The sequence below is a fragment of the Artibeus jamaicensis genome, unplaced genomic scaffold, assembly GCF_021234435.1.
Source record: "Artibeus jamaicensis isolate MK-2021 breed Jamaican fruit bat unplaced genomic scaffold, CSHL_Jam_final contig_240, whole genome shotgun sequence".
NCBI classification, from domain to species: domain Eukaryota; kingdom Metazoa; phylum Chordata; class Mammalia; order Chiroptera; family Phyllostomidae; genus Artibeus; species Artibeus jamaicensis.
In genome coordinates, this window is record NW_026521506.1 from 19816602 (window position 1) to 19960780 (window position 144179).

At 38.7% G+C, this 144179-nt stretch overlaps 2 protein-coding genes and 1 pseudogene across 9 annotated transcripts in view; all 3 read right to left on the minus strand.

Annotated features, from left to right (window-relative positions):
- Positions 1 to 1448: 1448 nt before the first annotated feature.
- On the minus strand, positions 1449 to 85922 carry MCF2 (MCF.2 cell line derived transforming sequence). The gene is made up of 29 exons (XM_053662370.1): positions 85898 to 85922; positions 79202 to 79316; positions 77268 to 77358; positions 61585 to 61704; positions 60548 to 60664; positions 58756 to 58905; positions 54988 to 55121; positions 54561 to 54675; positions 53131 to 53250; positions 51280 to 51471; positions 49882 to 50073; positions 48540 to 48711; positions 43689 to 43726; positions 40969 to 41057; positions 39627 to 39693; positions 38828 to 38943; positions 38654 to 38723; positions 36740 to 36832; positions 34615 to 34707; positions 31473 to 31598; positions 30577 to 30798; positions 24700 to 24792; positions 15462 to 15540; positions 14850 to 14916; positions 12946 to 13053; positions 11067 to 11163; positions 8175 to 8287; positions 7178 to 7278; positions 1449 to 1489 (listed from the first exon to the last, which is right to left on the minus strand). The coding sequence occupies exons 1-29, from the start codon at positions 85920 to 85922 to the stop codon at positions 1449 to 1451; spliced, it is 3156 nt and encodes a 1051-aa protein (XP_053518345.1).
- On the minus strand, positions 78066 to 78663 carry LOC119045256 (60S ribosomal protein L12-like; annotated as a pseudogene).
- A 57491-nt stretch (positions 85923 to 143413) lies between the features above and the next one.
- Positions 143414 to 144179, minus strand: part of ATP11C (ATPase phospholipid transporting 11C) — a 197730-nt gene continuing 196964 nt past the window's right edge. For 5 of the 8 annotated variants that reach the window (XM_053662335.1, XM_053662338.1, XM_053662334.1 and 2 more), the window contains one exon: positions 143432 to 144179. This exon is cut by the window's right edge and continues 1821 nt beyond it. The gene's annotated coding sequence lies outside the window, so the exon portion shown is untranslated. The other 3 variants (XM_053662336.1, XM_053662333.1, XR_008391049.1) reach the window with 2 other exon arrangements.

The following is a 144179-nucleotide window of genomic DNA, read 5'->3' on the forward strand; positions in this document are numbered from 1 at the left end:
AGAATTCAGTATAGTCTTAAATGATTAAAAGCCCTAGTTTAATAGCAATAAATTAAAACATTTTGTGCAGAAGGGCATCATTATTGAAAAAATTTATCTCCTAATTCTGTCTTCTAACCACAGGATCAGCACACAAAAGAAATGAATTTTAATTTCATTTTGTTGTTATTTTTGCAGAAGCATTAAGTAAAATATCAAATATAAGGACATTTGTATGAGTGAGTCATAAATCAGTCATCATAAATTCCAGCAAGTGTACATGAGAAGACATAATTTCCAGGGATCTTTGAACAAAATACAACTGGTTTGTCATACAAATTGTTACATCAAATGATACCACTGGCATAAACTATCATCTTGATATGACTCACAAACCTATTTAAAAGATAAAATATTTATGTATTATATAGTTATTGAATTGTTTATTATAACACATTTCATCAAAAAAACATGCATGCAATATGCCAACTTGATAATAAAACGCATAATCCATGATTCAAAAGGCAGCAATTTCAGACCATTGTCTTCAGTGGACTTGATATAAACTACTCCAAGCATCAATTTAATATTGCATGCAACTGGCCCTGCACTTTAAAACAAGTCATCACACTGTTTACATACATAAAAGAAAGACACCTATACATGTATTATTTTAACAAAAAAAAAACTAGAAAGAAACACAACATAAGAAAACCTTTACTACAACAGATATTTTTCCAGAAAATTCAAAAGCAAGTAAAGACACTGGAAAGTAGAGCATTTTTACAGGAACACTTCTTGTGCATACATGAATATCTAACGTAAAGCTGTGATGAGTGTGTCTAAATTAAACTGCAATGCATAAAATGTAAACTTCAACACATCCTAACTACAGGACTTTTAGCTTTGGATCTTTTTAAAACTATAAGACAGCTCTGAAAGCCTTAAATACCAGCCAAAGTGCAAAAGAGGTCCTTCAGAACATTTCCCTTTGGTATGTTTTAGTCATATAGATAACAGAATTAAATAATAAACTATGACTTAACAAAGTAGTTTAAAATTTCTGATTCTCTCTCCTCTCTCTTTGGATTTTTGTTTTGTTCCTGAAGTTACCAACAAAATTACAGGTTAAGTCTTTTATCTATAAATGTTCAAACTAATTCCTCTCCAGTTTTTTAGATAGCATCTGAATGCATGCCATTAAAAAAAAAAAACCCTACTTGGAAACAAAGTAATACCGAATTTTCCACCTGCAGGAAATGAAAGGTGTAAAGATGCTCCTTGCAAAAATGAGACAAACTGTGAATGACGAAGTCCACCTCAGTCCTGAGGAGATTCTGTGAATGTCATGGGCAGCATAGAATCATCCTGACTTTTGTGCTGTTTACTGTAACACTTTTACAAAATATAATCTAGTTCACACCTCCAAAAAAATCTTAATTTTACAAGTCTATTCATTCTCCTTTAATTCAAGGGGAAGTTAGCTTCCTTGAGTTACTCAGAGCAGCATCTACAAAATAATGAAGAATGGTGTTAATATTCAAGTGACTTTTCAGGCCAAAAATGTTGTCTATGCTATAATTTCTAACACTGATAATAAAGTACAAGATGGAATCAGTTAATTTGGGGGGAAATGTGATTCATTACAACACATAGTTGGCTTAGAAAGTGTTCCAAATCTGGGCATCTTAGATTTTATCTTATTCTAATAGGCATAATTTTTTAATGTTGTAAAGTGCAATGTTTCTTTGTATATCTGTTTGATACTTTTCTTTCCTGGTTAGTGCTTTTCCTGTCCTGTATAAAAACGAAATTGTTATCGCAAAGGGTAGGGGCTCCTGCTTTCTTTCTGTTATGTAGTATTCCATTGTGTAAATGTACCAGTTTTTTGATCCACTCATTTACTGATGGGCACTTAGGTTGCTACCAGCACTTGGCTATTGTAAATTGTGCTGCTATGAACACAGGAGTGCATAGGTTCTTTTGGACTGGTATTTCAGGGTTCTTAGTGTATAATCCTAGCAGTGAAATTGCCGGGTCAAATGGCAATTACACTTTTAGTTTTTTTGAGGGAGGAGGAAGGGTGATAATGGTGGAAAGAAGGGCAAGGCACTAGACAAGGAACGTGTATGAAGGACCCATGCACATGGACAACAGGGTGGGAATTGACTGTGGGAGCAGATCATGGGCAAGGCAGGGGAGAGCAATGGGGGAAAATTGGGACAACTGTAATAGAAAGACAATAAAAAACATTCTTAACCACTTAGCCATGAATATATTGTTTTGTGTTTGCTTTCGATGAAGCAAAAAAAAAGTAAAAAAGACTGATGGATGTGGACAACAGTGTGGTGATTGAGGGGGATGGGGCGAGGTGGGAACATAAAGGATAAATGGTCATGGAAAAAATACAGTAAAAAAATAGTAATTGCTCCTTGGGGGGAAGGAATTTTATGATTCTAGCTTTTTATGTCTAGATCTATGATCCAATCCAAATTAATTTTTGTATATGGACTAGTGAGGTGGAAGGATGAAGATTCATTTTTCCCCCTTGTGAATATACAATTGCACCAACACCATTTTTAAATATCTTTTATTATGCTATTACAGTTGTCCCATTTCCTCCCTTCATCCCCCTCCACCATGAACACCCCCTCCCTCCCACATTCCCCCACTTTAGTTCATGTCCATGTGGCATACTTATAAGTTCTTTGGCTTCTACACTTCCCATACTATATTTGCCCTCCCCCCGTCTATTTTCTCCCTACCATCTATGCTACTTATTCTCTGTACCTTTTCCCCCTCTCTCCTCCTCCCACTCCCCTGTTGCTAACCCTCCATGTGATCTTCATTTTTATGGTTCCACTTCTCATCTAGCTGTCCATTTAGTTTGCTATTGTTTTAGGTGTGGTTGTTAGTAACTGTGAGTTTGCTGTCCTTCCACTGTTCATATTTTTTATCTTTTTTTCTTAGATAAGTCTTTTTAACATTTCATATAATAAGGGCTTGGTGATGATGAATTCCTTGAAGTTGATCTTATCTGAGAAGCACTTTATCTGCCCTTCCATTGTAAATGAAAGCTTTGCTGAAAAAAGCAATCTTGGTTGTAGGTCTTTGGATTTCATGACTTAGAATACTTCTTTCCAGCCCCTTCTTGCCTGTAAGGTCTCCTTTGAGAAATCAGCTGACAGTCTGATGGGAACTCCTTTATAGGTGACTGTCCCCTTATCTCTTGCTGCTTCTCGGATTCCCTCCTTCATTTTTATCTTGGTTAATGTAATTATAATGTGCGTTGGTGTGTTCCTCCTTGGGTCCAACTTCTTTGGGACTCTCTGAGCTTCCTGGACTTCCTGGAAGTCCATTTCCTTTGTCAGAATGGGGGAGTTCTTCTTCATTATTTGTTCAGATAACTTTTCTACTTGTTGCTCCTTCTCTTCTCCTTCTGGCACCCCTATAATTCAGATGTTGGAACATTTAAAGATGTTCTGGAGGTTCCTAAGCCTCCCATTTTTTTGAATTCTTGTTTCTTCATTCTGTTCTGGTTGAATGTTTCTTTCTTCCTTCTGGTCCACTCCACTGATTTCAGTCCCAGTTTCCTTCCCATCACTACTGGTTCCCTGTGCATTTTTCTTTATTTCACTTAGCATAGCCTTCATTTTTTCATTTAATTTAAGACCAAATTTAACCAATTCTGTGAGCATCCTGATAACCAGTGTTTTGAAGTGTGCATCTGATAGGTTGGCTACCTCTTGGTCGCTTAGTTGTATTTTTTCTGGAGTTTTGATATGTTCTTTTGTTTGGGCCATTTTTCTTTTGTCTTGACCACCTGTTAAGTAGTGAGGAGCAGAGCCTTAGGTGTTCACCAGGGCAGGGCAACCCAGTTGCTGAGTTGTGATGCTATATGTGGGGCAGTGATCAGAGAGGGAACAATGGTGCTTGTTCTGCTCTCTGCCAGATTTGTCACTTCCCCTGCTTCTCATAAGCAAATTGGGTCCTTCTGGTGCTGGTTCCCAGGTAGGTGGGCTTATGTACTTTCTAGGACCCTGTGGGTCTCTCCAACAAACTTTCCTCTGAAGCTGGAAGTTTCTCCCAGCACCTCAGTCCCCACAGGTATTTTCAATTGGTGTTTTGAGGCTATATTTCCCTGCTCTGGGACCCTGAGTTGCACAGTCTGTCTCCCCAGTTTTGCCTGGTTTATCTATGAGTGAATGTGGGACTGCCCACTGCCTTGCGCACCATGCCACACTCCACAATCCACCGCTGCGCTAGGTCTGCCAGCTGCCACCCTGCATGCCCGGGGTCACCAGCCGCAGCTTTGCTGCGAATCTTCTCCATCCCAGTTGCCCAACTCCGCCCCTCCTACCAGTCTGGATAAATGTGTATTCTTTAACTCCTTGGTTGTATGACTTCTATACAGTTCAATTTTCTATCGGTACTGGCTGTTGTTTTTAAATTGTTGTTGTCCTTCTTTTGGTTGTGCTAGGAGGCACAGTGTGTCTACCTATGCCTCCATCTTGGCCAGAAGTCCCACACCAGCACTATTTGATAAAACAACATTCCTTTCTCCATTCAGTTGACTTGGCACCTTGATTGAACATTAATTGGTTATGGGCATGTGGGTTTACTTCTGAGCTCTGTTTCTCTATACCACACTCTATTTATGGTAGCCTTATAGCAGTGGCGTCAAACTCATTTTCACCGGGGGCCACATCAGCCTCATGGTTGCCTTCCAAGGGCCGAATGTAGAGCTCCTTGGCCCTAGTTAAGGAGTAGTTACATTTATACAGTCCTAAAATTACATTTGACCATTTGAAGGCAACCATGAGGCTGATGTGGCCCCTGGTGAAAGTGAGTTTGACACCCCTGCCTTATAGGGTCTTGAAGTCAGGACATGTAAGTCTTTCAAACTTCTGAGATTCTGTTCCAGATTCTTTACCTTTCTGTATACATTTTAGAATAAAGTTGTCTTTACTTCCCCTCCCCAGCCCCCCCAATGAACCTGCTAAAATTTTGGTTGCATTAACTCTACAGGTCAATTTGGGGACAATAGACTTCTTAACAATGATGATATTTCCAATTCTTGAACATGATATATATTGCTCCCTTTCTTAGGTCATTTTAAATGTATCTCAGCAATGACTCATGCTTGTCAGTATAGAAGATTCAGACATTTATTGTTATATCTATTTCTATTTATTATATCTTTTATATTACCAGTGTAAATGGTGTTGTTTTATAAATTTCATTTTAAATTCTCTGTCACTAAAATATAGAATTACAACTTATTTTATATAATGACTTTGTATACTATGGCCTAATAAAATTCACTTATTACTTCTAGTACTATCTTTTTGTGTATAGATTCCTAATGGTTTTGTACATTGACATGATCTCCTGAGCACGACTATTGCATCTCCTTTTCTAATCTTTTTATCTCTTTATTTTGAGTTATGGCACTGGCTAGGATTTCCAGTAAAAATGTTGAATAGAAATGGTGAGAGTAAATATCCTTGCCTTGTTGCCAATCTTAGGGGAAAAGCTTTCAATAGTTCACCATTAGGTATAATGTTAGCTATAGCTTTTCATAATAGTACATTATCGGATTGAGGAAATTTCCTTTATAGTTTGGTGAGAGTTTTTATCATGAATGAGTAGAGTTTTGTCAAGTACTTTTTTGCATCTATTGAAATGATTACAAAAATTTCCCCTTAATTATGTTAATATGGGGAATTACACTGAATTTTAAGTGTGTAATACAAGTGTTTAAAGCTATCCATTCCCCATTCTATTTGGCTGCATCTGCAAATTTTGATATGTTGCATTTTTATCCAACTTGAAAAAAATTCTAATTTCTCTTGCGCTTTTTCTTCTTTGTCCCGCATATTGTTTAGATTCTTATCATTTAATATCCAAATGTTTATGGGTTATTGATTTATAATATAATACCTTTGAGATTTTATATGATTCCAATCTTCTGAAATTTATTGAGACTTACTTTATGACCTAGCATATGCTATATCTTGGTGAATGTTTTATGCATACTTAAAAGTAATGGTGTATTCTGCAGTTGTTGGGTTTTTAAATGAATGTTACTTAGTTCAGATTGTTGGTATATCAGATTCTTCTGATTATGTAAATAATTTCATAATTCAATAATTATGTAAATAATTCAACAATTAGTGCAGAAAACATTTGAGAAGTGACTCAGGTTCGGAGTACCCCAAAAAAACAACCAAACAAGTGACTCTATTTTTGGGGTTTCCATGCAATCCAATATTTACATTGAGCCCCTATCGTCCTTTGATTTTATTTTATGCCATTAAATGAAATTTGGAACCAAATAAGTTACTCCTGCTCTATTAGATTTATCTAAACACAATGTACCATTACCTCCAATTTAAATACAAGTCCAAATGAGAAATTCAAAGGAAATACATACATATAGAAATAATAGTCCTGTTCACAAACAAGTCTGGTTTCTCTTTTGTACTGCCTTTTCATATATAGCTCAATATCACTCAGGGAATAAATGTACAAAAATATGGGCCTGTGTGTAGGAATTTTATGTACGAAGGTTTGAATTAATAGAATGGAACACTAGGTTAGTTGTCAGTGTTGCATACTACCTTCACACATTAAATCTTGGGCACAGAAACAGAGAAGTATGTGTGTACAGGAGAAACCTACCATAAGAACATGTTTTATGCACTAAGTAAAAACACACTGGTAAAGCATTCTTGGGTAGTAAAGCTGGTACCTTAAAAGTATTTTATCAGTATTTAGTTCTGAGGGATCTCTTATAAGACACCACCTGATCACGGTTATCTTCCCTGCCAGATCAAGTCAAGGAACATGTATACAGGACCCAAGGACAAAGACAACAAGGGGGAAGACTGGATGTGGGAAGTGGGGGTGGTTGGGGCGGGGGAGAGTAATGGGAAGGAAATGGGGACAACTGTAATTATACAACAATAAAAATATAAAAATAAAAATAAAGACATCTTAGTATCTGAAACTCTTTCAAACCTATCAACCTTGTAGGGAAAAGTGTAATATGTTTATTAAATCCTAGCTAATGTAATATGCTTGCAGCTTTATTTCTAAGTGCAAAGAGGTTCTTACCCTATGCCATTTCACATCTGGTAAAGCTTTAAAACTTTTAGCCTTTAAACAAATAGTATACAGTCTGTTCATATTATACCTGTAACTCTGGCATTCCGAAACCTATAGTCACCGATTAAAATCTGCAAACTGTTCCCTGGAATCAGGCATTTTTTTCTTCTGTTTAGATTTTTCACCAACCTAAATAATAAATGAATTAGTAGCCAACAATGATGATATAAGCTAATAAAAAACAAAGACATTGCGTTGCATCTCAAATTTTCACAAAGCTATTGATTGCATGTATTCAAAGACACTTCTTAAGTCTTTTGAGTAACCTACAAAGGATTGAGGTTTCCAGCAAAAATGGTTATTATTTTAATAACACATCATTAATTTTCACCCTTGTGTGTATACTTTTTCATCTTTAGGGTCAGAGTACATGGTCAATATAGAATTTCAGTAAAGTTACTGACACAATGAAATAATAATTTCATATAAAATTTCCAAGATTTGTGGAAGCTTCATTTAGTCCTCTTCCAAACAATATTTCTTCCTGTTTTGTGTTCTCTAAAATTAAACAGTACATTTGGCAGAACCATCTTTGCAATTGGTGCTATAGGAAGTCATATGCATAAGAATAGGATAAGACCAAAAAAAGTCAGTTATTTGAGTTGATAAAGAGAAGTGTGACTATGTTGTAAAGGAGCAAGGCACGGTCCCTGGCACACAGTAGGCATTCATTAAAGATGTGATGATTTAATGAATGACATAAATTACCATGTGTAATGCAATCTGTAGCCATTACACAGCCAGATGTGTCAGCTGGAATGTTTAAGCCAAAGGCAAACCACAAAAGAGCATGCAGACTCACAGCATCTCATTCTTTCAAAGCATTTTTCACTCACCGAAGGTTAACATTCCTTTCAGTGAGCTATAAAGGCATGGCTGAAGCAATGAAAATGAAACACTGATAAGAAATGTGATATTTCTGCTTCTTGAGACTGTATAACAAAGATACAAGTAAAGCAGAATGTTTGATTAGATATCCATGTGCCTCAGGCGGAGGTCATCACAGGCATGGAGAACACACCTACCATTGACCCTCAACATCCTCATGGAGAAGCTGAATGACATCTCCATTTCTAATCAGGAGGTCTTCTGAGCCTCTATTCCTGCAATCTGCTAGGGCTTTATATTTGTCTGGAGGCTGTAAGGTTGTTTTGAAAAATTACATTATAAACTTGATTGCAAAACTACTTGCACAACTGCATGCTCTCTGACAAAAAATTCATGTGGTACTTCAATGGTAAATGTGGTAGCTGCAGCAGCTTTGCAGGAACAAACAAACATGAAGCAGTTTGTGATGGGAAAAAAAGCAGAACATGTGTTTATTTAACCTGAAGAGTTCACTTTAATTTGCAAAAGGAGAATTACACCATGAACTACACAGAAAATAACAGTTACACAGAACTAATTTAAGTTACATGAATCATAAGCATAACTCCAGAAAGAAAACAAAATAATTTTAAACACTATTAATTGTAATCTACTCTCATGAAGAATTTATCTTGGCACATACAAAATGCAATGGCTCTAAACAAACATTTACTAATGCCCCCAAAAGGATTTCTGGTCTTTATGTTGTTTGGCACAAGTAAAGAAAAATGGGCACAAAAGCTCTGGGTCCAACAAAAGCAGGTTAAATGTTGTACTTTACTTGGCCCTAACCTTTTGCAGCTAAAATTTTAACTTAATTCATTAATAAGCTAAAAAATACAGGGCACACCAATTGCATTTAGTTACAAAGTAGATGGAGAATAATAAATCTCATGTTCAAAAGTAGTTACAGATGTTTCCAGCACAATATCTAACACATTGAATAATTTCAAAAAGTAAAAGTACCATATTAAATTTTTTATGAAAAAGAGAAATAACTATGTGATGTCAATTCTTTACATATCCAAAAGGAATTAACCTAAAAACAATATCCATGTCACTTGCGCTGAATGTCTTTTGAGCAGTCCTTTTTATCAAATGGGCTGAGGAACAGGCAGGAAAGAGCTACTTGCCATTTAACATAGTAGCTTCATCATAATAACAGAGTCATCCTGGACAGCCTCTATGAGGTAAGCAGCCTATTATTTCTGACTTTTGATTTGATAAACCAAGGCTAAAAAAGCAGCTCATTGGAGCCCATTTTGCTTGGGGGGTGTCTTTCTTTTTTGTATGCATTTAATTGTGGGGTTTTTGTTTGCTTTTGGTATGTATTCCTTAGTAACACACCTTGGGGAACTATTAGAAGAATAAAAGAAAGCTAACAGGTGTTTCTACATTCCCATCCCCTATGATTAAAGCACTAATCAGTTTTGCATATGTGCTTTATTTTCTGACACCAGAGCTGGGCAAATGCTTACTGAAGATTTTGTCAGCTCTTGACAATCCCTTCACAGAGCACCTACAGCAAACATTTTAAACCCCAAATGCCTTCCCCTGATTTTTCACTCATATATGAACAACTACCATCCTCAGACACTATTAATTTTTAAAATAAAAGTTTTTTATTATTAGTCTAAACCAGTGGTTCTCAGTTTAGGAGGCAGAGCTTTGGAGGTTCCTGACACCCTTCCAAGGGTCTGCAAGGTCACACCTCTATGAAGACATTATTTGCTTTTTAACTCTTATCCTAAGTATACACTGGAGTTTTCTAGGGGCTACCTGATGTGTGACAGCACAGACTGAATGCAAAAGTGGGTTAAAGCAACTTGCAAAAATATTTGAAATACCACTCTTCTCACTAAAAGTTGTGTTTTGAAATATGTAAAATTTTAATTAAAATATTACTTATATGAACTATGATTTAGTAATATTTAAAGATAATGAATAAATAACTTTCTATTTACCAGTTTTAATTCTAATATGGTAAATATCAACAGATGGAAATAAGAGCTCTGTGGGATTCTCAATGAAGTTTAAGAATGTAAAGGGTTCCTGCATTAAAAAGTTTCAGTGCTGCTGGTCTAGACAATTAACACTGGACAAACCTCTTAGCAACACTGAGCCTCAGTTTCCTCCTCTGTGCATTAGAGGTAATAAAAACCTACTCTTCCTCTCAATTATTCTGTGAATATTAAACAGGAAAATTGTATTGTGAACTGTAAACTACCCTATAACTCTGTTTATGGTCATTGTATTATTAGTAGAAAGAAAACTCGGGTACTTTTTGAAAGAAACCATTCAGGTTGATGCTCTGCAGCTTTGTGGTTCTCCATGCCATTATTCTCTTACCCCGATATTAAAACTGCCAAATTGATGTTGGTACTCTGAAGGGCACCAAGGAGCAGTCCAGTACAATACACCATTCCCACTCTCCAAGCTGGTGACTTGAAAAAATTGAAGATATACCCTAAAAAGTCTAACTCCCCTCTAATAATCCAAGAGGATCCTCACAATATTGCAAACTACTTCTATAAAACACTTACTTTTACCCTAAAACAACCTCCTTTAGTTTTATGGGGTGATCCCTTGCTCTAATATGCTGAGATTTAGTATCATTAGTACATTTATTGATAGCCTATTAAACCCTGCTCCCAGATGTTATTAAAGAGTTTTTAATTTATAACATTTATTTGCTATATTTTCCAATCTGGAATCTTTAATACTTTAAAAATAAATTGACTTTCTATTGTTTTCTGACTTTGTCTCATGTGCCTCAACTGAAAACACAGTGGTACAGCTGAATTAAAAACAACACTAGTCAATGTATTGAGACTTGGAATGATTGACTATTCATCTCATCAGCTTCACTAGGAACTCCACATATAGCTCAAATAAGTTGAATGTTCATACCTGTTTCCAATCTTTGGCCATGCCATATACCTAATGACCTCAAGGACACCGACAAAAGACTGCCCCTATGTACTTCACCTATTTCATCAGTAAAATTGCCTCGAGTTCCCATTGATTTATTTTAATATGTCATTACTAACCATTAGGGGTCTTTCTTCTTCATTGTCAACATAGGAAGAGTAGAAATAGTCGTTTACCCATGTCTCAGGTCCTTCAGGGATTTCTGCAGTCCAAACAATAAGAAAAACATGGAAGGTGGCAGTTACTTAAGGATGCTGGTCCACCGCAAGAAGAGAAGTAAACGTATAGCAATAATCAAGGCTACAGTGATCCAAGAATAGCATCTCCCTATAACAGAACCTCCAATTAGACTGTAATGTTATAGAATTGCTGATATTTCAGAAAGGGCCTGGAATGTCATATACTTCTTTTATTTATTAGGATGGTTTCAAATTGGGGTTTGTGCAAGAGTTATTAAAAATAATAAGGTAAATAACATTCCAAAGAATAGTTACCCTTTCTTATAGGAAATAATCTCTTCCAATTTTTTGCATAGCATTTTATTGGCCTATTCAAATTGCACTTAGAACATTCTACTTATTAATATTATATTTGACTTGTCTTAACTCTCTCATTAGGCAGAGACCATGTGTTATACATTGCATATCACATAAGAACGCTGAATCTAACAGGTACTTCATTAATAAAATATTTTGAACTGATATGAATTAAGCAATCAATATAGGCAGAGAATTAATAGACTCTCAACTTGGTCACACTAAACACTAAACCATTCATGTAACCTTGGAACAGTTACATCAATTTTTTCTGACTTGGTTTCCACACCTATCAAATGATGGCACTGATACTAGTCTCCCTCCTGACTTCTCTGAGAACTGCAGCATAGATGACCTGACGGAAGTGACCTTTAAACTGACAACTGAAAGTTGAGTAATGTTATCATTATTCGGCTTTAAAGACCATCACATTTAAGTAGTGCATATCGCACACTCTGTTAGGCATTTCTCCAGGAAGTCTCTGCTGTTGATGCCAGAATGGTTTAGGTAACCCCACGTGACTGCCTAAGGCTTCTGCAGTATGTTGTACTTCTCTGTTAAAATAATCATCACATTTACTTTTCATTGCTTGTTGAGTTATCTATGTTCTTAGCTTCATGGGGATGGCAGCTGAGTGCCTCTCATTTTTTTAATCTTTATTTATTTATTTTTAGAGTAAGGGTTTGGGAGGGAGAAATAGAGGGAGAGAAACATTGATTGGTTGCCTCTCATATGTGTCCTGACCAGGGATTGAATGTGCAACCCAGGCATGTGCTCTGACTGGGAATCAAAGTGGTAACCTTTTTGCTTTGCAAGACAATGCACAACCAACTGAGCCACACCGGTCAGGGCCTGAGAGTATCTGTATACTCAGTTAATTACACTGTATGCCCAGGGTTTTGCACAATTCCTGAAATTCAGGCTGTGTTATATTTGTTGAGATAAACAATTCTTGAAACCAGTTTAAATGAAACAATTTGCATTAAAAACTATTCCAGCTGTAAATGACTTTTCTATTCATTAAACCTATGGTGAGTAAAGTGTGCATTCCTTTAAGCCAGTATGTGTTTTATTCATCCCTGTATCCTGTGTAGAAGGAGTTCCTAGACTTGAAAACACATCAAAACAACTGACATGAGATCTTATTAAATCACAGATGGCTGCATCTCACTCCCAGAGTTTCTGATTCAGAAGGTCTAGGAAAGAGCCAGAGAATTCACCGTCCTTACACATTCTCAGGTGATGCTGATGCTACTGGTGCAGGAACTGCACTAGGAGAACCACTGCTCTGCAGTGTCCACCAGCATCTTACACACACAAGACATGCAAGCCTTATAAAAATGGGCTAATTTTGTTTTATTTATATAAAGGTAATAGACAGGTAGATTTTCCAAATTAACAATGGAAGAAAAGAATTTGGACAGCTGTGAATCTGACCTTCAGACAACCATGACACATACCTGTATTGGCTTCTGCCTGAACTGCCGGGACTGCCTTACAGACCCCCACCACAGTGCTGGTGTGCTTTGGTTCAATTTCCTGGGGGCATATAAAAGCCCCCTGCTGACCTCTGAAATGGTAAATATGCAAAACTAAGTGAGCTTTGGTACAGTCCACAAGTAATAAGAAATTTAAAATGTTTTTTTTCCCTACTGATACCATGGGTCAACAACATACCCAAGAATCCATTCAAACAGAGCTAACTCCCTCTTACTGTGTAGTAATAGTTCATAACATAGGAAAGCTTAATTCCTAGGACCCAAGACAGCAGAGCCTCTCTTTAATATGCAAGGAAAAAATTACTCCCTCACAACCTAATGCGGGTATAAGTTTTAAAATTCCAACAGCATATTAAACTGTATATTTGAAATTTGCTAAGAGGTAGATCTTAATGTTCTCACCACACACACACACACACACACACACACACACACAGATAACTATATGAGGTGATGGGTGTGTTAATTACCTTAACTATGGTGAATATTTCACAATGTATATGTAGTTTAAGTCACCAAGTTATACTCTTTAAATATACACAATTTTAACTGACAACTACAGCTTAACAATGTTGGAAATATAGAAACAACAAAAAATCCCTGTTACTCCATGAAATGTTATCTTTAATTAATTAAATAATATATATGTAAATGATGATGAAACTTTAAACTGATTAATACTGTTGAGTTCTATCGGCTACTATGAAGTCAAATACTACATGAAATCTAAAGAGTTTACTTCTCTATGACAAATGATTGAGTATTGTGAAGACAAAGACTTCTTTTTTTTTAAATCATTTTTGTATTTAGTTTTAGAGAGGGGAAAAGAGAGAGAAAGAGAGAGGGAGAGAAACATTAATGTGTGGTTGCCTCTTGCACTCCTCCTATTGGGAACCTGGCCCGCAACCCAGGCATGTGGCCTGACTGGAAATTGAACTGGTGACCATTTGGTTTGCAAGCCAGTGCTCAATCCCCTGAGCCACACTAGCCAGGGCTGAAGATAAAGACTTCTAATGTGACTTTTAAATGGTTCTTCTAAAGCTCCAGATGAACCAACACACTTTTGCTCCTGATTTTAGCTACCTCTGAAAGATGATATGAAACAGAGACAAAAAGAGTATTTTCAGTAAGTCATTTAACGATCCCTCTATCAGACAGAGGACACATGCTAAATTTCTGTGCCAAAGCTCTGGAATCAGTGTGGTGAGTCTTTCTGCATGTCTGCAAATGTTCTATGGAAACTCTACCCTTTAGAATTCCTAGTGGCAGAATACAAGGACCACATCTCTACACCTGTGCTCATCAGTGCTATCATTTTGGACTGCTACCTTCCTCAAAGACTTTATGGTTGTGTCCAGGCAGAGTTCCCTCTGAGAATCAGTACCTCATCTCTAACTACATAGAAAGAGAGGCCAAGTTACCAGCATGTGGTCTCCATCAAAGGACCACAAAGCTGTGGGCCAGTAGAAGCTGCCAGTCCTTCACCACTCTTATAAAGGATAAGGAGATAGAAGGTGACCAAAAATATGGTGAAGAGAAATCCACTAATGCAGCCACTTTTTGGTAAGCCTTCACACAAGATCCACCCAACCCCTAATGTACTGAGAACAAAGCATCTGTAATTGTGTTTAGCCCAAACTATTGGATTATTGTTAACATCAAGGGGAACAACTGTATAACTATTAAGGAGTATCAGTTTCCAAGTATAAGGATAGAACTGAGAAAAGGATGTGTTTATGAAATTTGATAAATTATTACTAAAAGGGCAGGTAGTTTTTATCTGAGATGCTTTACTAATAGTGCTTCATGTTACACAGGGCAAACAGAAGCTTGAGGGAGTGGTGGTTCTTAAAGAATAATCACTTACTCATCATTCTGCTGAGAGGAGAGCTGGCCATCTTCAGGTAACTGATTGTACTGCTCTTGATGTTTAACTGTGGAATAAAAGGAAGTTTATATAAGCATCATTTATAAGCCACACTTCTTCCTTCCTTGAAGACCAATGACTTTCACATGTGCATGCACACCACCCATTCCCATAAGAGTTAACCTACACAGACTTGAAATAACCAGAGGGAAAGCCAGTCTGAATTTGGAATATAAAAAAGGACCAAATAATAGAATATTTCATTCAAGGAGTGCAACTGTATTACTGGAACCCCAGCCCAATATGATGAAGCACTGATAATATGTGAGGTCCTAAACAGTTGCCTCATGGGAAAGAGTCAGAATTGACACAGTCTTCTTGGTATATTATTTCATCACTGTTTCCCAAGCACTACAGTTCATTTTCTAGTGTAAAGTTCATTCTCCAAAATAGTTTACACAACCCCATGAGTCTTCATCTCCTACTAATTAGTTTAACAAACACTTTCACTGTAAATAGTATAAAATATATATCAACCCTCTTCCCTGTAATGAAATCTGAGTCAATGGACTATTACAGTACTGGTTCTGAAAAATGTATGCTTAAATATACCTGTCATAAGTTCTTGTTGCTTCAACAAAATACTTCTTATTTCTTTTAACCATATCATCTTCATATCTATGTTCGAAGCCTAAAGATTTTTAAAAGGGGGAAGAAGAAGACAAGTTTCCTTTAAAAAACCAATGTAATTTGGTGTATCAAACATAAACCTGAACCTAAATCCTGAACCAATATATTCAATTTCTAACATTTTGATTCTTTGGACTTCTAAGAAGCAAGTAAGTAACCATCAGATTAGATGAAATAATAGTCAAAACCATTTTGAGCCCTGGCCGGTGTGGCTCAGGGAATGAGTGATGGCCTGCAAACCAAAAGGTTGCTGGTTTAGTTCCAGATTGGAACATATGCCTGGGTTGTGGGCCAGGTCCTCAGTTAGGGGGTGAAGCAAAGGCAATTGATTGATGTATCTCTTGTACATTGTTTCTCTCCCTCTCTTTATTCCTCCCTTCCCCTCTTTCTAAAAGTAAATAAATATAATCTTTTTAAAAAACATTTTGAGGTTAAAAATGCAAGGGGGTTTCAAGATGGCGGTGGACTAGGACGGAGCAGATACCAGTTCCTAGTACAAAAGACACAGAAACCTATCCGATTGGAGGAGGTGAGGCCAGCAAGCCAGCAGTTGCCAAGCATATATGAAAATAAGAGACCAGAAACCTCATCGGTCAAGGAGGAACCAGACGGTAGGGAAACAGCAGCGGTACAGTAGTCTCTGGGACGGAGCAGGGAGAAACAGCCGGTGCAGGGTAGGGGAACCAGCGCCCAGTGGCGAGAGCCCAACGGCTCATGGGACAGCCTTCAGCGCCCAGACGGCTCCCTCCCTAGGATTTTTGGGCCGGGGACCTGCCAAGTGGCCCAACCAGAGGGGAGCAGAGGTGATTTCAGTCTGTGCATAGCTCGGAGGTCCAGCGCCTGGTGGGAACTGTGTCTGGGAGAGTGCCTAAAGGCGCCTGGGACAGCGTTCAGCGCCTGGACGGCTCCCTCCCTGGGATTTTTCTGCCGGGCAGGCCGAGTGGCCCAGGCAAAGAGGTGTGGAAGAAACTTCAGCCTGTGCGCAAGTTGGGGAACTAGTCGCTCCACACGCAGTGTGTCTGGGCAAATGCCTGAGGGCGCCTAGGCCAACATTCAGCGCCCAGAAAGCTCCCTCCCTAGGATTTTTGGGCCCGGACCCAGCCAAGAGACCCAACCAGAGGGGAGCAGAGGAGATTTCAGCCTGCACGCAGTTCTGGGTCCAGCGCCCGGCGTAATGCTGCTACATCCCTAGGGTTTTTTTTTTTGCCAGAGGTTGGCCAGGGGACCCAGACAAACACAGGAGCAGAAGGGATACACACCACGCAGCGTACCATGACGTGCACACAGAGTTTCTAGGTCGGCGCCCAGTCCTCAGATCGGCTCCCGGCTTCCAGTCTACCCCCCTCAGACTATCTGGAAGCCCCGGGCGCTGAGGGGTCCTGGGAAAAGAGCTGAGACCCTCAACCCCCTCCCTTTCTGGCCAAGCAAGGTGGGGGGCCAGGAGAGACTTGTTTGATAGAGTTTACAGAGAGGGTGCGGAGGACAAAGGGCCCCAACCAAGGACTCTGTGGTTGCCAGCCCAGGAGAACTCAGAGGTGCAGCCTGGGGCTCTGAATCCAGTAGACACGGCAGCCTTGTCTGCTTCACACCCAGCTTGGCAGCAAGCCCAGGATTGGGCAGAGGGTCTGGGGCTTCCCAACTGAACGGGGGCAGGCCTGTGCTCAATCCCGAGGGAATCAGGCAACTAGGCCGGTGCAGGTGCCTGCAAATACAGCAAACCAGACTATGGCAGTAACCCCTGGGAGGGGAGCGCCTGGAGAAAGTCCTAGTTCCCCACTGTAGGGAGCTGGGGGAGAGGCGCCAAGTGTCTGGATCCTGAGAGGGGCTGGCTGAAAAAATCACAACAATCTACCCTCAGCCAACTGCAACCAGAAAAACCAGTTCGGCTAGTTTGAAGCCAACAAGTGACATTTCCTTTTCTGAGGTTGTTTTTGAGAGATTATTTTTGTTTGTGCGTTTTTTGTTTTTTGTTTTTTTACTTTACTTTATTTTATTTTTATTCTTTCTTTTTTTTACCTTTCTTCCTTCTCCATTACTTTTCTTTATCTTTTTGCTTTTTTAAAGTAATCTGAGCCCTGGCTGGTGTAGCTCAGTGAATTGAGCATGGGCCTGCGAACCACACGATCACGGTTCGATTCCCAGTCAGGGCACATGCCTGGGTTGCAGGCCAGTTCCCAGCAGGGGATTCACAAGAGGCAACCATACATTGATATTTCTCTCCTTCTCTCCTTCCCTTCCCCTCTAAAGATAAATAAATAAAATATTTAAAAAAATAAAAATAAAATAAAAATAAAAAATAAAGTAATCTGTTATTTCTTTTCAACTTTATTACTATTTCATCTTTCCATACTTTTGTCCTCTGTTCCCGGATTTTCTGTTTTATTTCTTTTTCTTTTCTTTCTAAACTTATTGCTCTTTCTTCCATTCCCCTACCATTTTTCTTCTTTCTTCCTTTTATTTCTTTCCTTATCATTTCTTTCTTTTACCCACAAGAGTCACAATCAACTTGAAAATATGAAAAGACCAGAGCTGGACCCATAGAAGAGGCCTCCCAATAGTAGAGTCACAGAGACAAATTGCACATTGTTGTAGGAGAGAAGCCAAAACTTGCTGCATATTTGAGTAGGTGGAAGCAGAGAACAACAGGATAACCAAAAGAGGCTGCATCACTGAAATTCACAGGCATTCCACCACAAAAGTTCATACCATAAACCCAAGGTGTCAAAACAGATTAATCTAAGAAGCTGAGGCTAACAAGAAGAGTCTCACAAACAATGGGAAGACAAAGAAACAATCCCCAAATGAAAGGAAAGGAGGAATCCTCAGAAAGAATGTTAGATGAAGTAGAGGCAAGTCAACTATCAGATACTGAATTCAAAGCACTGGTTATCAGGAAGTTCATAGAGCTCACAATCAGCTACCAGAAACTACAGGGAAGCTACAATGATCTCACTGTGAACTATATCAACATGAAAAAGGAAATGGAAATTATTAGCAAGGGCCAAGAGGAAATGAAGAATACAATTTCTGAATTAAAAAACACAGTGGAAAGCATTAAAAATAGGGTGGATGAAACAGAAGATCGGATTAGTGAATTGGAGGACAAAGTAGAAAGCATCTCACAGAAAGAACAGGAAAGGGAAAAGAGGCTCAGAAAGAATGAAGAGAGATTAAGAGAAATGCAAGACAATATGAAACGTAATAATATCCGAATAATAGGAATACCAGAAGGAGAAGAGGAAGAACAAGGGATAGAAAACATATTTGAAAGAGTAATGAGAGAAAATTTCCCTAATTTGACAAAAGAAAAAGTCACACAAATCCAGGAATCACACAGAGTCCCATTCAAGAGGAACCCAAAGAGGCCCACTTCAAGACACATCATCATTAAAATGGCAAAATTCCAAGACAAAGAGAGAACCTTAAAGGCACCAAGGGAGAAAAAAGAAATAACATACAAGGGCGTCCCAATAAGGTTAGCCACTGACTTCTCAATGGAAACACTCCAAGCAAGAAGAGAATGGCAAGAAATATTCCAAGTAATGAGAACCAGAGGCCTACAACCAAGGCTACTTTACCCAGCAAGGCTCTCAATCAAGATAGAAGGCCAAATAAAGAGCTTCCAAGACAAAAGAAGTCTAAAAGAATTTGCTGCCACCAAGCCAGCTCTACAAGAAATACTAAAAGGTCTGCTTTAAGGAAAGGAAGGAAAAGAGACAGACAGAGAGAAACACAGGTACGAAAATGGCAATGAATAAGTACCTATCAATAATAACATTAAATGTAAATGGATTAAATGCTCCAATCAAAAGACACAGAATAGCGTCATGGATAAGAAAGTATGACCCACACATATGCTGCCTACAAGAGACCCACCTCAGGACAAAAGACCATCACAGACTAAAAGTGAAAGGCTGGAAACAAATTTTCCAAGCAAATGGACAAGAAAAAAAGCTGGGGTAGCAATTCTCATATCAGACAAAATAGACTTCAAAAAAAGAGCCATAAAGAGTGACCCAGAAGGTCACTTCATAATACTCAAGGGAAGAATCCACCAAGAAGACATTAACATCATAAATATATATGCACCCAACATAGGACCACCAAAATATATAAGGAAAATCTTAGAGGAATTCAAGAAAGATATAGACAGCAACACAATTATAGTGGGGGATTTTAACACCCCACTATCAAAAATGGACAGATCTTCCAAACAAAATATCAACACAGACATTGCGGCATTAAACAACACCCTTGATGAAATGGACCTAACTGATATATACAGAGCTCTTCACCCCAAAGAAGCTAAATATACAGTCTTTTCAAATGCACATGGAACATTCTCAAAGATAGACCACATGATAGGGCACAAAACAAGCCTCAACAAATTCAAGAATATTGAAATCATACCAAGCATTTTCTCTGACCATAAGGGACTGAAACTGGAAACCAACCCCAAAGGAAAAAACTCAAAACACCCAAAATCATGGAGACTGAACGGTATGCTATTAAACAATGAATGGGTCAAGAATGAAATTAGGGAAGAAATCAAAAAGTTTCTGGAAACAAATGAAAATGATCTCACAACAACCCAAAACTTATGGGATACAGCCAAGGCAGTCCTGAGAGGGATGTTTATGGCAATACAGGCCTACCTAAAGAAAACAGAAACATTTCAAACAAATGACCTTACTCTACGCCTGCAAGAACTTGAGGAACAACAACAAAAACAGCCCAAAGCAAGTAGAAGGAAGGAAATAACCAAGATCAGAGCAGAACTAAATGACATAGAGACTAAAAGTACAATTCTAAAGATCAGTGAATCCAGGATTTGGTTCTTTGAAAAAATAAACAAAATAGACAAGCCTTTAAGTAGGCTCATCAAGAAAAGAAGGGAACGGACACAAATAAACACAATCGGAAATGAAAGAGGAGAGATTACAACTGATACCACAGAAATAGAAAGGATTGTAAGAAATTACTATGAAGAACTGTATGCCAAGAAATTTGAGAACCTAGGGGAAATGGACACATTTCTAGAAAAATATAATCTCCCAAAACTCAATGAAAAAGAAGTAGAACACCTGAATAGACCAATAACAGCAAAAGAAATTGAAGCAGTAATCAAAAAACTCCCATCACACAAAAGCCCCAGACCAGATGGATTCACAGGAGAATTCTACAAAGCATTTAAGGAAGAGCTAACCCCCATTCTTCACAGACTATTCCAAAAAATCCAAAAGGATGGAAAACTCCCTAACTCCTTTTATGAAGCCAGCATCATCCTAATTCCAAAACCAGATAGAGATACAACAAAGAAAGAAAACTTCAGGCCAATATCGCTGATGAACATAGACGCTAAAATCCTCAACAAAATATTGGCAAATTGCATCCAACAATATATCCAAAAGATTATACACCATGACCAAGTGGGATTCATCTCAGGGATGCAAGGATGGTTCAACATTCGCAAAACAGTAAATGTAATTCATCACATAAACAAAAGCAAAGAAAAAAACCACATGATCATATCAATAGACGCAGAAAAAGCTTTCGATAAGGTACAACACCCATTTATGATAAAAACACTCAGCAAAATGGGAATAGAGGGAACATTCCTCAATATAATAAAGGCCATTTATGAGAGACCTACAGCCAATATCATACTCAATGGACAAAAACTAAAAGTTTTTCCACTAAGATCAGGAACAAGACAAGGATGTCCACTTTCACCACTTCTATTCAATATAGTATTAGAAGTTTTGGCCACAGCGATCAGGCAGGAAAAGGAAATAAAAGGCATCCAAATAGGAAAGGAGGAAACAAAACTGTCACTGTTTGCAGATGACATGATAGTGTACATGGAAAATCCTATAGACTCTACCCAAAAACTCCTCAAACTAATTGATGAATTTGGCAAAACAGCAGGATACAAAGTCAATATCCGGAAATCAAAGGCATTTTTGTATACAAACAATGAATCAGCAGAAGCAGAAATCAAGGAAAAAGTCCCATTCGATATAGCAAAAAGAAAAATAAAATATCTGGGAATAAACCTAACCAAAGAGGTAAAAGACCTGTATGCAGAAAACTACACAACACTGAAGAAAGAAATCAGGGAAGACACAAACAAATGGAAACATATACTGTGTTCATGGATTGGAAGAATTAACATCATCAAAATGTCCATACTACCCAAAGCAATATACAGATTCAATGCAATACCTATTAAAGTACCAATGGCATATTTCACAGACACAGAACAAACACTTCAAAAATTTATATGGAATCATAAACGAGCTCGAATAGCAGCTGCTCTTTTGAGAAAGAAGAACAAAGTAGGAGGGATCACAATACCTGATATCAAACTGTATTACAAAGCCACTGTAATCAAAACAGCCTGGTACTGGCATAAAAACAGGCACATAGACCAATGGAACAGAACAGAGAGCCCAGAAATCAACCCAACCCTCTACAGTCAATTAATATTTGACAAAGGGGGCAGTAACATAAAATGGAGTAAAGATAGCCTCTTCAGCAAATGGTGTTGGGAGAACTGGACAGCTACGTGCAAAAAAAATGAAACTTGAGCACCAACTTACACCATACACCAAAATAAATTCAAGGTGGATAAAAGACTCAAATATAAGCCGTGACACCATTAAAATCCTAGAGGAGAACATTGGCAAGAAAATCTCAGATATTCCACGCAGCAACATTTTTATGGATATGTCCCCTAGAGCAAGGAAGATAAAGGAAAGCATAAACAAATGGGATCTCATCAAAATAAAAAGCTTCTGCATGGCTAAAGAAAACAGTATTAAAATAAAAAGACAACCAACTGTATGGGAAACCACATTTGCCAATGATACCTCAGACAAAGGTTTAATCTCCAAAATATACAAAGAACTTACACAACTCCACTCTAGGAAGACACCAAACCTAATTAAAAAATGGGAAAAGGACTTGAACAGACACTTCTCTAAAGAGGACATACAGAATATACAGAGACACATAAAGAGATGCTCAATATCGTTAGCTATCAGAGAGATGCAAATTAAAACCACAATGAGATACCACTTTACACCAGTCAGGATGGCTATAATAGACAAAGCAACAAACAACAAATGTTGGAGAGGGTGTGGGGAAAAGGGGACCTTAGTTCACTGTTGGTGGGATTGCAGACTGGTACAACCATTATGGAAAACAGTATGGAATTTTCTCAGAAAAATAAAAATTGATCTGCCTTTTGACCCAGCAATTCCACTGCTAGGATTATACCCCAAGAATCCTAAAACACCAATTTCAAAGAACCTATGCACCACAATGTTCATAGCAGCACAATTTACAATAGCCAAGAGTTGGAAGCAACCTAGGTGCCCATCAGTAAATGAATGGATCAAAAAATTGTGGTACATATACACAATGGAATTCTATGCTGCAGAGAGAAAGAAGGAGCTACTACCTTTTACAACAACATGGATGGAACTGGAAAGCATTATGCTGAGTGAAATAGGCCAGGCATTGAAGGACAAATACCGTATGATCTCACCTTTGACAGGAAGCTAAAGAATAAAACAAACAAGCAAACAGAATAAAAACAAAGACACTGAAATAGAGAACAAGTGGGCAGAGACCAGAGGGGAGAGGGAAGGGAACTTAGGGGAAAAAGGGGGAGGGATTTTGAGGAACAAGTATGAAAGACACAGAGATGAGGACTGTGGGGGGGGATGGGAGGGAGGGGGGAGACTGGGCGGGGGGGGGTGGGGTGGGATGGGAGAAATAAATTTAAAAAATGTACTTGAAAAGTAACTAAATAAAATTTAATTTAAAAAAAACATTATGAAATTGCCCATAAATAATGACACTCACAGGAAATGTGAAATATAATCTCACTTACTTTTCTTTGTGCCACTGTTCTTTTAAAAATATAAGAGTTTTTTGCCCTGGCTGGTATGGCCCAGTTGATTGAGTACCAGCCTGTGAACCAAAGGGTCACCAGTTTGATTCCCAGTCAGGGCACATGCCTGGGTTGTGGGCCAGGTCCCCAGTAGGGGCAACCACACATGGATGATTTTCTCCCTCTCTTTCACCCTCTCTTCTCCTCTCTCTAGAAATAGATAAATAAAATCTTTGAAATAAAATATGATAAAAATATAAATGTTTTTACATTTAATTTCAGTAAAATAAAACAAGTTCTACTGTTTCTGAAAAGACAATCTATTGCAGAATAATCTCGATGGCAATAACATGCAAGCTTCCTTAAATAGCTTTCCATTACTTCTGAGATAAGTTTGTAAAAAGATAGCAGGACCCCTGGCCAGGTTGCTCAGAGCAACCAAAAGGTTGTAGGCTCGATTCCAGGTCAGGGCACATACCTAGGTTGCAGGTTCAATCCCTGGTTGCACCACAATCCCTGGTCCAGGCACATATGAGAGACAAGCAATCAATGTTTGTCTCTCACATTGATATCACATTGATACTTCTCTGTCTCTCTCTCTCTCCCTCTCATATCAATAAATGTATCCTTGGGTGAGGATTAAAAAAAGACAGCAGAAAGTCTTATATCTCAAACAAACCAAGAAAACATTTTATGGATTGTAATCACCTAGTACAGAATTGAAACCAAGAAAAAAACAACACTGGGCACTTTCAACAGACAACAGCACATACACCCATGATAAGTCCTGATACAAATATTGAAATGAAAACATACTTTTGCAATGTTCTCATTCCTCTCCCCTTCCCTCAAATAGGTTGGACCTTACAGCACATCTGGCCAGGGCTTTACCTACAGGCTTCAGAAACAATGATCAAGTCTGAATCATCACATTGCTGTGTTTTGTAATTGGGTGCTCTCCAAATGTCAAGCACAAGAAGAACTCAGAACTATTATCAATCTGTAACCATAGAAACTTGATGGGGACAGAGAAGCCCCTGCCAAATTTTTGGCTATCAGCTATAATCCACAAATCTCCTAGTAAGGTTGTGAAAACGTAAAGCCTTAGAAAGTACCATAGGCATATCTCAAGTTATAAAAGTCACTAAAAAAGTGTTCAACTACATCACAAAAAATAGTAATGAAACAATATTTAAGTGACCTACATGAGAGGAATGAGAAGTTTTGTAATATAACTAGAATAATTTTTAAATGACCAACCTGGACAATATAAATTTCTTCTTTCCCACCATACCAGATTTCAAACTTGCGGTTATCTCCTTTTACATGTTCAGTGATTCCAACTTCTTCCATCTATAAAACGTAGGTCAAAATTTTCATGAGCACTTTATTTTGAATATGAAATGATATTAAACCTACCCCCATCATATTCTAAATGAAACAGAATGCCTTACTTAGGAAAATATACATTTTATATTCAAAGAATATGAAATAATATTTTGATCACAGACATTAGTATTTAAATGTTTTCACTAAATTATGCACTTATAGTACAGATTACATGCTCCATTCCAGTGATGAAAACAAAGGTTATCAATGTGAATATCCAAGTAGTCCATCTAATATCAAATTATGTTATAAAGTAACTGTACACTCTGAAAACAAATTATGCATCAAACGTAGAAGAGTAATCAAACATCAGTGCAAAATGTCATCTAAAATTAAATAGTTCTTTTTAGTAATCATTTGCAAGATAAGTTAATGTTATAGATTATTACTTATCTGTAGAGAACCCCACAAGTTACAAAGATCTGATTTATATGGGGCAGGGGAAAATTAGCCAGGTACACAAGAAACCCCTCTATTTCCACCAATCTCTCAGCCTCTCTAGAAGACAAATAATCTGTCATGGGAGGATGTCTTCTTGTAGTCAGTGAAAGTTTTATACACAATATCCCTTCCTTACCACAGGTTTTCTTCTCCTCCTTATGATTGTGCAAAGCAGAACCTCTTCTGTTTTCATTCATTCTGTGCTGCTATAGCATGGTTAATTCCATTTTGAGCAATTTTACTCCATTTTACAACACACATTCTCCTTCAGTCCCCTTCTGCCTTCTCCTTTTTCATTCAATTCCTGCCTAATTATCTAAAGGAATATCTCACTCTCCATTCCATTTAGGAGCCCGGGAAATGGCCCAAATTAGGGCTGACAAGCATTAATAGTAGTGCTAGTAAGACCCTCATATCAAGGAAAAGAAAAGGGATGACTTAGAAATAAAATGGGACATATAAATGCAAGAGCCTGTCACATTCACCCTGAACATTGTCAGAAAATACTTTCAGAATGCCCCCAAACATCTTTCTATTACTATTCAACCACTCTAAGCTACTTTTGCTCAAACATCAGAATTTAAGATATATAACAATCTCATATTCAATACTATTTAAATTGACTTTGCCTCAATAGATGATTTTGTCTCAATAGCATAATAAGATAGAAAGCACAAGCGCTTCGGAGTCCAAGAGGCAACAGTTGGAATTGCATCTCTACCACTTACTAGCTATGTGTCTTGGTATAAGTTGCTTAACTTTTCTGAACTTCAGTTTCCTCAATTATAAAATGGGAAGAAAACCCATTTTCACAGAGATGATATACAATTAAATAACAGGCATTAAATGCTTAGGTCATATACTTTGCTTTTTAAAGCATTAGTTTGCTTTCTCAACTTTCCCTTATTTGAATTGCAATAGTTTTTGTTACTTTTCATTGCACATATCTAGTACATCATTATATATTAAATGAACTTTTTCCGGTTGGCAGATCCCAGGCGTGGGGTGGCAACGGACAGACCAAGTGATCGTACAAAGCAACTGGCTGACCGCAGTCACGCATTCACACATAGATAAACCAGGAAAAGGAACAAGCAGTGAGACAGACAGTGCAACCCAGGGCCCCAGCAATGGGAATCAAATCCTAAAAGCACCTATTGGAGAAACTTTCAGGGGTTGAGGTGCCGGGAGAGGCTCCCAACCTCATGGGAGAATTCGTTGGAGAGACCTACAGGGTCCTAGAATGTACACAAGCCCACAAACCCGGGAACCAGCATCAGAAGGGTCCAATTTGCTTGTGGGAAGTGGCAGAGGGGACCAAAATCCTAGAGAGAGGAGAACAAATGCCATTGCTCCCTCTCTGACCCTGCCCCCACATACAGCATCACGACCCAGCAACTTGGGCTGCCCTGGCCTGGTGAACACCTACCTAAGGCTCCGCCCCACATACGAAACAGGTGTGACCAGACCAAAGCACTATGGTTCAAGCAGAAGAACAGCTTAAAGTCCCAGAGCCAATACTTCTAAGCAACCAAGAGATAGCCAACCTATCAGATGTGCAGTTCAAAACACTGGTAATCAGGATGCTCACAAACTTGGTTGAATTTGGTTGCAAATTAGATGAAAAAATGAAGGCTACATTGAAGCAAAATGCACAGGGAAATGAAGCAAAATGCACAGGGAACCAATAGTGATGGAAACAAAATTGGGATTAAAATCAATTGAGTACACCAGGAGGAAGAAAGAAATAACCAAACAGAAAAGAATGAAGAAACAACAATTCAAAAAAATGAGGAGAGGCTTAGGAACCTCCAGGACATTTTTAAATGTTCCAATATCCAAATTACAGGGGTACCAGAAGGGGAAGAGGAAGAGCAACAAGTGGAAAACTTATTTGAACAAATAATGAAGGAGAACTTCCCCAATCTGGCAAAGGCAATAGACTTCCAGGAAGTCGGGGAAGCTCAGAGAGTCCCAAAGAATGTGGACCCAAGGAGGAACACACCAAGGCACATCATAATTACATTAACCAAGATTAAAATGAAGGAGAGAATTCTAGAAGCAGCAAGAGATAAGGGGACAGTTATCTACAAAAGAGTTCCCATCAGACTGTCAGCTGATTTCTCAAAGGAGACCTTATAGGCAAGAAGGGGATGGAAAGAAGTATTCCAAGTCATGAAATCCAAAGACCTACATCCAAGATTGCTCTATCCAGCAAAGCTTTCATTTACAATGGAAGGGCAGATAAAGTGTTTCTCAGATAAGGTCAAGTTCAAGGAGTTCATCCTCACCAAGGCCTTATGATATGAAATGTTAAAGGGACTTATCTAAGAAAAAGAAGATAAAAAATATGAACAGTGAAAGGACAGTAAACTCAGTTACTAACAACCACACCTAAAACAATAGCAAACTAAGAGGACAGCTAGATCAGAAGTGGAGCCACAGAAATGGAGATCACATGGAGGGTTAGCAACAGGGGAGTGGGAGGGGTAGAGAGGGGGAAAAGGTACAGAGAGTAGGTAGCATGGATGGTAGGTAGAAAATAGACAGGGGAGGGCAAGAATAGTATGGGAAATGTGGAAGCCAAAGAACTTATAAGTATGACACATGGACATGAACTAAAGGGGGGGGGGGGAATGTGGGTGGGAGAGGGTATGCAGGGTGGAGGGGAATGAAGGGAGGGAATAGGACAACTGTAATGGCATAATCAACAAAATATATTTAAAAAATTAATAAAATAAATGAACTTTTTCAGGTCACCCTGGAAAAATATCCATTATATTTAGCATACAATATTGCTCTCAGTTCCAAACAATTCACTTACAAATAATCCACTGGTATACAATCCATTTGTAATTTGTAGATTGTATATATTTTCTCAAATATCAAAATATATAGGCTTTTTTGAAAGGTTTCTATTCATTAAATGTTCACTGTATCATGAACATTTACTCAGTTGCGAACCAATAGGCAGAATTAATGGTCTAACTATATGTATACAGTTATATATAATATACTATAACAATAAAGAACATATAATAAAATTAGGCTGATTCTATAGTTATACCCTGTGGTCTCTGCCTTATCCTTCATATTTTCATTGATGATTCCTGATAGCTATGAGTATGTTTTACTATAAAGCATTTTTATGTCACCATGTCAAGTGTTCAGGGCCCCAACTCTTAACTGAATTGTCCAAGATTAGGAAAGTTTGAAGATGTCAACTACCTTGTTAAATGTCACCCAGTGGGTGAAGAACTCTGGGGTTATAACCAGTAACTACCAATATGTCCCCCCTTTTTTACTGAATTTATTGTGGTGACATTGGCTCACAAAACTGTGCAGTTTCAAGTGTATAACTCAACAAGCATCATCTGCACACAGCATCGTGTGTCCATTGCCCAAGGCAAAATAATGTTCTATCCCCACTTATCTCCCAAAATAACTACCAATCTTAAGACTTTTATCTATGTCTCTGGGATAGAGTTTAGTTATTTTGGGGGGTAGTGTTAGGAAATTGATCTTGAATCACATTAACAAAAAATGTAGCTAGTCTTAGCCCTGGTCATTGTGACTTAGTTGGAGCATCATCCCATACACCAAAAGGATACAGGTTCAATTCGGGGTTGGGACACATAGCTAGGTTGTGGGTTTAATCCCCAGTCAGGGCACATAAGGGAGGCAATTGATCAATGTTTCTTTCTCACACTGATGTTTCTCTTTCTCTCTCTCAAATCAATAAACATATCCTAGGGTGAGGATTTAAAAAAATGTAGCTAGCCTTAAGTGCTATGAAGCATTAGAAGCAGTATACTAGCTATAAAGCAATAACATGGTTGTACCTCAAAAACAGTTTTTGAGATCAAAATAAAGGAACTGAGAATTATAACAGGATACAATTAATATATATTAAAACTACATGTACACAGAACATTAGTATAAATGTATCAAGAACACACAAAGTGAATGATATACATCAAATAAATTACAATGGTTGCTACGAGGGTAGAGTGGAGGTAAGTGTGAAGAATGGGCATTAAAAAAGAATGAAGGAAGGAATGAAAAAATGAATGAACAAGAACAGGCTTCCTGGTATGGTGTGGTGATTAAAGGCTTAGACGGTGGAACCATCTGCCTGGGTCTAAAGCTGCACTGCACCACTTACTAGCTATGTGGAGCAAACCATAGAAATGAAGATCACATGGAGGGTTAGCAACAGGGGAGTGGGAGAAGAAGGGGGGAGAAGGTACAGAAAATTAGCATAGACAGTAGGTAGAAAATAGATAGGGGGAGGGCAAGAATAGTATGGGAAATATAGAAGCTAAAGAATTTGAGACACGTGGTCATAAACTAAAGGGGGGGAATGGTGGAGGAGGGACTCTGCAGGGTGGAGGGGAATGAAGGGGTGGAATAGAACAACTGTAATGGCATAATCAATAAAATATTTTTTTTTAAAAAAAGCAGAGGACAAAACAGGTGTGAATAGGATTCAGCTGTAGGCGGGTTTGAACACCCAGGAAAGGAGATGCCAGGGAATGGAAGAAGGATACAAAAAGAAAGGTGGGGATTTGCTAAGCACATATTCATTTCTAAATTATACTGAGGAAAAGGAAGAAACTGTTTCCTCCTAGTCTCTTCTGTTATAAAAGCTCCCTGCTACTAAGACCAGGAACTCCAGCCAGTACCAGTGGTAAGAGTGTTCATGCAGAAGCCAAGTGACTTCTCATTATTTCAAACTATGCTCTCTGCAGGGCACTAGGGAGCCCACTTGGAGACTGCCAAGGGTTGGAGTAAGAGAGGAAAGGATGGAGGTAAAGCTCTGCTCTCCCTCACTCATTTCAGGCAGAGAAGTTCTGCTTTACCTGACTTCTATATAGGATTTCTACTTAAAATTTCATTGGTGGGAGAAATAGGGGAAGAGGGAGGGGTTAAAGGGGAAAAACCTTTCAGTTATAAAATAAAGAAGTCTTGGGCATGTAATGTACAGAATGGTGACTATAGTTAATAATACTATAGTGCATATTTGAAAGTTACTAACAGAGTAGATCTTAAAATTTCTCATCACAAGAAAAACATTTAACTATGTGGGGTATTGGATGTTAACTGGGCTTATTGTGATCATTTCACAATACATAGAAATATCAAACCATTGTTGTACATGTGAAACTAATGAAATGTCATATGTAAATTACACCTCAAAGGTATGTACCATGAAAATATAAAACCCACCTATTTGAACTGAAAAAGTACACAAACTTAAAAATATATGTGAAAGAATATTATGTTATACAATTCAAATTGTCTTACTTTTAAGGAGTGCTTAAAACTGTATGATGGGTATCTAAGGGAACCTTCTCCACTTTCAACACGCCTTTTACAAAAAACAATGGCTTTTTCATACAAGAAAAGGTGCCGCTGCATTGGTTTGAATCTAGCAAAATCCTTCATTTTTGTAGCGCCTTTTTTGTGTCCAATCCAAACACTGAATGCACCCTGTATTATCATCTTTCCCAGATCATTTAAGTTTCCCTAGAATGGAAAATCAAAACATTAGCACAAAGCAGAGCTACATTCAGATTTCTGACATCAACACTATAGTGTTTAGCTTGAACTACTAAAACCCTGAAGCATAACTGATAAGCTTTTAAAATTTCATCATAAATTTTTATATTAAAACATGCTATGTATCAAATAGTTACAAAATCACTATGGAGTGAAACATCTGAAAAGCTTCCTTTTCCCTGCCTTCATATCTCCATGTGGAGGTAGTTGAGACAGGGTAATTCTTTCCAACTCTTTTCTTGATCCTGATTGATGATGGCATCAACTAGTCCAAATTTTCTCAATGGGTGGTTGTAACTCTAAGTATTTGATCTTTTTCTTCCATATCTATCCTGGACTAGGTCAAGGAGCAATTCTGGGGCAATATGTCTGCTTAGAAGACCCAAATTTTCCTTCAAGCAAGATAATTCAAAGTCTGGACTTAGAGGTAGACTACTGGGAACAAGAGGGATGTCAGAAATCCATTTGGCTAGTGATCTGAAGACAATTCTCCACTCACCACTATTACTAATAATGCTGACATTTGGGTCTACCTCCATTTGTCTGCCTCCTCTTATTTCTCAATGGGTTCCATGAGAGGAGGAAAGTGATATGAACATGCTTACCCCTTAAAATTATGATAACCATTGAAGTCTACTTACAATATAGCCATTTATTGCAATCTGATGCATAGAGTCATTAACTGACTTCAGTAAATCCAGCATCGTGTCAAGTGCCTCCTTTAATTGTTCATATCCTTCACAGTCTTTGCTATATTTTAATAATTCCTGTAATTAGAAGTCAAGAATTAAACTTAATAGTAGGCAGACATTAATAGCTGAAGAAAGCGAAGAAAATTTTGGCTAATATGCTTTCAAGGAGGAATTCCAAGTAATGTCACTTTTTTAAAAAAAATATTTATTGATTATGTTATTACAGTTGTCCTACTTTCCCCTCTTCACTCCTCTCCACCCTGCACACCCTCTCCCACCCACATTCCCCCCCTTTAGTTCATGTCCATGTGTCATACTTATAAGTTCTTTGGCTTCCACATTTCCCATACTATTCTTGCCCTCCCCTGTCTATTTTCTATCTACCATCCATGCTACTTACTCTCTGTACCTTTTCCCTCTCTCTACCCCTCCCGCTCCCCTGTTGCTAACCCTCCATGTGATCTCCATTTCTGTGGCTCCACTCCTGATCTAGCTGTCCTCTTAGTTTGCTTTTGTTTTAGGTGTGGTTGTTAATAACTGTGACTTCACTGTCCTTTCACTGTTCATATTTTTTATCTTCTTTTTCTTAGATAAGTCCCTTTAACATTTCATATCATAAGGCCTTGGTGAGGATGAACTCCTTGAACTTGACCTTATCTGAGAAACACTTTATCTGCCCTTCCGTTCTAAATGAAAGCTTTGCTGGATAGAGGTCTTTGGATGTAGGATGTAATCTTGGATGTAAGTCTTTGGATTTCATGACTTGGAATACTTCTTTCCAGGCCCTTCTTGCCTGTAAGGTCTCCTCTGAGAAATCAGCTGACAGTCTGATGGGAACTCTTTTGTAGATAACTATCTCCTTATCTCTTGCTGCTTCTAGAATTCTCTCCTTCATTTTAATCTTGGTTAATGTAATTATGATGTGCCTTGGTGTGTTCTTCCTCAGGTCCACCTTCTTAGGGACTTTCTGAGCTTCCTGGATTTCCTGGAAGTCTATTTCCTTTGCCAGATTGGGGAAGTTCTCCTATCTTATTTGTTCAAATAAGTTTTCCACTTGTTGCTCTTCCTATTCCCCTTCTGGTACCCCTATAATTTGGATGTTGGAATGTTTAAAGATGCCCCGGAGGTTCCTAAGCCTCTCCTCATTTTTTTTGAATTCTTGTTTCTTCATTCTTTTCTGATTGGATGTTTCTTTCTTCCTTCTGGTCCACTCCATTGATTTGAGTCCCAGTTTTCTTTCCATCACTATTGGATCCCTGTGTATTTTCCTTCACTTCACTTAGTGTAGCCTTCATTTTCTCATCTAATTTGTGACCAAATTCAACCAGTTCTTTGAGCCTCCTGATTATCAGGGTTTTGAACTGTGCATCTAATAGGTTGGCTATCTCTTCATTGCTTAGTTGTATTTTTTTTCTGGAGCTTTGATCTGTTCTTTCATTTGGGCCTTTTTTTTTTGACTTGATGTGCCTGTTATGTAGTGAGGGGTGGAGCCTTAAGTATTCCCCTGGGCAGGGCAACCCAGTTGCTGGGTTGTGATGCTATACGTGGGGCAGGAATCTGAGAGGGAATAATGGCGCTAGCTCCACTCTCTGCCAGATTTTAGTCACTTCCTCCACTACCCACAAGCAAATTGGGCCCTTCTGGTGCTGATTCCTGTGTGGGTGGATTTTTGTATGTTCTAGGACCCTGTGGGTCTCTCCAACAAACTCTCCTGTGAGGCTGGGAGTTTCTCCCACTGCTGCCTCAACCCCCACAGGTGTTTTCAATGGGGATTTTAAGGCTTTATTTCCCTGCACCGGGACCCTGGGTTTCGGTCTGTCTGGCTCCCCAAATTCACCTGGTTTATGTGCATGCAAATGTGGGACTGCCTTGGTCTGCCAGCCGCCTTGCACACTACACCCCTCCACAATCCACTCCCTCACTGGGTCCACCTGCTGTCCCAATTTGCCTCAAGCCCTCTCCATCCAGGTGCCCAACTCCTCCGCTCCTACCAATCTGGATAAATGTGTCTACTTGCACTCCTTCGTTGTTGGACTTCCATACAGTTCGATTTTCTGTCAGTACTGGTTGTTATTTTGTCTCTAAGTTTTTGTTGTCCTTATTTTGGTTATGCAAGGAGGCACAGTGTGTCTGCCTGTGCCTCCATCTTGGCCTGAACTCCTAATGTCACTTTTTGAGTAGTTTCTTTTAAATGTTATTTGTCACATTAATACTATATTTAATAACAATATCCAATTGGAGAAGACATGGAATACTGAGTAAACACTGCGAAGCAAAGCACATTCAATGCTTTTGCAGCTAAAGAACAAAACTGTTATGATATACTAAAGATTAGTTTTTAAAGAAACTGTAGGCCCTGGCTGGCGTAGCTCAGTGGATTGAGCGCGGGCCTGCGAACCAGAGTATCGCGGTTCGATTCCCAGTGAGGGCACATGCCTGGGTTGCAGGCCAGTTCCCGGCAAGGGACGCATGAGAGGCAACCACACATTGATATTTCTCTCCCACTCTTTCTCCTTCCCTTCCCCTCTCTCGACAAATAAATAAAGAAAATATTTTTAAAAAAAGAGATTTAAAGCAACTGTACATTTTTTGGTCCTCTAGATACAGCAATTTATTTACTTTAGTATGCATATACAATAGAACATTGTGAAAATACATTTTAAACCAAGCTCTGCTGCATTCATAATTAACACAACTTTTCACATTACACAAGGGATGTACCATCTTCACTTTCCATTGAGAAGACCCATATAAAATGTAGTTGCAAAACTCTAAGAAGTATTTGCTTAGTTCTTCTTAACAACAATAAAAGTTCTGCAGCAAATGTTATACATATGCCATTGTAACTTTAATGGACAGTTAAATAGCTAGAAGGATGCCTGATATTCTCAGCTTTACAGCTATGCCTCCAGTATTTGCATAGTCAGTGAATCAAGGGCCATACTGCATTGATCCTGCCACTAAATCTAACCATCATAGTCATTGACTCTACCTACTTTTAGTGCTTCCTAGTCAGCTACTTTCTTTTTAATGACTTTGGCACATCTGACCCAAAGAAGTAAATAAAGAAGCAAATATTTAATGTACTTACTTTCAACAGTAACTGATATTTAGTGAGTCGTTGCACTGGTTTGAGTAAATAGGAGTCTAGACCAAGTCTGTGTTTTAATTTTCTTTGGCATTCCTGTCATTAAAATATAATTACCAATCAATTTAAATTAAGACATATACCTGTGAAAATGCCAAGTGATTAGACCCAATGAATACTGATTTCTTTTTTTAAATTAATTTGCTTATTTATTTTAGACAGAGGGGAAGAGAGGGAGAAAGAGGGAGAGAAACATCAATGTGTGGTTGCCTCTCATGCTCCCCCTACTGGGGACCTGACTTGGCCAGCAACCCAGGCATGTGCCCTGACTAGGAATTGAACTGGCAACCATTCGGTTCCCAGGCTGGTGCTCAATCCACTGAGCCACACTAGCCAGGGCACATACTGATTTCTTAACTCACAAGGCAAATTTACCAGAAAATTGCTGTTACATATGGTATGGTCATTAGAGCCAGAAAATTCTCAAATTCCAAAGACTAAGTTTTACATATAAATTCACATTGATGTAGAATGTTTAAAAAGTAAGAAAACAGTGAGTGACCATAGATGAACATTACTAAAAAGTTCTTCAATATATCCAAGAAGATTAACAAAAGGCTCAGCTCCATAGGCCAAGGCCCAGTAAAGAAGTAGGTTTTACTGAATATAAATCAGACTGGGCATGAGAAAAGTTTTTTTTAATATCATAAGAAAAATACAGTCCTCATCAACTGGTGCTGTATTTCATTTAATTACTGTCTCACTGCCACTACAAATATAAGGGTCATGACTTTGGGTCCTGGGAGCACTGTAGGGTCCATAGGAAGGACAAGATGGGGGCTGGATAGGATGAAGAAGTGCAGAACAGAAAAGGAGTGGGAGAGGTTACACCTATGTAAGATCCAGGCCCCCTTCTGCATATGGATAAAATCCAATAAATAATCTAACTTAAACAGTCATCAACTGACAGACATGGTAGATAGACACATGCATTGAGCTCTCCTCTCTCATGAAACCCAACTACAATGATGGGAAAGTTATTTTTACAAGGCAAAATCCAAGTTACAAAGATGGGAGAGGAAAAAGCATTGACAAAATGTTGAAACTGAAAACCAAACTGACAAGTGTTAAACTGAGCATATAGGAGAAAGTGAACCTGAAGTTGACAGAGGGGAAAGGCATAGAGCAATTCAATTTATGTCATAGAACACTTTTCCCACATCCAACATGAATTACAGACACCAAGTACCTCTGAAAGTGGGAGGTGAGAAATAGTGTTTGAAAAAAGATGGTTGTTGAAAATCTGCTTAAGAAGTAATTAAACACACCCTGACTGGCATGGCTTAGTTGGTTGAGCATCATCCTGAAAAGCTAAAGGTCTCCAGTTTGATTCTGGTAAGGGCACAGGACTGGGTTGTAGACTAGGTCCCTGGTAGGAGTGTGCAGAAGAGGCAACTGATCACAATTTCTTTCACACATTGATGTTTCTCCCCCTCTTCTTCTCCCTTCCTTCCCCTCTATCTCAAAAAATAAATAAATAAACTATTTATATAACTCTTCTACTGGGAAAGTTTGAGGTAGAATTAAGGATAAGTACCTAAAAGATTGAGTAAAAAATACAACTGTAAGAAAAACAAAAGGAAAAGAAAATCACCATCTTATGGCACATAATTCATTTAATCATATAAATCACAGGGTCTTACTAATTTAACATTGTATACTATCTTAAGCAAAATTACGATATAACTATACTAAGCGATTTGGAGGGAAGAAGTATGTTTATGAGCGTGGCGGCGGAGGGAGCAACTCTTCATAATTCTTGGTGGAAAGTAGCGATATAAGCATTTAGCTACCAAAAGAAGTAACTAAAAGAGCTGAAAGCAGTTGCTTCTGGGGACCAGCATAAATGTGGTCATGTGCATGTGTGTTTGGGGGAGGGTAAAATTGTTCTTTAATCAATGTATGCATATGTTGAAAATCTATATATGCACATTGATAATCAACATATGTATATATTGATTAGAGTACTTAAAGTACTTGACCTTAAAGTAGAAACTAAATTTATAAACAGAAAATATCCCAATATCTTCCAGAAAGAGTATATCCAAAACCAGAAAAATTACTATACCTGGAAAAAGGCACATTCTGAATACTTCTTCCACACTGCCTCTGATCTGGGCTTATTCTGACAATACATTTCATACAACTGAAAATTAGCTTTCTGTAATAAAAGTGAATTCAAACATATTACCAGTGTGTGACCATGTACTTTTCTTATCAAGAAAGGCTGAGTGAAAGTGAGTGTGGCTAAGCATTATAGGGAATGTGGCCTAAAGAGCTGCCACATCAGCAGCAGGTCAGGAACAGCATGCCTATCAGACCAGGTAGATGGACACATAATTCTCCCAGTAATTTCATAGCTTCCACTTACCAAGTTTGAGAGTTAGAGTAAGAAAAGCCTTCTCTGAATATATTATAAAAGCAGACCCATATTTTCACAACCATGAGCTAATAGGATACCAAAAAATACTATCCTTGTATGCTGTTAGTCGCCTGATTCCCTTGTAAGTGAACTTGTAGCTAACTTTCAAGGTCCTTGGTTTATTGTTAGGAAATCATCATTGTACCATAACCCATTATGGTACAATGGGTTGTGTCTATGGTACAAAGACATCTGCCCATGCTATTCTCTCTCCCTGGAATCATCTTTATTTGACCCTTTTCTAATGGGCTGACTCCTACTAACTCTTTAACATTCATCTCATAAGTCATCTCTTCTATAAAGCCATAATTTATACCTTTGGTCTACATAAGATGCACCTCTTCTTGGCCCCTATATGTCCCTTTGTATATCTCTAACATAGTACAACTCACACTGTATACAATGGACTCCCTGTTTTTCTCCATGAATATTCTTGGGCTTGGTAACCACATAGCCTAGCACAGTTCTTGGTGCATAGCAGTTCTACTAGATGGCTGTTGAATAAATGAACATAACAAAAGGCATGAATTAAACTAATACTGGTTGCCAAGAACTCTGCTAACTTTATAAGAGATACAAAGATATAAAGGATTTGGACCCTGCCTCAAAGAGTTTTCCATGAAGTTGAAGTTTGAATATATGTAAAGATGCATAGTAAATGTAAAATCCCCGATAAGTAGCACAGCCATTAAGTCCTACAGGAGCCCACAGGAAAGAGAGACTGACTGCTGTTGCTGAGTGAAGAATCTGGACATAGTTTAAATATGTTTAAAATTAGGGTATGTTGAGAAAGGTAACAACACAAATTTCTTTCTTAATCTTAATGTTTTGTCAGTCCATAAATACTTTCTAAAAAATCTATTAGGAAGCTTTCAATAATCACTCTTTCCAACTGACCTTCAAATTAAGACAGAACTGTTATTTCAGGAACAGGAGGAACTAGATAAGCAGAGAACATTCTGACAGAAAACTCTAGTGGAGGAGAGTATGATTACAAAACTTGAGAACTCATCTGTATTAAGTACACTCTTGAAACATGGAGAAATGAGCCTCCCTGACTGATCTCATAGAATAAAAAGAACAGCTCTCTGTTTATGCAAACTTCCTGTGATAGATGCCTTGGGTCTGAATGCCAGATTACATTTGATTCTACTAAGACTTCGCACGTATTATAGGGAAACACCAAGGCATCTCTTAGGCTAAAAATTAACCAAGCCAAGAATGTTTGTGCTAAGATAATTCCAACTCTCACATCTTCATAGCGAGGATGGTCGCTTAAACTCCTGGGATCACTCAGGGGTCAGTGGTCACAAGCTGAGCCATTGAAGCATTTGCTAGCACAGAACACAATGGCCATTTGCATGCTCTTGCTATCCCCATTGCATCGGTTTCTGTAACAAAACCTAGTTTAGCATTAAATACTTGCTGGAGTGGTGTCTCCTCTAAAAACATAAAGACATAAAAAACAATACCTACCTTATCTCTAAATCTGTTCTTATAAAATGAGCTGCTATTTTGGTGGTCCATATTTATATATTTTTAAATAATAATTGAACTAACCCTTTCCAGGAAACAAAGTCCCACTCTTTCTGGAGCATCAACGCAATTTTCCAGACTGCTCATGAAAAGGCTATGAAAATTTCAGAGAAAAAAAAGAATATATTTTTATGTGAAATAATTGGTCAATTGCCCTTTAAATAATACCATGAAAAATTCAATTCAGCAATTACATACGTGTTATGGAATTCATATATTTCTGCCATATTTCCAAAGAGAACATCCTTTTTATTTCTCAGGAGAGGTGGCATAAGATCGAACATCTCTGGATTGTCCATCTCCGCTCTATAGCCCTACCCAAAATAAATACATTCATTCACTTAAAAATATTCACATCAACAGTTGATTGGGCCACCAAAGGTGTAAGCACAGCAAAATGCATAGGGGATTAGTGTGTGAAACTGTAATTTTAACAGTCAAGTCTTCTAGTTCTCAAATTTATCCATTATCATTACTATTTTTTTAAGTAGGACTAGGAAGTGAAGGTTTTCCACTCAATGGGTAGATCAAAGTGACTGCTCTTTGGCCTTCAGGGTAGTTTTATATAGTAGGAAACAAAACAGAAGGAAGTATGAAAAATTACATTACAGATCATCAATAAGTGTTTAGGTTTTTTCAGACTAAATTCATACTATGACATTTGTATGAAATGAATGTTTTTCTGCCATTTTTGGTTCTTTACATCACAATCTCTAAATAACACAATGGGAATAGTTAGAGCAACCTGCTGTATCCCTAAAAGAACAGCTTTTTTCTTCTGTAATAAATTTTGAATCCACAATTCTCACTCCTGAGGGGGAACCTGAATATGTACATCTCACAAATATGCAGCCTCAGACCATAACAGAAATATCCAGTGCTGCCTTGGGACCATCAAGGAAGGACAGAAGAAAAAGAAGACTGCCCTAAGCACTTCCTAATGGATGATGCAGGGAGCATTTAGGAAAAGATGGGAAAAATGCAATGAGTCCCTTACCAACAAAACAGTAAACAGCTCACAAACATACACCTTCTCAGTCTGTATCAGCTCATTCAGGACATGGCTAAAATGAAAAGACCATATTTATCCATTATTTTTATCACTTTAGAATTGTATTACAATGTTTCAGTCATTATCACTATAAATTGTCTAATGTAAAAACTGTCTATTCACAGGAACTGCCAACGGTTTTAGTTTTATTATCAAAATATAAAATTAGTTCTATGGTTCCTAGAATAAGTACCAATCCCAAGATAAGATTCTAAAATATATTTAAAAGAAATGGGAGCAGGGCTCAGAAGTTATTTTTAAATGAAAAGAAAAACATTATTTCTAACTAAGCTTAAGAATCTAACACCTCACAATGTCCACTACTAAAAATCTGGGACATGTTGTTTTGGGGGGGGGCAGCACAGTTTCTGAGCTATAGTTCCCTCTCTAACTCCCTCACCCACAAAAAGAAATACTAGCATTTTAGAAATAATTTTTCCCTTTTCTCAGTAATGTTCTGAAATTTTCTAAGACATTAAATGGATTTATTATAGTGGTTTTTCCAAGTATAAATCATACTTAAGTTTCTGTAGTAATTTTGTTACTGTATCTTTAAAATAAATTTTCTTTCCAATGTCATTTCTAATTGACATCATATTTAAAATTTATTTCCTCATCCCCAATATAAGTAACTCTCTTAATTTAACTTCTATCTTTGGCTTCTTTTTTTTTTAAGTTTTTTACCCTTTAAGCATTAACATTTAACAATCATATACACACACATAGGGTGGCACAAACATGGGCTTACAGTAGTGTATATGTGAAACACAGTTTCTCCCTGTATTATTATTTATTAATTGCATTATTTTCTATACAAACAACTGTACACCTACATTTTCCCTACCTTATATATATCCACATATACCTTGCCCTAAAATACTGGCTACTTATAACTATATAAAATTTAAAAAGTAGATATACTTATGTGTGGAATATTAACAAAATACTGTAAGAGTAAATAAAACAATGATTATTAATATCTATAAAATAACATTGTACATATACATAATCCTTTGTAGCTTTTGGAACACTGTCCCATTTACTCTGACCTCTTTTACATAAAAGGAGATTAAGATTCTGAAAAGCTCTAATTTTCAAGTCACATAAACTGAGCATTGGTTGGCCAGGCCCAAATCCAAGACTTATATCTTGTCTAGTGCTCTTTTCATCGCACCCTGCATAACCCACACTGCGAAATCAAAATCCCAAGCATGTTCGCCTTGAGCACTGAATTGGTGACTCCTACTGGTAGATCGTATGTGAATGTCTGTTAGTAAATAAAAGATACTTCTTTAAAATATCCAAGCTGCTGTTACTGTCCAAACTGGAGGATGGAGCAGAACTTGTCTTCTGCAGACAGTCATGCACCACTTCAATCTGAAATGACAAAAATAACTGAAATTAGCATCTAAGCAGGTATAGTTTCTTCTTCCAGGAAATCAAGTTCAAATTAATTTTTCTCTGTTGTTGTAGATAAGTTGAAAAATGGGGTTATTATTCTTTCAGACATAATATGCACTAGTAAAAAATGATTTGAGCTGCCTAAGAGAACAGATTTAACATCCTAATTAGAATTTATTTTATACATTAAGTAATGTTTCATTTATTTGGCACTTTGGGGGAAAAAAGCTCAATTCACAAAAAGCTGATTGTGCAAATAACGGAAGTTTATTCACTGAAGAACCAAAATGGCCTTTTAACCTTAATGATTTTTTATGGAAACCTTTCTAAACAATATTACATAAGTCCTTGAATTATTTAACCAAGGATACAGAATACCATGGCCCCCTTTCCCACTGACTCAGTGATATCAGTCATGAACATGAGCCCTGCCTGGTATAGCTCAGTGGATTGAGTGCCAGCCTGTGAACCAAAGGGTCATGTGTTCGATTCCCAGTCATGGCACATGGCTGGGTTGCAGGCCAGGTCCCCAGTAGAGGGCATGCAAGAGGCAATCACACATTGATGTTTCTTTCTCCTTCCCTTCTCCTCTCTCTAAAAATAAATTAAATCTTTTAAAAAATCATGAACATGAATGACATGATAAAATTTAATGACAGACTCCAGGGCTAGTAACATATGAAGAAGTGTCTGTTTCTTGAAATGGCTATAACCTGTTCATTTGTCCCTGTTCTCTGCCACATGTCAGTTTTTGCCACAGGTGACCTCCTTGATCCTCAACTGCTACCTTATGTGCAAACTCTACAGGACTTGGTCTGCCTTACTGAGTCAACTACATGAAATTTATCACAAAATGAGTTTATTTGCTCTTCAGAAACATGTGAAATATTCCAGGGATCCTATTTTCATTGGACAGCTGAGATGTGCAAAAAAGGCTAACCTCTGAGTAAATGTGGCATTACTTTGTAACAACTAGAACCCAACATGAAGTATGGAATCTATCAGCTACAAAGCATTTCCATGGAATATGACCTACTGATTACAGATGCAGGTGGAAAGGGACAAACATTTCTTGACTACTTTATATACAATATATTGTTCAGGCACAGTCCTAGGTCCTTAACACACATCATTATACCAAATCTTAACAGCAATTTAGCAAGCTATGGCACACTCATCCTGATTTACAGGTAGATAAACTGAGGCTCAGAGAGGTTTAGCAACAGGGCCAATGTTGCATACCTAGTAAGTGATGAAACAGAGTCAATCCTATGGTCTGCCACCCATGTCATGCTCCCTCTTTAAGAATGTGCTTCAATTTATGTCTGCTCAATATACCAACTGTTATCATTTTAATACCGTAATTAAGACTGAAAATACTTCATACTCCACTTATCAGATAGGTATACATCATTTACTTCTAAATGGTTTCTGAAACACAAGTTTTGAGAGTTCTGAAACATTAATTTATTCTTTTAAATACATAAAGATTGTGCAAATTGACTTGAATTGGAATAATGTGTTCATTTGGAACAAGGCTCACCAGCTATAAATCTCACTGAGAAACTGTATACAGCCGCAGCCTATTTTTTTTCTGGGAGATATGCAAATGAATAAATACATAGAGCTGAATGTTATGGTAATTGTGAGTTAAAACTAGCACTGAAAGACATGTAAGACTAGCACCGAAAGACATGGAATTTGGCACTCAGCCTGCTTCCTTATTGAGACCAGAACCTGTGGCTATACAACATGATTACCAGGCGTGGTATGTCAGTACAGGCCATTCACTAGCTTGCTAATAACTGTATAGAACCCTGAGAACACTCCCATGTGTACCATATGCCACACATTATTCAAAGTACTTCATAAGTGTTAGACTGTTTTATTGTTACACTAATTCCATGATGAGGGCACTCTATTATTATCCCCATTTTGTAGAAAAGGAAACTGAGTTCCAGAGAATTTACCCAAGGTTATACAGACAGGCAGTGATGGAGCTGGGATTAAAAACCAGGCAGATTAGCTCTACAATCTGTATCACTATGACAAACTGCCTCCTGGAGACATATTCTTGTCCTTATTTATCATCAATAATACACAAAGAAAATGTAGGGTATTGCAGTTATGATGAGGCTACTCTCTGTAGATACCAGAATATCATGGGTAACTGAGAGGGAACTGTATATTTATTGAGAAAAGCAAAAATGCCTTTTTTGAGCCCAAAATATGATCCATTAAAACTCACCATTTGTCCATGCTTTGCAGGACTAGAATTAATTAGGAAAGAAATTCCCTTTTATAAAAATGTGCAACACTTATCTGTGTTTATTGAGGTGAGGTGGAGGGAAAAGATGCTGGAACTTACATGAGATATTCTACAGAAATTATTCTGAACTTGACCCGAGACTTGACAATCTGCTCATACATCTGGGGATATGCCAGGACTGCAATTAGACACAATGCAGTAGCAGTATTTTCTTTTAGATGACATAGGCTTTCAAATGCACAATACTGGTTGATTAAATTAAAATATGGTTTAATTTCCCATACCAATTCTGCAACCACAGCAATAAAGCCAACTTTGAATTAATTAATGGTATTTACTTTTAAGTTCCTCTGACTTTGTTTCCAAATCTTCTTCCCTGGGAAAGAAATATAAAAGAATAATTTCAGATCAGAATGAAAATCAACACTTTTAATAAAAATACATGAATGTTTATTAAATAGAGAGATCATAATATTACAATGTCTTTATATTATTAGTATTTTTAGATCACATTATGCAAAACATTTGAAGGTTTAAACTTAAGTATATGATCTCAACTTCTCATTGAGTATGATTTTGTCATGTATTAACTCTCAGCAAACATTTGCTTGATCTCCAAGCAAGCATGAAGTAAGGTGTTATTACTCATAATTTATTTGCATATTTAGTGCTCATTTTGACACATAAGCAATATTTAATTATATTGTATATATTTTCTTTTCCTCCTTCGCAGGACCCATTACAAGGTACATTGCAAGGAAAAGGCTATGCTTTGGTTCTCTAAATTGTATACTTCACTTTCATTTATTTTAAATATATTTTATATATAATTTTATATATAAATTATGTGTTTATCATAATGTATAAATATTAATTAGACTTACTGGAACTTATAATATAAAATCAATTTCTTGGTAAGTAGCGATGCCCACCACTTTAAAGACACCTGATACAGAGATCTGAACTGATTTGCTGGGTCAAAAAAGAGTTTTGGAAAAAAGTCTAAATTTAACTAATAATTATAGCATTTATTTGGCACTTACAACATGCTGGCACTCTTCTAAGCACTGCACATGCATTTTCTTTTTTAATCCTCAAATTACCCCAAGAGATAAATACTACTTCTATCCCCATTTTAAAGATAAACAAGGAAGGTTAATATCTTGTCCCAAAAGCAGACATGGTATTCAAATTCAAACCATGTACTGTCAGAATCCCTGTTTCTAACCACTACATAAAACAATATTTGTGAAGCATGTTAAAATGCTAAAACAAAACAAAACTAAAACAACTTCATCAACATTCCAAGCTTTAATCTTTCTGTTTTTGCTGCTTAATCTTTTCTTTTTTCTTTCTGTTTAATCTTTCTCTTCTGTTTAAAAAGGGTGAGCCTCTATATTGTTAAGCGAGGAGTCCAGATGTTCCTACAAAGACCAGGGCATGGTCCACTCAAAGACTAGGTCGTTTAAGCTCCTAATTCTCAGGGCTGCTGAAAAGGCTGCCACCCACACAGGCTACGTGGATCTCTCCTCTGCATGGAAGAAACATCGTTTTTGTCTTTTCCTCCTCAGCAGGAGCCATTGCAAGGCACACTCAGGGAATGGCTCTGTTGTTATGTTCTCTAAATTTTATACTTCACTTTCATTGATTTAAAATATATTTTATATATAAAATTTATGTGTATATAATCATATAAATATAGACTTACTGGTAATTATCATATAAAATCAATTTCTCAATAAACACTGATGTCCACCACTTAAAAGACACCTGATATACATATCTGAACTGATTTACAAAGGTAACTTAGGGAGCTCTGCTAATTAGCTGTGCTAATACTTAATTATTGGCAAGTGCATTAAGAAATGAGAAAGGAATATTTACAATTATGACAAATGCAAGTTTTTCTGAGAAGCAAGATAGATTAATTCATTCTTTTAACAATGAAAATATGTATATAAAATTATTGAGTGCTTATACTATGTGCTGAGCTCCATGTTTGGTGCTACGAATACAAACATGAATTGTACATAGCTCCTGTCCTTACAGAGATTAGTCTATCAAGAGAAACACAAAACAGGAAATAACACTAAAGCTGAGGAGAAATGAAGGGGGACTTGTTATCACATAGCTTGTACATCTAACTGAACTGGGTGCAGAGGAGGAGAGGCAGGAAGGAAAGGCTTATCTAAAGGAGCTAGCAAAGGGGAAAGGGAAAAGGACAGGAACAGTGTTCCTGAGAGAGAACAGTATATGTGAAGTGCAAAGGCAACTAAGGGCATTTGAGAAGGGAAAATGGGAAGACAGGGAAACTGCTGCAGCTGTCCAGGCAATAGGTGATATTAGGTTGGATTAGGTAAGTGGCAGTGAGAAATAGCACTAAGAATGGAAAGAAGTGGACTTTGTTAGGCTGATTTACAGATGGGGCATGAATGACAAGGGGGAGGCAAGGGCCTGGGAATCATGGTTCTAGTCACTGAGATGAGAAACACAGGAAGAACAGAAGGATTGCAGGAGAGAAGTGATCAGTCTGTGGTATGGTGAGTCTGAGTTGTCTACAGGAAGTTTGAGGAGACAAATTGTAAATGCAGGTTTGATGATTAGGAGAAAGACTGAGACTACGGTTATAGATTAATAGCTCAAACCACATTTTACCCCTCATGGATGATGTTCTTCCCTAACTTTCCTTTGTATTAAATGTTAATTCAACAAATATTTATTATATCCTGCTAGGTACAAACAGGCACTATGCTAGGTACAGGATTCTATTTGATGCCAATTAATAAAAACTAAAAAAGAATAAGAACAGTTTGACTTATTTTATGAAACATCAACACTTATGTTTTGATTTGAACGAAACTTCTATATCTGGTTCAGTAATTAAAACTCTTGGAGAATTATTTGGAACTGACTATTAACTCCCATTATATAACTCACAGAGCAATTAGGTAAAATGAATGGTGTTTGTAGCATAAGTAATACTTTGATTTAATTTGTAAACCTGTAAACCACGATGGGCAATGAATAAAATCCTTTATCTAACCATGTTATTTATTCAGTAAGCTGCCTTCTTCCTTATAAATACATTACACAGTCTGAAACTACACCAAATCTAACCTACTCCCAACAAATACTTTTGCTGTGGATGACACAAGAGTCTATGAAATGAAAGAAAGTTTGATGTCTTTTAACATTGCCAACTGTTTTTCTTATTTTCTGTTTATGAGTGGTCATTCGATGAAAGAGCCTAATCTACTTTTTCTATAATCATTTTCCAGGACTAAGTTTCATACAGAGAGAATAATCGGTGGTTATTATGAAAAAGAAAAAAGTTAATTGTAGGCAAAATGCAAGAATGAATGCTGCTGGGTTTAGATGCCAAACTGGTTTTTCATGTACACAAACTCAGAAAAACGTACTGATGAAAAGTAATAAAGATGGGCTCCTTTTGGAGAAAAAGGTTACATGCTTGAAAGAAAGAGCATTTAACTCCCACTGCAGAAAGAAAAGTGTAGCACCATTATATAAGAATATCAGAAAGAAAAAATGAAACAACACAAAATAGAATGCACTTTTGGTGATTAAGACGGGGAGTGGAATTTGAACAGTCTTTTCAGAACCCTGTTCCTCAATCCAAGGTGTACCACTGCTGGACCCCTTTCAAGGAGCTGCGCATTTAGAGGACTATAAAGCAAAAAACCTTAGTCAGGATAGTCCAGTTTATTGAGTACTCCGTATATTCTACAATTTCTTTCACAAGAACCCTTTGAAATCAGTAGGTGTTAATGTTCTCATTTTAACAGACGAACCTGAGGCTAAAAGATGTTACATGAACTGCCAAGGTCACATGACCAGTAAATGAAGGCAGAAGTCTGAGATCTTAGGAATATCAACCTGTTCTATTTTTATTCTCATAGTTATTGGTTTTTAGTGCCTTATTGTTTTTTTTTGTTCTTTTTACTTTTTTCACGTATCATCTTGGTGAATGTTCTTCATTTGGGGGACTGTTTATAGTTTTGTGAATATATGTTTATATTTCATGACTACTAGTTATATAACTTGGATTGTCTTAACCTAGTTACCTGCTTTTCTCACTCCTTTTCAATCTGATCTATGCTGGGGCTGAGCTGGACTTTTATACTCATTATCCCTGGTTCAACCTTTCTCTTAATTTCCAAGTAGTTCCCATACATTAATAAAGTCTCTGATCCTCTCAGATCAGAAAGACGAAATTTAGTCCCATGTTCACTCAACTCACCTAAGGCTCTAAAGCCAAACCCCTCCCCCCACCAACAGGCCCCAAAAAAGCTCAAGGTAACCCTAGGAGCAATAGAGTCACCTCATTTCCAGAGCAGTTCAACAACACAGTGAGAATAATTATTTTACCCCACAGAACACAGAAAGAAAAATGTATATTACATGATTAAAATGAGTCAACAAAGATTAAGACCAGAAAATGGAACCTGTCTCAGGTGATTACCAGCAAAATTATTCGAATTACTTGCACCTATTTATTTATTTTTTATTTTTATTTATTTATTTATCTTTAGAGGGGAAGGGAAGGAGAGAGGGAGAGAAACATCAATGTATGGTTGCCTTTTGTGCATCCTCTGCTGGGAACTGGCCTGCAGGGAACTGGTCTGCAGGGAACTGGTCTGCAACCCAGGCATGTGCCGACTGGGAATCGAACCGCAATTGTCTGGTTCGCAGGCCCGTGCTCAGTCCACTGAGCTACACCAGCCAGGGCCTACTTGCACCTATTTAGAAAAGGCAATCCATTCTATTACCTAAGCCATTTACTTACAAGAAGCTTATAAGAACCAAGTTAGTTTATCAAGTAATAAAAAAATGCATGAGTGCATACGGGCACACGTGTGTACCACTTTTATATGCCTTCCTCTGTCTGCTGAAAAGAAGCATGAAGTTGAAGCTGGTATAAATGTTCATATTCATTGCATGGCTGGAGTATTCAGTGCAGACCAGCACCGTCCTGAGCTGTATTAGATCACTACTGTGGTGCGGACCTCAACTCCTGCCTGTGCAATATAATCATACATGATCAACAACACTTAAATACAATTTCAACTTATCAGGACTGAAGAACAAATTCAGCGTTTATATCAATAATAACAAAGTAAATAAGAGCAGAGAAAAAGAGGTAGAAAAGGTAAGAACATAAGATTCTTTACCAGGTTTAGGTAAAATAAATGATGCTTTAGATCGGATCACTTTGTTGCAAGCAGATGCCCCAAGCTGGATTGGCCTCACACACTTATCTTCCAGGTTCTTGAAACTGGCTTGTTGGTTCTCAAATATACTTCGAATGCTTTCAAGCTTGAGTTGTATGGTCTGCATTTGAATCTACAAGTTGTGTAAGAATTTTTTATGAAATACTTTCTGAAATGGGGTCATTACAAATCTTATTAGATTTCTCAGACTCAGTCAAAAGTTAATGTAGACTTTAAAATATAACTCAAAGAAATTTAGGAAAGTAATGGAAAACAGATTAATGTATGATCTCCATATGGTTATAAAACCTGAAGATCTCAAGCAAAACAAATAAAAGAAGAAATCCATCAAGCAGTCATGAAATAGGTCACTGCATAAAGTGATTTACCCTTCATAGGGTGGAAGGGATATTGACTGGAAAAGAAGGCTAGTTTAGCTTGAGGAAGCCACCAAGTTAAGAATTGTCACAGTAGTTTGTTTTAACCTACAGGACATTCTGTAGCTCTCCGTGTTGTAAAAGGCTCCTCAGAACCACTGATAAAGAATATACCCTTCTGCCTCTTTTAGATGATTTGAGGCAGTTAGCTAAGCTTGGTGGCTTCCAGAGAATGACTGGGTTACTGCCACAGCCAGGCTTCTGATTTTCTGGGGCATCCCCTAAGGACTGCAACTAAGCATGGATTTAGATACTGCTCCAAATTCTGAATCAATTAGACACTTCTAACCCCAAAGAGCACTACAAATGCACTTACCTACAATGTGAAGAGAGTGCTTCATGACATTTCCAATAGGGCAGTACTGAACAAACCTACAGCTCTCTGCGTGGCCAAAAGCAATGTCTGCCTACTCCCCCCACACCAAGAAGACCCAGATCTTTTCTTTAAACTTTCCTTCTCAAACTCAGTAGAAAAACAAGATTTGTGTCCACAGAACATCTGTTGGTGGTCAAGAACATACGTTTGGGGTAGGGTGCTCTTAATGTGGGCCCGATATTCTCCTGTGACGGCTTTGGGCCTTTCTCCAAGGATGCATGAGAAAATGCATGTGAGAGTTCCCAGTACATGAAGAGTTTAAAAATAATGGAGTCAGAGCTCAAAAAGGAAACTAGTCTTTGTTAAATAGCAAGAATAAGGCTTTGGACTTTTTGGTGCTTAACAGTACCACTGATATCACCCCTAATCCTTAAGAGAACTATATAATGGCAATTTGATACAAAGGTAGCTGTGAAGTAATAAAACTATTATCAACACCACTATACTTACAGTTTTTGAAAACCTATTTACCTGAAAAGAAGCTTCTTACCTTGAGTTCAGGAGATAAAATTACATCAAATTCATACTGTAGGGTTTTAGGATCACAATTTATAAAGGGCAGAGCTGTTTCAAGAAAATGTTCGATATCTTGGCGGGTTTTCTGAGCATCTTCTTTAGACTGAAACTTATCTACCTCTTGATTAGCTAGAATATATTCTCCTTCATCACAGCACTGACGAGCCTGGTGAGTACATCACACACACACACAAACACACACACAACCATCAGTAAATGAAAAATATGTGTGTCCCTTAAGACAGTGTTTATCAGTCCTGGCTTCTGTCAATCAGAGTTGCTTTCAGAGCTATTAAAAAAATAAACATATCCTTAGCCCTGGCTGGTGTAGCTCAGTGGATTGAGCACAGGCCTGCAAACCAGAGTACCATGGTTCAATTCCCAGTCAGGGCACATGCCTGGGTTGCAGGCCAGTTCCCAGCAGGGGATGCACGAAAGGCAACCATACATTGATATTTCTCTCCCTATCTCCTTCCCTTCCCTTCCCTTCTAAAGATAAATAAATAAAATATTTTTAAAAAATAAATAAATAAACATATCCAGGTTGGGCCCCCAGAAATTCTGATTCAGTGGCTCAGGCCATAAGCTGGATATTTATATGTTTACAGAGTTTTAGAGGTATTTCTGATGTGCAGCCAAGGCTGGGAAGCTCTGCTCTCATTTCTTAACAAGGAAATCATTCTGCAGCAACAGTCTGACCATTCTCTCTCAATACGAACACTTGAGCTACATGCTATTTTCCCAGAATCAATAACTGAAATATGAAACTCATAGCAAAATATAAAGTATAACATAAAAGTGTAATGATTGCCCAGGGGAAGGATAAAAGTTTCCTGGCTACAGAAGGAGACACACAAATTAAAATGTTCATGTTTACATATGTTGCCTGTAAGTGATACCTGTTTTACATCCCACTGCCAAGATGAGACCATCTCTTCACTGCTTACTCATGATTGGGGTCAGACCAACAAGCCATGGAGGAATATGTTCCAGTCACTGTTTAATATTTTATTGCTTTAACTATGAAATGTAGAAGGAGTTCCAGGCTTTCACACAGTGTCCCCAGGGCTTTTCAAAGTATTCTGACTACAAACTACCAGCAGAGTATAGGCTTCAGAAATGCACCCAAAATAGAAAGAAGCCGTCACAACCAAGATCTCAATATTTACAACAGAGGCCAAGACTCTTGCAATACTAGTCCTGCAATGAATTATGCAGAGGTAATATGGATTAAATGAGCATAGTCTAGCAAAGACTCCTTGCAAATTTAATTCCAAAGCTATACCAGACCCAGACCCTATAACCTCTAAAAAGGACCAAAGAAAAATATTCATCTTCTTTTTCAGAAATGCACCATGTCCCAGGACACTACCTGCTGTAGGAGTTTATGCATTTTTAAGGTCCTGCTGAGCTGTATCCATTTGGCTTTGATCTCATTAACCAAAATATCAGAAAGATAACGTAGCTCATTGCACCTCTGGCAGATCAAATCAAGTGCATAATGGTGATCTGCTGCAAGTTTGTGTCCATGTAAAATCACAAGCTGAGCCTTTCTTAACAGATCCTGTTTTTAGGAAAGAAGTAAAACAGTAACTGTATGATCTCTATTCAAAGACAGCAAGGGAAAAGTAATTAAGAAACAAATTGGTTGGGCACAGAGACATTTTGCCAAAACTATATATTTGATGTCATACTTCTGTATGCTGCAAAACAGCTTCCAGTTACAGCAATTAGCTATAGCACTTGATGTCATCAGAAGCTCACGCATTTCTGGTAACAGAAAGAAAATTAACCAGCCTCCCAAACTGGGGATAAGATTCGCTTCTCCTATGATGTACAAATTTAGAACAGAACTGCCTGTATCAAATGAGGTACACGCCAGCCAAAGAAAGCTAATTGACTTTACACATCTTGGCCTTGGAAATTCCATGAGAGTCATCATCTACCTGACTCCTTTACAGACCCAAAAGTGAATGTGTCACTGAGTTTCCATGTCAAAAGCAATCTTACCTGCCTTGCCTACACCTAAACTGCTGACCCACCCCCAGCATAGTGACTGAAACATAGTAGGAGCCCAGGAAATGTTTGTTGAAGTAAAATAAAACTGCAGCCCCAAATGAAGAAGTGACTAGCCTATCTAGCTAGTTGAAAAACTAGGGTCAAAATAGGAAGCTGTCATTTAATGGCAATAGAGTTTCAGTTTTGCAAGATGAAAAATTTCTGAAAATCTGTTGAACAACAATGTGAATATACTCAACACTACTTAACTGTACAATTTGAAATGCTTAAGATATTAAATTTTATTTTATGTGTCTGTCACTACAATTAAAACAAAAAAGTATTAAAAACAAAAGCAAGCAAAAAAAAGCAAAGCCCCTATTTTCCAAGGCAATCTGCCTTCTCTTTCTACTATACCACAGAGATTTGTGAATTGCTCCACAATCACAGAGACCTACAAACACAATTCCAGAACTGGTCACCACAACTGCTTCCTCTCAATTTTCGATTCTGGTGCTTGTGGTTCACCCATAAATCCATTTGTATGCTGAGAAATCACCCTAAAAACCATGGCCTTGACCTCACATACAAGACGGGAGAGCAAAGCTAGAGTTTGTTAAGTAGTAACACCATGCATCCAAGCTGTAAGACTGGCAGCTGGCTGTTTTGAGTACTTACCATACAGCCATGTATCTCAGGTACTGTGCTGAGTGTTTCATCTACACCACCTAAATGAATCCTTACAATCACTCCACAAAGTAAGTCCTTTCATCCCCAATTTATAGATGAGGACATTGAGGTTTAGAAAATGTAATCAATTTAGCAAAGGTCACACCACTAGTAAAACTAAGCAGATCTACCTGCATGAGTGTATATCTGGTTCAAATGCATGTATCAAATGATGGATGTTTAAGGAATTATGTTCTTGTAACAAAATTGCATTCTTTAAAGACATTGGTCTAGGCTCTTCAAAAGTGATTTCTGATCCTGTTGCCACTGGTAGGCCTAAAACAGTTCACACCATTATCTCAGAGGCCTCCTACATGACACACTCAGTGTCACCTCATGGCTCACACTGAACAGAGAACAGATCAATATGATTGAACCAAGTATTTAGACCATAGCTGAGAGATTAATCATAATTAAGTATTTAGACTAGTGAAAAGCAACAAAATGTAACTATCACATTCCATAAACAGAATGAACATCCAAAATGTAATCTTACCTTAGACTTTTCATCTAATGTTTCCAACTGTTTTATTTTTTGTTTTATTTGAACTATATTCCCTGTGACATCTGCCAGCTCTGCTTGTTGGGTTAATAGAAGTTCAATTTCATGTACAAGCTAAAAATAGGAATAAAAATTAGTCTTAAAAGCATATAAATTATTCATCATTTCCCTTAATATTCATGTTTTATAGGAAATGCTATTAAATCAGAGCAGCAATATGAAAGAATTGTACATATGGAAAATACTTTCAGTTATTTTATTCATACTAATTGTTATAACCTATTTAAATTTAAGCTCCTAGAGATCAGTGTGTACTATTTATAAAATATCATTACTTACATGAGAGGATGCATATCATTACTTACATATGAGAGCATGTATGGAAGTATGTATATGTGTATATACCTGTATGTATAGCCCCTAGATCAGTGGTGAACAGTTCTAGAAACAAAGACACTTCAGTAGCAGTTAGCATACCTAGCACCCAGATCTTGGTTTTTAGTATCATTTCCCAGGAAAACAAACCAGAGCTTCTCAGGAAAATGGCTTGTTCTCAGGCTGAGGCAGAGTAGGAGTAAGATGACCTTGGATCGTCTCTTTTTTTGTTTTAAAGATGTTATTTATTTATTTTTTCAGACAGGAGAAGGAGGGAGAAAGAGAGGTACAGAAATATCAATTGCTTGCCTCTTGTGCACCCTGCAGGGGGGACCTGGTCCACAACCCAAGCATGCGCCCTGACTAGGAATCCAACCAGCAACCCTTTCGTTCACAGGCTGGCACTCAGTGTACTGAGCCACACCAGCCAGGGCTGAAAGCATTTTATATCTAAAATAAATTTGAAGAGTGCTGGCTGGGTAGCTGAGTTGATTAGAACGTCATCTTGCTACACCAACAATGCAGGTTCAATCCCCCAATCAAGGAACAGACAGGAAGCAACCAGTACCTGCATTTGGAACAATAAATCTCAATCTCAATCTCAATCTCAATCTCAATCTCAATCTCTTCTCTTCTCTTCTCTTCTCTTCTCTTCTCTTCTCTTCTCTTCTCTCTCTCTCCCAACTCCGTCCCCTCCCTCCCCTCCCTCCCTCTCCCTTCTCTCCCTCCTTCCTCTCTCTAAAAACAATAAAAAATAAAATAAAAACTGAATAACAAATGTCAGGGCAGATTGCAACCTTGTCCCTCTCTTATTTGTTAACACATAATTATGTGCTCTTTTGAAAGAAATGAGCAAGCCACAGAAGTAGAAGTCTTGGCACTTAGTAGTTGCTTTCTTCAAAGTCAAGATTCACTCACAGTTGCCTCCTTTTTCTCCCTATCTCTCCATGAGCATAAATGGGCATCTTATGAGACTATATTTGTAATGATCAAGGAATAAGAACCTCTAGGATCATGAAAATAAATGTACAAAGAAATGTTTAACTGACCTCTTGAAAATCCTGCTCAAACTTCCACAGTTGCAGGTACTGCTCCATTTTTAGTTGGTGTTTTTCCCAAAATCCATCAAAAGCAATTTCCATATCATGTACTTGAGCTAGCAATCTTAACAAAGAAAAGTCATAGAGTTCCATTAAAATACTGGCTTGCTTTATAGTTATATAGATAAACCTGGTCAGGACATTAAGAATTATAGGCAAAGTCACAGCCATGACACTTTAGCCAGCCAGAGACCATCAGTGTCCATAGAACTTCTTCTATGAGCAAACTAACTTCTGTGAGGCAACTGAGGAGTGAATCCTCAGATTTCCAGAGATCCAGGAATACTTTAACACTTAACAGATTACAGCAAGACACATGAAATTCTCTTTCAAAAGTATAAAATAAGAAAGTCTAGACCCAAAAGAAACGACTCACTTATTAATAGTTTGCCAATCGCCGCCTGTTTGCTCATGAGGTTCAGATCTTGAACTTATAGTCTCTTCTGTGTCAGGCACTTCCAGATTGGTTAGCAGAATTTTTCCTTCTTTGGTTACAGCTGTAATATCATTCTGTACAAAGGTATGACAGGATGTATCAAATACCTGCTAGGAACCTAATCTGAATGACCTACAGAGAAAGAAGCATATGCCTATAACATGCAGAATAGAAATGGTAGCTCTAGAACAGCCTTTGCTTTTATAACTGAAAAAGCAAGGAATCCCTCAGTACCATAGAATCAAAAAGCTGTTAGAATCTCCAAGAAGCCTCTGCCTGTTGAGCTGGATGTAGCAATCACTATTTCTACAAGATCTTTACAGGCAGAAGTACCCCATGGAATGGTTGTAGCCTCCTTCTCTTACTGGTAAAAAGTTTTGTTAATCTATTATATTCTGCTAATAGTTTAATGTACATAAGTAAAACCATGGTAGCATAACAAAGACTACAATACTATAGCATACAGTTCCAAATAATATTTAATGTATATTCAAATATAGTTAGATGCCTTTCCGACTAATCCTTAATTGTTACCCATCACTGCCTACCCTAAGTATTATGTTCATGCTTGGATTAATTAATCATAAAGCATATGCTTCTATTCAGAAGGTATTTTTTAAAATATATATTTTATTGCTTATGCCATTACAGTTGTCCCATTTCCCCCTTTCATTCCCATCCAGTTTGCACACCCCCTCCCCCCACATTCCCCCCTTTAGTTCATGTCCATGTGTCATAAGTTCTTTAGCTTCTACATTTCCCCTACTATTCTTACCCTCCCCCTATCTATTTTCTATCTACTGTCTATGCTACTTATTTTCTGTACCTTCTCCCACTCCCCTATTGCTAACCCTCCGTGTGATCTTCATTTCTATGGTTCACTCCTGATCTAGCTGTCCTCTTAGTTTGCTTTTGTTTTAGGTGTGGTTGTTAATAACTGTGAGTTTGCTGTCCTTGCACTGTTCATATTTTTTATCTTCTTTTTCTTAGGTAAGTCCCTTTAATATTTCATATAATAAGGGCTTGGTGATGATGAACTCCTTGAATCTGATCTTATCTGAGAAGCACTTTATCTGTCCTTCCACTGTAAATGACAGCTTTGCTGGATAGAGCAATCTTGGATGTAGGTCTTTGGATTTCATGACTTGGAATACTTCTTTCCATCCCCTTCTTGCCTATAAGGTCTCCTTTGAGAAATCAGCTGACAGTCTGATGGGAACTCTTTTGTAGATAACTGTCCCCTTATCTCTTGCTGCTTCTAGAATTCTCTCCTTCATTTTAATCTTGTGTAATGTAATTATGATGTGCCTTGGTGTGTTCCTTCTTGGGTCCAACTTCTTTGGGACTCTCTGAGCTTCCCCGACTTCCTGGAAGTCTATTTCCTTTGCCAGATTGGGGAAGTTCTCCTTCATTATTTGTTCAAATAAGTTTTCCACTTGTTGCTCTTCCTCTTCCCCTTCTGGTACCCCTGTAATTTGGATTTTGGAACATTTAAAAATGTCCTGGAGGTTCCTAAGCCTCTCATTTTTTTGTATTCTTGTTTCTTCATTCTTTTCTGTTTGGTCATTTCTTTCTTCCTCTGGTCTACTCAATTGATTTTAATCCCAGTTTTGTTTCCATCACTATCGGTTCCCTGTGCATTTTGCTTCAATGTAGCCTTCATTTTTTCATCTAATTTGCAAACAAATTCAACCAAGTCTGTGAGCATCCTGACTACCAGTGTTTTGAACTGTGCATCTGATAGATTGGCTCTGTCTTTGTTGCTTAGAAGTATTGGCTCTGGGGTTTTGAGCTGTTCTGCTTGAGCCATAATGTTTTGGTCTGTTTAGGCCTATTATGTATGAGGGGCAGAGCCTTAGGTGTTCATCAGGGTGGGGCAACCCAGTTGCTAGGTTGTGACTGGGGGTGGGGTCAGAGAGGGAGCAATGGTGTTTGTTGGGCTCTCTCTTGGATTTTGGTCCCCTCTGCCACTTCCCACAAACAAATTGGGCCCTTCTGGTGCTGGTTCCTGGCACTAGAAGGGTGTGTGGGATTGTGTACATTCTAGGATCTTGTGGGCCTCCCCAGTGAACTCTTCTGTGAGTCTGGGAGCCTCTCCTGGCACCTCAACCCCCAAAAGTTTTTCCAGTCAGTGCCTTTAGGCTTTATTTCCCATTGCTGGGGCCCTGGGTTGCACAGTCTGTCTCACTGACCATTTTTAAACATGCCTGGTTTATCTGCACATGAATGTGTGTCCATGGTCAGCCAGCCACCTTGTGCACCTCACTGGGTCTGCTCGTTTTCTTCCCGTGCCCATGTTTGGCCAACCACCGCCTCTTCCTGCCAGAACTCCTCCCACAGGCCACCAACTCCACCCCTCTTACCGATCTGGATGAATGGTTCGTTGTTGTCGGACTTTGGTAAAGTTCAATTTTCTGTGTGTTTTGGTTGTGTTTTTGTTTCTAAATCTTTGTTGTCCTTAAATTTGGTTGTGCGAGAAGGTACAGTATTTTCACCTACACCTCCACCTTGGCCAGAAGTCCCCTATTCAGAAGGTCTTAACCTTGGATGGTAGATTCTTCAGGCATGTAAGGGTGATCTATGAGTTCCTTCAGGAGATCTAAAAATTTAGGTGTATATGTATTTTTTTGTGAACAGCATCCACGACATCACCACCAATGTGAATAAGAACACAAACATTTAAGAGCTAGTGGCAATTTTGTGCCAAACAATGCTGCACATATATTGCATGCTGTACTTCATTTCATCCTCACAACAACCCTACCAGGTATGCATTTATCATCACCATCAACCTCACTGTACATGTAAAAAAGCCTGAAATTTAGAGAGGGTAAGCAAATTACCTGATCACATAGTTTGGAAGAGACAGAGCTTTCTTTCCTTGAACAGAGTTTTGTTTTTAGATTATGATTCAAAATTTCACTTTCTCTCCTCTTCTTAATTTAAAAATGTCACCTCTGCATAGAGCTTGTATCTGTCAGTGACCCAGCAAGCCTATTATCATGTGAAGGACATGAATTCTACAGGGAAGCCTAGTGCTTGTTCAGATCATTTCTAAACTTTGGAGGAAAAGTGAATTTAAAGCAGTTGGTGATCGTCTGAACCGGGTCTCAGATTTCTTCACAACCCAACACTCCAGACAACTGGGTAGGAGAGCCAAATCAACTTGCTATTTATTATAGAAAACAACCAGAACTAGTCCTCTGTGGAAGAGAAAGCTGGCAATCAATTTACCAATGTTTGACTTGGTCCCAATGCTAGTATACTGCAGAGGTGGGACAAGAAACCAGGCCTCCTTGCTCCTCATCAGGTTCTCCATTTTACATGGTGCCTGTGGTAGATGTTAAAATAGAACACCTGTGTGCCTCTTCATACTCTATTTTTCCAAACCAGTGGGCCTTTTCATGGGATAAAAAATATGTGGTAACAAAAATAACTTTAGATTTCTTATTCTGGAGCATTTATAAACTATTCTATTTACAAATAAATAACTTCTGAAGAGATTGCACCATTTACAAAGAGAGTACTTAGATACAACAATTCCAGGACCTTCTCCTCTTGTATTCTTATTTTTTGCATGTGCTTTATAATATACATAAATATATCTTTTGTCTCCACACCCACCAATCAGTGTGAAATGGACACACTGAATACCTCTCTAGAAAAAGACCATGGAAAACATTTGCTTGTCCCCTCTGTCAGACATACCTTCAACAGGTGATACCTTTCAGTATGAATTGCAAGAAGTTTTTCTATTGAAGAAATATCATCTGGTAGTTCTGTCTCAGCCAGTTCAGTTCCAAAGGACTGTAGCATCTGAGCCATGTCTTTCACTGTGAGGGCAAAATTTTCTATAGCCTGCAAAGAGCCAGTGATTCTTTTAATTTTGTGGGACCTGTGTCAGCATATCAGAACCTGGATCAGTAACTGTATTTTATTTAGGTATGACAGCAAACACATATACTATGCGCACCGTCCTTGGCAATCAACTCTAACTCTGCATCTAAGCCTCTAAAATACTAAATAGTCAGGTGAAGGGTCTTCTTGAATGTCTTTTAACTAAATGTCTGTACTTTCTTTGACAATGATGAGAACTATTTCAAAAAGATGCCATGTCCTGAGTAATTCAGTTTATGACCTTGAAAACCCCAGTGTCTTCCTTATTTTGGTAAACTCTGCAATTGTAAAACTGCTTTATAATAACTTTCCTTCTGGAGGGAGATGAGAACATCAAGACCACTTGATATTTAGTATACTTTATGAACAAGTATTAGCATTCTGAGTAAGATGATGGAATGAGGCAATATAGGGACTCTAGTCACAACAATTCATCTCAGCTTTTGTTGCCCTAAAATGTCACGCAAGGTTTTGCTGTTCATTTTGTTTCCAAAAGCAATTACTCAGAGAAAGAAGGAAAAATATACCCCCTGTTTGCCACACAGCTCAGGGTATCTGCTCTGTTATTTATAGCTTTATCAGTTATGTATGGCTAGCCATTGCTAATTTTGACAATGTACCTGAATATGAAGGACTACCGAATGAAGAATACACATGAGGAAAATAGAACCCTGGTTTAATTAAACAATATTTTAATTACTTCCTTCAGAAGGTTTCCTATTACCTATGGAATTTGCAGTAGAGATTCTTTTTTTAAAAGATTTTATTTATTTATCTTTAGAGGGGAAGGGAAGGAGAGAGGGAGAGAAACATCAATGTATGGTTGCCTTTCGTGCACCCCCTGCTGGGAACTGGCCTGCAGGGAACCGGCCTGCAACCCAGGCATGTGCTCTGACTGGGAATCGAACTGCGATTGTCTGGTTCGCAAGCCCACACTCAATCCACTGAGCTACACCAGCCAGGGCTGCAGTAGAGACTCTTATACCACAAACTCATGCCTGTGAGATGCAGGACCCTTGCCTATTTGTAAATTTCTAGAACAGAAGGACTCTCTGCTACAAAGCTGACTGCCTCAGGAGCACCACTATGATGGCAAGATTAATAATATGACTTGCATTTTTTGAAGGCCTGCCATATTCATAGGCTAGGCACCATGCCAAACATTTTACATTTGTCATCTCATTTCATCTTCCCAATATCCCTGAGTTAAACTTATCTATGATTCCCATTTTATAACTGGGAAAACTGAGACTCAGAGAGGTTATATAATTTCTGCAAGGTTATACAACTAAAAAGCATCAGTGCTAGGATTTGAATCCCAACTCTTTGTTTCTTCAGGTTACTACATGGCCACAGGAGGGGGCAGGACAGAGGAAGATCTCCTTATTCCCTAGGCCTCTTTTTCAACTGCCATCCTCAATGACTCTTCATCATTTCTAGGTATTTCCTATGGAAGACAATCAAGATGTTGAATTATATATTTTTAAAAACTAGGAGCCCCAGAAATCTGTTTTTTTCCAAAGAGGAAAAGAATTCTAGTACTCAATTTAAAAGGTAACAAGAACCATAAGCTCTATCTATAGTAAGGTCAAAAGAAACATACATTTCTGAAGAGAATCCATTCACTGTGGCAGTACTGCAAGGTGCCCCCTAACTCAGGGGTTAATTGCTTGTCATCAATGTATGTCAGCAATTCACTAACCGAGCCCAGCATAACAACCTATATAAATAAGCAAGAAAGATATTGTTAACTGCCCTTTGTGGCATCCCTCCATTCAACTGTACAATGAACTTTAGCATTCACTTAGCAGAAATTTAACTTTCACAAATGCTTCTAGCAAATCTCTTCTGTTCCTCCCCCCACACATGTATTCACTACCTTCTTCAAGTAGAAACAGGTTTCATTTATAAAACATTTCTCTATAAAGCAAAATTAATCTCCATAGAAACTCAAACACCTGATTCTCCTTGATCTAAAATTTTGCACTGTTAACAATCAACCTTCTGAAAGAATATTATGCCTACTGCAAAGTAAAAGGGCTTTATGGAGACTGTTACAATTTATCAGGAGACACTGATCTTTGCAAAAATATCAAAATTTATGAGCACCCTAGCCCTGAAAACATATAAAAATATCTTTAAAAAAACAAAAACATCTGAACTAGCTCAGGATGCAAGTTCATGGGAGTACAAATACATAAAACACTCACTTATAATTTTCTAAAACAAAATGTCTTGATTTTATACACACATATACACATACACATACACACAAGGTGAGGCAAAAGTAGGTTTACAGTTGTTCATATGAAAAAATACAATAATCAATAAATGATAATACAAGAATAAACTCTGTTTCACATACTCTCAACTGCAAACTTCCTTTTGCTCTACCCTGTATATATAACATATGTGACATATATCACTTTCAAAAGGAATTGCTTCATTACAAATTGATTAATCTATTCCTTTAACAGTAGAAGCAGAAGACTTTCAGTCATTTTAAATTTACATTTTTTAAGACAAATTCCATTTTTTCCTTTTAAATTTGTCATGAGCACATATGTAACATGGAACAGCATGGCACAAAGTCTTTATGAGAATAAAAGGAACAAAACATTTTTAAAAATATGCTCTTACCGGTAGTTTGAGCATGAAATCTTCCTGACTAAATCGAAATCCAATGTCTGTGAAAGTCCGTTGAAGAAAACTGGTTGGACGTAGAACCAATACCAAGTGTATGTTCCCTGGGAAGGAAGTCTGTAAAAAGAAAGAGCACAGGAAAGAAAGCAAACATTGTCAAAACATACACTCAACTAAGCACCTATCAGAAAACTGTAATGAAAGAAAAGAAATTTTAAAATCATAAAAGCCAGCCCTGGCTGGTGTGGCTCAGTGGATTGAGCACCAGAACCAAAGGTTGCTGGTTCAATTCTCAGTCAGGGCACAGGCCTGAGTTGTGGGCCTGGTCCCCAGTAGGGGGTGTTTAAAAGGCAACCACACATTCATGTCTCTCTCCCTCTCTTTCTCCTTCTCTCTTCCCTTCTCTAAAAATAAATAAATAAAATCTAAAACACAAAAATGCTTAAAAAATCATGAAAGCCACTAAAAGGACAAACTTTAAAAGAGATAGTGATAAGATCTAAAAACACGAAAATGAAAATAAAACCAATGCAAGGTCATCAGGTCAGATCTTTGCAATGCTCATGGCATAGAATTTTCTCACACTGAAGTCTCAAGTTACAAAGAATTATACTCTTAAGCTTCATTTTAAAGTTATTTATTTATTTGTACTGAAATTGCATTTATTCCCTATAAAAAGAATTAGGAGACAGGTTCCTAGAGTATCCCTAAAAGTCAAAGGAAACTCAAATCCTGCATACTTATAGAAAATAACAGAAGAAAACTATTTTATGAACTCAAATGTTTATTTTTATCCAAGCAGCATTCACTGAATATCTTCTGTGTGTCCACTTCGTGTATTTAAATGAATAATTATCAAGCACTGTTAGCATTCAGTACACCCAAATTAATAAAATATAGTCTGTACACTTCTTGCAAGAAAATGACAGTCTGAAAATAGTGGAGGACATTAATAACCATTAGCTCTATAGCACAATAATTTAATAAGTGAAACAAGGGCATTATAAAAAGACACAACAGAAAGTGATAGAACTGCACATTCTAGGCCTAGGAATGTCAAGAAAGGTTTCAAAGCATAAGGAGAGGTTAATCGGAATAACAAAATGTCATTCTGGTACACCGACACTTCTCCAGCTTCTAGAATACTGGTACATAATAGGTGGCCAAGAAATAATTGCTAAATGAAATAATGCAAAAGACAAGGAGGGAACTATGCAAAATTAGTAATGGATGGACTAGTATAGGCCCATATTAATAGTAAACTACCACATATCAAATGCTTTACTATGTGCCAAGTATTTTACCAACATTATCATAGTTCCTCTTCATAATAATTAGTTCAAGTAGTTAGGCTATTCTCTTTTAACAAAGAAAGTGAGGCTCATATATTTAAGCGTAATTGACCCAGCTGGTGAGGCCTTAATTTGCACCTGAGTCTGTGCTGTTAATCACTCTATTATCCCATTTCTTCAAGAGGTTCCAATCAGAAAGGCTAGAGGAAAATTATGCTGGAGGTATAGCAATGGAAACCAGTGCTACAAAGATGGGCAGGAGCTGGTTCAGGAAAGGCCTTGGGTTTTCTCCTGGAGAAAAGGGGGGACTCTAAGAAGTTTCAAGCAGCAGAGCAACATGATCAGTTTGCATTTTAGGAGGATCACGCTGGCTTTAGGACTGGATTTGGAAGAGAGTGGAAGCAAAGAGGTGAGCTAGGAGGCTAGAGTACAGTAATCCAACCCAGGGATGAGGATTTCCTAAACTGGAGCAACAATACCAGGGATAAGGATAGAATTCAGCAGAGAGAATCTGCAAGACATGATATCTGAATGTGTCTAATAAGAAAGAAAAACCTGGAAACAGCTGCCCATCTGTAAATGAGTGGATCAAAACACTGTAGTACATTTACACAATGGAAAACTACACAGCAGAAAGAATGAATTCCTACTCTTCACAACAGTATGGATGGAACTGTAGATATTATGCTAAGTGAAATAAGCCAGGTGGTGAAAGACCAAGTGCCATATGATCTCACCTATAAGAGAAACAGAGTCAACAAAACAAACAAATGAGCAAAATAGAACCAGAGACATGGAAATAAAGAACAAACTGAGAGTTACCAAAGGGGTGGGGGAAGAGGGATAATAGGGGAAAGTAGGGGAAGGGTAAAGTCAAAAAAACATGAATAAAGGACTCATGGGCATGGACTATAGGGGGTTGACTGTGGGAGTGGGGGGGACGGGGCAAGAAAGAGCAACAGGGGGAAAAGGTGGAACAACTGTAACTAAACAACAATAAAAATTGTTTTTTAAAAAAGGAAAACATAGGAAATCAATCTCCAGATTTCTAGCTTGAGTAACTAGGTGAATGGTACAGCCCTCACTAACATGGAGAACACAAGAGGAGCAGGTTTTCATGAGGGGGACGAGATACTGATGCCCATTCCTGGACCTGTAAGGTTGAAAGAGTAAGCGGAACATCCAGATGATGTGCATCAGCAAACAAATGTACAAGGAAGAAGGGAAAGAAGACCAGACTGGGAATGCAGAGTTGGGAGTTGGCTTCAAAACAGAAGATTGAAGCACAATAAAGCAAAATATGCCAGAAATATTTAAAATACGATAATATTTCAGCCCTGGCTGGTGTGGCTCAATGGGTTGAGCACCAGCCTGAGAAGCAAAAGGTCACCAGTTCGATTCCCGGTCAGAGCAAATGCCTGGGTTGTGGGCCAGGTCCCCAGTTGGGGGCATGTGAGTGGCATATAATCAAGGTTTCTCTCACTCTCATTCTCCCTCCATCTCTCTAAAAAATAAAATATTTAAAAATTAATATTTAAAAATATATTTCAAGCATGTTGAAATATTAGTAATTAAAATTTTAATACAAAAGTTGTTAAGATATTGTGAGGCAGAGTAATGGGAACTCTGTACTTTCTGCTCAATTTGCTGTGAATCCAAACCTGCTCTAAAAAAAAATAAAGTCTAATAATTTTCACTGAGTTGTAAGAACTAAACTCTTAGGGAAATGACATGTAAAAGTGGAAATTTTAAAAATTCAATCGGAAATACCGATAAAACAAAAAAAAACCATTAAGTGGCAATGAGAACTACAGGGAAAGAGAACTGAGTGTCATACAATAGGTAAAAGAGCACAAAATTAAATCACTAAATGAAACAAAGATAATAAATAGATATGAATTGGGATGGCTGTCCAACTTATAAGTCCTCCAGGTGGCCATGTCTGTACTACCCTCTCCCTTAATGAGAAATTTATTCCCCTCTGCTTTACACTGAATGTTTATTCCTCCCCCAAATTCATATGTTGTAACAACCCTGAATGTGATATTAGGAGGTGGGGCCATTTAGAGGTGATTAGAGCATGAGGTTGCAACCCCCATGAATGGGGTTAGCAATCTTATAAGATGGACCCCCAAAAGATACCTCACCCCTTCTGCCATGTGAGGGCACAGAGAAAGATGACCTTCTAGGAACCAGGAACTGGGCCCTCACCAGACATCAAATCTGCCAGGACCTTGATATTGTCCTTCCAGCCTCTAGAACTATGAGAAATAAATTTCTGTTTATGAGCCACCCAATCCATGGTATTCTGTCATTGCACCCCAAATGGACCAAAAGAAGTCTCTTACAATTTTCATTGGTTCCTAATAAAAACTGTTGTCTTTCTACATGACCTTGCCCTTCCAACACACAATGATTAGTAGGATGAAGATTTGATGTAAGTAGGACAGAAGTTCTGCCCTAAGATTTTACAAATTGGTACTAAGAAAAGGGAACTTTGATGGCACAGTTCCAGAGCTACTGGGAATCATGACTCCTGCTGCTGGAGAAAGCTTATTTCAACTTTTCCAGAGAAACAGAGATAGAGTTCCAATGATAATATACATTCTCTCCTCTATTATGTACATGATATATTGTGTTTTATGCTAAGCATGGTACATACCACCCATGGTTATTATAAGAATCAAAAGAAATAGTAAATATAAAGGTAGTTTGTAAACTCTAAAATAATTAATAACATAATTCACTTTGGATTCTTAGACCCAAGGCCAAGAAAGTTTAGGTAGAAAACTACCAGAATATGGACACAGTCTTGCTTAAGGAGAGACTCTGACAAGGTTTTGTAAGAACTGTGGACCTATTTTTACCTTGAAAACACTGATTCTATTTCTATCCCATTCACTTTAGCAGTTAAGTCATTCCTTCTCCTTCACATAGGTAAATTACTGTATTATTATACTACCTGCTTTGATCTAGCCTTTTGTTTTTTCACTTTTCAAAGGAACTGAAAGCACCCAACTTTTGCCAACACTTAAAGCAAAATTACTATTATTCTTTCATTGATTTTAGGTTGATGTTGTCTCATTGTCTCTTTCTCTCTGACTTTCCTTAATGTCATAGTCTCTGGTATGGAGTAGGAAATATCTGGATGCAAGACCCTGGGGAAGACCAACTTAAAGTCGGGAATACTCATCCTCCTCCCAAATCAGGGTGGAAGATACAATGGGAACAGAGAAGGCCACATGGCAACTCTTTGCCTGAGCTAAGGCCCAGGTCTCCACCCTGCTATTCCTAGGAGAACAAAGTGGTTCCAACAGCCAGGTCTAGGAACAGCTGATCACACAGCAGGGAGCAAAATATAAAGAGAGGAGCAGAATCACTGTCCACAGAATCCACAGGAAGAGTTTCAGCAGGCTTTGAAAGCCTTCAGCTGCTCCAAAGCCAAGCAGGAGTTTAGTGCTGGCTGTTTGTTAAATCACTTATTGTCACTTTTTAATCAAGTAGTTTATCCTAAACACAGATGGCTGTATAGAATGCTTCTGAAGAAAACTCTACATTCTAATCAGATCATTTTTAAGTAAGACTTTCTGATTATTTTATTAGTCTCCTTCCTTAATTCCTTGAAAATGTTTAGTGACTTGGTTATCACCAAAAGACCACAAAAGTTATATTTTTAAAGAAAATGCAGTATCAAGGATGAAAATTTCATTTACCGCCTGTATAATAACATTTACAATATTTTTATTGTAGAATAATTTCAGCTACTGAAATAATTTCTAGATCTTTATTCAGCTACTATGCAAATCTTCCATTTCGACAAATAACTTGTATGCAATAGCTATAAAACTACTAAATAATTGGTGCCACTGAAACAATTCATTTGATTTGTCAGTCATTTTTGTTTTTTTACAAAACTAAATTAAACTGTTCAGACCACATATATTGTTTCTATCCCTCATGCCCATTAAATCCCATGTATGTAGCAAATACACTTGATTTTTCATTCCCAGGCCCATACACTGATCCCAAACTGAAACAGGTGGTTGCTATATTGTCTAATTATAGCAAATCCACAAGCTCACATGAATGACTACTTTATATAGCTTCTCCCTCTCTAGCAAAAAAAAGATATATATATATATATATATATATATATATATATATATATATATTTGTATATATTCAGGGCCTCTCAAAGACTTAAGGTATGAAAAAGAGATTGGCTAGATTGCCATGGGTGGGAGTGTTGCTTTTTATTCAATTGTTATTGCAAAAATTATGCTAATCCTGAGCATTATTATGACATTGTGCCAAGTACTTTACATGCATTAGATTCTTATTTTATCCTCATTTCACAGCTGGAGAAAATTGAAAGTAGTAGGCAGAATAATAATTTCCCAAAGAGGTCCACAAAAAAGGTCCACATCCTAATCCATATAACTTGTGAATATATAACATTACTAAAGAGACTTTGTACATGTGATTAAATTAAGGATCTTGAGGTGGGGAGATGCCTGTGGGTTATCAGGACAGGAATAACATAATCACAAGGATCCTTATTAGACAAAGAGGAAATAGAGAGGACCAGAGTAAGGGAAGAGATGTGATGACAGAAGCAGAGGTCAGAGTGACATGGGACCATGAGCCAAAGGATGTGGGTGCCTTTAGAAGCTGAAAAGTCAAAGAAACTGATTCTTCTCTAGAGCCTCCACAAGGAACAAAGCCCTTCTGACACCTTTGTTTTAGCCTGGTAAGACTCATTTTGGTTCTCACTTTCAGAACATTAACAGAATACATTTAAATATATTAATAGAGTACATACCATTTGTGGTAATTTGTTATAGCAGCAATAGAAAACTAATACACTGCCCTGGCTGGTGTGGCTCAGTGGATTGAGCACTGGCCTCTGAAACAAAGGGTCACTGGTTCAATTCTCGGTCAGGGCACATGCCTGGGTTGCAGGCCAGGTCCCCAGTAGGGGGCAAACAAGAGGCAGCCACACATTGATGTTTCTCTCCCTTTCTTTCCCCTCCCTTCCCCTCTGTCTAAAAATAAATAAGTAATATCTTTAAAAAAAAGAAAACTAATACCCTGAAGTTTTGTGAGGTTATTTTTCAAGAATTTATAGCTTGCTTGTAAGTGGCAGAATTAAAGACCAAATTCATCTGAGTGCAGAGCCAAACACTTAAACTTTAATTGAAAAAATAAAAGGAGAATATATATATATTTTGTGTGTGTGTGTCTGTGTGTGTGCACGCGTGCACACATATTCATTTTAGCTTTCCTTCCTCTGGAGAAACACCTAGTGGACAGTAAAACAATCAACAGAGAAATTTGGGGCAACATAGCAAAGATGATACAAGGATCAGGTTTAAGGTCAAGAATCTAAACATGAAACCTAAAGCAAAGGTAACAAACTTGAATGCCTACCATGTGTTAGGGGAATAATGTAAATGCATAAAGTAGTCAGGGTTTAATCAAAACACAGCCTGACTGAGGTGGAAAGTAGCAACTCACACTCTTCCTGGATGATGAGAAAAATAGGAAATGCGGCAAGCTGGAAAGCATTGCGGGAGAGGCACTCACTACTCAGTTTCAGCTAACTGTCATGTGGAAAGGTGGGCCCAGCTTTGCCAAGTCTTTTGATTCCTCAGAAGAAGCCAGAAATCCACATTTTCTGTGAAACTTCAGGATTTTTTTAAAGATTTCATTTATTTTTAGAGAGAGGGGAAAGGAGAGAGAAAGAGGGGGAAAGAAACATCAACGTGTAGTAGCCTCTTGTGCAACCCCCACACTGGGGACCCGGCCTGCAATCCAGGCATGTGCCCTGACTGGGAATCAAACCAGCAACCCTCTGGTTTGCAGGCTGGCACTCAGTCCACTGAGCCGCTCCTGCCAGGGCAAAACTTCAAGATCTTTAAAAATGGGAAACAAATTAAAAGTTTGGTAAAAGACTTTAACAAACACCAAATAATGTACAGTCTAAACAAAACACATCTATGGACTACTAGTTTGCAAACTCTGAATTAAAGCTTCACATATATGAACATGGGCCCATGGCAATAATATGTACACTTTTCTGTCTGTGATTGCTGGCAATAAGAATCTAGAGAAGACAGAGAGCTCTTAAGAAATTTTAACTTGCAAGGCCATTTAGATTTAAGACGTGTTTGTAGATAGGTATATAGAGATAGTGCTTTTCCTCCATATAGATATTTACATAACTAAACATTCAAGTTAACCCATTTTAAAGCTAGTATTCAAACGAGCAATCAAATAGCATTTCACTTATTACAAATAGTATAGCTGCCTGCACGTATCTCACAGCAAATATATTGCAAGACCATTGAGCTTTTTTCCATTTTGGTTTGGAGAAACTACATTCATAAATTCTTGGGTATGCTGTTTTAAGGCTCTGTAATCTGTATAGTTATATAAACATGAAAAGGCACAGTTTCTATTTTCTATGAAATCAAACCCTAGAATTTAAAACCATAAAGCATTTGTAGGAACTTATTGAAAAGAGCAAAGAGATGTGGGCAGGGGTCACACTTGCTTTATTTTGTCATTTTTCCCCCTTAAAAACACAGGTAACATGAGAGAGAAAACAGTGTTGCTTTTAGCTTACTGCAGGCATTGTTTTTTTGGAGTTCCAACATGTGACTGCTTAAAGGTACTCGAGTAAAAGCCAAATACATTGCTCATCTTTATAGGGCTCAGAGTCATTTCTCCAATCACTGTGTGTGGCCCCACCCCAGCCCTCTGCAGCAGTTCTTACTGGTTCTTCAGGTTCATGGGCACAAAATTAGCTTTCTCTCACCTTTTACTCCTAGAGAAAAGATTTACTCCCTTTCTCCTCACATGTTCCCTCAGGTCACCCAGTTATGTGGACATATAACAGTAAGGACAGCAATGCCACCACCAAAAGGCATAAACTTGATACACCATTTCACTATCAAAGTCTATAAATTCACCTTATTTCATTTCTTTTGTGCAATACCTAACAGAAGCAATTTATATACTTTATGCACACTTTTCATTCATTCTACTTATTTCTTTAAAATTGCCTAAAATGGCTTATCTAATAAAGAGTGTGGTTGCTTTAGTATAAAAATCATTTACAGCCCTGGCTGCTGTGGCTCAGTGGATGAAGTACCAGCCTGCAAACCAAAGGGTCACCAGTTCGATTCCCAGTCAGGGCACAGGCCTGGGTTGTGGGCCAGGTCCCCAGTAGGGGATGTGTGAGAGGCAACCACTCACTGATGTTTCTCTCCCTCTCTGTCTCCCTCCCTTCCCCACTCTCTGAAAATGAATAAAATATTTAAAAAATATATTTCTTTTTTATTGCTTTTATTTTTTTTAATATTTACAATAAAGAAATGCAGTAACAGAGGGAACCCTTGACTGAAAACCTATTACATATATGCCAGGCTTGTTATATATATTACCCTATTTACTCTTTGCAACATTGCAGTGATGTAGGTATGATGGTCTTTTACAGATGAGCAAACTGAAGCAGAGTGGTGAAATAACTTGCCCAAGGTTATAGACAGGGAACAGTGGCACCCAGGCCTACCTGAATCCAAAGGGTGAGCTTTTTCCACAGCACATAATAATTTTCAGGACAGGTACTTAACAATGCATGGACTGAATGCACACTCAGACTCGATGCCTAGCATTTAGGAATGAGTTGACATTAACATCTACAAAACGGAACAAACATTAACAGTCAAACACATTACTAGAAACAATTTGACATCATGGAGCCCAGTGAACAGAAACTATTATCATCTAATATTATAATAGAATATACTGTTGAGTTGTTGGAATGTGATTGGCCTTGATAAGGTCCAAACTATCTGTTTAGAAGAGGCTGGGGAAAATCTCATAACCTCAAGCTACAGAGCAGCATTTCCAAGACCATGATTGACTGACTTCTGCACTCTTCCATACCCTACTCCCATCCTTAAAGAGTACAGAAAGTATGAGTTACTCTACAGATTACCGAATAACTTGCCAACTGACCTCAGGGGCAGCACAGTTCCGAGAAATACTCCTTTCCTTGTGGGTTGTTGCCCTTTTTGTCACGTATCTGTTTTCATCTCTTCCCTCTCATTTGACCACAGTCACTGCAACTTCCACTAAGTAACCAATTTAAGCCTCTCTTTGAACTTTAAATCCACTGCACCATCCTGTCAGGCACTACCTATCACAATCTCCAGAATCAGGCTAACTCCAGAGAATCTCCAAAGTTAAACCATTGTGTCATCAGCTGAGTTTCAGAGTTTTCACTCTGGTCAAGCCCTATCCATGTAAGCAGAACAAATTTGTCTTCTACTATAGTTCTGTGTTTTAAGACTTACTCTAATCAACATCAAGATATCTGTTCCTAGGGGCCTCTTAAAGTAATTCATTTAAGAGAATAATGGAGGAAAGAATCAAAGAAAGGTAAGAAGACATATGCTTTTGCATAAGATCTAAACAAATGTCGTCTCCTTTATGAGGACTTCCCCACCAGGTAGTTCATGCATTTTAGTTATTTATGAACATGTCCTACCTTCTCTACTCGATTGAAAACTCTTTCAGCTCAATGGCCATCCCATATTTATCTTGGCAATTTATATTGTGTGTAGCACAGTACTAGATGTCTCTCTTCAATGAGTACTTATGTGCTGTATTTATTTGTGTGTATATTAACATATGTGTATATACATGAAACTAAGTTTGCCACTGAAAAAGCATCTATATATAAAGGAATTACGAACTTTCTGAAAGCCTAAGTCAATTACTTTTGATAACAAAAGTACTAATGTCAGTTGTACCCAATACTGCAAAGCACCTACACAGGCATTTTTGGTGTACCAAAAATTGTCTAGTAAAAGTCTGAAGCTATTATTCCCATTATACAAAATCATTTGTACATCTGAAGATACAATTTTGTCAAAATAAAAAGATTCATAACCTAAACTGTAATTTTAAAATAGCGTTCTGTGCTAAGAGGTTTTCTAGAACATAACTCATTTACTCACTCAGTGATGGTCACTGTCTTTCAGCCACAATAAAATTCTTACTCATTTATCTCCTTTATCTTACTTTTGATTCCAAATGTTATTTTGTATGTCTAATCCTTATTTTTTGTGTTGTATCAATATTTTAATGAGCAAGTATTATATTTTAAATCATAACATATTATCTTAAGTTTTGAAAGAAAAAGTGGCAGTTAAATTCCTGCTGATAACTAGTTAGTTGCTCAATTACCTACTATTATCTCATATTTACCACCCCCACCACCCCCCAAAAATATATATATCACTTTAAAGATTTACTGGGAATTTAGTACACAACTAAGCTAATGCAGGGAAAATTTTAGGTAGAAAAATGTTGGAAACATATTTTCAAGGAAAGATTTCTAAATTCTAGCCTATAGTAAAAAGTGAGTCACTCTTTTTTCCTTTAAAAAAAGTTGTCAATAGGCTAGAGTTCTGTATCTTTAAAGTTTTAATTTGGAGAAGAATTAAAATCAGAAACACTCCAATTCATTAGACTTTAAAATATTGTCACTAGTACAGTAACGCCCAGGGAGGGCTTCCTTTTTAAATACTGATGAAGTTGTCTCCGGGCCTTATCTTGATATCATACTGTACTTGACCACAGTGAAAGAAAGAATGAATCCCCCTATTAGATGTTATTTTAACCCATCATTTAAAGCTACTCTGCCAAGTGATTCAAAATTGTCCATATAGTCTTAAGTGACTAACGGCACTTCCTCATAAAAACTTGATTACATTTAAATTTTGAAATTACATTCTGTTTCCCTATGGCATCACCACAGTAATCACATCAATGCAATCCATGCAAATACAAGTCTCCATTTTTTCCATCTGTCCTTAAAAGCCCCATTCAGCAGTTTGTGCTATAGCACCATGCTGCAGCATCCCTGCACTTGAACTTGGGAAGAGGCTTTCCAGGACTGCAGGCAGAGCCCTTACCGCATTCCTTCTGAACCTCATCTTGCCTCTCGGGGGAGTTGCTTCTGCCATCTCGCTTATACACAGTAACACTCTTCTTTTCCAATTATCAATGTAACATTGATGAAATATGAGCTGCTTCTGAGGTAGTATTGAAAAGCGGCAGCCAAAAATCTCTACCAAACAAAGCTACTGTAGCTGTAGCAGCTTCCATTACCACTGTGGCAGCACTGTAAGAAAACCACTATCCCTGATTAGTCAGCTGACAAATCCTTCCCTGCTGCTCATTGTAATTCAGAGTTGACACATTCCCCAATTACTTAGCCTGATTGAACCTCATGGATTAGCTTGTGCTGGACTGCTCAAGAAGATCAGGCATGTCCTAAGAGTGAAGAAAGGGGAAAAAAAAAAAGACGACTCTCCTAGGGGCTTGATGGGACTGGCTTTCTCCTCTGTGCAGTTTGATTTTTAAGGTGGAATGGTAAGAATCTTTGTGAAGGTAGTATTAACTGATACCTTCATCCTTGTTCTACCCTGGTCTATAACTTAAAATTCAATTCTATTTTTTAATTAAATTCTATTCTGTATTTAAGTCTTATGAAAGTTGACAGTCTGTGAATATTTTTCCTGATGATAATCTAGAAAGAATAAAACATGCAAATTATCTAAGATGGATAGGGTTCTCTCCCAAATTAATATTTTCCCAAAATTTATAACTAAAATAATCACGTGTCCTATCATGAATTATGAAGTATAACCTAACTGCATAGTTTATCTTGGAACCTAAAAATTAAGGTCTTCAAATTGAACTATAAAATTATTTCACTGATACTTATTTAAAATAATATACCAAAGACAGTTACACCTATCTATGCAATGACAATTCTCTGTTGCTCTTGAAGTCAGCTTGTATTCAGTATTTACCTTTATTGGAAACAGTGCCGAATGGTTGAAATACAATTAATGTGCTCTTGAGTTTAGGTATACAAACTACCACAAGCATAAACATTTAAAATGTTAAAAAGAAACACTTATCCAGCAAAGCTATATCATTCAGAATGGAAGGGCAGGTAAAGTGCGTCCCAAATAAGGTCAAGGTAAAGGAGTTTGCCATCACCAAACCTTATTATATAAAATGTCACAGGAAATTATCTAAGAAAAAGAAAATCAAAACTATGAACAGTAAAATGACAACAGACTCATACCTATCAACAACTGAGCCTAAAAAATTAAAACTAAAACTAAGCAACTAGAACAGGAACAGAATCACAGAAATGGAGATCACATGGAGAGTTATCAGTGGGGAGGGAAATGGGGAGCATGGGGGAAAAGGTACAGGGATTAAGAAGCATAAGTGGTAGGTACAAAATAGGCAGGGGGAAGTTAAGAACGGTCTGGGAAATGGAGAAGCCAAAGAACTTACATGTACAACCCATGGACATGAACTAAGGTGGGGTAATGCAGGAGAGTGGAGGGTGCAGGGCAACAGAGGTTAAAGAGGAGAAAAAATGTGACAACTGTAATAGCATAATCAATTAAATATACTCAAAAAAAGAAACACTTAATCTATAACCAGTTACATGTTGCCATCACCTTTACCCCCACTCCTTCCCAGTGCCATCAATTTGACAGTTACGAGAATAAAGGGACCCTGAGTGCCCATCTCTTTGCTGAACCATGGTTCATTTCTTCCTCAGTAACAAAGCATTCCTAGGAAAATAGAAAGGGAAGAATTACCTCCCAAAAATCAAATCAGTATTCCTCTGTTGACCCAAAATCAATTGGATCATTAAGGAATCTTATATTTCTGTTTTAGGAAAAAAAAAGACCTCTATTCCAAGCAATCTATTTGATTAGTAAAAATAAAAATAAAACTTGAGCCCTGGCTGGTGCGGTTCAGTGGACTGAGTGTTGGCCTATGGACCACAGGGTCGCTGGTTCTATTCCCAGTCAGGCAAACACTTGGGTTGCAGGCCAGGTCCCCAGTAGAGGGCACAAGGGAGGCAACCACACATTGATGTTTCTCTTCTTCTCTTTCTCCCTCCCTTCCCCTCTCTCTAAAAATAAATAAAATTTTTTTTAAAAAAAACCCAAAATTTAAAAACACTAAAATTTGACCAAAAAACTGATGCCATGTGTCAAAAGCTCACTAAATAAAAATTAATTTAATCAAACAGGTAGTTATGGCCAAAAGAAAAAAGTCAGGCTCAGTAATTTAGATGTTTCATTGTAACAAGTGTTATATTTGGTATAAAATAATTGATCACTGTCACAAACTGAAGTCTGCTCAACAGGCTTAAGGACCAATCCTGATAAACCAGTGGAAGGTAAATAGCTGTTACTTCACTTTGTACCACTGATAAGGCCCAACACTATATGAAGGTTGGATTTACTCTCTCCAAAGGAATTTCACTTTTTTTCTAAAGAGCACTGAGTTTATTAGTCTATGCACAATTAATTTGGAAAATGATAGAAAGCAGCAGGTGAAAAGAGCACCAACTGAAATCCACGAAAATTCAATTCCTGCTCTGGCTCTTTTTATTAGCTATTTGATCTCACATAACCTTTCTGAAGTGTGTGTGTCAATGTAATGCTCCCATCCAGAAGCCAATAATAATGACTTCTGCTGGAATACTTAATCAGGAAATAAAGAGAATCAATATTACTTAATAAATGCAACTGCTTCTATAATGGCAAAAAGATATTATACAAATTCAAGTCTTTGTTATTTTATTTTAGTAACTTTTGTCAATCTGGTGTTAACTCTTCTCTCCATTGCTTAATTAAGCACCTCTGCTAATGAAACAAACAAACGAAGCAAAAACAATTTGCTGACTTGCCTAAGATGACTCTATTCATACTGGGTATGAAAAGAATAATGATCTTATTCATTTTACCATGTGATTTCCAGTACACAGTTGACCCTTAAACAATGCAGGATTAGGGTCCCAACCACCTATATAGTCAAAAATCTGCATATCTCTCTTGACTCCCCAAAACTTTACTAATAGCATAATGTTGACCAGAAGTCTTATTGATGATATAAACAGTAAATTAACACGTCTTGCATATTATATGTATCATATACTATAGTCTTACAATAGAATAAGCTACAGAGAATAAAATGTTAAGAAAAACACAAGGAAGAGAAAATACATTTACAGTAGGTATTGGAAAAAAATCTGGGACTGACTGGTGTGGCTCAGTGGATTGAGCACAAGACTGCAAACCAAAGGATCTCCAGTTCGATTCCCAGTCAGAGCATATGCCTGGATTGTGGCACAGGTCCCCAGTGCAGGGCATGTGAGAAGTAACCACACACTGATGTTTCTCTCCTTCTCTTTCTCCTTCCCTTCCCCTCTCTGAAAAATAAATAAATAAAAATCTTTAAAAAGGAAAAGAAAAAATCTATGTATAATTGGACCCACATAGTGTAAACCTATGTTGTTCAAGTGTCAACTGTATTTTTCACACTTGTTAGCAACTTAGTATAGTGGAAAGAACTCAGGCTCAGAAGTCCAACAGCCTAGATTTTTATCTTGCTGTCACATATAAATCAACTTTCTCTGTTGGGTGTGGCCTCCTGTGTCAGGAGACAAAGTAAAAATTTCAGATTGTTAATGATGTTGGACTCTCAAAGAAAAATGTATATTGATTCCCAACCACTCTGATCCGAGGTTGACAACATGGTGCTTCCACAAACAGCTCCACTCTTGCCAGCTCAAAAGGAATCTATGAGTTCCTCATCTCCCTCCTCTCCCATGAAAGAGAAGTATCAGACAATGCCACTATATCCAGGTGAGCCTAATAATGCAAGAGGTCATCTTCCCTGTGGACAGGACTGCATCTGTCATAACATTTTCTTTAGAAAAACTGCTAACCTGTTTTCTCTACCTGGGTCTTGAGAAGCTGGGGACTGGATTCCAATTGGGGAGATATGTCATTTTGCAGGTGACTCACTTCCTTATTCCTATCCCAGGTGGGAGCTAAGGAGTCTGGAAAGATATACTTGTTAAAAAGAGCTTATTTATGGATTGTTGGATTACTGACTACTGTTTTAAACTTCCTTCTTTATACTTTTTCATATTACAGTGAGTATACAACACAGCTCTTTGCATTTATTAAAAGTTCCCATAAAAACTTGCCTAGCTCTGAAAAATATAGGGAACCATGAATCTCTTCTCACTCATAACTTGAACCATTACCTACTCATCTTTTCACATTAGGTTTTATTTTGGGTGGAGTTGTTTAGCTCAATCTCCTGTACCAATCCTTCTTATTTTCTCACCTTATCATCCCATCTATTATATTGTCTCCATCAGTAATTTTTCATCTCCATCAAATTAATTTATACACCCACAAACAGAAAGTACAATGTAAAACAAAAGCAAGAAGCTACTTAAGATGCATTGGTACTTACTGAGATTTTCTGGAGAGAGATTTTGACAGAAGACCACGTATCTAATCGTCGATCGAGAATAATGGTAAACCGGGAGTCAGATCCATTGTGCCTGAGAGATAAGAGAAAACAATATGTATTTCTTAATAGTAATCCAAATTTGCTATATATGTGCTTACTTTTGATTTTTTTAGTTTACATCTGATGTCTTGATTGAAGACAGATTTGGATTTGGAAGCTATCACAAAGTGCTACCTTGGAAAATCAAATTTGTTCCATATTCCACTACTCACTACTTAAAATTTTTTTCAGGAGCCTTGGCCAAGTAACTCAGCTAGTTAGAACATCGACCCAATACACCAAGGTTGTGGGTTCAATCCCCAGTCAGGGTACACACAAGAGTCAACCAAGGAATACATAAATGGAGCAACAATTCAATTCCCATCTGTCCCCCTTCCTCTCTTTCTCTCTCACTCTAAAATCAATTTTAAAAGTTTTAAATTTTTTTTCAGCATGACTGTCAATTTTTTAAAGGGGCAAGTGATTAGTGTAATGTAGACAAGTCACTAAAATAGATTTGGAATACTGCAGACTTAGTTACAGGTAAATCTTATAGACAGCTGTCTTTAATGACATCAGATTTAACTTGCTATGGCAATTCATCATAAATCAATGATCATTCATTCATTTGGAAAAATACTATTAAATATGTTTTTATCTCTAGTCTACTCTTTTAGGGAAGGCAATTTAGCGGATAATAGAACTTTTTTTTTTTGGTTGTCAAATGATCTTTCATTGCAATATTTTCCTTTGTGGTTCTTAACTGGCCAGGCATCCCACTGCCCCACTGTGGATATCATCTATGATGTCATGAGGGCGGCAGCCATCAACACTGCAGCCCACAGACTGAGCTGTCCCCAGGATCTCTTTAATGTTTCCAGAGGGTTCTCTAGCTAAAGATCAGTGCTGCACATGTTAGACAATGTTAACAATATCATCAAAAGTGGTATTTCCACTGTGCTTAATTTTTTTTTTTGCTTCTTTCTGTCTCATGGTAGTTCTTTGAGGGCTTTGATGACCAGGGCAGAGGCAGAAGGCACAGCCTCCATCTGGGCCTCTCTGTTCTGAATGGTCAGTTTCATTGTGATCCTCAGACCCTCCCAATCACAGGTGGCTTTGGCAATGTTGTCACCAACCTTTTGGGGGGCCAGGCCCAGGGGACTGATCTTGGAGGTGAGGGCAAACATGGCACTGACTTCCCCACCAGTGCACCTTGGGAATATAACTTGGATCTAATCGGGGTTGAATCTTCAGTGGAGGCAGCTGGTGTTGGATGAACCCAGATTCAAGACAACTGAAGAAAGGCAAACCTACTGAAAGCTAGAACTTCTATTTTCCCTAAAAAGACCACTTTCATGTTCAAGGGGTGCCTTCACAATTTTATCAGCCTAGATTTGTGCCCCCTTAGTTTTCAAGATCAGTAACTAGAAAATGTCTCTTTTAAAGACTTTGCCTTTGACCTAAATAAAATCTTTAAGGAAGCTTTTGAAATATTCCCTCTTAAAGTGTCTAAGTCTCAAGTGTTCTCCAATATCAAGAACATTCTATTTTATCCTTGGAAGAAATGAAGAATATCTACCTTAACTCTTGGCTAGTAAGACTTCCTTTTACACAAATTAAAGGCTTTATGTATGATCATCATTTTCAAATTCTTTTCTTTATAGGGATAAATACTTCTAGACCCCCAATTTTATATTTATAAATCCTCAGTATAATTTTTATAGCAATTTAGGTAACTGACAGCTTCCCCTTCTATTTCTCATCTACTCTGGAGGTGAGTCTTATGATCATTTACAATAATAATAATAGTCACACTAAAAAGCCATTTTCCTGTTACTCTATTCATATGGGTATCCAATACAAAACAAACAAAAAAAAGTTAGAAAATGCGATACCTTGCAACAGATGTCAAGTAAGTCAGCACTTTTTCTATCACTTCTTCTGATATACATTTGAAATTACAATTTTCTGGAAATGTAACAATCCAAGCATCGTCCTTTCCCCGACCACCTAAAATGGTATTTAAAAAGCAAACAAATTAATAATTTGTGTGACACAATGCAACAAAGAGAATTTTTACATTTGAGAGGAGCAGTTAGGAGACAGTTTTTGGCCACTGTAACTTTTATAAGGATGATACCTCCACATAAACCAACATGAGACCATGCTCCTAAGTTTAAATAGTGACAGAGTGGTTTCTAAAGAGACACACAGAGAGAGAGAGAGAGAGAGAGAGAGAGAGAGAGAGAGAGAGAGAGAACACAAAATGAGTGAATATAGTTAGAATACAATTTCATGGAATGTGCAGTCAAAAATATAGTTGATATCTCAAATTGGGCAACAGAAATGATAACTGTTTCTATACCAATGCAATGAGCCTAAATTCAAAATAGGTAATTGAGGGTTTGACACACGTGGAAACTTTGAAATAACCGACCACTCAAAGTCATGGTGAGCATGAAAGGACACAACTGTACAAAATAAGGTATGTTCTAATGGATTTGTGGAAGACACAACATAAGCAGTAATAGCAACAATGGTATAGAAATCCTACGCAGTATAAAGAAAGACTGACCATAAATCCTCTGCAGGTTAAAATTCAATGTGCATCCCACTCCATAACCCCCTCTGCAGCCTGGAGCATGAGGCACAGTGAGAATGAAAGCCACCGAAATGCAGGGATGATCCTTACTTACACTTGTTTAAATTTCCACTCTACATCTAGCCTAACGCATGAGCACAGGATAGTTGCTCAATAAATATTTGGCACTAAATGGAAGTTGAAAAATTATTTTAGGAGGAAAACTGTAGGGTGGCCTTAGAATTTAGCTCACAAATAGAAATTTCTAAAGAGGTTTAATTGTAATTCTTATTTAATTGAATTTAAGTGAATAGAAATATAAGGATATAAAAAATTCAATGTATTGATTCCCAGTCAGGGCACATGCCTGTGTTGCAGGCCATATCCCCAGTACGGGTTGTGCTAGAGGCAACCACACATTGAGTTTCGTTCCCTCTCTTTCTTCTTCCCTTCCCCATCTCTCTAAAATAAATAAAATCTTTTTAAAAAGTAATTCTTAAAAAAATAAAATTCAATCTACAATAAAAATATGACAGTGGCAAAGGAGATAGAGTAGAATGACAAATACTCAATCCAAAAGAAAGCAGAAATGGGGGGAACCCCCCCAAATTAATGGGACAAATAGTAAGATAGTAGTACAAATAATAGATTTAAGCCCAGCCATATGAATATTCACATTAAATGTACATGATCTGGACAACCCAATAAAAAGTGAGTGATTATCAAATTGGATAAAAAATTAAGACACAACTATAGGCAGTACTGCCTACAAGAAATACACTTTAAATATAAAGGCACAAATACATTAAAATCAAGTGGATAGAAAAAGATATGCCATGCTAAAATTACTCAGAGGAAGCTAATTTTCAACAAAGTAGATTTCAGAGTCGAGACTATTAGTAGGTGTTAAGAAGATCACTTGATAATCAAGCAGCAATAAATACATCAAGAGGACATAATCTCGAATGCTTACATACCTGATTACAGAACCTCAAAATACATGAAACAAAAACTAATAGAGCTCCAAGGAGAAATTGACAAAACTACAATTTTTGTTAGAAATTTTACCCTCCTCTCTTAATAATTGATACGACAGGAAATTTACAAGGACCCAGTGCACTTGAATGACAATCTCAACCAACATGACCTGACATTTACAGAACAATCCACCCAACAAAAAGCAAAATACAGTCTTCTCCAGTGCACTTGAAAAAATATCAAATTCATCTAACCAAGGCAAACTCAAGCGAGTGTCCCCATTCCCAAATTATCTTTTGAATCAAATTAGTACAAAGTATTCAACCAAATAATGATAAATCTTTACTATATAACTGACTTAAAGAGAAGGATCTTTAAAGAAGATACAATCAGAGAATTATGGCATCCAAACAAGAGTCTTAAAGAAACTCAAAGGAGAAACTGTACAACTCTGAACCAAGAGATTTAGTGCATCATTAAACAAAGAGTCTCTATAAGATACATTGTAGAACTAGTAATATAAATAATATATAATTATAATGTAATATATATCTTACATACGAAATAACAGACCTGCCAAGTAAGCTGGTAAGCACTTGAGTAAAAGACAGAACCAACTAGCACTTAAGGAAACTATACCTACCAAAGGAAAGAATGCAAGGTTCTTATAAGAGTAAGTTATCATTGACTAATCTATAAACTGTACACCTACAAGTGCTGTACTAGGTAGTGAATTTGTAAGAACAAAGGAGATATTTAAATACTAAATTGGAGATTGTAATTATTTCCCCATTGCTAACCATTTCTTTAAAAGAAAACATATGCAGAAACATTTTGAAAACTACAAAAAGCAGATAAGGAAGGAATTGTGGAGGGGGGTCTGGTGGGAAAATAAGCCCTGAGAGTAATTATTATATTTGGAACACAGTTTGAAAAACACTGATGAGCTTCAGTAAAATACCCCAAACTCAACCGTGACAGTATGTCACACATTTATACCACTTATAAAATAAAACATAAAACCACATTAAGTAACCACTAATTCACAATTACCACTAATTATAATCATTAAAGCAGAAGCTAGATTAAAGTGCCCAATTAAGATCACCCATAAAGTAAATGCTTGTTTAGTAAGCTGAGCATGTAGGTGTCATTTTAGAAAAAATAATTAAACTACTGAAGACCTAAAGAAGCATTCATTTCCATGCAAACAATGCATGTACTTTAAAGTTTTATCTGTTTAATATAATATATAATGTTTAATAGTGTAGTTCAAATTACTCTTATACCTGAAAGCAATTAGCCTGTCTTTAAGCAAAATTTCCCCAGATATCTGACCAAGTAAAAATGAAATGCATGGTTTACCATAGGTTTATCTCTAAAAATATGTATCGCTGTTGAGTAGTAGTATTCACAGTAGCCAAAAGGTAGAAGTAACCCAAGTATCTATCCATCAACAGAAGAATGGACAAACGAAATGTAGTATATATATTATACACACACACACACACACACACACACACACACACACACACACACACACAATATGGAATAGTATTCAGCCCTAAAAAGGAAGAAAGTCCTGACACATGCTACAACATGGATGGACTGGAGGATATTATCTCTAAGTCAAATAAGCCAGTCACAGAAAGAGAAATACTGTAGGATTCCACTGATATAAGGTACCTAGCATAGCCAAATTCACAGAGACAGTAGAGTAGAATGAAAGTTGCCAGGGGCTGGGACAGGAGGGAATGGGAAGTGATTCTTTAATGAATACAGTTTCAATTTGCAAGATGAAGAGTTCTGGAGATTGATGCTGAGGATAGTTGCACAACAATGAGAATATAATTAATGCCACTGAAATATACACTTCAAATGAGGGAGGGGGAAAAGGGACTCTAAGAGATTAGCCAAATAACATATATGCATAGGAGGTCTGTCCAGAAAGTATCTGGCCAGATAACACAAAAAACAGACATTTATTAAAGAAGATACAAGAAATATTGTATGTAGGACAATGACACCTCAGTCCCCATCAAAGTAGGCACTTCGGGACCTCACACAGTTCTCCCAATCACCATCCGCTGCCCCATCATATTTTCCTGAATCTTATTGATGGTCTGAAATCTCTTCCCTTTCAAAGGTGATTTTTGTTTTGGGAAAAGCCAGAAGTCACAGGGCACCAAATCTGGGCTGAACAGGGGCACAAGACATGATGCATGATCGGGTGTGTTGTTGTGATAAAGCTGTCAATCACCAGTTGCCCGTAGCTGTGGCCTTCTGAATCATCCAATAGTTTCCATAAAGACTGTTCAAGTTTCATGCAAAATTTGATGCAGATTCACTGCTCTACTCATTTAGTCATTTTGAATGTGACAGTCACACAGTATACAAATACATGCTCACTCCCTAGCATCTACACCCCCAATGACTACTAGTACAGTGAAGTTGTCATTATTCACCCATGTGCATTCCAGTCCACTCTCCTTGGCTGCCAGGTTACATCAACGTCACACAAACTGTTCTCATTATACGAGCAATGGTGGACTTTTTCCAGACAGGCCACATATATGCACAGACCGTGGACATGGACAACAACGTTGTGAAAGCCAGATTTGGGGGAGGATGGTCAGGGGGCTTGATGGAGGGAAGCAAAGAAGGAGAAATGGGGGAAATCTGTACTAGTGTCAACAATAAAAACTGATAGAGAAGATAAATTCTATGTCGTGTATTTCACCACAATTTTAAAAATATATATTTTATTGATTATACTATTACAGTTGTCCCAATATTTTCCCCTTTGTTCCCATTCACTCAGTACCCCATTCCTTCCAGCAATCTCCCCCTCACTTCATGTCCATGGGTCATGCATATAAGTTCTTTGGCTTCTCAATGTCCCATACTGCTCTTAACCTGTCTATTTTGTACCTACCATTTACACTTCTTATTCCCTGTACCTTTTCCTCCCATTCTCCCCCTTCCTCCTCCCAGCTGATAACTCTCCAAATCATCTCCATATCTATGACTCTGTTCCTGTTCTGCTTGTTTGCTTAGTTTGTTATTTGGATTCAATTATTGATAGTTGTGATTTTATTGTCCTTTAAAATATTCATTGTTTTTGGTCTTCTTCATATATGATTCTCTTTAGCATTTCATATAATAATAGCTTGGTGATAACGAATTCCTTTAGCTTTACCTTGTCTATAGAGCACTTTATCTGCCCTTTCATTCTAAATGATAGCTTTGCTGGATAGAGTAATCTTGGATGTAAGTCTTTGGATTTCATGACTTCAAATACTTCTTTCCAGCCCCTTCTTGCCTGCAAAGTTTCTTTTGAGAAATCAGCTGACAGCCTTGTGGGAATGCCTTTGTAGATAACTGTCTGCTTTTCTCTTGCTGCTTTTAAGATTCTCTCCTTATCTTTAACATTTAGCATTAACTATATGTCTTAGTGTGAGACTGTCTGCATCCATCTTGTTTGGGAGTCTGTGCTTCCTGGACTTGTATGTCCCATTTCCTTCACCAAATTAGGAAAGTTTCCTTTTATTATTTTTTCAAATAAGTTTTCAATTTCTTTCACTTTGTCTTCTTCTCCTGGCACCCCAATGATTTGAATGTTCATGCATTTAAAATGTCCCAGGGGTCCCTAAGCCTATCCCCATTTTTAAAAATTCTTTTTTCTTTTTGGTATTCTGATGGAATGCTTTCTTCTTCCTTGTGTTCCAAATCGTTGATTTGATTCACAACTTCATCTCTTCCAGTGTTGGTTCCCTATACATTTTCTTTATTTTACTTAATGTAACCTGCATTTCTGCCTAGGTCTTTTTTATAGTGTTGAAGTACCCAATCAGTTCTTGGAGCATCCTAATAGCCAATGTTTTGAACTGTGCATATAGGTTACTTATCTCTATTTCATTTAGTTCCTTTTGTTCTATTTTTTCACTTGGGCCATATTCCTTTGAGGCATGTTTACCTACACCTCCATTTTGACCAGAAGTCCATTTTATCACAATTAAAAAAAATTATATAGCCCCGCTATTTATAGTAGCCAAGTGCTGGAAATAGCCCAAGTGCCCATCGGTAGATAAGTGGATTAAAAAACTGGTACTTTTACACAATGGAATACTATGCAGCAGAAAGAAAGAAAAACTCCTACCTTTTGCAGCACCATGGATGGAAATGGAGACTGTTATGCTGAGTTAAATAAGCCAGTTGACAAAAGACAAATACCATATGACCTCACTTATAACTGGAAACTAATGAACAAAAAATAAACTAATGAGAAAAATAGAACAGAGACATGGAAACATGGAACAGACTGATAGCTGTAAGGGGGAGGTGGAAGGGGGGAATGAAAGAAGGAAGGGAAAGGGACTATTCAAAGAACATGTATGACTTTCTCATGAACATGGACAACAAGGAGGGCACTGACTATGGGAGACAGGGGTGGGCTTGGCAGACGAGGGCAAAAGGGAAAAGTTGGGACAACTGTAATAGAATAAACAATAAAAAGTATACAAATGTATATACCCAAACAAACACAGATATATTTTTCAGAAAAGTAAACTTCTTTTATAATGCATAAATAAAATCCTAAAGAAAAATAACTTAGTACAGCTGCTTGGTTAGGTGAATGACTTCACAGAATTTGCAACAAACATTTAAGTAATCAAAGTATGGTGGAGGAGAAAACCTGAAAGAAGCCATCTGAGTCACCAAACTCTTACTCAGTCAGCACCCACCCAGGAGATGTATTCTACTTTCACCTCTCATGGATTTCTAAACACTTGTCTGAAAGTCAAATATGTAAGCATGGTAAGTTTGGTTTTAATCACATATCTAAACATATTGAAAAGTCTCCAATTATTCTGTAAATGTCCATTTTTTAGCAACTATGTGCAAAATGTATAAATGTTTATTAAAACAGAATTTCTCAAAATATATACACATATACTAATAAGGACCAAACTAACTTTGCTAATTGATTCATAGATTTACCTGGTCTAAATATATGTAAAAGTCTGCTTACCAGACAAAAAGGCGATGTCTTGCATTAAGAAATGACTGATGTCCTTTACCCGGAGATCCAGCCCAGAGTCTAAGAGAAATGAGAAAGAGAGAAATGATGTACATGTCGAAGTACTGCTAGAACCATGCAATTGCACATTGTGCTAAAAAGAACTCCAGGGGTTCCACAGATCTGTCCGCACAGACACACTGCTGATCTTCTCTTTTTCTCAGCTATTTGGCAAGGAAATTTCACTGTTGAAAACATCACTGAGTAAGTATGACTAGTGCCCTACTTCTCAGAATCCTTGCCCCCAGGACATAAACTACTCTCAATCACCAGAAAGCCAGGGGCAAAGGTCCAAATTCCAGGTAGATAGTCTTGTACAGCCCCCAGCAGATTGTCTTATACTTCTGATAATGATAATGCCTTTCATTCTGCAAAGATTTACTAGAGATTACAGGCACTTCTCTGATCTCTTATCTTATTGAATCCTTCAAATAACCCCATGGAAGATATTGTTATTCCATCTTATGAGTCATGAAAAGAGTTGGAGAGTAAGCCCAATATAGTAGTTAACCATGTAGCTTTTGAGTCAGACACACTTGAATTCAAATCTGTTTCCTATATTTACTGGCTCTACAGAATTACAAGTTTCTTAGCTTCTCTGACTTGTAAACTGGGCATAATAACATCTACCTCACAGGGTGCTGTGCCAACTAAATACAAAACACCTGGCATAATAGTGAGTGTTTTATGAACAGTAGCATATTAACTCACCTTTGATCATTACAGGTGGAACAGCATCCATGCATTCATTGTTCAGTATGTTTTAGTTGTCCCTGATCTTAAGTGCTGATTTCTGATGTTGAATTCTAGTGAACTCTACAGGAGCCAAAAATCAAAGTCCACTACCTCTCTCTGGTCCATGAGCAAGGACAACTCTTTAAAAGAAAGAGGTCATCAAACAAGGCTATTTTGGATTGTTGGTTTTAATGCCTGTAGTTCCAAATCTCTTATAGAAGTCATATTTCCACTTGCTGTCTGATACAAAAGGCCTTCAAAGACATCGTTTCTGGTAGTGTCTGACTGATGACATAGTACCCTTCTTAGTGCTCCTCAAATTACACTGGGTTGGCCAAAAGGTCTGTTTAATTTTTCCCATAAAATAGAAGACACACTTTTTCGTTTTTACCAATAACTTTATTGATTTGGATATTTTGAGTATGTCGGCTATTTCCTGCGATTGGCTTCTAGTGGGTGGAGGCCAGGGGGGTTGCTAAACACCTTCCAATGCATAAGACAACCCCACAGCAAAGAATTATTTGGCCAAAATGTCCACAGTATCAAGAAAATTCACAAATCACTTTTGACACATTCGCTCAGTCACAACACCTTCTCCATATATTGCACAAATCTTCTTTGTGTGTTTCAGTTTTGTTTTTACCTTTCTTGATAGAATAAAGCATAATATACCCAAAGTGTTGCATACCTTTTTCCATCTTCAATATTAAAATGGCCACGCAAAAATTCACCAATTTTGGTAGGTTTTTTTAAGTGCACACTGATATGACAGCTGTCACAGTACAATCTAACAGAATTGTTTCAAATGAAGTTAAAGACAATTAAGTACTACCAGAGCCATCATATGGAAAAAAATAAATGAACTTTTTGGCCAACCCAACACCATATGGAGGTGGTTTATCAGGGTCAACCATGCTCAAGGGGATGACAAAAACAAGTTTTTGAGGGGTTCACAATAGACACTGGAATAGGGTATCTGTTACAAAATGAACTATCCCTCATGCTCCCCCATCTGAAACATAAAGAAATTAATTAACAATTAGTAGGACTTCCGGCCAAGATGGAGGCATAGGTGGAAACACTGTACCTCCTCACACAACCAAATTTAAAGACAACAAAGATTTAGACACAAAAACACAACCAAAACAGACAGAAAAATTGAACTCTACCAAAGTCCAACAACAATGAACCATTCATCCAGACCAGTAAGAGGGGCAGAGTTGGCGGCTGGCGGAGAGGGGTTTCAGCAGGAAAAAGCCGCCAGACTGACCCAGGCACATAGGCAGCAGTTGGCAGATCCCAGGCATGGGGTGGCAAATGATAGACCCAATGAGGGCACAAGGCAGCTAGCTGACTGTGGTCACACATTTGTGTGTAGATAAACCAGGCAAAGGAGCAAGCAGTGAGACAGACCATGCAACCCAGGGCCCCAGCTCCTGGAAACAAAGACTCAAAGCACCAATTAGAAAAAATTTCGGGGGTTGAGGTGCCGGGAGAGACTCCCAGGCTTACAGAGAGTTTGTTAGAGAGACCCACAGGGTTCTGGAGGGTGCACCAGCCCACACATCTGAGAACCAGCACCAGAAGGGCCCAATTTTCTTGAGGGAAACAGCAGAGGGGACCAAAACCTGAGAGAGAGTAGAAATATGCTATTGCCCCTCTCTGACCCCGCCCCCATATACAGCATCACAAACCAGCAACTGGGTCACCCCGCCCTGGTGAACAATTAAGGCTCTACCCCCTCATACATAACAGGCGTGACCAGACCAAAACATTATGGCTCAAAAAGAAGAACAGCTTAAAGCCCCAGAGCCAATACTTCTAAGCAACAAAGACAGAGCCAACCTATCAGATGCACAGTTCAAAACACTGGGGCTTTGGCTCCAGTGTGATCAGGATGTTCACAAAACTGGTTGATTTTGTTATAAATTAGATGAAAATATTAAGGCTACACTAATTGAAATGAAGGGAAATGCCCAGGAAACCAATAGTGATGGAAAGAAAACTGGGACTCAAATCAATGGACTTGACCAGAAAGAAGAAACAACCAAACAGAAAAGAATGAAGAAGCAAGAATTCAAAAAAAAAATGAGGAGAGGCTTAGGAACCTCCAGGACATCTTTAAACTTTCCGACATCTGAATTATAGGGGTACCAGAAGGGGAAGAGGAAGAGCAACAAGTGGAAAACTTATCTGAACAAATAATAAAGAACTTCCCCAATCTGGCAAAGAAAACAGACTTTCAGGAAGTCCAGGAAGCTCAGGGAGTCCCAAAGAAGGTGGACCCAAGGAGGAATACACCAAAGCACATCATAATTGCATTACCCAAGATTAAAATGAAGGAGAGGATCTTAAAGGAAACAAGAGATAAGGGGACAGTCACCTACAAAGGAGTTCCCATTAGACTACCAACTGATTTCTCAAGAGACCTTACAGGCAACAAGGGGCTGGAAAGAGTATTCCAAGTCATGAAAGGCAAGGACCTACAACCAAGATTGCTCTATCTAGCAAAACTCTCATTTAGAATGGAAGGACAGATAAAGTGCTTCTCAGATAAGATCAAATTCAAGGAGTTCATCATCACCAAGCCCTTATTATATGAAATGTTAAAGGGACTTACCTAAGAAAAAGAAGATAAAAAATACGAACAGTGAAAGGACAGCAAACTCACAGTTATTAAGAACAACACCTAAAACAAAAGCAAACTAAGAGGACAGCTAGATCAGGAGCAGAACCATAGAAATGAAGATCACATGCAGGGTTAGCAACAGGGGAGTGGGAGAAGGAGATGGGGGGGGGAGAAGGTACAGAAAATAAGTAGCATAGATGGTAGGTAGAAAATAGGGGGAGGGCAAGAATAGTATGGGAAATGTAGAAGCTAAAGAACTTATGACACATGGACATGAACTAATGGGGGAAATGTGGGTGGAGGGGGTGTGCAGGGTGGAAGGAATGAAGGGGGAAATGGGACAACTGTAATGGCATAATCAAGAAAATATATTTAAAAAAGAAATTAATTCACAAATTTATTTTTGTAAGAACCACGCCATTAAAAATCTTCAATTTGCCCTGGATGGTGTAACTTTGTGAATTGAGTGCCAGTCTGTGAACCAAAGGGTAGCTGGTTTCGATTCCCAGTCAGGGCACATGCCTGGGTTGCAGGACAGGTCCCCAGTAGGGGGCACATAAGAGCCAACCACACTGATGTTTCTCTCCTTCTCATTCTCCCTCCCTACACCTTCTAAAAATAAATAAATATATTTTTTAATCTTAAGTTTGTCACAACATAAAATTTCATTCCTAAAAATGTCTTGTAATGTTTTAAATGAAGCTCCTGCTATGCCCAATGGACTTTTCCATTCTTATGTCTTCACAACTAAACTGCCCAATGCTATTATTTTTCCAGTGCTACATGTTTCTTCAGATAAAAGAATGTGTTGCTGACAGCCACAAATGTGTCACACATTGACATTTTAAGTGTGGACATATGTAAGAAGGAGTAGGTATCATGCAAAAAGGACTGGAACTCTTTCTGCCTTTCAAGGCCTATAGAGTGGCAATGTCCCGAATGTGTCCCACCATTTAAATAGGAGCACTAGACATTGAAATATTCCTACATAATAAAACCCAAATCCCTCCTGCTTGGACCAGTTGAAGACAAATTGGTGAATTTTGTCAGATGGCAGATCTGGATGCACTATCAATAATAACTACAACTTGATTCCTCTCATACCATTCAGGCTCTTGCATAGCAACAGAAACTATATCCACTTGTTCTATATTTTCTTAACCCACTTATGTAATAAGAGAGCTATCAGACATAAAAGGCTAAGGGCTAGGAGTGGGAGAACTTGGGCCTAGAGCTGGCTCTGTCTATCTGCTGCTCTGTGATCCTGAGGCAAGTCATTCCTTACGCCTGAGCTCATTACCCCCATTTCAGAAGTGAGGGAGATATAACAAATGCTTTTTAAGTCCCCTTACATTCTGTAAGATCAAACAGCAGGTAAATCCATAGATATAAGAGAAATATAGTGATATTTCTACCATAAAATGTTTCCTGCAATATGCCAACAAAATAATATTTCCATACCAATGAAAAAGGATGAAATGATTAAGAGAGGAAATGGTATCACTTTAAGAAATGATAACATTATATGCCATGGCTGGTGTGGCTCAGTGGATTGAGTGCCAGTCTGTTAGCCAAAAGGTTGCTGGTTCAATTCCCAGTCAGGGTACATGCCTGGGTTGAGGGCCAGGTCCCAGAGAGGGAACCACACATTATATGTTTTTCTCCCTCTCTTGCTCCCTCCCTGTGCCTCCCTAAAAATGAATAAATAAAATCTATAAAGTTTTTAAAAAAGAAATGATAACATTATGGGATGGAAACAGACTGAAGAGAAAGGTGATGACAAGGGAGAGGAAACAGAAGATACAGGGTTATCACTGAGCAACCACAAAAAAAGAGTACTGATTTTGGAGAGAGTTGACACTGAGTTCCACCCAACTTTGTATCTGACTCTTAAATATCTGCACAGATTTCCTACTGAAATACAAAAGTGAGAATAAATATGATTTATAATTTTCCTCTTGCTGACCCTTTAAACTTTTACTCCAGAGCATAAGAAATAAAATACCTGGATCAGCAATGCTCGATCAAGTCCATATGACAGCATGTTTCTTGTTGGCCAGATTCACACTTGATAGGAGACTTGTCAAGCTGTTCCAGGTGGAAAGCTCGATTACTCACAAATAAAAAGCATGTATTCTATTTACTCATGACTAGTTGCTAAGCTCCAAAAGAGCTGGTTGGGAATCCAAAAAAGGGGGCGGAGCACTAACTCAACAGGTAATCTGACAAACACCCCTAAAACACCCAGTTGCAGCACTGCTTCATTTAAGAGGCTCGCCGAAGCACCATGTGCTTGTCACAATCAGGCACAAACTGAAAACAAAAGACAAGAACAGTGCTTGCCAATTCCTTCATTACATACATTTGATCAGGAAGCAAAAAGAGACAAGCTTTTGTTGTGAAGTCATCACTAATATTTCTTCTTAGGTAATAAAAAGTAATTTGTGCAAATGAGGATACAAACTCCAATTGCAAATATAAAAAAATTTTTTAATCCTAACAAATGTGGAAGTAAATATTTAAGATGGTTCACAGAGGAGGAAGGTCTACCCATTCAATTTTTGTCCTGTCACTTGCAGAAATGGAGAACACTTGTCACCTTGATAAAGTGTACCCTTTATCATTTTTAGAGATTTATTTTATATTCATTAACTTTTTAAAACAGCCATTTATTGAGCACCAGTTCCTATTCTAAGTTGTAAACAGACACATTGTGCAAAAGCAAAGGTTCACAAACAAATAAGTTTGTGAAATATCAGGGTTTAGACACATTGAAATGTTCCCCAGCAAATACATGCAGAAGCATTCCAACTCCTTGGCTATGAGCTATGTATGCAGTGTTTCCCAAAACTATTTTATCAGGTACTCCTTTGTTTCTTTGGTTGGTTGGTTGGTTGATTGTTTCATTGGTTGGCTGGTTGGTTTTAAGAAAGGGGGAGGGGAGGGAAGAGAGGAGGGGAGGGGAGAGGTGGAGGAAGCAGAGAAGAAGGGAAAGGGGGGAGAATGGTAACAGAGAGCTACAGAGACTTCAGGTGAACAATCACTTTGCTCTAGAAGATCTAGATAAAATGATAGCCACAGTAAGATGGAGAAGTCCTTTGCTATCATTGATAGAGTTATTTCAAACAAAGGCTGAGCAGCTCTATGTCAAGGAAAACTAGAGACAACAGTCAAGCATGCAGTTGGGCTGGAATAAATAATCTTTTATGTACTACTTCTTCAAGAGTATGCCTCCATGATTTGAGTATGTATTACCATTTGAAGGAATTTCAATTCTACTGAATTTATTAATGACTCCTGTAGGGAAAATGATGGCTTGGAAAGTTAAGTAAATTGGTATCTATACGCATTCTCATTTTATAGAAAGTATTTTTACTCCAGATCCTGGCGTGTAACAGCAGTAATTCTAACCCTTGAACTTCATTTCACAATGACACTTTCTCTCCTGTCATATACAAAAGAATATGAGTCCTGAACCATGCTGCACACACATGTCACTTTGTCCAGGTACTACCGAGTCCTGACAAATAAACCGCATGAAAGAGCAAACACCTCTATTCTCATGTTTTCCTAAAAAAAAAAGAGGCAAAATGGAGCACACATTAAATAGAAAGGAAAATCAAGGAAATGTCAACCAGAAAGATACACGCTCGTTCATGGCAATCAACCCTTTGCCACCACTAATATGAAAACAGGGGGGAACAGGTAGTAAATGATTAACAATAGATATCACTTGAGGAGTTATGACTTATAAACAACCTGCCACAAGCCACATAAAGCAGTTGGTATGCATTTTCTCTGGCCTTAGCAATATCCTCCAAAGCAGATATTGAAACCCTCCTCTTACAGATAAAGAAACACTCACACACTTATTCATTCAAAAAATTCATACAACATTTGCCAGGCACCAGACACTGTTCACACCCAAGGCAGAATCTAGGAGTAGAATTTTAGAAGATGCTTTTATGGTACCATCTATGTGGTTCCCTAAACTCAGACAGGCAATCTCAAAAGCGCACCCAAAATACACTCAATTAGCTCTACTGCAACTTATTAACTAGATATGGTTCCATAGCCTCCCATTTTTCTTCCAGCAAGTTTCATCCCAAACCATATCAAGAATGTTTTTATACAATCTTTTGCAAGAAACACCATTATTTTTACATCCTGAAATTTTTAACAATGGTGCTTACTTTCAGCAATCATCTTTTGAAAGTTCCCTATTGCTGATGTCCTGGACTCAGATGAAATTAAGTTTTGTTTCAGCGTCTAAATCCCGTTGCCAGGCAGATGGGCTTCTATGATTGTGATTTTTCCCTTTCAAAATGAACGTCAGATATACTAGCCCATCTGTAACCAGTAATGATTTAGCACATGCAAAAACTGAAGTGCTGTCTTGACACATTTTATGCTTTAAAGGGTAGAACAAATAAAAGGGTAACTGTGAAACCATCACAAAATGAATTCCCATTAGACGATAGCAAAACAAACTATGCAGTACGTTGTTCTGCAATAAAGGTACAGGACGAAAGACTCGCATAATTCTAACAAAAGAAAAGTAAGATTCTTGCTAAATCCTCCCTCTGTTAACAACCTACCACACCTCCTTCTAATCCATTGTAATTCAATTTGGCAAACAACCACTGGGCTTGTATTTGCTCCCCTGGGCTAGGTGCCGAGGCCCATTGGAATATGAATAGTTCCTCACTTTAAAAAGCTTAAAAGTTTAAACTCATGGACAGGGACAACAGTGTAGTGATTGAGTGGGAAGGTGGAGGAGGGTACAGTGGGGATAAATGGTGATTGAAGAAGACTTGACTTAGGGTGGAGAACACACAATACAGTGTACAGATGATGCGTTGTAGAATTAATTGTACACCTGAAACCTCTACAATTTTGTTAACCAGTGCCACCCCATAAGTTCAATAAAAAAGAGGGAGCTTAAAAATTTAATAAAACCTATGGCATAAACAACTGGCCATGATATATATGAAATACACAATATAATGTATAGGGAGAAGGGAAATTATTAAATCTAATTGAGAGAGTGAGAAAAAGGAAGGTTTTGTAGATGATGTGACATTTGAGCTGGGCCTTGAAATTTTGAGAATTCAAATGAATGGACAGGAGAATGGAAAAGGACTTTCCAGGTGAAAGATACAAGGCACCAGCACAGGAGTAGGTAAAGAAACAGTGGATTATATATGGCCTGATATGGTTTGAGTTTAGAGCATGGGTGAGTCTAGCTAAAGCTTGAAAGAAAGACTAGAAGCTAAAAGTGGAGAACTTTGCAGGCTTCCAGAGGAGAGCTGGCTTCTGGAATGCCTTTGATGCAGGATCACTGGCTTAGCACAAAGGTATTTTCCAAGCAAGCAACTGCTACAACAGAAAAGCTGGTATGTAGAAAAGGGCGTACTCTACAATCAATTAGCTACCAATTTTTGGTGTAGCCTCAGGCAATTCACAGAAGGTTCCCTATGGCTCCCGTTGTTTATAAGCACCTATAGAACACAAAGCCTGTGGGAAAGGGAGGGGAAAGGGAAAGCTCTCCTTTTGTGTTATAATCTCCAAATAAAACTTGGCTTGAGTTCTATTCTAAACTTTTGCTTTGCATCTGTTTGTTGCAATAAACGCTAGTTATGAGTGCGAATATAGGCAGAGTTCCATGAGTCCACCTAGTAAAAGTCATCAAATCTGGGGTGGTCTTGAGGATGCCCAAAATACAGTCAATTTCCCAAAAAGAGAAGTAAAACCAGCTACATTCACAAATGATACAAACTTGTATATACAAAATACTAAGGAATTCACACACAGGGACACATGCACAATAAAACCTGTTCACACAAACAAGTTCAGCAAGGGTATAGATTTTTGTATATTGTAGATCAGTATACAAAAACCGACTGCATTTCTATTGTGCAAAGTATAAGTGCAAAACATACTCTGAAAATTACAAAACAGTACTGAAAAAAATTAAAGATGATCTAAATAAATGGAAAGCCATCCCACATTCATGAACTCCACTTAATATTATTATGGTGACAATACTTACTTAACTGATACGCAGATTCAAAATGACCCTTATGAAAATCCTGTGCTGGCTTTTTGTCTCCAGAAATTGAAAACATGATCCTAAAATTCATATGAAAATGCATGGGAGGCAGATTAACCAAAATGACCTTGATAAAAATAAACAAAGCTGGAGGACCCATACTTCCCAATTTCAAAACTTACTACACAAAAAGCTATAATAATAAAGAAGACAGTGTAGTGCTGGCATAATGCTAGATGTGAAGATCAATGGAATAGAATTGAAAGTCCAAAAATTAGCCCATATATCTAAAGTCAATTGATTTTTTTAACAAGGACAAGACAATTCAATGAGGAAAGAATAGCCCTTTCAATAAATGGTAATGGGAAAACAGGATGCCCACATTGAAAAGAATGAAGTTGAATCCCTACTTTACACCATATATAAAAATTAACTCACAGTGGAGCAGACATTGAAATGTAAGAACTAAAACAATAACATTCTCAAAATGAAATAAAGGAATAAATCTTTGTGACCTTGCATTAAGCAAAACCTTCATATATATGACATCAAACACAAAACAATAATAGAAAAAAACAGATAAATTTGACTTTGTCAAAGTTTAAATTTTTGTGTCTCAAAGGACACTGACAAGAAAATGAAAAGATAATCCACAGAAAGAAGGAATATATTTGTAAATTATCTGCTCAGGAATATGTATCTTGAACACAAAGAATACTTACTAATCAGTAATAAAAAGGCAAATAATTAAAAATGAACAAAGGAATAGACACACCTCCAAAAAAGATATTAAAATGGCCAATAAACACATGCAAGGATACTCAACATCATTTAGTCATTATGAACTGCCCATTAAGAGACCACAATGAGATATACACTGCACACCCACGGAGATAGCTATAATCAAAAAGATGTACAATAACAAGTGTTACTAAATATGTAGACAAATGATAACCCTCATACACTGTTCATGGGAATGTAAGACGGTTTAGCCCCTGTGCAAAACAGCTGTGTAATTCCTCAGAGTTAAAGAGTTACCATATTTCCCAGCAATTCTACTTTTAGGTATGTATCCAAAAGAAATTAAAATCTACACATGTATAGGAATGTTAATATCATTATTCATAATAACCAAAAGGTGGAAACTATGCAAATGCCCATCTGATACATGCAATATGAATGGATCTTGAAGGATATTGCTAAGCGTAAGAAGTAACAAATTATATGATTTTGTTTATATGAAATATCCAGAACAGACATAGGAGAGACAGAAATTAGATTAGTGCTTGATTAGGGATAGGGGGTGTGGGGGAATGGGGAGATGATGACTGAGGCACAGGGCTTCTTTTTTACTTTTTTATTGTTACTCAAGTACAGTTGTTTCCATTTCCTCCCCACCACTCCCCCCTACCCAAGCCATCTCCACTTCCCACCCTTGATCCCACCTCCCCTTGATTTTGTTCATGTGTCCTTTTATACATGTTCCTGAAAACCCTTCCCCCTTTTCCCCCATTATCCCCTCTCACCTCCCCTCTGGTTACTGTCAGTTTGTTCTTAATTTCAATGTCTCTGGTTCTATTTTGCTTGCTCGTTTGTTTTGTTGATTTTAGCACTGACAAAATGACCTAAAACTGACTGTGGTGATGGTCACACAACCCTGAACAGTGCTAATAAAAACAGTGAATTTTGCCCTGGCTGGTGTGGCTCAATGGATTGAGTGAGGCTGCAAGCCAGGGGGTCACCAGTTCGATTCCCGGTCGGGACACATGCCTGGGTTGCAGGCCAGGTCCCAGCAGGGGACGCACCAGAGGCAACCACACATGGATGTTTCTCTCCCTTTCTCCCTCCCTTCCCCTCTCTCTAAAAGTAAATAAATAAAAAACTTTTTAAAATATAAAAATAAAAAAAGTGAATTTTACACTTTAAGTGGGTAAATTGCATGCTGTGTAAATTATATCTCAATAAAACTGTTACAAAAAAACAAATGAAAGGACTGGTGTTTATAACAAAAGAAGTTTATTCGCATAAAGAATGTACTTTTTCAAAAGCACATTCTTCCAAAAGAATTTAATCATGAAATGCAAATAGAAGGGAGCTCAACTTTTAGAAATATATGTTAAAGAAAAAAAGATGACAGTTGTGTATAAAGATAAAGGAGAATGACATCATAGTACCAATTAGTTAACATGGTGGTTATAGTTGGGTGTTATTTTGGATGATGTATACACATAAAATTCTGATTTTTTTCACATAAATAAGTATTTCATGCAGAGGTAATATAGCATGGTAGTTCTGAGTGCATTCTCCAGAGACAGCTTGCCTGGATTACAATTCCACCACTAGCAAGTTGTATGGCATTGGGCAAGCTACATAAATTCTGTGTCTCAGTTTCCTTTAGTGGTAAAATGGGAGAAATGTTAATACCCATTTCATGGGGTTACTGTAATATTGAAATTGTTAATACATGCAAAGACTTGGCACAGTGCCTAGTATATGGAAAATGCTCAATAAGTGCTGGCCATTGTTACAGAAAAACGAAAAAATAACATCATAATTTAAAAGGTTTTGTATACAGCCCTAGCTGGTGTGGCTCAGTGGATTGATCACGGGCCAGCAAACCAAAGACAGGGTCACGGGTTTGATTCTCAGTCAGGGCACATGCCTGGGCTGTGGGCCAGATCCTCAGTAGGGGGTGTATGAGAGGCAACGACACATTGATGTTTCTCTCCCTCTCTTTCTCCCTCCTTTCCTCTTTGTCTAAAAATAAATAAATAAAATCCTTTAAAAAAAGGTTTAGTATGCAAGTAAGCATTCATGCAGTGGCATACAATGACTTGGTTAGCATTATGTTTCTGCAAATATTTTTTCAATTTATTTATCTTTAGAGGGGAAGGGAAGGAGAGAGGGAGTGAAACATCAACGCGTGGTTGCCTCTCGTGCATCCCCTGCTGGGAACTGGTCAGCAACCCAGGCATGTGCCCTGACTGGGATTCGAACCGCGATTCTCTGGTTTGCAGGCCTGCGCTCAATCCACTGAGCTACACCAGCCGGGGCTGTTTCGACAAATATTTTAATTCTCACCTTCCCAGTTATAATTGCTTCAAGGCCAGAATACCACTCCCACCTTTCGATTCATCTGTAAATAGAGGAATAAGATCACGGTTCCTTATCCATATCTCAGGTCTTGTATACAAGGAAAACTCTTAAATGATGTCATATTTGAATATAAAAATTGAACTTTCAAGTTTCAAAAACATGGAGGAGTTTCCCTTACTGGTCACAATGGGGGCTAAAAATCCTCAAAAACCTTCCTGCTACAAAACAGAAAAACATGGTGGGAAAAATAAAATTAAAGATTTTCTAATGCATGGCCGAGCTGGCAGAAGAGACAAGGAAATCCTGAGAGGCCAAAACTACTACTAGAGCAAATGTCCTGAGAAGTAAGCCAACTAAGAACAGAAGTTGCTCCCAGGCATCTGCCAATTCCCAGGTGATTTAACAATTTGGTTTTAATGGTCACGCACTGGTGAAGATTCAAAGCCTACAGCATTAGGAATCAGATCAGAGAGAATACAAGAGCATATCTGTATAACCTGTGGGTAGGATGAAATTTTTTAACCAGGAGACAAGAAGCACAAAGCATAAAGGAAAAGACTGACAGTTTAGGCAACATTAAATTTCAATTTTCCTTTCATCCAACTGCATCATGAAAAAGAGAAAGCAACAAATTGGGTTTAGATATTTGTAATACATATAATTGAAAAAATGTTATCAAGGCTATATAAAAGATTCTAAGTTAATTTAAAAAAAGAAAAATCACCAAACAGAAAAATGGAATAAAAATAACACAAACAGGCATTTCAAAAAGAAGAAACAGGAATGGCCAATAAGCATCAGAAGAGATCCTCCACTGCATTAGTAATGTGTGAAATACAAATTTCAAGGACAGTAAAATAATCTTTTATACCTATCAGTTAAGCATCAATTAAAAAAATCAACATTAGCAAGGAACTTTATGTGCAACAACAAAATCATTATAAGAATGCTTTGCTTTTGGCCTTGGCTCTTACCACAGATTTTTTTCTTCATAAAGCATCCATGTTGAAAGAGCACCTTATAAATTGTTTTAGTGATAACTGAAAGAAAACACATGAGATAAAGTTTTACCCTGATAGAGCTGCAGAGTAAATATAGTGAATTTACACAAAATGGGGGGAAAATCAGTTAGATGTGGCAACAAAGATCACAGGAAGTTTGAGGTTGCATTAAAGACTTGTATAATATGAAATTGAACACTGGAAAGTGTTGCCTGACTACCTACTAAGCTTTCAATGTCATTTTATCACTTGTTTACACAGCATATAATAAATAGTTTCCAAATCAGGGAAGCATATTCACAAACCTCACTGTTCTCAGATGCTCAACTGTGGGATTGTTTTACACCCAGGTAACACAAAGCAGAATTCTAGGGGGGGATGGAAAATGTAAGGAAGGGATGAGAGAATGGAGAGAGAGAACAGGAATATGAAACAAGAATCTTTTTTATCTAAGAAAAAGAAGATAAAAATCATGTATAGTCAAATGACAGCAAATTCACAATTATTAACAACCGCACCTAAAACTAATACAAACTAAGCAAACTAGAACAGGAACAGAACCACAGAAAGAGATCACATGGAGGGTTAGCAACAGGGGAGTGTGAGGAGAGGGGTGGAAAAGTACACAGATAATAAGTAGCATAGATGGTAAGTAGAAAATAGACAGGGGGAAGGCAAGAATAGTATAAGAAATGTAGAAGCTAAAGAACTTGTATGACACATGGACATGAACTAAGGGGGGAATGTGGATGCAAGAGGGTGTGCAGGGTGAAGGCGGGAAATGGGACAACTGTAATAGCATAATCAATAAAGCATATATTTTTTAAAAAGACAAAGTTATAGTCCCTAACCACTATAGTTATGGCCACCACTAGATAATTCTAAGCATACTAGCTTAGCAACAGGTAAATATTACCATTAACCACTTTTTAAGGTTTTATTATACATCAGGCCTCTAGAGAGGAGCTACTTCAAGTACAAGCTTGAAAAGTAGACAAGACAACCTACTAATATTAGAACTGACAATATCCATGTAGATATGACTAAATGTCAGATCTCCTATTCCATGACTCTTCTTGTGTTCAGAAAACCTAATTTTCAAATATACCACATCTGCAAAGGTAATCCAATGAAAATGATTTGCTTTAGCTTATAAGGCATGCAGAAGAACACACATCTGTTAATGGTCCCTGGAATGTGTCAACTAAGGAACCAAAACCAACCCTCTTATAAACTAAAAAGTGCTAAATGGCAAAGAAAAACAGGCATGCTGCTTTTTGTGCTGAGTCTAATCACGTGATCTGGCTTATAATTGCAAACTCAAAGACATCGCTCAAATACGCATACATTAATTTTAAGTGCCATCAAAGAGTCTAAGAATATATAATCACACCATATATTTAAAATAACTTCCTGTGGTTTGTCTTGTCATCAAGCTGTACATTAAAACAGCTAATGCTTCAACTTAACTATCAGTGACACAATAGCACAAATAAAGTTTTGATGAACTGAGAACGTACAGTGTCCTGGAAAGAGCAGCTCAACTCTGGCACAAAGTTATTCAAAAGTGATGTTCCAGAGGTTTCTACAACCTTTCTATCTTGCCTAGAAGTTTTACGAAGAGAATCATTAGCAACTTATTAAAATGAAGTCAGTATATAATACTATGTAATTGTATATAACCTATGAAATATGTATTAATATATACACATACATATACATATAAAGTACATATGTGACTCGATTTTCAAACTTGATTTCCAGGGAAGAGAATGTTGCTTTTATGGAAACGTTGGGAAGTCCAGGGGGAAAGATAACTAGTTTTTTTGGTTTTTTTTAGAGGGAGGGGAAGGGAAGGACGAAGAGAAGAGAAACATCAATGTCTGGTTGCCTCTCATGTGGCCCCCACTAGGAACCTGGCCCACAACCCAGGCATATGCCCTGAGTGGGAATCGAACCGGTGACCCTTTTGGTTCACATCCCATGATCAATCCACTGAGCTACATCAGCCAGGGCTGATAACTAGGTTTTTTTTTAAGTTCAAACTTCCCCTTTTTACTAATTGAGTAAGAGATCATTTGAATACCAATAAATTAAAGTAATAATGGTGACACCAACTTTATATTTTCAAGCCATTGGCTCTTTATTTTTTTAATCCTCACCTTGAGGGCATTTGTTCATTTCTCTTAGAGAGGAAGGGAGAGAGAGAAACTTTAATGGATAGAGAAACATCAACTGGTTGCTTTCTCATACATGCCCCAACTGAGGATGGAACCCACAGCCTGGGTATGTGCTCTGACCAGAAATTGAACCTGCTACCTTTAGGTCTACAGGACAAAGTTCCAACCAACTGAACTACACTGGCCAGGGCAAACCCATTGGCTCTTTATATCCATAAATACATTACAAACACCGATCCATTTCTTGAAAAATATGTGCATTAGAATGTCATTGTAATGTTAACTAATTTTCTGAATAGCAGAAAGTGGTCTCAGTATGAAATTGATTCAGTCTATATCAAGGAAATACAGAAACATTACATAAAATTTCATCTACTTATTCAGATATAAACAATTTGAACAATTGTGTAAAGAAAGTACCTTTCTCAAATCTAGCAGCTTTTGCATGGGTTTTATTTAAACTATAAGCCCACTATGACCAAACCAGACAAATACTTTTTGTGCTGAAAAGGTACAGAGGAGCCTCTTTGTGCTTTATGAAGGGAAAATTTTTAAATATAAGAAAATAATTTTACATTATATATTTTATTTCCTGGACTTGAGTGTATCAAGAACTTCATGCTCTGCCCTGGATGGTGTGGCTCAGTGCGCTGAGCACTGGCCTGCAAACCAAAAACTCACTGGTTCAATTCCTGGTCAGGGCACACGCCTGGGTTGCAGGCTAGGTCTCCAGTGGGGGCTGTGAAAGAGGCAGCCAACTGATGTTTCTCTCCCTCTCTTTCTCCCTCCCTTCCCCTCTATCTAAAAAAATAAATAAAATATATATTTTTGAAAGTTCATGCCCTGACCATGTGGCTGTGTTGGTTGGGCATTGTACCACAAAGCAAATGATCGCTGGTTCGATTCCTGGTAAGGGCACGTTTGGGTTGCAGGTTTGGTCCCCACTTGGGGTGCATGTAAGAAGCAACCAACTGATGTTTCTCTCCTTGTCTTCCTCCCTTCCCATGTCTCTAATAAATAAATATAAAAATTTCATAATTAAAAATTTAAAAATAAACACACCCAAATGTAAGCCATAGGTCAACATATGGGGTATGATCCCAGTTTGGTAAAATACCTGGATACATGTAGATTTTTTATTGTCATACTCATTAGCTAGACACAAACGCCATGAAGATAGGGGTTTTTGTCTGCTTTGCTGTCCAAAATATCCTAACAGTGTCTAGCACATATCAATGTGTGCTAACATAGGAGGTCACCAATCAATGTTTATGGAGTTGAATTGCTATAAATATCCATATCCACAGAAAGTTTCTTTGGCTACAAACCCAAACTGTTAGCAGTGCGTTCCTGCAGACAGTAGGACCCAGCTAGGCCCAGGGGTGACTTTTGCTTATCAGTTTATGGGCATGTATATTGTTTAGATGCTTTACAAAGATCATATATAAATAATTTAAAAACATAAGAAAAATGGGAGGGTTATTATTGGGGAGGGGGTGGGGGAGAAGAGGGGAAAAGGTACAGGGAATGAGAAGCATAAATGGAAAGTACAAAATAGACAGGGGGAGGTTAAAAATAGTATGGTAAATGGAGAAGCCAAAGCACTTATATGTACAGCCCATGGATGTGAACTAAGGGGGCGATGCTGGTGGGAGGGGGGTGCAGGGTAGAGGGGAATAAAGGGGAAAAATGGGTCAACTCTAATAGCATAGTCAGTAAAACATATCTTAAAAAGCATAAGAAAATGTAGGAGGGAAGACCCTTACCAAAAGCAAAAAAATAAAATAAAAAACACGCAAAAACAAAAAAAGTACTGGGTTGGCCAAAAAGTGTGTTTAGTTTTTTCCCATACAGTAACTCTAGTAGTGCTTATTGTCTTTAACTTCATTCAAAACAATTTTGTTAGATTTTACTGAGACAGCTGTCATATCAGCATGTATTTAAACATCAAAATCAGTGAATTTTTGCATAGCCATTTTAATACTGAAGATGGAAGAAAATATGTGACATTTTTGCCACATTATGCTTTTATTATTTCAAGAAAGGTAAAAACACAACTGATGCACCAAAAAAGATTTGTGCAGTGTATGGAGAAGGTGCTGTGACTGATCAGACGTGTCAAAAGTAGTTTGCAAAGTTTCTTGGGACTCTTGATATTTTGGCCAAATAATTCCTTGCTGGGGGCTGTCTTATGCATTGGAAGATGTTTAGCAGCACCCCTGGCCTCTACCCTCTAGAGGCCAATAGCAGGAGATAGCCGACATACTCAAAATATCCAAATTAATAAAGTTATTGGCGAAAATGAAAACTTTGTTTTTTATTTTATGAAAAAAAAGAACCTACATGGATTTTCTGGCCAACCCAATAAATAAGGCACTAGGCATGAAGGAAATAAGAGGAAAAACCAAGAAGATAGAGAGACGAAAGGGAGAGAGCCAAAAAGTACATGAGAAAAATGAGGTGCAGCAGGTGGGAAATGACGAAGAAGAAATCACCATCCAAGAACTTAGTGTCCCAAGTTTCTGGGACTCCTGTGTCTCCTGTGAGTATTTAATTAAGGGGATGGCTATGGAAAGCTTTTCCAGCCTTTCCTTCCACCCCCCCCCTTCGGATTAAAAACCACCCAATAGAGACAGCAGGTTTTCCTTATACAACAGAGAGAGCTGCCATTGTCTCAGAAACTTGCCTAACAATTACAGCCCGGTGAATTCATTATTCAGAAACCCAACACATGTAAGTACATTATGAGAGGGACTAAATCATTCCCTGAAGGCAACTGCCTCTGTGGTGATTTAGTGTATGCAAAAATAGAGATAAAAATGTTCCCCCCCTTAAAGCATCAGCAAAGCCAGGGCAGAGTGGCTCAAGCTTATCTGTTTAGCACTGAAATCTCTTTTCCTAAAAGACATCTCCTGCCATAGGAACAAGGAGGATTATACACCTGACACATGGTCTTGTCCAACCTGGGAAGGTCTTTGCAGAATCCTGATCAATGTGGTATCAAAACACCTGCCTCTCATTCTCCCTACGTTATCTCACCTGAGTCCCACATAGACTTCCATGCTCAATGCGAGATCCCAAAACCTAAGGCAATTGAGTTAGTGATTATACTAGTGTTTTTTTTTATCTTAATTCATGCTTTTGTTCTTCCTTGGGAGAACTCTTGTGGATATTTACTTTTTTGTCTAAGATTTTAGGAGAGTGTCTAAAATAATTCCATATTGTGATTTAATTAATATATTGTAATCCTTCTAAACTCATGAAAAAAACTATATATGAATAACCACCCAATATGAATGCTGATGGGCCACAATGCCTTACAGTAAATGACTCCCACACACCTTTAATGTGAATACCCCATATTCAGGGAAACCTCAATTTGTACGACTATACACAGAAGGTTCAGACATTCCCTAAATTGAGCTATAGATTCAATGCATTCCCTAGCAGAATCACAGCTAGTGTTTTATGCAGAAAATGACAACATAATCCTAAAATTTATATGGAAATGCAACAGTCCCAGAACAGCCAATACAATCTTGACAAAGAACAACAACGTTGGAAAATTCACACTTCCTGATTTCAAAATTTGGTCCACAGCAATAGTCATTAAGACAGTGTGCTACAGGGGTAATGACAGACTTATACATAAATCAGAGGAATGAAACTGAGAGTCCAGAATAAACCCTTGTTCCTATGGTCAACTGATTTTAAATCAGGATACCAAGACATCTGAAAGAATACTCTTTTCAACAAATAGTTCTGGGAACATCTGGATATATGCACATGCAAGGGAATGAATTTTGACCCTAATTCACATCACACCCAAAAATCAACTCAAAACTGATGAAAGACCTACATGTAAGAGCTCAAACTATAAAATTCAGACAAACACATAGGTTTGACAACATGGATGGACCTAGAATATATTATGCAATGGGAAATAAGTCAGACAAATACCATATGATCTCACTTATATGTGAAATATAAAACAAAGTTGATTGATAGAGAAAACAGAGAGGACTTCTGTCCAAGATGGAGGCATAGGTAGACACACTATGCCTCCTCGCACAACCAAAAGAAGGACAACAATTTAAAAACAAAAACCAACCATGACTGACAGAAAATTGAACTGTATGGAAGTCCAACAACCAAGGAGTTAAAGAAGACACATTCATTCAGATCAGCAGGAGGGTCGGAGACAGGCAGCAGGTAAAGATGACTCACAGCATGGCAGCAGCTGGCAGGCCCAGCAAGGTGGCGGATTCTGGACTGGGCAGTCCCACATGCACTCACAGATAAACTAGGAGAAACAACTGGGGAGCGGGACTGACTGCACAACCCAGGGCCCCAGCGCCAGGAAATATAGCCTCAAACCACTGATTGAAAACACCGGTGGGCATTGAGGCAGCAGTGAGAGAAGCTCCCAGCCTTACAGAAGAGTTTGTTGGAGACACCCACAGGGTCCTAGAACATACATAAACCCACCCACACAGGAATCAGCACCAGAAGAGCCCACTTTGCTTGTGGACAGCAAGGGAAGTGACTGAAAGCCATCAGAGAGCAGAGCAAGTGCCATTGTTCCCTCTCAGACCCCTCCCCCATATCCAGCATCACACTGCAGCCACATGGGTTGCACCACCCTGGTGAACAACTCAGGCTTTGCCCCTCACTATGTAACAGGTGCACCAAGACAAAAAAAAATTGCCCTAATGAAAGAACAGATCAAAGCTCCAGAAAAAAATACAACTAAGCAACAAAGAAATAGCCAACCTATCAGATGCACAGTTCAAAACACTGGTAATCAGGATGTTCACAGAATTGGTTTAATTTGGTCACCAATTAGATGAGAAAATGAAGGCTACGCTAAGTGAAATAAAGAAAAATGCACAGGGAACCAATAGTGATGGGAAGGAAACTGGGACTCGAATCAACACTGTGGAGCAGAAGGAAGAAAGAAACATTCAACCAGAACAGAATGAAAAAAACGAGAATTCAGAAAAAATCAGGAGAGGCTTAGAAACCTCCAGGACATCTTTAAATGTACCAACATCCGAATTATCGGGGTACCAGAAGGAAAAGAGGAAGAGCAACAAGTGGAAAAGGTATTTGAACAAAAAATAAAGGAGAACTTCCCCATTCTGAAAAAGAAAATAGACTTCCAGTAAGTCCAGGAAGCTCAGACAGTCCCAAAGAAGTTGGGCCCAAGGAGGAACACACCAAGGCACATCATCATTACATTAACCAAGATTAAAGATAAGGAGAGAATCCTAGAAGCAGCAAGAGATAAGGGGATAGTCACCTACAAAGGAGTTCCCATCAGACTGTCAGCTGATTTCTCAAAAGAGAGCTTGCAGGCAAGAAGGGGCTGGAAAGAAGTATTCCAAGTCATGAAATCCAAAGACTTACATCCAAGATTGCTCTATCCATCACAGCTTTCAATTTCGAATGGAAGGGCAGATAAAGTGCTTCTCAGATAAGATCAAGTTAAAAGAGTTCATCATCACCAAGTCTTTATTATACAAAATGTTAAAGGGATTTGTCTAAGAAAAAGAAGATAAAAAGTATCAACAGTAAAATGACAATACACTCACAATCATTAACAACCACACCTAAAACAGAAACAAACACAAACTAAGCAAACAACTAGAACAGGAACAGAATCACAGAAATGGAGATCACATGGAGGGTTATCAACAGGGGAGTGGGAAAGGGAGAGAGGGGAAAAGGTACTGAGAATAAGTAGCATAGATGGTAGGTAAAAAATAGAAAGGGGAAGGGTAAGAATAGTATAGGAAATGTAGAAGCCAAAGAATTTATATGTATGACCCATGGACATGAACTAAAGGTGGGGAATGTTGGTGGGAGGGTATATGCAGGGCAGAAGGGAATGAAGGGAGGAAAATGGGACAATTGTAATAGCATAATCAATAAAATATATTTAAAAAAAGAAAACAGATTATTGGCTGGGTGGGGGATTTTGGGTGAAGGGGTTCAAAAGGTACAAACTCCCAGTTATAAAATAAATGAGTCATGGGGATGTAATGTACAGCATTGTCACAACAGTTAGCAATACCATATCACACATTTGAAAGTTGCTAAGATAGTGTATTAGATCTTAAAATTCTCATTGTGAGAGAAAACATAACTATTTATGGTGATGGATGTTAACCAGACTTATTGTGGTGATCATTTTGCAATATATAAAAATATATTAGAAAATAGTCTGTCAGTTCCCCTAAAGATTAAACACACAATTTCTCTATAAGCTAACAATTCTACTGATATATGTTGTATATTTGAGAGAAATGAAAACGTACTCCACACAAAAAGATGTATAAGGATGTTCATAGCAACATTACTCATAATAGCAATCCAAATGTCCATTAACAGAAGAATAGATAATTAAAATATGGCCTATATCTATACAACACAATAATATTCAACAATATAAAAGAATGAAGTACTGACAACTGCTACAACATGGATGAAACTTGCAAACCTTATGCTAAGTGAAAGAAGCCAGTCACAAGCGACCACACTTTATATGATTTTATCTCAATATTTGGAAATAGGCACATCTATAGTGATAGAAAGTGTATTATTGGCTGCCAGGGGCTGCTGGGGGGTGCTGCTGGGAGGAAAGGGGGAGTGACAGGTAATGCATAAGGCTAATGGGTACAAGGGTTTCTTTTGAGAGTGAGTGATGGGACTGTTCTAAAGTTGTGGTAATGGCTGTACTACTCTGTGATTACACTAGAAACTCTCAAATGTATATTTTAAATGAGTTAATTGGATGGTATAAGAATCATATCTCAATAAAACTGTTTTAAAAAACTAGAATGGGCTCCTGTTTCTCCCATTTCCCCCTCTGGTTAACAAAACTGTCCTATTCCTCCTTACTAGGAGGGGCTCTCCTTCCCTTTTCAGATCAATGCACAAAATTATCTGAAAACAGAGAAGACATAATGCCCCATAAAGTTGCTGGCTCATAATTTTCCAGACAGAATACATATATGTGAGCTATAATTGCTGCTAAAAAAGTCTGCTTTCCCAGTATCTGCAGGGTTAACAGCCAGCTTAATTTCTTCACAACAGAGGTGACAATATTATTAACAAATATTTGAAAGTCAGAGAGAAGGTAATCTACCTCAAGAATAAATTTCAGTATATTAAAATGTCACCATATTTGCTAATTCAACTATTTTATTTTATTTTTAATTGAATTTTTGGAGTAATATTAGTTCACAAAACCATAGACCTCAAATTTGACTCTGAGTAAAAAAAAAAAAAAATGGTCCTTCCTTCCAATCTGCAATCAGACTTTGGCTTTCCATTAAAACATAACTTTTTAAGAAAACTATCCCACATACTGAAAATGATAGGAGGTCACTGAACAAAGGTCTTCTGAATGGGAAAGCAATAGTGGCCACTTAATATTTCTACTAAAGCAAAAATAAGACAGGGAGAGGTTCATCTGCAGCAAATGACTAACCTACAGATTTCTTGTACCCACAAAGAAAATTATTTAACAGTGAAGTTGTAGTTTCTCTCTTTGAAGAGCTTTAAACATAGACCTTGTCTTTACCCGCAGGCAAGGATTGCCCTGTGTTCCAGACTGTGAAGGAAGAAACATGAGTCAAAGTGACCTGTGAGCATACTCGAACAGCAAGACCATTTGAACAACAAACCAGAGAAATTATTTGTCTTTTTGGAGCACTGCCTTCCTTCCTCCCCAAATAAACACTGCTTTGGGGAAGAGTCATAAGTCATTCATGAGTCTTCACTGGTGGGACACAAACCAACTGTCTCTTCTGATTGATCTCTATACTCACTCATCCAGGCTTTAAATACCTCCTCCTATAAGACAAGGATTCCAAAATTTATATCCCCAGGCCTGACCCTTTCCTTCAATGCCAGATTCCTATATGCAATTGCCTACTCAACATGTCCACATGGATAGCTTATAGGCACCTCAAAGTTAACAGGTTTCATACCAAACTTCTGATACTCATTGATTCCCCCCACAAACCTGCTCCCTGTGCTGACATCTCCATCTTCATTAATGACATTTCCTGCCATCCACTTGTTCAGGCCCAAGCTCTTAAGAGTCATCATTGATGCTTCTCTTTTTCTCATGGACAAACCATTAGCAAATCCTTTCATTTGTACCTTCAAAATATATCCCGAGAGCCCTGGCTGGTGTAATTCAGTGGATTAAGCATGGGCCTGTGAACCACACAATCATGGTTCGATTCCCAGTCAGGGCACATGCCTGGGTTGCAGGCCAGTTCCCTGCACGGGACTTATGAGAGGCAACCATACATCGATATTTCTCTCCCTCTCTCCTTTCCTTCTTCTCTAAAGATAAATAAATAAAATCATTTAAAAATAGATATATATCTTGAATCTGGCTGCTTCTCAACACTTCCACTATTACCTTAGGTTCCAGTCACCATTATCAATCCTAAATAACCTCTTTTTAAAAAATCCTCACCAGAGGACATGCTTATTGATTTTAGAGAGAGGGAAAGAGAGGGAGAGAATACGTGCCCCAACAGGGGACTCAACCCACAACCTGGGCATGTGCCCCAAACCAGAATGAACCCCACGACCTTTTGGTTTACTGAGATGCCCCTACCAAGCCACACGGGCCAGAGCTTCTTAATTGGTCTCCCTGCTTCCACCTTTGTCCCATCTTTAGCCTATTCTCCACAGAGCATCCAGAGAAATATGAGTCACCATTCTCAAAACCTTTCTATAACTCCTCATGTAACTCAGGGCAAAAGCCAGTCTTTACCAAGCCCTGCATGATCCGTACCCCTTACCTCAGGCTTCAGTTCATCATCAGCTTGCAGGCACACACGCACACATGCACTCAAGCATGCACTCACGTGCACCTGCACCTGCACTCACACACACCTGAATGCACTCACTGCTTCAGCCACATTGATCCCTTTCCTGTTTCTTGAATTTGTCAGCACTCTCTCATCTCAAGGCCTTTGCCTCAACCATCCCCTCTGCCTGAAACACTCTCTGCCCCAGATACCCCTGGTGACTTCCTTGCCTCCTTTAGATCTTTGCTCAATGTCACCTTCACAGCACTAAAAGTAAGGAGAAGGCAGTTAGATACTTACTGATGTTAAAATGAGGGGAGGGTTTGGGTGAAAAACAGTGGGTTGGCCAAAAAGTTCATTTGGGTTTTTTTCATAAGATGGCTCTAATAGTGCTTAGTTGCCCTTAACTTCATTTGAAACAAATTTGTTAGATTGTATTGTGACAGCTGTCATATCAGCGTGCATTTAGAATAAACTTATCAAAATTGGTGAATTTTTGTGCATCCACTTTAATATTGAAGATGGAAGAAAATATGCAACATTATCAGCATATTATGCTTTACTGTTACAAGAAAGGTAAAAATGCAACTGAAATGGAAAAAGAAAAGATTCATGCACTGTTTGGAGAAGGTGCTGTGACTAATCGAACGTGTCAAATGTGGTTTACAGGGTTTCCAGCTGGAGATTTCTCACTGGACAATGCTCAGAGGTCAGGTAGACCAGCTGAAGTTGATAGTGATCAAATCAAGACATTAATTGAGAACGAGCAATGTAATATACCACACAGGAGATAGCTAACATACTCAAAATATCCAAATCAATAAAGCTATCAGTGAAAATGAAAAACACATCTTTTAGTTTACAGAGAAAACCCATATGAACTCTTTGGCCAACCCAGCAAATTGGAGGAAGTTCTGTGAGTGACACTGGTCTCTTAACCAGTAGCTAACTGCTGCTGGAGCAAGACATTGGCAACAATCATATAAGAGGCATCTCCCCTTCTGGGCTGATCTGTGCTTCTGCTCTGGGGCAAATGAGTTGCAGGCAGCTTTTTTTCTGGCACCTTCAGTGGCTGCTTGCTGGAGAAGATGTTATACAGAGACATTAACTTTCAATCCTTGGGAGCAACTTCTAAGACTGAAGTGTCTCCTAGTGCCAAGCACTTACAGGCAAGCTCAAGACATGCAATGAATAAAATGCCTCTTAATTTTCTGATAGATTTTGAAGACATTTGTTTGTTTTGGAAGAAAGTAAAATATTACAACTTCACATACTGTCATCTCAATTTACAAGAGGACACAGGTTTTACTAATAACTTATTAAACATCATCAACCCTCCTGAATATGATTAAGAACTAGAAAAAAAAGAAAATGAGCTTTTTTTGCAATTGGAGTAGCTATCACAGAGCCCCTAAGATAAAGCTGATATACATGAGTAGTTGACTATCACAGCCCTGCTCATAGTCCACTGGACTCCTATTTTGAAAACAATTCTAACAAGTTTCTAGCTCATAACAATACATCCAAAGGAGCAACAAAGGAAGGAGGAGAGAGGATTAGGTAAGATACTGCTAGTTGGCATAAACTGTTAAAATAATAGTAGCAAGAAATGATAGCTAACAGAGAGGGATATGTGGGAAGACTAGAAAGACAGGCATTACAACTTAAAGAGGCAGAACAATCTGTGTCCAATATAATGTAGGGACAAGAGCCCTCCGCAATTTAGGAGCCCTCGAGGCAACACTATACACAGCACTTTAATGTTGGTTATTATGAGGATAACCTTGAGTCATTTAGAAAGGATGCAGCCCTGGCTGATGTGGCTCAGCTGGTTGAGGGTCATCTAGTAAAGTGAAAGGTCAGCTGTTGGATTCCTGGTCCGGGCACATGCCTGGGTTTCAAGCCAGGTCCCCTTTGGGCACGTACCAGAGGCAGCTGATCAATGTATCTCTCACACATTAATGTTTCTCTCCCTTTCTTTCTCCCTCCCTTTCCCACTCTCTGAAAATAAATAGTAAATAAAATCTTTGGAAAAAATTAAAAAAGGAATTTTATAGTAAATGTACACAACTTTTATGCTAGACTTTTTGTGTTACCAAGATAATCCATCTAAGTAGATTTAAAGAAAGAACTTCACATCAGTGCCAGGGGTTGTTTAATAGATGCCAGAGATGAGGGTGAGAAATAAGATTCCCTTCTTTCCAGCTCCAGACCTATATTGGTCAGCTCCTTCTGAATGTTCCACAAAAACCATATACCCAAAACTGAACCAAAAATCTGTTTCTCCTCTTCCATTTCCTTCTTTAATTATCTCTCTCCACACCCAGTCATCCTAACTAGAAACCTAGAACTAACCCAGTCTTCTTCCCTGATCTTCAAATATCACACCTAGTCACCAAGTCAAACAAACTTTACCCTCTCAATTCCTCAAGCTTCTCCCCTGTACTTCATCTCCAGAACTGACTTAGTACTTCATCTCCAGAACTGACTTAGTCCATGCCTCCATCCAGTCTTGCCCTATTTTCTAGAAGTGCCATCTTACTGGCCACTCTATTTTGGGTACTATTCCTCTCTGCTGCATACTTCACATGCTGTGTCCCCCACACAACTACCACAGTGATATCTGTAAATAGCAAGAAGCCCCACCTGCACACTGTGCATTGTACAGCTCTAGCAAGTGCCAGTCTGTGTGAATGCAGCCCGTAAGGGTTTTGCAGGGCACAACCTGTACAACCATATGGAGAAGACATTGCTCTATTCCCCCACTTACAACACTCCAGTGAGTCCCCATTACCCTTCAAATAAAGTAAAGCCTTTTAATATGTCTTAAAAAGCTCCACCTGATCCAACCCCCACCTATCTCTCCAATTTTCTCTTTTGTACTTTCCACAACTTACACTCCACTCATTTACAAAAAAAAAGGTTCCAAAACCTGTTATGCTGTGGCCTTTCTGCTTCTTTCTGCACATCTTATTTCCTTTGCCTAGAATACCCCTCACCCTACTTATCCCCACTCCATCCCCTTCCCCATTCCACAGGAAATTCGTATACATCCTTGAAGATTCAATTCATGCATCACCCTTTTCCTGAAGTCTTCCCTTAACTCCCTAAGTGGAACCAATCTTTCTCTCCTCTGGCTGTGCCCCAGCAAATCTATTTTTTCGAAGCCAAAACTCACACAGCGGATCATACACAAGCACATGTAATTAGCTTATCACACTGTAGCATGTTTCTGGTAGTCTATAAACGCTCATTATTGAACCAATCTTCCAGAAAGTTCTGTACCACCATGAAAAACTTTGTAAACCTATTTTAACTATATGAATATTGTTCAAATACTGGAAATCCTTTTCACATGCAAGAGCATCATGTTTTAACAGCACAGGGACAAACCACTTTCAGGACACTCTGTTGGTCCACAGCGAGATAGACGGCGCTGCTAAAAAGGCTGAAAGGCAGAAAAGTACTGTAAGCGCACATGAAAACACAGCATAGCAACTGGTGTCATTCAGGTCTGCGTAATCCCAGGGAAAGGGGGCCTGCCAGTCCTAAGTAAGGAGGGACATTTAACTGTATGCTGTGGCCACCTCATCTGTAGAAAACTACCACCAAATCTATTTTTTGGATGCCATAACTCTCACTGAAAGACTTAGCTCGCGCTAAACCAAAGGACAATGCGAGCAGAGGAAGGCATGTCCATCAATTGCAGTACCTCTTAGACTGGTCTGAGAAGCCCTAGCTTCACTTAAAAGTCGCGGAAGCGCATCTTGCTCTTGGCTTGCTCCTGTGCCCCTGTCTGCAGGGTCCCAAAGAAACCGAGGTTCTCCCAGCGAGCTGCAGAGCCTGCAAGCATCAACCACAAAACTTGGCACCTCCAGCTGGTAAACGTCCGTGCATCGAGGATGGCAAGTGACCAAGCTCAGATTACACGGCTCACACACCTGATGCAAACCACAACAGCAGCAGAAAAGTTTTTGTGGGTTTGTTGGGTTTTGCTTGTTTGTCCTCACAGACGAAAACGTCTGCTTTTGTAGTGAGGACCCCAACCGGCAGAAAGCTCGGACCTATCGGGAAAGATGCATTAGCCACGAAAAAAAACTGAGTTGCTGGCAGCACTGATTCTCTCCAACCGCGGTGCAGCCCGTCTCAGAATTCCAGCGCCTTTTTAGACTCGGTTTCCCCACGCGTATTATTCAACCCCCTCCCCTCGCTTCTCCAGCATTCGGGAAATATTACAAGGGACGTGAACCCTCGGGAGGCTGGCTTCTGCTCTGTGGCAGCCACAGTTGGAAGATACCGTCTATTCCCATCTCTCTGGGGACACACAGGAGCTGGAGAGGACTGCAGAGGGGACCTGAACCAACATCAGCGGAGGAGGAATCCTCACCCTACTTGCCCACACTTTCTCACGGTTCGCCTGTGGGCCATCCCCTGCAGCAGCAGTGGCTGGAGAAACAACGGGAGCTGGGAGCGCCACCGCAGTGGGGACGGGTGTGCGTGCGCCGGGGCGAGGGAAGACAAAGTGTGCAAGCCAGGCGGGCTAGGGAGGGAGCGGAAGAGGAGAGGAGCGCTCCAGCCAGCTAGGCAGGATCCAGGGCTGCCGGGAGGTGCCGGCAGGAGGGTACCTACCTGCCACGAAGACGGTTGGCAGGAGACAGAGGTAGCTGTTACTGCACTTCTCCACATGCTTCCCGCGCTCCTGGGCCATGTCCATGTCCACCTGCAGAGGAATAATCTGGGCAGTAGGCAGGGACACACAGCCATCCTCCAGGCTTCTGCCGCCCAGCAGAGGGGTCTGTGGCGCTGAGGCCTGAGGCACGTGCCGCGCCTCCAGAGTGGGCGAGCCCAGGTAGGGCTGGGAGCCGTCTGCCGCCATCCGCACGCGGGAGTCCGGAGTCGGGAGTCGGGAGTCGGGGCTGGGACCGCCACCGCGGCAGTCCGCAGCTGAACTCCGCCCCGCGTCCGCCCCTGCGCGTCCACGCACAGCCGGAGGGGTCGTGCCGCCAGGCCGTTTGGCCCAGCTGTGACCAGCTCGCCTATCCCCCCTGCCCACGAATCCACTAGTGGGGCCAGGGGCTGTGGTGGTGGCACAGCACTGCACACAGGGGACCCGGGAACTTGCTCGAGTTTGGGGCCCCCGGTGGAGTGCTTCAGGCTGCTGCCACCGCTAAGGCAACTCCTCCAGGGTGAGCACACACGCCCCCGCTTAGCTTCTAAGAGGATGGGAGGAGGCGGGGGATGTGGAGGAGGGGCTCAAGTAGCCAAAAGGGAGAACCCCTGTGGCGTCGCCCATTGTCAGGGAGGGAAGGCCGGACTAGGCCAGCACACGTGGTGGGAGGAGCTGGCCCGTCCTCGCACTCCCATGGCAACTCTTGCAAATCTTGGCGGTTCCTTAGCGTCCTGGCCCACACTGGCCAGAGCGAAGATTCACCACTCCCACTCGGGGCAGTTGCTCAGTGCAGGCACAGGCAGGTAGCCCTGCCAGAACTTCTGACCCTGCCAGCGCCAAGAGGAGAGTAGCCCTGGGGAGCATGAAAGAGTCTCTGCTGAAGCCGGAATATAAGCCCTTCCCACCCCAAGCGCATGCACGTATGTACACATTCATTCCCATCTCTTGGGGATGCTAAATCCCTTGCCCTCCAGATCCTTGATTCTTAAGCTCTGGGGTCCTAGGAAGCCGCCTGTATAAATACCTGGGCTACCATCTCTCAGAGGCTTGGGTATCTTCACACGTCTTAGGGCACAAGACAACAGGAAGGCAAAGGGAGGCGACTCTGTAAAAGAAGCCTGGTGGGAGCTAGAGCTCTTTCCTTTCCCCAAAGCCCCCAGGGATCTGGAAGAGGAAAGATGGGGCTCTGCAGGCCTGGAAGAAAAGGAGTGAGCAGGGCCTGCGGGATCCCCGGGATCCCAGGAAGCTGCAGGAGGCAGAGAAGAGACCGGGGGTTGTGTGTATAAAAACTATGCAAGTCTGAAACCAAGTCAGTGAAACGGATTCGCTCCAGTGCTAGAAGTCTTCATAGAGACTGCAAGTACCAATTCTTTATTTAATCCTACCCTTTTCAGAATGCTGTATCCGGAGAGCGGTCTGATGTTACATAGCCCAATCATTCCAAGTGGATCTTTTAAGTACTCTATGGGAAGTCACTGACTTATACCTGAGGAGAATAGGTCCACACAAAGTACAAAAGGCAAGAGTGAGTAGGGGAGGAACGCATGTACACACACGGAGACACTTGCCTCTAGCCAGCTTAAGCTCTGTCTGAATGTGTCAAGTCAATAGGCAGAGTATTTGCCAGCCTCTCTCTTGAATATGTGCGGAGGAGAGTGGAGCAACTGCTTTTAATTGTCCCCTCTGTTGTGGACAAGATGACATTGAGAATCCCACCAATGCTACAGTCATTCTTTTACAACAATTTAAGTTAAAAATAAATAAAAATAGCAGCCTATAAAAGTTGTAAATGACTATATAGGAGGATTTTTTTTATAACTGTGGGGGTGGAGAGGGCTCTACTTAGCATAATAAGAAAAGTAAGCCGTTGACCAACATATGGAAAGACATCCTGCTATATTGTCAAGTGAAAAAAAGTAAGATGCAAAACCATACTTATAGTTTGATACCACTTTTATTTTTTAAATATTAGTTATACCATCTTTATTTCAGCCTTTTGCAGTTTCCATTCCTCTGTTCATTTTTTAATATACTGAATTTACTAAGTACTTAATATAGTAGATCTAGCACTTAAACTAATGGGACTATTAGTACATGCATATCATTAGTGAATAAATAAGTACTGGTGGAGCAGCCCACTTTTAAAACTTCATATATGTGCATATGTATAGAAAATAGTTGGGAAGGGTACAAACCTCTAACAGTGGTAGTGTCTGGAGACCGAAAATGGCAATAAGATGATTCAATAGAGAAAGAATATTTTTTTCAAAAAGGGTGCTGGGACAACTGAATATCTATATGCAAAACACTGAAGTTGGGCCTGTACCTTACATCATACACAAACATTATTCAAAGTAGATCAACAATCTAAATGTGTTAAAATTACAAAACTACTAGAGAAAACAAAGGGATAAATATGAATGACCATGAATTGAATGGACAATTGTTTTTTAAACATTTTATTTACTTTAGAGAGAAAGAGAGGAAGGGAGAGAGAGAGAGAAGAAAAACATCCATTTGCTGTTCCACACATTCACTGGTTGATTCCTGCGTGTACTCTGAGCAAGGATCAAACCACAACCTTGGTACATTGGGACGATGCTCCAACCCACTGAGCTACCCATCCAGAGCAGGCAATAATTTCTTAAAGCACAGGCAGGAAAAGAAAAACTACATAAAGTAGATTTCATTAAAAACATTTTTAATGCATGTAAAAAACATTATAAGGAAACTGAAAAGACAACTCACAGAATGGGAGAAAATGTTTGAAAATCATATGTCTGACAAGAGTCTAGTGTCCAGAATATATAAAGAACTCTTACACATTTAAGATAAAAAGACAAATAAAGTAAGTTAAAAATGAGCAAATGATTTAAGCAGACATTTGTCTAAAGATAATGTATAAATGATGGAGAAGGGAGAAGTGCATGGGAAGATGCTCAACATCATTAGCCATCAGGTAAATGCAAGTCAAAACCACAATGCAATACCACTTCATAAACTCTAGAAGGGTTATAATTATTTTATTTTTTATTTTTTAAAATAGATTTTATTCATTAATTTCTAGAGAGGGGAAGGGAGGGAGAAAGAGAGGGAGAGAAACATCAATGTGTGGTTGCCTCTCACACACTCCCTACTGGGGAGCTGGTCCGCAACCCAGGCATATGCCCTGACTGGGAATCAAACCGGTGACCCTTTGGTTCACAGGCTGGTGCTAAATCCACTGAGCCACACCTGCCAGGGCAGGTTACAATTTTTTAAAAAGACAAAATGACAAATGTTGACAAGAATGTAAAAAAAATGAAACCTTCATTCATTGTTTATGGGAGTGTAAAATAGTGCAGTCACCATGGAATATAGTCTGGCAGTTCCTCAAAAAATTAGAGTTAACACATAACCCCAACAATTCCACTGCAAGGTATCTACCCAAGAGGGATGAAAATGTACCCACACAGAGACTCGTACACAAGTGTTTACAGCAGTACTATTCACAATTGTAGGAAGGTTGAAACAACTTAAATGTCTACCAACAGATACATGGATAAACAAAATGTTGGATATCCATGTATCTGTTGGTAGACATTTAAGTTGTCTTGTAGCATGTATATCCATACAACGAAATATTGTTTGACTTTAAAGTGAATAAAATTCAGGTACATCCTACAACATAGATGAACCTTGAAAACAATATAGTTAAGTGAATGGTGCCAGTCACAAAAGACCACACATTTTATGATCCTATTTATATGAAATGTCTATAATAGGCAATATAGTGATAAAAAAGAGAATAGTGGTTGCCAGGGAATGGGGAGGATGGAGGGATTGGGGATAACAACAAAGGGGATTAGAGTTATTTTTTCCTAGAGTAATGAAATGTTCTAAAATTGTGCTGATAGGTGGTCAATTCTGTGAATATACTAAAAGCCATTGAATTGTAGAGTTTAATGAGTAAAATGCATGGTTATTTTAATTTTATCACAATAAAGCTCTTTAAAATATCCTTAACATGCAAAGAGTATTCATAAATTAGTAAGAAAATGTAAGGAAAATCCCCTGGCTGCTGTGGCTCAGTGGATTGAGCACCTACCTGTGAACCAAAGGGTCCCCAGTTCGATTCCAGGTCAGGGCAGATGCCTAGGTTATGGGCAGGTCCTCAGCAGGGGATGCATGAGAGGCAACCACACATTGATGTTTCTCTCCCTCTATCTCTCCTTCCCTTCCCGTCTCTCTAAAAATAAAGAAATAAAATCTTTTAAAATGGAAGAAAATGTCATAAAAATTGTCAAAAGATAGAAACATAACTCTCAGGAGAATAACAGTAAGAAACCTAATATATATAAATGCTCAGCTTCAATAATTATTTAAAAAGCCAAACAATCCCAAAATATTTCTCACTCATCAGTTGGCAAAGACTTTTTAAACACTTGACATTAGTTGATGTGATGAGCCAAGAACTTTCATGTACTGCAGGAGTATAAGTTGGTACAACCTTTCTGGAAAGCAACTTGACAATTAGTATTGAGAACTTTAAAGTGTATGTATCCCTTGACTCAACAAACCTCCTTCAAGGAATTTCTCCTACAGACATAATCAGAGATTTTGGCAAAGATTTATATACAAGGATGTTTCTATAGCATTATTTATTACAGTCCCAAGAGGAAACAATCTGCATGTCAAACAATAGCAGGGTTCATAAATTATGATACAATATACCTATAAATGAATTATTAATAATTTCTTTCTAATGATATTTTCTTGTGCTGATAGAACTCTTCTGTGTCTTGATTGTATCAGTGTCATCATCTTGGTCGTGATATTAAACTATAGTTTTGCAAAATGTTGCCATTCGGGAAAACTGGGTGAAGGGTACATGAGAGCTCTCTGTATTACTTCTTACAACTGCTTTTAAATCTACAATTACCAGGAACTTTTTGATTTCTTCCCTAATTTCATTCTTGACCCATTCATTGTTTAATAGCATACCATTCAGTCTCCATGATTTTGGGTGTTTAGGTTTTTTCCTTTGGGGTTGGTTTCCAGTTTCAGTCCCTTATGGTCAGAGAAAATGCTTGGTATGATTTCAATTTTCTTGAATGTTGTTAAGGCTCGTTTTGTGTCCTATCCTGTGGTCTATCTTTGAGACTGTTCCATGTGCATTTGAAAAGAATGTGCATTTAGCTTCTTTGGTTCTATATATATCAGTTAAGTCCATTTCATCTAGGGCGGTGTTTAATGCCGCAATACCTTTGTTGATATTTTGTTTGGAAGATCTGTCCATTTTTGGCTATCATAAACAAAGCAACAAACAACAAATGTTGGAGAGGGTGTGGGGAAAAGGGGACCCTAGTTCACTGCTGGTGGGATTGCAGGCTGGTGTAACCATTAAGGAAAAAAGTATGGAATTTTCTCAGAAAAATAAAAATTGACCTGCCTTTTGACCCAGCAATTCCACTGCTAGGATTATATCCCAAGAATCCTAAAACATCAATTTCAAAGACCCTATGCACCACAATGTTCATAGCAGCACAATTTACAATAGCCAAGAGTTGGAAGCAACCTAGGTGCCCATCAGTAATTGAATGGATCCAAAAATTGTGGTACATATACACAATGGAATTCTATGCAGCAGAGAGAAAGAAGGAGCTACTGCCCTTTGCAACAACATGGATGGAACTGGAAAGCATTATGCTGAGTGAAATAGGCCAGGGGTTGAAAGACAAATACCATATGATCTCACCTTTAACAGGAAGCTAAACAACAAAACAAACAAGCAAGCAGAATAAAAACAAAAGACACTGAAATAGAGAATAGGGGGACAGTGACCAGAGGGGAGAGGGGAGGGAATTTAAGGGGAAAGAAGGGGAGGGATTTGGAGAAACAAGTATGGACACAGGGACAAGAACTAAGGGGGGTGGAAATGGGAGGGAGGTGGGGAGCACGGGGTGGGTTGGGCTGGGATGGGAGAAATAGACAGAAAACTGTACTTGAAAAATAAGTAAATAAAAATTTAAAAAATATATAAAATAAAATAAAAAATAAAAATGCTATATGATAATAAAAAAATCTACAATTACCTTAAAATAAAAAGTCTAATTTTTAAATTACTTTCTTAAAAAAATTTTATGAACATAAGAAAGCATTCATGATCTTTGACTATTGGATTATCCCTATTCAGTATAATCTCAAATACATGTTCACCCTACCAGCATCCCCAGTCCAGAGTAGGAAAGTGGCGTAGTAAATTAGTGCACAGGGGTTTGCCACTGTGATAGGTTTAAACCTGCAAGACACCATCCCAGGGCTTTCTGGAAATAGTGAAAAGGAGAATAATTCTTCAATAGAATTGTAAGTTACAGGGTTGAGGAAAACCTGGGGCTGTAAACAGAGCCTGCCTAAGAATGGAACCAGTGCAATAAAAGCAGTTACATGAGCCGTGGCTGGTGTAGCTCAGTGGATTGAGCACGGGCCCGTGAACCAAAGGGTCACCAGTTTGATTCCCAGTCAGGGCACATGCCTGGGTTGCAGGTCAGGTCCCTAACAGGGGACGCATGAGAGTCAACCACACAGTGATGTTTCTCTCTTTCTCCTTCCCTTCCCCTCTCTCTAAAAATAAATAAATAAAATCTTTAAAAAGCAGTTCCGTGAACATCTAGATTTAGCCATGCCCCCCAAAAACTCCACCTCCTGGAGTTTTCAGTTATATAGATCAATAAATTATCTTCTCTGCTTAAACCCATTTATCGTTGAGTTTCTATCACTTGCAACCAAAATAATCCCAAGTAATGCATTATTATTGGTACATATAATCTCATTTAACTGTGAATTGGCATCATGATACCTTCTAGCTGCACAAATAAACCCAGAAATTCATGTTAATGCTGGGGAGCCTCTTTGACTGTCTGAGATAAGTAAAATCAAACAGGCTAATGAATTAATGCTATTACAGACCCTGACATTGACCTAAAGTTTACACTTTCTCAGGAAATTGCACAGAAACATTATTTCATGTTACTATCCTTTAAAGTTTCCATTTGTTGCCATTTTAACAGCAAAAACTGCTTTCCGAGGAAAACACAGTTTCAGAAGCAAATATTTTAATTTCTGCTGTTTGTTACAGGAAGTGATTGCTTGAAACTTTGCTCTGTTCTGAGGACACAATGCATTCTTTTTCATTTTTTCATCTTTTAACTGATAGTAACAAATAAACCAAATAGTTTTTGTAAAGAAGGATTTTAATTTATTTTTTTATTCATTGATTTGAGAGAGACCAATTTGTTATTCCACTTATTTACACATTCATTGGTTGATCCTTTTTTATTTCTTTTATTCCTTTATTATAAAGAAATAAAAAAGATTTTATTTCTTTATTTTTAGAGAAGGGAAGAGAGGGAGAGAGGGAGAGAAACATCAGTGTGTGGTTGCCTCTTGCACACCCCCTATTGGAGACCTGGCCCACAACCCAGGCATGTGCCCTAACTGGGAACGGAACTGGTGACCCTTTGGTTTGCAGGCTGGCACTCAATCCACTGAACCATACCAGCCAGGGTTAAGTTTTCATATATAAATATTGAAACCTTGATATTTTTTAACTAAAAATATTTTTTCTCCTTAGAACACTGTTATTTTAAAAATCTAATCTTGAGAGTGAGTATAGAAGTATATCCTGCAGTAAAATTTCAAATCAGAGATACATTCATTTTCAAAGTGTTCTGAGGACCTCCCTCGGTGTAAAACCCTTCCAAGGTCTCTTCCTGTTGGTGAAATGGCTGATTCTGGGTTATTTGTGAGGCTAAACACCTTTTTGTGTTTCCTAGTCATTTAGTTCTTCTCTTGGAGACTGTTTGTAACTTTGGTCTGTTTCCAGAGGCCTCTGATGGAATAAACTTAGGGCAGAGTGTGTGTATTAAAATAAAAGGGCTGGGGAAAGAAGGAAGTTATAGTGGGGGTTGATGACAAGAGAAGGGTGGAATACAGATGTTCTTAGGCCCAGTTCCCAGAGATTCCTCTTGAACTTGACCACCTCCTTTTCTCTGATTTGAGTTCTCTTCATTTCCCTCTTGCCTTTCAATCCAGACCAGATTTCTTTTCTTAGGATCCTATATCTCCTTTCTGATGGTAATTTATTCTACTCACAACCTTCTTTTTCAGTCATCCTATCTTGAGGCACTTAAGCCAGGACAGAACAGCCTCATCTGAGCTTCTCCTGGGAGGAACATGTTATAAGAGAAGATGATGATCATTTTTAATTTTTTTCTTTTAAGTACATTTTATTGATTATGCTATTATAGTTGTCCCATTTTCTCTGGCTTTCAGTCACTTCCCCTGCTACTCACAAGCAAATCGGGCCCTTCTTATGCTGATTCCCAGGTGGGTGGGTTTGTGTCTGTTCTAGGACCCTGTGGGTGTCTCCAACAAACTCTCTTGTGAGGCTGGGAGTCTCTCCCACTGCCACCTCAACACCCATAGGTTTTTTTCAGTCAGAGATTTTGAGGCTTTATTTCCCCACGCTGGAACCCTGGGTTGCATGGTCTATCTCACTCTCCAGTTGTACCTCCCAGTTTATCTGCATGCAAATGTGGGACTGCCTGGTCTGCCAGCTGCTACCTTGTCCTCCAGGTCCTCCAGTCAGCACCTTGCAGCAAGTCCTCTCTGCTCCAGGTCCCCATCTCCGCCCCTCCTACCAGTCTGAATGAATGTTTCTTCTTTAACTCCTTGGTTGTCAGACTTTCATACAGTCAGATTTTCTGCAATTATGGCTGTTTTTGTTTTTAAATTTGTTGTTGTCCTTCTTTGGATATGCAAGGAAACAAAGTGTGTCTACCTACACCTCCATCTTGCTCTAATGTCCCAGAATTCTTTACTGAGCCAAAGTGTTAAATACATATGAAGGTGTACTAAAGATATTCTGAGACATGCAAATAATATTTTAGAAACTTATCACTCATAATATTTTCTTAGGAAGTTACTAAAGAATGCATTCCCTCAAAATGAAGAAGTATATTAAGAAAGATAGGGTCGCTGGTTGGATTCCCAGTCAGGGCACATGCCTGGGTTGCCAGCCAGGTCTCCAGTAGGAGGCGTGCAAGAAGCAACCACACATTGATGTTTCTCTCCCTCTCTTTCTCTCTCCCTTCCCTGCTCTCCAAAAATATATAAATAAAAACTTTATCAAAAAATGCAAAAGCACCCTGGCTGGTGTGGCTCAGTGGATTGAGTGTGGGCTACCAATCAAAGGGTCACCGGTTCAATTCCCAGTCAGGGCATATGCCTGGGTTGCAGGCCAGGTCCCCAGTGGGGGCCACATGAGAAGAAACCACACACTGATGTCTCTCCCTCTCTTTCTCTTTCCTTTCCCCTCTCTCTAAAAATAAATAGATAAAATATTTGAAAAAATATTACTTAAAATATGCAAAAGAAAAGAAAGAAGAAGACCAGGAATTTAGGAGGAAGACCAGGAATTTAGGAAGTAGTGATCCAATAGAGATGCATAAGCAAAGGAAAATCTAGCAAAAGAGGTATGCAGCAAGCCTAGACTACAACCAGTGTGGAAACAAAAGGACAGAGGGCTCTAAGAGGAAGCAACTCTCAACTCTTTCTACTTCTTTGTATCCAAATTTTTCACATGTTCCCCAAGGCCTTTGGCCCCCCCAAACAGGCTTTAACAACTTTGCATATCAGAGAATGAAGAACTTGAGTCCAACGCCTCATGCCTCATTCGTAGAAGACTTCCAGGCTCCTTACACAAATATGCCACTTCCTTTTCCAGAAAATATCTACCCACACAAATCAATACTATAGACCAAAATAAAATGTAAACTTTTGCATCACTAGACACTCTACTCCAAAAAACAACAACAAAAAAAGATAAGAAATGTCACCATATTCTTCTATAGAAAACTGTGCTCAAGTCCTATTTTTCTTTTTGCTCTCCAAGTCTATGCTTCCCATCCACCTTCTGGGGACCAAAGTGGTTTCTAGGCATTGTGGGGCTTTTAAAAATGTCCTTAAAATGAACTGGACACGAATAGTGGAAAAGTCTTTTCCCCACTGAAAATGAACTTTGGGTGTCCAAATTTCAACCCCAATCGTGTGTAAATTCAGGCAACAATAAGGTAGTTTCTCAGAGACTAAGAATCTGGATTCCACAGGGAACCCACCTAGCTATAGCTATCCCAGGAAGCCCAGCCCCCTAAAACCAGATGAACAGATATGTTCTACTAGGAATCCCAGCTTTACTACTGGTAAAGTCCTAATCCAGAAATGGGAAATTTCTGTCTTCAGGGCAGACGAAGAACTGGCAGAGAAATCTGAAGCAGGTTATCACAGTGTGTCTGTATAAATACGCCCTTACCAGAACTGCACTCCATCTGCAAGTCATTGGTCCTAGATCTGTAGAATTCTGAGGAAAAGACCACTGCAAGAAATGGAAGTTATACTGGGTGTTATTTTATATGAAAATATTCCAGGACTGACCTACTTATGCCTAAATCCATATCTTATATTAGTCTAAGGCAGCAAAATCCCTACTATAACTATTTGTCCTTAAGATAGTCACTGCTCAGTCTGTTCCCTCAGCCAAAAGGAACCACAATTTATCATAGCCTGTCTCTCCACTTGCTTTGTGAGCAGACTCTTTCTTGCTCTTAACCTTCTAATTAAGCATGACGATTTGGACCCAGGCTAGGTAGCTCAGTTGGTTAGAGCATCGTCTTGCCATGTAAGGTTGTGGGTTCTGATCTCCGGTCAGGGCACATAAGAGAAGCAACCAATGAACAATAACAAGTGGAACACCAAACCCACGCCTCTCTCTCTCCTCCCACATCCTGTCTGTCTCAAAAATCAGTAATGAATAAAAAATGTAAAACACACAAAAAAAAAGATTTGGGAACATGTGCCAAAACCAACCCACTATCAGCAACTACAAACTTAAAGAAGCCTTGACTTGAAGTAGAACTCAGAACATTTTTGTAAATCATACACTGTATCACAACAGAGGAAGGGGAACAATTGTTTTATTTGCAAGGGCAATACTGGGGGGATGGAGCTTCCACTAAAAAATTAAATAGAACAAGCCTGGAAGATTCAAAGTAAAAGATTTTTGCTCAGAATGTACAGGGGTCCCTGACCGATGTGGGTCAGATGCTTGGGCATTATCCCGCAAAGTAAACAGTCATCTGTTCAATTCCTGGTCAGGGCGCATGCCTGGGCTACAGTGCAGGCTGATCCCCAGTTGGGGCAGGTAGGAGACGCAACCAATTGATGTTTCTCTCCCTCCCCTCTCTCTAAAAATAAATTAATAAATAAAATCTATAAAAAATATATACAAGGGTCTGCACCAGATGATCTTTAAGGTACCTCCCAACCTTAAGATATGTGTGCATGTGTGTGTGTGTACACACATGTATGTATCCCTAAAGCCTTATTAAAATACTCTCACCCTTACTTAGTTCTTTTTTTTTTTCTTTAGCTAAGACAGCAGAAGAGATGATTTATTGTACACACTACATTCAGCCACAACTGAGGCTGGAACTAGTCTAGAATGTCACAAGTCCAGGGCAAAGGACCAAAAGGGACTGTTTTTGTGTGAGCAACGTGGGTCTCTCAAAAGCATTTGCTTCTTCCTCCACTTGGCACAGAGGTTTCTTCAAGAGGATGGCTGAAAGGCTGAGAGTTCTGTACCTATCTTATCTACATATTTGAAAATGTGCATATATTTACCTTATAACAAGAAAATATAAATCATATATAAAAATAGACAAAAGGCCCTGGCTGGCACAGCTCAGTTGACTGAACACGGGCCTGTGAACCAAAGGGTTCCCAGTTCGATTCCCAGTCAGGGCACATGCCTGGGTTGTGGACCAGGTCCCCAGTAGGGGGTGCTTACGAGGCAACCACACACTGATGTTTCTCTCCCTTTCTTTTTCCGTCCCTTCCCCTCTCTCTAAAAATAAATAAATAAAATCTTTTAAACAATAAAAACAGACAACAGAATTAGACTAAGTGCTCCTTTTTAAAACTTAAGTCAGATCATGTCATAATACTACAAACTTGCATTGAAATCAGAATAAAGTTCATCATCTTAATCTTGGCCTACAATGTTCTACATGAGTTCATCCCCCACTGCCTCTTTAATTTCAACTCCTACCACTCTCCCTCCACTTTAGCCATGTGCCACATAAGCTCCCATCTTGAGATCTATGCATTTGTTTCCACTGCTGGGGTCCCCCTTCCTTTGTATATACAAAGGGGTCCCTCTCTTGCTTATTTCAATTCTCTACTCAAATGTCAACTTGTCAGAGAACTTCTCACACTACCATATCTAAAATACAACTTGCTGTCATTCTCTGAATATGTACATTATTACATACTCAAAGCTTCCTTTGTAAAGAGATGTCATACATGACACAGAGAAAAATACTTGCAAATATATGACAAAATGTATTTTTCCTGCTAAATAAAGAGCTTTTACAGGTAAGGAAGGAAAAAAATGAGCAACCTATAAGAACAATTGGCAAAGGAAATTACTTGACAAGGAAAAAAATACAAACGCCTACCTGTTTAAAATGTTTAAACTCACAAATATGCAAAGCACAGCAAATACTACCAAAGAGTAAGATACTATTTTCCTCTAAAGCAGTGCTTGGCAAACTTTGTGGAGATCTAGGTGGTAGAAATTTCCATTTTGTGAGCCACAATATGCTCTGACACACATTCTTCAGGGTCTTTTCTTTTCCTAAACAACAACTTTTTAAAAGTAATGATGTTAACTATGCTGACTAGATTCCGCCCCTGTGTCCCACTTTGCAAACCCATGATTTGCAAACCCATGATTTTTATTGGAGGGGGGTGGGATACAGATGATACAAGTTTTCTGTGGGACAGTTTGTCAATATGTATCAGAATTTTAAATGTGCACATCCTTTGCACCAGGAATCCCCCAACTTTGATTTTATTGGGTTGGCCAAAAAGTCCATATTTTTTTTCCATGAAATAAAAGACACGTTTTTCATTTTCACCAATAACTTTATTAATTTAGGTATTTTGAGTGCGTTGGCTATCTCCCATGTGGTACAACATTGATTTTTCTCAATTAATGTCTCGATTTGCTCACTATCAATTTCAACCGGCCTACCATGGAACATTGCCCAGTGAGAAATATCCAGCATGAAACCTTGCAAACCACTTTAAAAAAAAATATTTTATTAATCATGCCATTACAGTTGTTCTTTTTCCCCCCTTCATTCTCTCCATACAGCACACCCCCTCCCCCATCATTCCCCCCTTTAGTTTATGACCATGTGTCTCAAGTTCTTTAGATTCTATATTTCCATACTATTCTTGCCCTCCCCCTATCTATTTTCTACCTACCGTCTATGCTACTTATTTTCTGTTCCTTCTCCCCCTTCTCCTTCTCCCACTCCCCTGTTGCTAACCCTCCATGTGATCTTCATTTCTATGTTTCTGCTCTTGATCTACCTGTCCTCTTAGTTTGCTTTTGTTTTAGGTGTGGCTGTTAAAACTGCGAGTTTGCTGTCCTTTCACTGTTCATAATTTTTATCTTCTTTTTCTTAGGTAAGTCCCTTTAACATTTCATATAATAAGGGCTTGGTGATGATGAACTTCTTGAGTTTAATCCTATCTGAGAAGCATGTTATCTGCCCTTCCAGTCTAAATGAAAGCTTTGCTGGATAGAGCAATCTTGGATGTAGGTCTTTGGAATTCATGACTTGGGATACTTCTTTCCAGCCCCTTCTTGCCTGTAAGGTCTCTTTGGAGAAATCCGCTGACAGTCTGATGGGAACTCCTTTGTAGGTGACTGTCCCCTTATCTCTTGCTGCTTCTAGGATTCTCTCCTTCATTTTATTCTTGGCTAATATAATGATGATGTGCCTTGGTGTGTTCTTCCTCGGGTCCACCTTCTTAGGGACTTTCTGAGCTTCCTGGATTTCCTGGAAGTCTATTTCCTTTGCCAGATTGGGGAAGTTCTCCTTTCTTATTTGTTCAAATAAGCTTTCCACTTGTTGCTCTTCCTATTCCCCTTCTGGTACCCCTATAATTTGGATGTTGGAATGTTTAAAGATGCCCCAGAGGTTCCTAAGCCTCTCCTCATTTTTTTGAATTCTTGCTTCTTCATCCTTTTCTGTTTGGTCATTTTTTTCCTCCTTGTGGTCCACTCCTTTGATTTGAGTCCCAGTTTCCTTTCCATTACTATTGGTTTCCTGTGCTTTGCCATTCATTTTAATTAGTTTAGCCTTCATATGTTCCTCTAATTTGTGACTAAAATCAACCAGTTCTATGTGCATCCTGATCACCAGTGTTTTGAACTGTGCATCTGTAAGTTTGGCTATTTCTTCATTGATTAGAGTTATGGGCTCTGGGGCTTTGAGTTCTTCTTGAGCCATATTTTGGTCTGTTTGCACCTGTTATGTATGAGGAGCGGATCCTTAGTTGTTCACCAGGGCGGGGCCACCCAGGTCGCTGGTTGTGATGCTGTATGTGGGGGTGGGGTCATAGAGGGACAATGGCGGTTCCCTCTGCCACTTCCTGCTGCTGGGGCCTGCGCGGTCCGTCTCACTGCCCTCTCCTTCACCAGTTTATCTGCGCATGAGTGTGTGACCATGATCAGCCCTCAGTGGGTCCACCTGCTTCTCCACACCTGGGATCCACCCACTGCTGCTGGCGCTCCTGGGTTGCGCACCTGGGTAGGTCTGGTGGATCTTATCTGCCCAACCCTGCTCTGCTACTGGCTCTGCCCCTCTTACTGGTTTGGCTGAAGGGTTTGTTATTGTCAGACTTCCATATAGTTCAATTTTCTGTGGTTTGGCTGTGTTTTTGTTGCTAAAACTTTGTTGTTTTTAAACTTAGTTGTGCGAGAAGGTGCAGTGCTTCCACCTACACCTCCATCTTGGTGGAAGTCCGCAAACCATTTCTAACACAATCAGTCACACCACTTTCTCCATATACTGCACAAATCTTTTGTTGTGTTTCAGTTGTGCTTTTATGTTTCTTGAAATAATAAAGCATAATATGCTGAAATGTTGTATATTTCTTCCATCTTCCATATTGAAATGGCTACACAAAAATTCACTAATTTTGATATTTTAAATGCACACTGATATGACAGCTGTCACAATGCAATCTAACAACATTTTTTCAAATAAAGTTAAAGACAACTATGTGTTACTAGAACCATGTTACAAGTTCACACTGACAGAATTAGAACAGGACTTCAGATTACGCTCTTAGAAATGAGGATATTAGCCCTGGCTGGTGTAGCTCAGTGTATGGAGCGCAGGCCTACAAACTAAACAACCTTGGTTCAATTCCCAGTCAGGGCACAAGCCTGGGTTGCAGGCCAGTTTCCAGCAGGGGATGCACAAGAGGCAACAGTACATTGACATTTCTCTCCTTCTCTCCTTCCCTTCTCCTCTAAAGAGAAATAAATAAAATCTTTTTTAAAAAGCGCAGCCTTAATGACATTATGCAGTGGCCTCTATAGTTAAATGTTACAGCATTTTTTCTTCAGTCATTTTGAGACATTTGATTTTTTTTTTTTTTACTAAGCATTAAACCATACTCATTTCTCACTGGCAATATCTTTTTAATGAGTGTGAAGAAAAATGTGTCAAAACTTCTAATATCAAACTAGTGATGAAATGAAGTTAACAGGTGACATTTGCACAATGTGTTTCTTCATTGCTTCTATCATTAAAATCTAGGGTCCTACTCAAAATTGCATTTTAAATACCACAAAAAATAATATTAAAAAAACACAGAAATTTAAACAATGATTTAGACAATGCTTTCAATCAAATGGTCAGAAGATTTCTTATAATCAAAAGGTGAGTCTTTATAGGGGAAGTATTAAATAGGCCACCAGTGGACACAATGTTATTTACCCTTTGATGGCCCTTCAATGATTGACAAGAAAGTTAAAACTGCTATTCAAATTTTACATACAGACCAATTTTAAGGCATGGAAAGAAAACAAGATAAAAATCTGTCATTCCTTTCTAGTTCCAAAATTATTAAATAGAATGGATAACTTAAATGTCAGGAAGGAGCCATTCAAAAGCTTTCAGAAGTATTGACAAATTGCATAAATAATCTTCACCTGACAAATATTTTTGTAATATAAAATGTGTTTTTAATTTATAAAAAAATATCCTGAAGCCTTGACATCAGTTTCATCTGTTAAACAATAGGACACTATTCAATTAAAATTCAAAGCAAGTTTATATTTAGATTTCAACAGTACATGTTCATCCTTAAAGGTTATAGTTTGTTTGAAATAGCACAGCCATCTGTCCTGTGATGGCTCATGTGAGTTTAATTATCAAAGAAGTCCAGGTGGAATTTCTCACACAAATATACATCCTGCTGATCTAAAACATGACATTTGACTCTAATAGTTTGATTTTACAAGGCAATTACAGTCTTGAGTTCACTATTTTTCAGTAGTATAAACCACTAATGTGTGCCACCTTATGCACTACATTCTATCACCTCGTATAAAATTGTAAAGCAGTTATTACTTCTAGAATTTTCTTATTCTTGACTGTTGACCTGGTATTGCAATGATTGATTATATATTTAAGTTTTCTCTGTATACAATTTTCAATATATAGAGCTTATATAATGACTTGCATTCAAACAAAGTCATTTATTTTAGATCGATGAATTAAATTAAATCTTAAAAGGCAAGCCTATCAAATTTGCACATATCACAGAGTTTGGAGGTAGCATTATACCAGGGATTATAGAATCAACATTTAAAATATCTCAGCAAGTTGGGATAGTAGATTAAAAACCAGTGTAGTACCCTGGCTGGTGTGGCTCAGTGGATTGAGTGCCAGCCTGTGAACCAAAGGGTTGCTGGTTCGATTCCCAGTCAGGGCGCATGACTGGGTTGTGGGCCAGGTCCCCAGTTGGCAGTGCACACGAAGTAACTATACATTGATGCTTCTCTCCCCCTCTTTCTCCCTCCCTTTCTCTGAAAATAAATTAAAAAACTTTTTTTAAAAAACAGTGTATTGAGGACTCCAGCTCAGACATAAAATTGTGGCATTTTCATGACTTACCCATGTGGTAGCATGTCTGCATCTGTTAGATGACTTTGTGACAGGTGTAGATCCACAGAAAGTGACAGGAATTTCACAGGAAGGAAGTAACTTAAGTGATATGTGAAGGCTCAGGGACAGTAATTAGGCTAGTTATTAGGAGAAGAAATAGTTTGAATGCAGAAGGTTCATTAAGTTCATTTGTTGATTCATTCAACAAATAGTGACCTCATACAATTTTCTAGACACTGACAGGATACGTGGAGAGCAAAACCAGACAGAGGTCTTGCCCTCAGGGAGGTTACAAGTGTAGTGGGGGAGAAATATGTACACCAATAAAGTATGATGTTCTTATTTGATCAAACTTAAATAGGGCCTATTTTGTGCCAGGTATTTTCCAAAGTGCTTTACTTATAGTTCACCTACATAACAACCATAGAGTGTAGACTCTGTTATCATCTCCAGTCTACAGATGAGGAACCTACAGTACACAGTGGCTTGCTCAAGGTCACCCCACTAGTAACTAGCAGAGTCCACACACTTCACCCCATGCTGTATTGCCTTGGGATGAGGACGGTGCAGATATAGAATGATGGAGGTGACTCTCACAGCTTTCTCTCAGGTGATTTTGGGTCATCAGTTATTCAGCATTTGCTCATTCAACAAATGTTTACTAGGGGTCCTGCTCTGTGTCTGGCACTGCATCGAGCAATAAGGACACAGTGATGAACAAGACTTATTTAGTCACTGCCTTCAATAGGGCCTGCAGACCAGCAGGGAAGGAAAATATTGAACAAGTGACATGAAAAGGGAAGTACAGAGAGTGATGGGAGCAAATAGGTTGGGCCCCTGGCCCAGGTCAGGGAGCAAATATCTCCATCACTCAGACTGTTCCTTGGCTCAGGCCCCACAGGGGTCAGACCTCCAGGCTCCCCTCCAAGTAGCGAAAAATGGTATTCTATGATATCTGTGTGAGACAAAGGAAGTACAAGGGATATTGTTTAGGGGCTGCAGACAAGGTGAAGGGAGGGGTTCTGCCTGGGACACCATCTAGGGGGAGACAGCATCAGTCACATGGTGGGGTCCACAGTGGGAGGCAGCGTTAGTGTCAGACCTTCTCGGCAGCTTTGCGGATGTGGATGTGATCTCATTGGGTAAAAGGGTCTTTACAGATATAATTAAATACCTTGATTTCAGAATTCCTGCCTCCAGAACTATGAAAGGATACATTTCTGGGGTTTTTTCAGCCACGAAGTCTAGGATTGTAATTTGTTGTGCCAAACCTAGGAAAATAATGTGGATGCGTGGCTGGGCAACAGTATATGTAAAGTTATCTGGGCCAATGTCGTAACGTGGCTGATAAAGTAAATGTGGTCCTCAGCCACAGCAACAGAAACAGAGTTCACAGATCAAGGAAAGTAATTGCTCTACCACTGAGCTGCGATACTGCACTCTCTTCTTACTGCCATCTTTTGGGAGGGACATTGATGAATGGGAGCATAGCCAGAGACAACTGACCAGGATGGTGATGGTTATGGAAAGCTTGTCATACAAAGGATGAGTTGGAGGAAACAACATTGGAGATGGGTATCCTGGGAAAGGGGTGGATGAACATGAGAGCAACCCTGAAATATGTGAAATGATGTCTTATCAAAGAGGGTATCATCTTGTTTTGTGTTGCTCCAGGAGGTAAAATTAGGTCTAGCATATGGAAAGTAAACATGGAGAAGTTGTCTAATAATTGCCAGTTATAGAAACTCAAAACGCTGAAAGATTTTGTAAAAGAAAAATATTTTGGATTCCTATTTCCAGACACATGGCATGTGGTTCTGCCTCTGCAGTTAACTGGTTATATGGCTCTGGATATATTATTTGCCCTTCTTTGAACCTAAGTTTTCTTCTATGTAGAATTAAAGGGTTGGATCGAGGGCTTGCCTAAAATTTCTTTGCTTTTGATTACTTCCCATTCTATGGTTTAATGAACATGTTAAGATGTTTTACAATTTTTCCCCAGCTGGTGTGGCGCAGTGAATTGAGCTCCAGCCTGTGAATCAAAAGGCTGCCTGTTTGACTCCCAGTCAAGTTGCCCAGGTTTTATTCCCCATCAGGGCATATTTTTTTTGTCCAGGCATGCCCGTTATGTAGTGAGGGGCGGAGCCTTAGGTGTTCGCCAGAGTGGGGCACCCCACCTCCCTGTGCTGTGGTACTGTGTGTGGGGGAGGGGTCCAAGAGGGAACAGTGCTGCTTGCTCAGCTCTCTGATGGCTTTCAGTCACTTCCCCTGATACCTACCCACAAGCAAATTGGGCCCTTCTGGTGGGGATTTCTGGGTGGGTGGGTTTCTGTATGTTCTAGGACCCTGGGGGTCTCTCCAGTGAATTCTCCTGTGAGGCTGGGAGTTTCTCCTGCTGCCACAACCCCCACAGGTGTTTTCAATCACACATTTTTGAAGCTTTATTTGCATGGTCTGTCTCACTCCCCAGTTGTTCCTCTTGGTTTATTTGCACACAAATGTGGCACCGCCCACCCTGGTCCTCCAGCCACCACCTTGCCTCCAGTCCTCTCCCCCCACTGCCTGTCTCTGCCCCTCCTACCAGTCTGGATGGATGTTTGCTCCTTTAACTCCTTGGTTGTCAGACTTCCATGAAGTTCAATTTTCTGGCAGTTCTGGTTGGTTTTTGTTTTTAAATCTGTTGTTGTCTTTGTTTGGGTTGTGTGAGAAGGCACCGTGTATCTGCCTATGACTCCATCTTGGCTGGAAGTTCAAAACACAGGTAATCAGGTTGTTCACAGAATTGGTTGAATACACTCACAAAATAGAGAAAAAAGTGAAGGCTATGAAATAAAGGAAAATGCACCGGGAACCAACAGTGACAGGAAGGAAACTGGGATTCAAATCAACATTTTGGATCTGAAAGAAGAAATGAACATTCAACCAGAACAGAGTAAAGAAATAAGAATTTTAAAAAATGAGAAGAGGCTTACAAACTTTTGGGACTTTAAACATTCCAACATCCAAATTATAGGGGCGCCAGAAGGAGAAGAGGAAGAGCAAGAAATTGAAAACTCACATGAAAAAATATTGAAGAAGAATTTCCCTAATCTGGCAAAGGAAATATACTTCTAGGAAGTCCAGGAAGCTCAGAGAGTCCCAAGGAAGTTGGACCCAAAGGAACACATGCCAAGGCACATCATAATTACATTAACCAAGATTAAAGAGAAAGAATCTTTTTTAAAGATTTTACTTATTTTTAGAGAGAGGGAAAGGGAAGGAGAGAGGGAGAGAAATATCAATGTGTGGTTGCCTCTCACACACCCCCCACCAGGGACTTGGCCTGAAACCCAGGCATGTGCCCTGACTGGGAATCAAACCGGTGACCCTTTGGTTCACAGGCTGGCACTCAATCCACTAAGCCACACTAGCCAGGGAGAGGGGAGAATCTTAAAAGCAGCAAGAGAAAAGGAGACAGTTACCTATAAAGGAGTTCCCATAAGACTATCAGCTGATTCTCAAAAGAAACCTTGCAGGCAAGAAGGGGCTAGAAAGAAGTATTCCAAATCATGAGAGGCAAGGACCTACATCCAAGATTGCTCTATCCTGAAAAGCTTTCATTTAGAATGGAAGGGCAGATAAAGTGCTTCCCAGATAAAGTCAAACTAAAGGAGTTCATCATTACCAAGAACTTCTTACATGGAATGTTAAAGAGATTTATCTAATAAAAAGAAGAAAATCAAAAAACTATGAACAATAAAATGACAACAAACAACTATCAGCACCTGAACCCCAAAACAAAAAAAAACAAAAAACAAAAACTAAGCAAACAACTAGAACAGGAATAGAATCACAGAAATGGAGATCACATGGAGGGTTATCAGCAGGGAGGTGGAGTGGAGAGAATGGGGGAAAACGTACAGAGAATAAGAAGCATAAATGGTAGGTGCAAAATAGACAGGGAGAGGATAAGAATAATGTAGGAAATGTAGAAGTAAAAGAACTTATATGTACAACCCATGGACATGAACTAAGACAGGGGGAATGTGGGTAGGATGGGGGTATAGGGCAAAGGAGAATAAAGGGGGGAAATGGGAAAACTGTAATAACAATCAATAAAATATTTTTTAAAATTAAAATGAATGAATGTATATGACCAATAAATAATTTAAAGTGGAACTCCCTCATGACCTAGAGATTCCACTTCTGGGTATATATTCAAAGAAACCCAAAACACGAATTTGAAAGAACATATGCACCCCTATGTTCATTGCAGGATTATTTACAATAGCTAGGATATAGAAATAATGCAAGTGCCCATCAGTAGAGGAGTGGGTAAAAAACTGGTGGTGCCTTTACACAATGGAATATCACTCGGCCATCCAAAAGAACAAAAGCTTACCATTCACGACAGCATGGATGGACCTGGGGCAGGGGTGTCAAACTCGTTTTCACCAGGGGCCACATCAGCCTCGTGGTGGCCTTTGAAGGGCTGAATGTAATTTTAGGACTGTAGAAATGTAACTATTCCTTAACAGTTAAGCGAGAGCTTGGCACTGCTGCCAGGTAGAAAACTAGGTGCCAGGCTGAATAAAACAAGGTGGAGGGCTGGATTTGGCCCTTATGTTTGCCACCTGTGATATAGGGGCTATTATGCTCAGTGAAATAAGTCAGAGAAAGACAAATAGCATATGATTTCACTTATATGTGGAACCTAAAGAACAAAGTAAACAAACAAATAAAATGGAAACAGGCTCATACACACACAGAACCGTTGACTGATGGTTGCCAGAGGGGAGAGGGTTGGGAGACCAGAGGAAAAGATGAAGGGATTGAGAAGTACAAATTGGTAGTTACAAAATAGTCACAGAGATGTAAAATGCAGCATAAGGAATATAATCAATAATATTGTAATAACTATGTATGGTGCCAGGCAGGTACTGGAAGTATCAGGGAGAACACTTTGGAAAGGACATGACTGTCTAACTACTATGCTGTACACCTGAAACTAATACAAAGTGGTAATGAATCCAAACTGTAGAAAAAACTTTTTTAATTAAAAAGATTCATGGGGCTGCACACTCAGAGCTTTCCCTTCATCATTTCACATGCCATTTCTGATCTTCCTCTCTGAAGAGAAGGGCAGGCTAGAAGGGCTGGTCAGCAGCACCCTCAGAGCCTGGGACAGCCTGGGCTGTTGGGCTGTGTGGCACGGACATGAAAGTAAAAAAGAGTAGCAGTGTCCTGTGGAGTTTCCACAAAAGGGGAAGACAAACAAAAATGCAAGTTCTAGTTTCCCTAGAATTCCATGCATGAGAGGTTTAGCACAGGAAGCCAGTCGAGTCGGCCTGGAGAAATGTGTTGAAGCAAGGAGTACTCAGTCGTCTGCAGGTTTTTGACATCATTCCTGAGGCTTTGGAGTGGGAAGGAGTGGGCACCATCCCCGAGAGGTCAGTACAGTCCAAGACCAGCATGCACAAAATTCTGACACACTTACTCATGTAAATCTTTAGTCAGTTACATATTATAATTTACAAAGAAACTGGTGGGAGAAGAAGAAAGCAGATATGATATAAACATCGCAGGAAGTAATAGTAACTGACAATGGCAGCAGAGGAGGTGCCAGGGAGACTATAGAAAGAAATCTGGTACCCACTTAAAGCCAAGTAGTGTGGGAGCACTCAAACATGGGCATCACCGTACTTCTTGCCTGGCACTGTATTGCATATACATAGTGATGACCCGGGGTCATCAAGAGACAGTCAGGTGGTATTTTGTGCTTCCTGTATATAAGGTCAGGAGGAAAAAAGGGCAACGGTATAAAAAGTCTTCCACTCAAAATGATATAGAGAAAAAAGTTTTGATGCCTCAATGGGTAAGTTATCTAGAAAATCCAATTAGGTAGACATTGACAGTGGACGCTGAGAGACATAATGCTGTTAAGGTAATGCAGCGAATGCAGGGGCAAGTGTGCGCTCAATAAATATATCTAAAAATAAATTCAGTTTCTGACCCTGCCTAGCCCCCACCCTGCCAGGCCACCTAAATAAATGAATGAGTGAGTGAATGAATGAAAGAAAATCGTTGTTCCTGGGGTCCCCCTTTCCTCGGGGTTGTGCTATGTATGGTACTTGGAGCTAGTGCAGTGTCCAGGCGTTAGGAATGGCTGAGGGCACCTACCTGGTCCTTAATCATCATCTACATACCTTAACACCTGAGAGGTCCATTCCCCCAGTCTACACGGTGTCTCCACAGTCAGTTCTCCTAGGATCTTGCCCACCTTCATACACCCCACTGTTGGTCTCTCCGTTCCTGCCGTTTCCCTGAAAGTGCTGCTTAGTAGGAGAGATAAGTCCCGCCTGCTCTTTGTACTCCAAGACCCTTTTGTCATTTCTCCTTTAGCAGCCTGGGGAAAGGCTCTGTAATCATGTCATTCCAAGACACTCCAGGCCCACGACTCCCCCCTTTTCCCCTCTCCTCTACAAACCTACGTTCTTCTTAGTGATCTACCTTTAGAACACCAAGAACCGAGCTCATGAGCTGAGGACTGGCTGTCTGAACCTGAAGGTTTTAAAGGAGAAAACATGAAGAACACTCTTTGTTGTATATGGTAATATCCATCTCCCCTGTGAGCTCAAAGGCAGTTGAGAAATAGGCTCAGGCAACAGTCAGAAATAAAGTAATAATCATTAATTAAATACATATTTGTTAAGTATCATCTAGAGTCCTGGCATGGCTCTAGGCCATACAAACACAGAAACGGTCTAAAGCAGACAAAATAGCCATCTATTACTTGCAAAGCTGCACTTTAAAATCTGCCCTAACCTGAGGCCAAAATGACCTCCCCTGTATTGTATTTAAGGTCCATTTTTTTAAAAAAAAAGATGTGGTATATATGTTCTTAAAATTTCAGTATGATGGAGGTAAACTTCATTTATCTAGATATGCTTACTCCTTTATTTAGCTCTGGTCTGTGTAGTGCTCAAGTGTCTTTATTACTAATTAAGAAGGTACCTCCTATTTCCATTAATCTGTGTATCCATAAATCATCATCCATCTCACACTAAATATATTACAAAGCTGAGTTCACACTCATTTTTCCACATTTTCTTCACCTGGGAAATATAAAGGATGGGGTATATAAAGGGGCTATAAAACCTAGTTTCTTAACATTTCATCTTTAATATACACTGTAACGACACTAAATTTGAACCTGACTCGTTAAATCCTAGATGTGCCGGCCGTGGGCCTATTTTCCCTCAGAGGCGCTCCTTACCGCTCACTGTGCTACTCTGCACTGTAGGGATGGTGAGTGACCCCTATAAACTATTCCCCAGGCTCCCATGTCAGCTGCTTGCAGCCAATTGAAGGCACTGGCTGGAAGCCTGGGGATAGCCAGGAGAAGCCAATGTTTCTAACTCAGGCTGCATCTTCAACAGTGACTGAGTGAGACTCTAGGGCCCCAGCTGCACGACATGGCCGTAGTGATTCCCATTGCTGCCAAGCAACCAGGCCATAAGATTCAGAATCTCCACCACCTTTTCGTCCCACCAGCTTAACAATGGTTTTGGCCTCCTACTCTTTCTAATCTGTGGGCCGCTTTGCATGGAGTCCCCAGTGGGCTTTTCAGCTCCACCATCACATATGCTATCAATTCCCTATATTAAGTTCTCTCCATTTTAAATAAATGGGATGGTCTGTTTTCCACTTTGGTCTTTGATCCTTTTGGCTTAAAAACTGTATTTACATCTTTCTCAGATCATGAAAGAGAACTCCATCAAGTGAGTGGGGAGGAGTGTGCGATTCATATAGTTACCAGTGCAGAGAACGTAGCTTTTGTTTCATTTCTCAAGTGAAATACCACAGAAAAATGCGCTGTGATGATTTGTTGTGATGGCCGATGCAAAATGGGTTTCTTGGTCCAGTGTTTGCAGCATAGCGGGGTTAAACAAAGTCCAATTGCTTTCTTTAATATTCTTTCTCAGAGACTTTAATGTTCTAGTATGCATCGTAACTCCTCGACCGGGGACATTCATACACAGAACTTCCCAATGTGATTTGCCCAGGGAACCCACTTTCTCAAGAAAACCTAATAACATTCCCTAGGACTCTAGTTTTCATACAACCCAGCTTGTGAAATGCTGAGTAACAATCATCTCAATCGGATTTTGATAGAGACCAGGGCAGACTCATCTGCGACGTAGTGCTAGCAGTATCTCCACGTTCTTGCCTTAATTACATAATTTAGATGCCAGAGGTAGAGGCAGGTGACTAAACTGATGCCTCATGATTAAGTTGAAGGAGACTGCTTGTGTTCTCACTCAGATGGCAGGAGGAAGGGGTAGGCTAAAACTTGCCTGGGACACCTGAATGAGCAGTACATGGGGGGAAGCCCAGTTTATGGACAAATGGGAAAACATTGGACCTACTGCATTCTGAGACCACCCACCTCCACGCTTAAAGTGTCGACACGATTCCCATTACGGTTTGACTTGGAGTAGGACTAACTGCATCCTGATGGGCCCACGGGGAAATGACTGCACCACAGTTCGTTTTTTAATCACTCCAGAATCCAGGAGGGCATGCTTTAAGAGCCCCGAACTGTAGCATGGTACAGCAGGAAAGGCATCGGTCAGACCTGGGTTCAGTCCTGTTGGACCAGGGGCAAGATAATGACCCTGTCTGAGCCCTCCTCTTTATCTGCAAAAATCTGGAGTTTGATCTGTACACAGGGCTGTTGTAAAGATTAAATGAGGTATGCAAACACATTCCAGAAAGTGCTATGCAGATATTAGTTAATAATTTATATTTCAGTCTCCTCCATTCAGTTCAATTTAATGCTCCCTCAGGTTATTTTTATGCCTGTTTTAACTTTTTGTTTTTTCAAATTATAACTTTGAAATACCTTCAGACTTCAGTTGCAAAAACTAGAAAAAATCCTCATATACTTTTCACTCAGACTCACTCATTATATATAAAATATAACATATATAATCACAGTACAATTTCAAATTTCAGAATATGAACATTATTGTAACATGTAATTATACACGATGTACATACCATAATGTTTACTAATAACCCCACTTATGTCCAATTTCTGGTTCAGCATCCGAGGATCCTATGCTGCACTTAGTTATGTTGTCTAAGTGGCCATTCCTTAGCCTTTGTCTTATGTAATCATTCCTTAGTCTTTGTCTTTTGTAATCATTCCTTAGCCTTTGTCTTTTGTAATCTTTATCATTTTGAAGTTTACAAGCCAGTCAATTTGCAGAATATCCCTCAGCTTGGGCCTATCTGATGCTGTCATGGTTAGTATTAGTGCTTTGCATTAACATTGTGATGCTCTGTTTATTCATGCCATCAGACGCAGTATAATGATGGGAACCAGTATCCTGGTTTAAATGCATGAACTCTAGACATAACAACTGGTTCCCAGATCTGCCTCGACCAACCTGGGTGACCTTGGTTTGTGAGTCAGCTCCCTTATGTCAAATGAATACATGTTAACGTCTATTTCATAGGGTTGTTGAATGATTAAAGGAGTGAATATATGTAATAGTACAGTAGTGCTTAGGTGTATGTGTTAGCTAATGTGGGAGTATTAGCTAATACTCCCATATTAGTTAGGATTTAGTTGAGATTCAGTGAGTTTACTGTAGTAGGAAACAAGCTCTTGCAAACTGATGAAGAGACTAAAGCAGGGGCAGGCATTTTAGCCATGAGCATCCTTTGCCTCTCCCCAAAGAGCCAGGGCTGAAGACCTGCCACTGGCAGGAACCCTGGCCCACCAAAAGGTGCGTTGCCCCCTTCAGCCAGAGGCCCACACCAAGCACTAGCTAAGTCCCATGAAATGAGCGCTAAATCTGCACAGCAGTGATTTCTTTAGCATAGCAGGTCCACGTACTAGAAACTGAGCCCACATTTCCTTTCTCCATCCATTGCATTGTGGGGGGAAAATGTGTCAAAATAAATTTTTTAAATGTCGTGAAATGATTAAGCCCCCCTTTTTTTCCCTGACAACTACTTTGAGAACTCGGCCCTTCAAGCTTCATTAGTATGCATCCGGCACTTCAGCCACGGACACATTCACTGAATAACCATAGTGATAACCTTAGCCCCTAACCTTTGCATGTCCTTCTTGTTGAAGGGGCCAAGCCACTCAAGACTCTCACAATACTTACTTTATTGGCCAATCCGGGGCAGACTCAACATTGAGGCAGCTCCCCGCAAGGTTGGTTGGGGGAAGGGAAGGAAGCCTCAATAGACTAATTCTAAGAAGGTGGAAAGAATCTAAGACACATCTATGCAAATCTGGTAAATAACAACTATTCATTTAAAAAGGCAAAGCAACCCAAACTCTAAATATAAAACATGATGCTTTCATCCAAATACCAAATGACATTTTACAAAGCAATTTTGATCCTTTACCTCATTTGATCACCCCTCACTCCCAAGACACCATTTCGAGAGGGAGAAGAAAGAGGATTGAGAGGGAAATGTCACTAAGTGGCCAAGCTGAAACTTTACCTCAGGTATCACCTTCAAATACAGTCCATTTCTCATCTAACGAAACAAAGGGCAACAAAAAGAAACTGAAGTGTCAAAATGTAATGCATGAAATTACAGTGGAGAAATTTCAGTTTCTTAGCAGTGAAAGTGAGCAGAGTCTTTCAAAAGGGACTTCCATGTTTGAGGAAGGAGAGGGGAGGAGGGGAGGGGGGAGGGGGAGGGGGAGGGGAGGAGGGGAGGGCTAGAAGTGGGATAGAGGGGAGAGGTGCACACACACATTTTGGACTGAGTTCCAAGCTACTGTAAAATCTCTGCATCTTTGGCTACTTAAGAATCAAGTGATTTCAATGGGATGGAGACACAAACCATGTATCACACCACTTCCGATGCATGGGCAGCAGCAAGTGCGCACCGCCAAGCACACAGTAGACTTTCAAAATGTATTTGCTGATTTGGCTGGGCCTTTATCTTTGCAGTGACAAGATACAGTCTTATTCAATACTCTTGCCAATAACGTGACCTCCACAAATTAGATACTGCCCTAAAGTGTCAGTTGAACGCGTGGAGAAATGGTCAATCTTTTGTGATTTGTACGGGCAGAGAGGAAATTAGAAACTTATTTTCCATCACCAAACTGCTTCCATATTGTTTTTATGTCAAACAGATCTTTCCAAAAAAAGAGGCTAAAATATCAATCATATCATACCAAAGTTTATTGATTACATCAAAGAAAATTTTTGTAATGAAAAAGGCAACTTGCATTCATAAAAGATGGCATTCACATTCATTATAGAAAGCAACAACATAGATGTAAAAAATTGCCTAAGTGAAAAATGTCATATTGCAGTCCCATTTTGCAAGCTGAAAAATGATTTTGTCAACACGCATTAAAATCTGCATTTATATACGCATGTTATTAAAAATGTCATTACTAAAGTACTATGAATGTTCCAAATTTACGCTTCCATTCATACTGTTGCTGGTGTAAATGTAGTAGGTATGAAATTAATTTTCTCAGTTTAGTAGATAACATCCTCAAACAACGGACAACAGCTGTGGAATTACAAGGACATCGATAGTTCAAAATTATTCAAATGATGTAATATGATCCTACTATTACACTTTTCTCCTTTTCTGTCACAAAATGAGGTGGTTAGATCATAGTGCTGGGCATACTGGACGGCTTACTTCAAGTTGTTCCATCTGTTAACCCCACACTAGCCATTTTATAGCTCATTCATAAAACGTTTATCAAAAAGGAGAGTCGGGTCCCCTCAGGGATCTAAACCATGGTATTACACGTCATGGCCATTGTGAGCTTGGAGCGCAGTGTCATGTGTGGCTGAGACATGACATCCCCCTTACTCATCTTTCTCGCTGGCTGCAAGAAATTTTAAAGGCTACCAGTTTTATTTCCACTACCATGGATATTCTGATTATGTCAGATCTCCAATGGCTCTGCATGAAACGAC

Coding starts and splice junctions, on each gene's coding strand:
- MCF2 (XM_053662370.1), bottom strand. CDS start 85,922: ATGCAAGACATCGCCTTTTTGTCTG. Junction 41,058..43,688: donor AAAGTCAGAGGAACTTAAAA/GTAAATACCATT, acceptor TTGTCATTTCAG/ATTGAAGTGGTGCATGACTG. Junction 11,164..12,945: donor GTTCAGGCAGAAGCCAATAC/AGGTATGTGTCA, acceptor TGTTTTTCTTAT/TGTTTGGACTGCAGAAATCC.